This window comes from Python bivittatus, unplaced genomic scaffold (assembly GCF_059951505.1).
Source record: "Python bivittatus isolate LINGU-HERP-01145 unplaced genomic scaffold, Pbiv_v1 ctg000340_np1212, whole genome shotgun sequence".
In the NCBI taxonomy this organism is placed as follows: Eukaryota; Metazoa; Chordata; class Lepidosauria; order Squamata; family Pythonidae; genus Python; species Python bivittatus.
This window is the reverse complement of record NW_028277056.1, coordinates 19,548,325-19,676,548: the sequence shown is the minus strand read 5'-3', so window position 1 is coordinate 19,676,548 and position 128,224 is coordinate 19,548,325. Positions and strand designations below refer to the sequence as shown.

The 128,224-nt window shown below is 37.1% G+C and overlaps 3 protein-coding genes across 7 annotated transcripts; 1 reads left to right on the top strand and 2 right to left on the bottom strand.

The window, feature by feature from the left end:
• Window positions 1-2,474: 2,474 nt before the first annotated feature.
• On the bottom strand, window positions 2,475-10,471 carry IL17D (interleukin 17D). 2 transcript variants are annotated; one of them, XM_088140669.1, is made up of 3 exons: window positions 10,279-10,471; window positions 8,933-9,181; window positions 2,475-4,244 (listed from the first exon to the last, which is right to left on the bottom strand). In XM_088140669.1, exons 2-3 carry the CDS (start codon window positions 9,148-9,150, stop codon window positions 3,923-3,925), a joined length of 540 nt encoding a protein of 179 aa, XP_087996795.1. In that variant the 5' UTR covers window positions 9,151-9,181; window positions 10,279-10,471; the 3' UTR covers window positions 2,475-3,922. The 2 variants fall into 2 exon arrangements, with proteins under 2 accessions (XP_087996795.1, XP_025025435.1); XM_025169667.2 differs by having other exon boundaries at window positions 8,933-9,228; window positions 10,279-10,417.
• A 3,174-nt stretch (window positions 10,472-13,645) lies between these two features.
• IFT88 (intraflagellar transport 88) lies at window positions 13,646-62,191 on the bottom strand. Of its 3 annotated transcripts, XM_015888892.3 has the most exons (27): window positions 62,005-62,189; window positions 61,828-61,883; window positions 60,275-60,370; window positions 59,548-59,610; window positions 58,158-58,214; window positions 57,404-57,457; window positions 55,958-56,021; window positions 54,648-54,717; window positions 53,248-53,338; window positions 52,025-52,129; window positions 50,037-50,139; window positions 48,970-49,084; window positions 43,942-44,173; window positions 43,214-43,284; window positions 40,094-40,180; window positions 37,775-37,874; window positions 33,832-33,918; window positions 32,738-32,924; window positions 31,778-31,886; window positions 31,482-31,632; window positions 28,352-28,467; window positions 24,739-24,791; window positions 24,574-24,639; window positions 23,454-23,560; window positions 22,057-22,117; window positions 17,992-18,093; window positions 13,646-14,509 (listed from the first exon to the last, which is right to left on the bottom strand). In XM_015888892.3, exons 3-27 carry the CDS (start codon window positions 60,362-60,364, stop codon window positions 14,388-14,390), a joined length of 2,463 nt encoding a protein of 820 aa, XP_015744378.1. In that variant the 5' UTR covers window positions 60,365-60,370; window positions 61,828-61,883; window positions 62,005-62,189; the 3' UTR covers window positions 13,646-14,387. The 3 variants fall into 3 exon arrangements, with proteins under 3 accessions (XP_015744378.1, XP_025025434.1, XP_087996794.1); XM_025169666.2 differs by lacking the exon at window positions 57,404-57,457 and having other exon boundaries at window positions 62,005-62,191; XM_088140668.1 differs by lacking the exons at window positions 60,275-60,370; window positions 61,828-61,883; window positions 62,005-62,189 and having other exon boundaries at window positions 58,165-58,214; window positions 59,548-59,586.
• Window positions 62,192-66,016: 3,825 nt separating this feature from the next.
• CRYL1 (crystallin lambda 1) lies at window positions 66,017-111,513 on the top strand. 2 transcript variants are annotated; one of them, XM_088140666.1, is made up of 8 exons: window positions 66,017-66,177; window positions 74,536-74,643; window positions 83,135-83,261; window positions 92,519-92,680; window positions 93,200-93,394; window positions 100,609-100,714; window positions 106,930-107,036; window positions 109,295-111,513. In XM_088140666.1, the coding sequence occupies exons 1-8, from the start codon at window positions 66,137-66,139 to the stop codon at window positions 109,421-109,423; spliced, it is 975 nt and encodes a 324-aa protein (XP_087996792.1). In that variant the 5' UTR covers window positions 66,017-66,136; the 3' UTR covers window positions 109,424-111,513. The 2 variants fall into 2 exon arrangements, with proteins under 2 accessions (XP_087996792.1, XP_007427606.2); XM_007427544.4 differs by lacking the exons at window positions 66,017-66,177; window positions 74,536-74,643 and adding an exon at window positions 80,584-82,308.
• The last annotated feature ends 16,711 nt before the right edge of the window (window positions 111,514-128,224 follow it).

Here is a 128,224-nt window from a genome sequence, read left to right as displayed (position 1 = left end):
GCTCTTTCCTGGCTGGTATTACAGAGCTGTGTGTCTGCACAGCGGCATCTTCCAGTCCTTGGAATCAAGGTAGGATTTTTTTTTTTTTTATCTTGGGCTCCGGTATCCTCCTTGTTATGAAGAAGAGAGGATTTTGACAGGTGCAGCTTGTCATGAGGGATATGAATCCTTGATTTTCCGGATGGGGTTTATTTATTTATTTATTTGGAAAGATTTATATGCTTCACACATTGCACCAAGCTAGAGTTTATTTAATCACTATGTATTGAATAACCCACAAGTGGCTCTGTTTATGCAGGGTGTTACACCACTTAGCATGATTTACAAGCCACAATGACTGTGTTCGGATTTTTCACTAAGCCGTGGATTTGTTAAACCATTTTTATTGACTAAATGGTCATTGACAGGTTTGCACAGTCTGTCTATGCCCAAAGCTGGTACGGGCAACCTGTGGCCCAGGGTCATCTGCAGGGAGCGTCAAGAAGTTGAAGACAGCAGTCGCTGTCACAGGATGTGCTTAAAGAAAAAATGGGGCGCTTCAATTATGTGGTCATGGCTGCCATATGACTTTGTGAATGCTCTTGCTGTGGCCAGTCTCTTACCACCCCAAGACTATGTTAACAAAATCTCATGGCGAAGACAGCCAAATTTTGGCAGCATATTTTTCATTCTTTTAAGCGTGATGGGAATAGGAGCAGGGGCCCTCCAGGAGGTAAACACTTTCACCCCGCTCTTTACCCACACTCCCAAATCTCTGAAAAATGGTGATGAAACTGCACTGCTGAAATTCCCTGCCAAATTTTAGCTGTGTGATTTAGGACTTTTGTTGGTTATTGATAGGCTTCCAGGTACAATTCAAACTACGGTTTTAACCAATAAAGTTCTTCGTGACTTGGCTACTAAGAATCTCTAGGACTGTGTCCTTCAAGTAGAACTGGTTCAACCAATTTGGTTCTTCCAGGAAGGGATGCTTCAATTCTATTTGCAAGGATGGTGTTGTGCCCCCAGAGACAACCTTTCTCTGTTGTGGCCCCTCTCCTCTCGAACAGCCTCCCCCAGAAAATCCTATCTTTCAGATAGACCAGTATTTCTCAACATTGGGAACATTAAGATGTGTGGACCTCAGTTCCCAGAATTCCCCAGCCAGCATGGGTTGAAGCTGAAGTCCACATATCTTAAAGTTGCTAAGTTCAAAAATCACTGAGATAGATGATCAAAACAGAGTTCGATTAATAGAGCTTTGGAGTAATCATAAGAATTTTAATTGTTCTTATTTTTGTGGAAACCTCCAGAAATCATGCTAGAATGTGGTACAGAAGAAATAAAAAAGTGAACAAACTATTCATTCTAGATCTTCCTGTCTTTTGGAGCAGCATAGAATAAACCTACTTAATCTCTGAATGACAGCCTTTCAGAAGACAGTGATCCTTTCTCTTCAGTTTTCTTTCTGTTGAGATAAACAAATCCTGCTCTTTCCATTATTCTTTCCAAGAATTAATTTCCAGGCTTTTCTTTATCCAGCCACCTTACCACATCATTCATAATCACCTTGAAGTTGGGCAGTATCTAAATCTAATTAAATCAATAATGATCCATTTTGTCAATATCAGTTGAAAAAAAACGCATTGCTTGAAATCTGCTTCTGATTCTTTGGTCCCTTGTCACCCTATGCTGGCAGCCTTCAAACAAGCTGATCGTTTGAAGGAAAAAATTCCACAGCAAAAATTTGGCAACACATATGTTTTTTCTTCTTTTGCCAAAAAATAAAGGTATAAATGAAATCCCGAAGGCCTTGAGATGCTAATAGTTCTCTTCAGACCTTTAATCCTCATTCCCAAACCTGGACAAATGGTAACAAAATGGCCACATTTCACTATGCCATTTCTTTATAAAGGGAGAGAGAGAGAGAAAAAAAATTATGGTGGAAATAGGAATCCAGTCCCTCTTTGGGAGCGAGACCCAAATAACAATCAAATGTAGATTTAATCACCAATTTGTCAGGCAGTTTGCTCTTCTTCCTCACCTTGGTCACCCTCCTACCTTGTAGCTGTTCCAGACAGATAAATGCTTTCAAATTGTCCATTCCAGTAATAAAACCCCACTTCTATTTGCTTTGGAAAAAACTCTGAGGACTGGTCACCAATGAATAATTTGGAAAAGAAATCAACTTGAGGAATGCTTGTTTAGTATAGCATTTGCAGCTGATTAAAAAGGAGCTCCAGATCAGTTACTCCTGTAAGCAGGGCTAAGCAGTTTTTCCTGTATCTTAGTGTTGCAAGAGGCATTGGCAGATGCCTTGTGCGTAAACAATTCAGAGAACTTTTGCTATTCAAGAGTTTGGCTCACATTTTCCTTGAATTTGGCAGTTTTTCTCCTTTGAGTAAGGAACGCCAAGACACATTCATCTGCCTTTCTTTGAACTGTCCATGCAGTTTGATTTCATTTTATCTATGGGATGTTCATTTTATTTATTCCCAAAGCTCCTGCCAGAAGTTAAAATAGTTTAGAGAGGCAATTGGCACATTTCCACACTTCTGAAGGGGGTCATAAACCAGACAATGTTTTGCTTTTCACAACGGTATGAAAAGCAACGTATCTCACAGGCAGCTTCCTCCAACCTGGTGCCCTTCAGGACTTTGCCAGCTAGTGCAATGTAGCTGAAGGCTGCCCGGTTGAGGTCATCTCTTATAGGGTTGATGGCAAAATCTGCTCTGTAGACCCCAAGCTATGGCTAGCATGTGCCAAATTTAGGACTTAAACCCAAACTTTAAAGTAAAACCCAAACCTGAATGTTTTAAACAACAGTTATTTATTCTGTAAACATCCGCTAAAAGTACTTAATGTTTGCATAATCTGGAACCCCCCCTCCCCCCAATTTAGGATATTTCTGCTAGAGGTAATAAGCAACCAAGATTAGTAGCCACTGATAGATCTATTCTCTATACATTTATTCAGTCCCTTTTTTAAAAGCATCTAAATTTGTGGCTATCAGCGTATTTAATGATGCAATAGTTTTTAACCAGTTTTAATGTTGTAATTCTAGTGCTTTTGACACAATACACTTCAACTGCTTCTGGTCCAGAACCCAAGGTTCTATAAACCAAGTCAACCAAGTGTAAAGCTAGTTACACTTTTTAAAAAATCAGCTCCAGATTCACAGCTGATTTTTCAGCATTCTTTGAAAAATGTTTTAGTTATTAATTTATATTATTCTTATGGCCCTCACTTGTATTCAGTAAAGATGTAGGAAAAATGCAATAAAATCTTGATTTAACAGACCATTGAGGGGGAGGGTGCATCTGTTAAATTTGAATGTTCATTAAATCTGAATTTATGTCATTGCATCAATGTATGTCACATGTGTTATGTAACTGATGTGAATAGCATAATTTTCAATAAAAATTTGATTTAATGGATTAACAATTCAAATGAAAAGTTTGTCCACTGCATCCAAAGCCAATGGATACAATTTTGGATTTGTGTGTCCATTAAACCAAGCTTTTATTTTTAATGGATTTTGTGTGTCGATTAAACCAAGGTTTTATTGTACACACAAATTGATGCATCCCTGCTCAACATATCTTGAGTGCATAGCAAAGCACTGGACAATGGAACAATTATCTAGTACTTTTAAATATCTTGATATGGTATGACCCAAGTGTCCCCCAGCATTATTGGAACTCTCCAGGATCTATCTGTCACATCTCCAGTTACAATGAGAAAGGCATCCTGCTTCAACATAAATGAGTTGTAATCTGCAAACTCCAATGTTTTTGAAGGAAGTACAATTTGATATCAATTGGCCCCAAGCTCTGTGAAATTAACTGATATGAACACATCTGCTGCATCTGGCCATTACAGTTCTCTGAAACAGGAAGTTATGAACCAAAACATCCTTTGTTTCTGGCCTCCTTTCCATCCTTCATTTGGATGTTGGCTTGTCATTATTATGATTCCCCAGCAATTTTACTGCTTGTTTTTCTGTGCTGGAATTTGCTTGTCCTGCTTCTTTTTCGTGTTCTGGTACACAGGTGCAGCCCACAGGAACAGAGACGTAATCCTCCGTGTAAACGTAGCGGCCGCCCGTGCAGGATGTGGTCCGGCGCAAGATGACAGTCGGCATAAACACTGGCGTACTTCGAAAATGGAGATTTTCTTCTCCATAATCACCGGTAAGACAGCCCTTACAAAGGCAGTAGGCTTCAGGAATGTACTTAGGATACCTGGTAGAATCGTAGGAGATTCTGTGCCAAAGGAAAAGAATAAAGACTCATTTTGGACATTCTGTTCCAATCCCCCACCTACCCACTGCTCCTGGGCTCCCCACTTCTTGGGTTTGCTTGAATGGAAAAGAGTACAGCAAAAGGTTGAGATGTTCTTTACATTATCATGCTGTTATCAAGCCAAAAGAAGAAAACAGCTGCAGTTCTTGAAGTCTGAATGCTTATATGTAGAAAACTACATATGTAAACTAACTACTGGACTATCATCTGGAATAATGTGAGCTTGCTGAAGATAAGTTACTACTATTTAGATTTCACCCGGCATCCTCTGCTCTACTTAAAGGCAAACATGACTGAGTTCCAAGAGGCTCACCCACTGCAGTTGCGGTAGCTGTTCCAATTACAACTGATTCAATCCACACACATTTTTGCCACATTGGAAGTGCATTAATAATGATGCAAGTCTGAAATTTGCACAAGCCTTCTACAATTTGGTTGCTATACAGGATGTCTGGAATTAGTAATTTAAAATATTTTTTCTGGAAGAATGCAGAAGGGGCAAAATAACGGTCACTACAGAATAGAAGTTGCAAAAACATTGGTTAACACGAATCTGGAATAATATTTCAGAATATTTGACTGTTTCCCTTAACAGACATTAAAGGGAGGGAGAAAACTTCAATTAAATATCCTAAATCCCTTAACACTTTTAAAATTCTCTGAGTAATGCCTAAAGCTAACACTGCATTTTTGAAGCTTTAATATAATGTATTTTTTATAGTTTGCGTTAGTCCGTTTTCAAACAAACATAAAATAATGTACAGTAAATGTATTTGAGGGATCGGCTCTACCCAGTTACAACTACCACTGGGTACAACTACAACTCAGGTCCAGCAAGAGAGGCATGTTGTGGGTCCCACCAGTGGGTTTCATCTGGTAGGACCCAGGAGATGGGCCTCTCCTGCTGCAACCCCTGCCCTGTGGAACATCATCCTGCCCCCCAAGATGAGACTGACCCCATCCTTGACATCCTTCTGGAAATCCCTTAAAACATGGCTATGTCAACAGGCTTGGGGATCTCAAGGTAATGGTGAACTATTGAGGTGGCTGCATTGCCTATAATATTAAATCCTCTCTGCTAATCTGGTAATAGTAAATACTAATGGATTTTTTTAATAGTGTTCATTCTATGGTTTGTTTTTATTGTACGCCACCCAGCGCCATGTTTTGTGAGATGGGCAGCTATATAAATACAATGAATGAATGAATGAATGAATGAATGAATGAATGAATAAAATAAAATAAAATAAAATAAAAATGAATAATTTACCATACACAAATACTCAAGGAAAGAAAAACATTATATAAGCTTTAACGTCATGTAAGCTTTAAGCACTGTTTATAGTTGTACATTATCACTCCTAAAACATAAACTAGTTTAATTCTGATTTTTTTCCTCTGTATTTTGTTTTCTTCTATCATGTGACTTATTTACCTAAGCCATCTAAGTTAACTTTCCTTACAGACAAGCACCTCCACCATTCTGGTTTTTAGGCAATTAAAGTCCAATAGTAGAAGGAAAACAGGAAGATATTGAATTCTCAAGCATGCTCAACAGATGATCACTGGAAAAACTGGTTATAATTTATAGACTCCGGTTCAGTGTTTCGCAACCTCAACAACTTTAAGATGTGTAGACTTCAGCTCCCAAAATTCCTCAGCTAGCCAAAGTCCATGCATCTTAAAGTGCTGAGGTTGAGAAACACTGCTCTAATATATAAAGATCATGGCACATTTTATGCAGCATGGATGCAGTTCTGTTACCAATTTAAGGAAGAATTACCAGTTCAGGAGATGAAAACCTTATCATAGCTATATTTTTCAGATGTATTTTGTCCATCAATCATCTAAGATTTTACATGTTACAGATTTCTGTGAATGATGTTTGGGAATGACATCTTTAAGTGCTGCAACCGATCAGCATGAGAACGGAACTGGTAAAAACTGTAAGGTCACCTTAGGGCAGTGTTGGCTGGCTAGGGAATTCTGGGAGTTGAAGTCCATGCATCTTAAAGTTGCCGAGGTTGAGAAACATTGCCTTAGAGCTTCTAGCCCAGCTTTCTATTTAAAAATAACATGGAACACAATGATGCAATTTCAGTAAAAAATTCTATTGTGGATGCTTTTTAATGGAACACCAGTGAAAGGACTATACCATGTAACCCCATGCAAGTTTTGTGATGCATCTTTATTATTCAGGAATACAAATCTGGAGTTTATTTAAATCAGTGACATAGAATTGAAATAGTATTGAAGTTCATCTAACTGTACATACATAGAAGTAAGCCATCCTGCTAGTGAGCCAACAAATCCAAAGACTTATGTCAATCTTGGATCTGCTCATGTGGATGTTAATTGAAACTTTGCATCCTTTTGGTAAAATGTTGCAACTGAGTATGCTAACAACGCAGCCACATGGGCAGGAAGACCATAAGCCAAGAGAGTAATAAATGACAACCTATCAGACTGGGGGATCATCCAGAGAAAAGTGTTTAGATCTGGATTTATTTACCATCATAATTTTTAATAACCCAGAATCTAAACAAGCCAGCAAATTATATCTGGAGATGATCTTATAAGGGTTGCAGGCAAATCAGTCAGTAAAGGAGCAAAAGGGAATAAAGGCAGCAGAATAACATTGTAGGACAATTGATACGTGCAACTGAACTAATAGGAGAAGCATGCAGTTTTTCACAAACATGTTGTACAGTATTAGCATAGCAGAACAAGTGGCACTTATTTGGAACTTGCATATTTTTGCTAAATAAAAGGATAGCCCATAGAACATTTGATGCATGTCCCTGTTGAACTGGAACAGAGACAGCCCTGCAGCAGTTAAAGGATGGTAACTATGGGCTATTTTTGTTAATATCATTCTTATGGAAGTTTCAGTGGGGACAGAATAAAGACATTTGAACTAGTCCAGGAAATTGCATTTTGGGGATTTAGCAAATTACTGTGTAGAACAGGGAAAGGCCACTACTGGTCACTGAAGGAAAGAGAAAAGTGACCTCAAGGCCGTATCTTTAGGAATAGTCTAGTACATACAAGAAAGATACTAATCCTCAATGGACATTGTAGGAGGCGAGCCATGTTAGTGATCTGGGCAAAAAATCAGAAGGATTCTGGTAGCATCTTTTCCAACTAACACATTTTATTAAAATGCCTAAGCCTCTATAGATCTGACGTAGTGAGCTGCAGAAACAAGCAAACTTTATGGTAAAGGGATGGATGGTGAAGTCAATTTTCTGATGCCTTTTGGATGTGTTGGGACAATAATTCCCAAAACTGCAGCCAGCACAGCTGAAGGAAGGATCAGACATATAGAAGACCATTCTGCGGTATAAAGGGATGCGATTTATGCTCCTTTTAAACACTATTCAAAGTATAGGAACTTAATTCTAAAATTCCACCACTGAGAAAAGCTTTTTGATGCTAAACTAAGCAAAAGACTAGCCACAAAGCAAATGTTTGTTAGTAACCATTTTAAAAGGCAGCGTTTGCATTTCCTATGCAGGGAACACAGAACACAAGGGCTGCTGTTCACACTTTATTATTATTCCCAGAATTCACCTTTTCAAAATTAGACACTATCTTAGCTGTAACACAGTCCAGCATTTGTTCTGGACTGTATTTTACATGTTTGCAAATATAGAACTGCACCTGAAACCTTATGAAAAAGGGCTCTCCGTTTCTCTCATCTTTATTTCCTTACATTTGGAAGCCAAGGGATGACAAGGAAACTAATGTTCATGAACCTTCACACATTTCTCTCATTTCTGTTATTGTTGAAAGACATTGGGCAGACATCCTGTCTCCTTAAGTGTCAAGGCCATAAATATATGGGAGGAAGTGACCCCAATCTGATAGCCTTCAGAACACCCTTTAGCTGCTCTGGCAATACCTCTGCATTCCATGAAACAATAAATATCAGAAGATCAAAGGGCGTGCCCCAAATTTTGACTAGCAACCAATAGGTCATTGGGAAGATAAGTTTCCCCCAATAATGAGGATCCCAAATTTATGCCAATTTTAGCCAATTTGTTAATTGCTGTATCTCTGTGTAAGAAACATGTATAAAATCTTCTTCTTTGGGTGTGATCGGGGTTCTTCTCTGCCTTAAGGGGAGACCCCAGCTGACTCTATTGGCCTGCTTTCAATAAAACTTTAAAATCTCAGCTGGTGTTTTCGTGTCTGATCTTCTGCCGGACTGAATCCTAATTGGGGAGAGTCAGAAACCCTCAAATTTTGCTAACACACCTTCCTAAAAATATTTGGGAGTGACCTGGACAGGTAATAAATTCCTTGCTTTGCTCATCCATGACTTGTCTATATTAGCTCTTCTGTTAGAAGACTAAGATCAGTTGCAAATGTAACTTTCATAATGCTGTCCTACTTTTTGTTCTAAGGGCAGTGCTGGAGTAGCTCTACTCATGCCTCATTTCTAGCCTGAGACCCCCTGGTTTTGGACCAGATGGGAGATAAAGACAGCTTCAGGCAGTGCTTTTTACTCTTGTCCCTCTTTCAATGGGTTGTTTGTGTGATTTCCTCCTTCTTACTTCAAAACTTGCCATCACTGATTCTGGGTAGGAGAAATAAGAGAGCACACAACCTTCTTTAAAATTTGAAAGGTACGAAGATCACATTACCTGTAGGACCAAGGAGAGACACTGTTGAGATTGATGGGGAGATGGTACTTCTTGTCAGTAGCTGGCCTGCCTCCCGCTGGACAACTGATGTTCTGATCATTTTCCAGGGGCTCCAACTGCAGGGTGTGATGGAAGGCACTGAGCATGCCAGCTGTGAGTCTTCCATACAGCTGTTCCAGAAGCTCCTCAGGCCGGTCTGCACAGGATCGAGACCGCATGGGGCGTTTGCTTCCTTTGACAGCCTCTATTCTGGGGAAACCCAGCCGACACAAAAGGAGAGAAACCAGTATCCATCCCTGTTATGAGCGGGAGATGAAACAGTACAAAAGATATTTCGAGCTGGGGGAGAAACAGAGTGGTTCATCCCCCCGCAAAGGTTACAGAATTTGAGATGCAGAAAAAGAAAACTGGCGGAAAACAATTTCGGGTTTTTTCCCTGACTGAGCACACTATTTGATTAAGCCTGAATTCCCCAACATGGCATCTGTTATCTCCTCCAACTCTTCTGCCAGAGCAATTTGACTTTGGAGCCAAGATCCAGAGACGTGGTGGGCTCCTGATGTTGCAGAGTCCAGGACAGGATGGACCCCCATCTGACAGAGGTGGTTTAATTTATATGGATTCCTGTCCCGTGCAATGGTTTGATTCAAGGGCCTAATGGCTCTTTTCTAACTCTCCGTTTCTGGCTGAAACTGCTCACTGTTGCCAGAGGTTAAGACTGACTCAAGAACTGTCGGTGTGCACGGTCAGCTGCAAGAGGGCGCGAAAGCTGCTTGCACAAACGCGTGTCACCTGAGGCGCCAGCGATCAGCCGCTCTTGCTGACGGGCGGGTTAGACGTGAAAAGGCACTACCGCTCTCTTACCACAGCGGGGACCTGCAGGCAGACAGCTCTTACTAAGCTTCCCACAGGCAGCCTGGCCAATGGCTGCAGCTCCGCAACTTTTACCCAGCGCCCTCAGCCCGTATTTCCCCAAAAGCGCGCTTCGGCTTGGCTCAAAACAGCCCGACGTTTTGCGCGCACCAAAGCCCCGAGAGCGCCTCTCCTGGTGCTTCGCTTTATACCCGATACCAATTCTTTATTTCCCACTCAAGCTCGCGGCAGACGAGCAGAGGCGAAAGCGGGGCCGCGCCTCGGCTCTCTCATCCCACTTGCCCCGCGATGCCGAACGGGGAAGAAGCGCAACAGCACAGGTTTGCAAGAAATCCAGGCCGGAGCGAACGGCCTCCAACCCGCCGGCGCCGAGCAGCCAGGAGGGAAGCTCGCATCGCGGGGAGGTCAAAGGTGTCGCGTGGATTCTTCCCTGTTCTCCGCGACCCTGTCACGGGTCCCCACTGCGCCCTTACCTTGGCCGTCTGCATGGCAGGGGCGCCTCAGAATGCGGAGCGTGGAAGCGGTGAGAAGGGCTGGCCTGGCGAGCGCTCGGTGTCCTCCTGGCTCTGGCGGGGTGGGGGGAGCGGAGGAAAAGTTGGAAGAGCGCCCCGCTTCTCACAGCATGACCCCCCACCCCCGGCTGCTGGTGCCAGGATCGTTCAACACGTCGAGGGAAAGGCTGGTCCTCCAGCGCTTCCCTCGCTGGGGTGACGGAAGCGGGGAACGCGAGGTCTTTTAGCCCCCCGATCTGGGGGGCATTGGGGAGGGCTCCGCCTTTTAGCCCCCCGATCTGGGGGGCATTGGGGAGGGCTCCTCCCGCGGCAAAAGTTACCTAAGCTGTAACTTAATGTTGTGGCCAAAGGAGGATGATCAAACCAGGGCGCAAACTCCCGAATTTCTAAGAGCCCTTAATTCAGCAATACGGTTAGAAACCCAGGAAAACGGGGATGGAGGGGAAGAACATAAGTTCTGCGTCAGGTTACATTTAGATGGAAGTCTGAAGTCATGTAAACTGAATCTCAACGTGTAAAGAAATAGTGTTATATGCTAAGAACTTTCTGCAAAGCTTTCTGGGAAGAATCCCCCGGTCCCAAAGCAAATAATTGTTGGCTGGCTTGGCTGGTCTTCTGTTGGAAATATAAAACGAGTTCTTAAAAACTAAACCTATTTCCGAAAAGTGAGACACCTTAATGTTCCAGTTCTTCTTGTTGGTACCTGGGAGTTGGGGAACTAATCCTTGTAATGTTTACAAGGACTTTGCTCCAAAGGTCATCCATATGCACTCATTTTTTAAAAAATCCTGTAAACTCCTGTTTTTCATATGCTCCAGCCAGTATGTATATATACATTTCACAGCTCATTTGTATACTGATGATGCAAAAAACATGGAACATAAAGGATAGACATAATTTGTAGATGCCTTTTGGTTCCAGCCCACTTTCTCTCCAGATCCCATATACTGTACCATTTTTTTCACTGGCGCATATGCAATCTGTTGAGAAAGATGTTGGCCATGATACTATGATGGATTATAGAAGAGTGCACCATATAGGCACCATACAAATCCCAATATTTTAATTTGTGCTTATCAACAATAGTAGGTGTAAGCTCCAAGATTGGGGGGAGAGAGAGAGAGAGTTTATCTGTATAGCACTTTAATTGTATGGCTTACTTTTATGTGTGCACATGCATGCACGTTCAAGTCAGTCTGGACTTCTGGAAACTGCCTGGACAAGTTCCCAGTTTTCTTGGCAACACTTTTGGAAGTGGTCTGCCACTGCCTTCTTCTTCCTGAGGCTGCGAGAGTGACTGGCACAAAGTCACCCAGCTGGCTTTGTGCCTAAATCAGAACTAGAACTCACAGTATCCTTTCTAGCTCAGTGCCTTTAACCACTACACCAAACTGGCTCCCATGGCTTAAATACAATTAGTGAAAAAAGATGAATTGTAAGCCTACCAAGAGTGCTCAAAATATATAATGGAGGAAGAAAGAGAGAAGGGGAGGAAAGAGGAAATTTGATACTAGTTCTTAAATAACCACCAGCTGGGAGAGGCAGAATTGGAAGTATCTGGTCTTTCTGCAGAGTTGATAGTTCTGTTACTCTGATATCTTTCTCTTCTTATGATGTGATGAAATGGCTGTTCTTGATGACAGTTGATAGGGATGTTCAGTTGTGAATCAAACTGAATGTTGATTTAGACTCACCAACATTTATGAAGACTCCAGCTTTATAACTTTTCTTTCTGCAAAGAATCCTTTAAGGAACTAAATTACAGCAGACCTGTATAATGCCTTTTGGTAGGAGTCCACTGTCTGCAACTGCCCTTCCATCAACCATCTCTAATTACTAAACCCTGCAGGTTCTTCCAGACAATAAACCCTGCAAAAATCCTTAAACAATCCATCTGAAAGCAGTTTGGTCAAGTTTGGCTGGAAAGGTGTTTAAAAAAATAAAAGGAGTTTCAGAGTGATTATTTCAGCTCCAGTTCCTGAAATTACAGAGGCATACCCTGCAATGAACTCTGGAGCTCCTTTCTCAGAAGTGGACCTAAGAAGCTATATATACGGAGTTAAACTTGTAAAACATGGATAGCTTTTCCAAGTCTCAGTAAGAAATCTCTCAGTTCAGATGCCTCTGTACTTAACGGGCACATGAAACTTGTATTTCATCACAGAATTACTACTTTTTCCCTCTAATTTAGGTTGAATATATGCACTTGCAGTTTCTGTTCTGTGTCCCGTAGAGGCTAAGAGGATCACACTACCAATATTCAGCAGCAAAACATCAAATAACGCATCAAATCATAGTGCTATGTGCCTACCACTTTCATAAAACATTAAAATACCCCCAAAACACAAAAACAGATTAAAAGTTCCAGTTTTCCTATATCATGTTACTACCCTACCCACTACAGGCTTTGACATAAAACAAAAATGTTAAGTGCTGTCTCTAGGCACAAAAAGCTTGCCCATTCCTGTTCCAAGATACTTGCCTAGGGAAAATAAGGTCAGTGCTGATAAACAAACACTGGAAATTTCTTGTTTCTCATTTAAAAAATTAAATGGTAACACAGTGCAGTAATTGAAAACATCATTTCAGAAGGCAATGCTGCTCTAAATTAGTCTTTATTCATTTTTAAAACTTAATTAAATCACCTATTTGAGATGGACAGATGATTTAGAGAGCAGAAGCTTAATGTCATCTGTTTTCTTGTTCAAAACTTTATATAATGAAATATGTCTAATTAATTAAAATTTTTAATTAACCAAAAAGAATGGTATTTGTGTGTTGCTCCATTTTCTGCACTTGGCAAATAAATATGTCAAAAATTCAGAAAAGAAAACAAAGGGCTCTACAGATTCAAAAGTGTTTGGCTAACTTACAAATTCAACAAATGTATAAATTATGACTCCCCAAAGCTGGATCTGATGCTATATGAAAGGGCTGTTTTAGTAAACATGAAAAAATATGTAGGCTTCTAAACTGTCACGATCCTTATTAAGCTAATTAGAAAAAGTGAAGGTCTGAAACATCCTCTTTGACTTTTAATCAAATCTGTTTTTTCTTAGATGCGCACAGTACTAATTTCCTATTTCAGTTTCTTTAATGTGGAGTAATTCCCACAATCTGTTCAGCAAAAAAATCTGGGCTCTGAGATTTGAATATTGATACACACAAGTTCTTGGCAGATGTTGTACTGTAGTTTACTGCTGCTGTTCTTTCACAGAGGCAAAGAGAACTATGGAACAGAATTAACCTGACAGATATAGGGTGGCTTATAGAAAATTGCTTCAGTTACAATGAGGAGCAAGTCTACTTGGTTAAAAAATATTAGGAGATTATTATACCGTGCCATAAATAAGTCCCATGTGCATAAAATCTTGCCACATACAAGACAGAGATGGCACATTTTGCAACTTGGAAAACATGGATAAATTGGGTGGTCAAATATTGTCAAATAATGATTAGGAATGATTAAAGTTAGAACACTTAGAAATTGCAATAGATATTGTATAGATATCATTTGTTAGATATTCTCACACAATTCATTTTCTAAAATATTCCCCAAAATGCCCTGCATTGGTTCCCCTGAATTAGCAACAAAGCTGTGAAGAGCTGATACAATTAACAAAGCCACATGCCATAGCCATTGTTTCTGACATCCATGACCAATATCCTAGCGCCCATGGCTTGACTCTTGAGCTGTCTTTTCAGGGGCAATATTTCAAATAGATACCTTATGTGAGGTTAGGTTGAGCAATTGCCCTCCAACAAAACTGGATATTTATCAAGGCGAATACATGGGTTATGATATAAGGATGCCCAATGCTTCAGCCTTAGGCTGTTCACTGCTATCCAGCATTATCATAGATCGTTACGGTTCTTTGGGTGAGCATAAAAGATATGAAATGAGATAAAAGTTATGATCAACGATATGCAAGATTTTAAATTCTTATTATAAAAAACAGTTTACTTAAAATAAAGATTTCATATACATAGTGTTCAAATAAATATAAATCTCTATTAAGAATCTTTTTTTTCTTATGAAACTTTTAAAATAATTGAACTGGTCTAAAAAGTTATTCTGGAAGCAAATCATCGCCTAGTTCTTCATCAGCAAACTCATCTTCATCCATTTTTTTCCTTAGCGCTGTTTTTGGTCTCTCAGCTTGAGGTCCAAGTGGATCCAGGTAGGAAGCATCTACATTTTAAACAGAAAGAAAAAACAGATTTAAGAAATTTGTTCTTTTACTGAATATCTGGGACAGCTTCTCAAACTTTTTATATTTATTCACTGGGTTGGATCAATATCTTAGAAGATTAAAAAAAAGTCTAAAATTATCTTGATAGGTTAAGGAAATGGGCTGAAAATAACAGAATTAAATTAAACAAAGACAAATGCAAAATCTTTAAACTGAGATAACCAAAATCAAATGCACAGGTATAAAGATACAGAATACCTGGCTTAGGAGAGTATTTGGGAAGGAAGGAAGGAAGGACGGACTGGCTGAATATGAGTCAAAAGTGTGATGTGACTTCAAAAAAGGCAAATGCAATTTTACACTACATCAGCACAAACATAGTTTTCAAATTGTAGGAAGCTTTATTCTACTTTGGTCAAAACCCAGCTTCAGGCTCTTTAAAAAGATTTTACAGAAATGAACAAATTCCCAGAAGAAGGATAACCAGGGACTAAAAACTATGACATATGAAGAGACTGAAAGAACAGGGAATTTTTAGGTTTGAGAAGTTGCCGGGGGCAGGGAGAATAGCACTCTTCAAATACCTGAAAGGATGTCACCCAGAGGAAGGTCATGACCTGTTCTCCATTATGTCAGAGTGCAGGACACAAAATAAAGGATTAAATTACAGATACATGGATCCTAATTAGATGTTAAAAGAAAAACTCCCTAACAGTAAAAGCAGGTCTATTATGGAACCAATTACCCAGTGAAATCAATTGGCCAGTGTGTGCTCCTGTTCACTAGATGTATTCACATGGAGGCCAGACAGCCATCTGTTAGGCATGTTTGAATTTGGATTCTTATACCCAGCAGAAGCTGGACTTAGTGGCCTCCTCTAATTCTATGTCAGAATAAAATTACATTTCATAGTCCAAAGTAGTCATATATTTTTCTCCAAACTTCCACGATCTTATGCCATGTCCTACCAAATTTTAGAGATCTTCCTACCAGTGATACTACCCTACCTCCTCTTCCACGTCAGTAAAGACAAGAATCTCCAACTTGGGGGCAGATTGGCCCATTGGAATTTTTAAAGGAAATGTCATGAATCAGTACGTTGGGGTCAATTACAAAACACCAATTTTTCAAAAAAGCAACACTGCCAGTCATATAACTTGCCCAGGATATGAGTGAAAGAAAGTAGGTGGAACACAAAGTAGTCCATTAAACCCACATTTCACAGGCAAACGGTTGCAGCCACAAAATAAGTAACTTGTTTGGGATCTTGAATATCTGGAGAGGGGAGGAATCAGCCTCAAAGTGTTTTCTCTTACCATGCAGTTCTCACTTTCTCATCCAAACTCTCAACCCAATTACTCATTCCTCTCCATTTTTCTCTATCCCTCTGGATCAGTCCTTTACTAACCCAAACATGAATTCCATATCCCACAACAGACAGATAAATATCCAAAGACCCTTGGCTTCCTTCCCTCTCTCTTCTTATCTCACAGCCTCCCCAATCTCATCCCTACTGCTCCCATTTCTCATTTCCCCCTCCTACCTCTTTGCCATAACGGTTAACCCCAGTCTGCTTACTACTTTCTCTTTCAGCTCCAACACTGGGTAATCCCCAGCAACTCTCTTGGTTGCCCAACTGCCACTTCCAACTCCCCTTTCTACCAGCCAATTGTTAGAGGAAGTAATCTGGGTGTTTCTGGAGAGACACCTGGAGTTTCTGGAGAGTGGTGAAGCCACTCTTTGTAACTTTAATGGAAAGAAGAATTACTGCAGAATATACTTGGGGCTGGGGACAGTTGATGCCTAGTTCGTAGCTAGCTACATCCTATCAGGCAAAAAGTCAGAGAGCAAGTGATCTTGAGAAATCCAAGGTAAGAGAGATTTTCCCTGAGATTAGTAATCTCACCTTGAGCAGGCCAGGTGTGAAAAAGAGGGAACAAAAAGAGATTCCTAATTAGTTACACACACACACACACACCCTGTGGTCAGTAGACTGAAGAGTCAGTACAACTTCCAGTATCTCACCACTTCCTTTTCTGCAGAGCATCAAAGGATGCTTCAGAAGAAAAAAACTGCCCTTTAATTGCTCATTATCTTCATAAGAAGGTCTCTGTAAAAAATTTCCTATAAAACACTTCCAACCACCATCCTCTCCCCCAATTAAAGTAAGAATAAATCTGCTATTTGGGGGATAACTAAATAAATCGGCATGCTATTTTGCATGGGGAGGTGTGTTCATGGGCATATCATCAATGTACATTATTCCACTTTATCCTACATCGTGGTTTCATTTCCATAGTCAATCCAGGAGCTCTACAGTTTGCAGAATAAAATTCACCCCTGGTGTTCTAAGCAGTATATAAACAGAAGAAACATTTTATACAGCACAGTTTGCATTTTACAGAATGTACATGTAGGCTACTACTGAAGTACTCTTTATACAGGATGGTTTATAAAGACTGCATTTCATAAGACTATATTGATTCTATAGTTGAACAATTTTTTGATGTGGCTTATTTTTTTGCCAGGATTTTTTTGTCAGTACTTCTTTGAGGTCTTATAAGTTCATGGCCAGTGACAGTAACTAGACACTTTCTCTTTTGTCACCTCTTTTTCAATTGCCTTCAGTTTTTCCAAGCATTGGGATCTTCTCCAGAGACTCATATTATGTGCTCCACATATTTAAGCTTCATCTTCATTATCAGTACTCCCACTGAGTAGCCTGATTTTATTTCATCTAGTACTGAATTATTTATTCTTCTAGAGGTCCAAAGTATTCTCAACAATTTTCTCTAGCACCATACTTCAAAGGCATCTGTTCTTCTTCAATCAACCTTTCTGATGATCCGGCTTTTGTGCCAGACTTTTGTACTAATAACTGGGAAAACATACAACATCTCTGTTGTTTCTGCACATGTTGTCTAGATCTATCAAGCACAATGAAGCAGCAGGTATCTTTTATTTTATGGCTACAGTCACTGCCCCTGTAAATTTTTGAACCTAGAAAGATGGTATGTTACTACTTCAACTTCTCTATTTGCATTGGCGTGGCATTTGACCTTTTTTAAAATATTGAACAACAATCTTGTTTTAGCACTTTTTTCACCATTAACAAAAGATTCCGTAAGTCTTTCTCATTTCCAGCCACCAAAGTGATATCACTAGCATATCTAGGTTGATAATTCTCCATAGATATGCTAATGATATCACTTTGATATCAGTTTTAGACAGGCAGTTTTAATTCCACTTTTTATTTCTTCTAGTTCAGCAGTTCTCATGATATATTTTGCATACTGGAAAAAGTCCACATGGTAGTTGTTTAAATATTGCTTTTCTGATATGAACTTTTGCATAAAGAGTAGTTCCCCTTTCCTTCCATTATAAAAACTGAATTATACCAATGATGTAAAAAGTTAAACTTTTGCCTTCTTTGCGCATTTAACCAATTCTGTGAAAGCAAATAATTAGATACATCACTTACCTATTTCTTTATTAACACTACTTTCATAGGGCTCATTTGTTCCTGGCAAAGATTTCAATTTAGCACTCAGACGATCTCCTTTAACTGTTATGCTACCAGGATCTGACATAAGAGAAAAAAAGTTCACTATAATTTTTGGTCAACATAACATAAACAAAGTCTCTGTGGATGATACTTTAGAAAGTTAAAGCATTCTACATAGTTTCCCATGACCCATATAGTTTACTTGAAACTATGACCAGATCCTGACTGATTACCAACCAATCTGTTCTGGACTGATATTTCAGTAATCCTTACAGTTATTCTAAGAGATGTTAGGTTGTAGGGAAAGCAGCAGAAAGCCAAGGCTGATCTTACATGCCTTGCCTAAGACATTCACTTGAATTCAAATTTGAGTTGAATTGCAAATCCTCCTGTCTCCCAGCCAACATCTGTAACTACAAATTGTACCTACAATATGCCACAGAGGCATAATGACAACACGTGCATCAGGCCATCGCACAAATGACATGAATAACATAATTTGTCACAAAGGCAGGATATAAATCTAATAAATACTGTGGCAATAGCATAGTGTACATGATGTCATACTCTTCTCCCCCAAGGAAGGCCAGCTTTTTTTTAATATGAATCAGAGTACGTCAGGGATCTTATATTAGTTTATTAGTTATGACATCTCATAAGTCTTTCCTCACCATTCCCTGAAGACCTTAGATGCTTCCTGAACCTGGTTCTCTTGGAGCAAATATTTTCATGGCGGCATATTTTTTACTGGAATTACTTTCTTACATAGGCTGCATGTTTCTATTCATTGCTAGAGAAGCACTGTTTATTTTCATCTTCTTAACTGGTTGCTAAGTTGCAGATTAATCTGCATTTTAATTTTGCTGGGAGTGGGTTTTATTTGAAATACTGTTCATATTGATGGTTTCCATGTATTTTAGATATCAGAGTTTTAATGTATGACATTTTGATATGTTTTATTTCTTGCTGGGTTTTATGGAACGTTCTCAGAAAAAAAAGTTTTGCATAAAAATTTCTACATCCATTCATTTGTTCTCTCTCCTTCTTCAGACAGCTGCTGAAACACAGTGGATACCTTAGAGATTTGCCTTTACTTGGGAGAGCTGCTTGTAACAGCTTCAACAGGGCTTTTCTTTCATCCCTTCCTTCCTCTATCCAGTTATCTCTTCCTCTCACCCAATCCCTACCCTGTTTTTTCTTTTATTTTGCTGTTTCTGGAGGAAAGAGGATGGGAATAGATGTGCTTGCATATGAGAATGGTTTGTTTGGGTAAGAGAAAAAAAGATTGGCATACACTGATGGGAATCAATTACATTTATAGGCGAGATAGGAAAACAAACAAATGGATCATACAGTAAATCAATCCAAATTTTTTACTCATGGCACAAATGAACAGGTTCAAATTATCATATTTTGGACATATTATGTGAAGAGATGTTCTGTAAGCATCTTCTGTATACCACAGGGAGTGATGGGATCCACGAGAGGGGAGAAGTCGCATAAGCGTAATCTGATCCAAAGCCTCGGTGGCCCTCTTATTCCAAGTGGTAATCAAGATCTCAAATGGAGCATGCAGTAGACCAGCAGGAATAACCCCCAGCTCCCTTTGAAACCCCTCGGGGTCCATCAGTCGCTGAGAGCGGACCAATCTAATAGATCCTGCCTCGCTGCGTTGGATAGTGGCACTGGAGAACCCCATGGTAATCAGGGCATGATCTGACCATGTCAAGAGGGACACCAGAGGTTCTCCCAATTCCAGATCACATTCCCATTGCTCGAACAGGAAAACCAGATCAGGTGTGTGACCACTGTCCCATGCCAGGCTCTGGATGACCTGGGTTAGGCCCATGGCTGTCATGGTAGCCATGAACTCCTGAGCTGCCTCTGACCCCAACCCCAGAGAAGGCAGACTGAACTCCCCCAGAACCATAAGTCTGGGGAGCTCCACTGCCAGCCCAGCAATGAAGTCCAGCAGCTCAGGCAGGGAGGCTGCTACACAGCAGGGAGGCTGGTACAGCTGCAACAATCCCAAATGATCCTTAGAGCCCAACTTAATCAACAGGGTCCCACATCTGGCAACCTGTGAAGCAGCACCCCTGAAAGCCTTAAGAGACTCCCGGATGGTAATCACTATACCTCCACCCCTGCCCTGGAATCTCGGCTGATGCTACACCCGAAATCCGGCTGGGCACATTTCAAAAGAGCCACCCCCACTTCCGGATCCAGCTAGATCTCAGTAATACATGCCAGATCAGCCCTCTTATCTGTGATTAAATCACAGATGTGGGAGGCCTTATTACAGAATGACCTGGCATTTAGTAGCAGCAGCCGAAAGCCAGGGCCTCTGAAGGTCAAGTATTTAACTTGAATTTTGCTACAACAGGCTCTGTTCTTAACTATGGGTCATCTGTAACCTGGGTGTTCTTAACCCGGGGACTACCTATATTCCCTCTGAAATGGTAGAAGATAAGCTTACAAAAACCTTTACTTCCATGGAAGCTAAATAAGACATATAAAGTTCAGAGGTCTGCATCCTATTGAGTAGTTGGCACAGGATATGAGACTGGCTGTTATCACCAGATAAAGTTCTTTCATTTGTCTGAAACACAAATGCCTCAAGTATGATCCAAAATTCTGAGTTCAAAGCATGATCTAAAAGTCTACTGCCTTTCACATGGGATCATAGAACTGGGTTCCTAATCCTTCAAGTATAAATGGAACTATATACCTTCGGGAACCTGTCCCCAAGAAATACTCAGAGAATGGAACATGATACAAAATACTAGTTCTGAAAGAGGGACTGCTAGCTTGAGCAACCTCTATAACTACAAGTAATATTTCCTCAATTGCTCAATGTGCCAATATTAGATACTGCATAGTGTCCTTCGGTCTCGCTAAGAGTGGAGACTTCAACTGCACAGGAGCAATTCTAGCCAAAGAAATTGTTCTTAAAGTCTCACAGAGCATTCTAGGAATAGCAACAGCCTTCTATTACTTGCTTGGTTTGCTGTACAGGAGCATTCTAAGGATTTCATCTGCCTCCACCCATACAAATAAGCGCCTTGTACTCCTGACACAATTTCTACTTTAACTGTGCATCTGTATTTACTGACACTTCTGCTTACCATAAGCCTGAGTGATAAATACTTTTTAATTATTTAAGTCAGTCTTCCACAAGTTGTTTCTTCCCAGATATGTTGGACTATCATTATTCCCAGTCAGTAGAAACTAAAGCTAGGCTAGTTGATGGAAATTGTGGTTCAGTACTTCAGGAGCATGGCAGATTGGGAAAGCTGACATAATAAAATAGCAAATGAAATCCTGCAGTGGTCCATCTCCAGAAAAGGACTTTGAGAAGATAATGTTTCTTCTCACGTTTGTTGCCATAAGGTTTTCCATGCTATACTAAGTAATACCAGTAATGAAATGTAATATTCATGAACAATTGTAACGTTCATCTGCAAGCCTTCAAGTTCACTTCAGAAACATTACTTTATAATGTACATTACAGTGTACACCATGAGAAAGATATATGAAAACAAAGCCAAAATTAAATATATAAAAGCCTAAGATTACAACACTCCATGATACAAGGCAATTACCATGGAAACACATGGCATAGTTTTTAGTCTTTAAGCCCTGGTAAAATATATCCTAATAGCACTCAAATTTCTCTGACAATGTTTTATGGTCTCAATTAAAAACATGATGCGGTATGGCATGCCAAAGTGAGAGAACAGTGAACATCTGTTCCTAAAAAAGATCCATAACAAGCAACTTTTGAAACCTGACCCAGTTTCTAAAGCGGTGTGTGATATAGTAGCATCTATATTAGACCAAATACTTATTAGGCAAATTGGAAATAAATATACATATGTATAGAGAAATGTGCATGTAAATATGTAACAAATGTGTGTGTCACTTTTGAAAAAAAGCCTACCAAATTCAATAAAGCAAACCTGACAGATTTGCAAGATGAGGAACTTGAGAGATTTGCAAAAATAGTCATATTAACCCAACCTAAATTCCATTAGTACTTACCACCTCCAGCACTCCCTTCTCTGCGGGCACGGGCACTGCCATTTCTGCCAGACCTGACACGCTACAAATGGTGGAATAGATAGACTTACTGTTTAATATTATCAGTAACTATTATAGCATCATTTTACGCAAATTACACCTCACAATTTTTCCTGAGACTACTTACTGAGTTTTAAGGAGGGGTTGACTGGGTGGATGAATACACGTAGATTTGTCAAGCTTTACTGTGTATTCCTGAAAATACTATATATATCTCTGAACTTCTTGGACTATGAGTCCTAAACCCTCCTTCTGATTTTCAATAGTGCAATTCCTGGCTCTTAAAAAAGTGATATGGGCTGAAAATTGTCTTTTTTGAATGGATCTCATTTTATGAATGAATAAATGCATGACTTTATTGTAGCAATAGACCATAACTCTTGTTTTACTAATGGGAACATCTAGGAACATGCACACAAACCTCAGTAACTTTTAAAAAAAATAATATTTTCTGGATTTTATTAGTCTGTGCTTCTAATATTTTAACATCTAATTTTGTGTATTTTCATGTGAAGTGATTTAAGAGTGTCTGATTGAAGAAGAGCACCAGAATCAATTTTAAAAAAATAAGTAAAGTTAACAAGATATGTAACAGACTATATAGGAAATAGGATCAGGGACTAAGCTTGGAACTAAGGAGAAAGGGGACAAACTATACAATACAAAAAGCGGCATGTCAACCAGCTCTTATCTACCAAAAGCTAATATACTTAGTATTCACTGAGATGTTGTGAGCCACCCTAGATGAGATGGGCAGCTATACAAATCGAAATAATAATAATAATAATAATAATAATAATAATAATAATAATAATACCTTTAACACCATCAAACAACATCTGCCTATCCCAGGTCCTTGGGAAGGACTCGATAGGTAGATAAAAATGCCAAATCCAGTCTAAACACCTGACTGACTATGTGACCAACCATAATGCATCAGTTCTGCAAATATTATTGAAAAAAGGGCTGCCTTTCCTTATGCTATTCATTCCCATTAGCTATGGGGCAGGAAAAGGAAGAGGAGATTATGAATAAATGTAAACAGTGCCAGACACTCATGATATTGCTGCATGCTGCTTTGTAGTTAGTAGAGCAACACACAAGAGTGGTGCTGTGATCTTTATGGGAGCAGCCATAACTGAAGTGATAAGTGCCTTTATTTTTCTTTTGATATGCTTTTATTGCTCTGAGACAAATTAAACATAGAGGAGATTTTGCCATTACACACTGTAGCACATCAAAAGCTATTTTAGTGGAATTGTATTACTAGAAAGTCTAAGGGTGTAATACAATAAAATTAGATTGTATTCTTAAGGGCATTTAAGCAAGTTGGGTTTTTAAAAAATGACCAATCATACCTGTTCCCTTAGTTCTTTCAATTTTTCTACTCTTTTAAGCTTTGTTGCATACTCTTGGATTTCTTTCATTCCCATATCTGTGCAGAGTCGAACCAAGAAGCGTAAACCTAGAGTATAATGGCCATAATATTAAGATCATAGCAAAAGAGCAGAATTTTTCTCCTAGCACTAATACTGTGAAAAACAAACAAAATTAGTGGGGAAAAAACTGAGTGGGAGTTTATAAACATGCATTCATATGCACAGAAATACAATTCAATACAGCATGGATTGGGAAACTTTTTCTGTAAAGGGCCAGGTCCTGCCCGCTCCTTCACTTCTGCGGGTACAGACAGAAGTTTTGCTGCCCAAGGAGGGTGGCACCCATTGGACAGCATCATCCTGCAGCAAGGAAGTCACTGAATGGAAACCATTTCACTGTGGCACTAAATTGGCAAGTGCTTATGATTCATAGCACCACATGTGAATTCTTAGACAACAGGAGATATCAGAATCCTGCCTGCAAATTCTCTTTGTTTTTGTCAATAAAAGAGTACATGTCTTTTTCAATCTTTCTTACTTCTATAATAAATGCTGAATGTTGAGAGGGACGTTTTTGAATTGAATGTATTAAACAGTTTTAAAAGTCACTTTTAATTAGGTGATAATCTATCATCATAAACATATTTATTAGGTAGTAATGCCTATAAAATACTATAGCACTTACTTCCATGACTAGACAGTGCCTGTGCCTGTACAAGTTTAAGAGTCCCATAAGAATCCACCTTGTGCAATCTACACTGCACCCACTTCATTTTGCTCTCTATCACATTTGATGCCCTGCCATATTCCCAATGATTTCTTGTGCATTTAATACAAAGAGCCCTTCTAACAGGTCTTCCCCATTCACTGCAATGCAGAGAATGTATTCAAAGAGAGGCTTCTTCTGCTTAAGAGACCTGGGTAGTCTGTTTGTGCAGGTGTTCTGTGTACCACAGAGACCCAGATGATGGATAACTTGCTTTAGACCGACTATGATAGCTACTAAGCAGTAAGGTAAATATTTGTTTATGGCATAATCCAACAGAAAAAGTGAGACAACTATAAAAGCAGTGAATGTTACATTAGAGAAATCACTTACATTCAGCATTATCTGGAAACCGTCTGTGAATTGTCTTGTAGGTGTCCAGAGCTTTTTGATAGTTACCTATTAGCCAATAAATAAATAAATAAGCTCAGATAGGTAGGCCAAATTATAGAAAGAGAAAAATATCAAAACCAACATGCAATGGGTATGGATTCTTACCACTTCTTCTGTAGCAGCTAGCAACCATCAATTGCCACTTCACCTGGGTTGGCCTGCAAGTACACATATCATATCACAGTGTATTGCAACTGAAAAGCTTTCCTTAAATATCTAGCATGTGAATGAAATTAATAAAAATGGAACTACTTAGAATGATTATTTTCTTGGATAAACAGATGGTTTCTTTCTCTCTAATGGGAGGGTAAAAACATGCATTTGAATTAAGTTTCCATGCCAATTTGTAACCTGGCAAGAGCAGCACTGAAGATCGTACTTTATGTTTGCTGGATGAACCCCAACCATTTTTAACAATGAAGATGTGGTCCAGCTAACATTAACATTTATGCTGCAACTACTTCATCTAGAGAGCAGAAAGCACATGTGTATGAATTATCAGGTAGTTTATATTCTCTCAGCATCAGGCAATTGTCTTGTTTCTTGAGTCAAACCATACATTCACATAATTTATATTACTACGCTGACTGGCAGAAATTCTGCAGGATTTCAAACTAAGATGTTCTCCCACAGCCCTGCTGGGATATGCTGGGGGTTATGTTTTGCATATGGAGCACATGCTTTTTCCCTTCTCCTACTGCAATTAATTGGATTTCATATGCTTAACTTTGGCAAGATCATACCCTTAGGGTTCAAATTCCCAACAAATATTACACAATCCAAAACTTCAAATTAATAGAGGATGAAATCAGACAATATAAAAACTAACATTTATCGAGAATTATTGATACATACAGAATAGAGCGACTACCAAACAGGATGTCATGAAAGACTGCTACTAGGGAATTCAATAAGCTAATATTAATTTGCAGATAAATACAATTCTCTTTTTACCATAATAATAATAATTTCAGAATAATATATAATTTTGTTTATAAAGACTGTATGATAAATTCCTTTTTAAAAAAGAGTAAGATGTTCTATAGTTAGTATAAATCCTCTTTGGAAAGTTTCACATAAACATAAAAGCAAGTAAATCTGTGTGTTTGGCTACAACACTGGGTTCCATTAGCCAAGGAGGTTTGTTCCAGAAAAGAATAGTCCAGTACAGGTAGTCCTCAGATTATGATCACTCATTCAGTGACCATGCAAAGTTATGGTGGTACTGAATGAGTGGTACTTACAACTGGTCCTTGAAGTTCTGGCCATTGCAGCACCCCCACGATCACATGATGGCAATTTGGGCGCTTGGCAACCAGCTCACACTTACGATAGTTGCAGCATCCTGCAGTCATGTGATCGCCATTTGCAACCTTCCCTGCCAGTTTCCCATAAGCAAAGTCAATGGAGAAGCCAGCAGGGAAAGTCGCAAGTCACTCCCATAAATTGCTCCTGCCCCTTTTTCTCCCAAGTAGCCCTGCCAAGCCCCCACCCACACTCAATAGCACGTGCACCCATAGCACCTCCCGCCCATTTGTAGCCCCTGGCCCACTTGTGTTCCATACTGCCTGCTCGTTGGCCTGCCCACAGCCCCAGCTAGCCTGCCCACAGCCCCAGCCAGCCTCCCTGTGGCCCCCATCAATCAGCCCACACTCCATAGTGCCTGCCTTCAGCCCCCACCAGCCTGCCTGTGGAACCGTCGGCCCCCACACTCCATAGCGCCTGTTTGCGGCACCTCCCACCTCCTGTAGCACCCAAGCACTCCCCTGCGCTCCCTGCCTGGAACTCCTGCCTCTTCCTGCTTAACACCCCACTGGTCCTGGCATTACGACAACAACTGGGACTGCCATGATTGCTGTCACTAAGTGATGTGATCACATGACATCATGCTTTATGACTGCATCACTTAGCAATGGAAATTCCAGCCCCAATTGCCATCATAACCCAAGGACTACCTCTATGATATTTTAAAGCTCATTCAGTTGTTTTACGTATTTCCCAGAGGGCAAAGAGTCCTAGGCTGAATGATTCTATAACATGACCACTGACTTTTTAAAATTTAAAACAGAGATATATTTCCCAAAAAGATAGTATCTATAGATGGAGAAATAATTACAGAGATTATTGGAGTGGAGTACATTTTATTTGAAGCATAGATAGAGGCCAAGGTTATTATTTTGCCTTCTTTTGTAATTTTAAAATTAAAATCCTTCCTGTTTTATCTATGACTACAGGTAGTCCTTGACTTATGACCATTCGTTTAATAACTGTTCGAAGTTACAATGGTGCTGAAAAAAGTGACTTATGACTGGTCCTCACATGATTGTTGTAGCACCCAATTTGGGTGCTTGGCAATCAGCATGTATTTACGACAATTGCAGCACGTGATCACCATTTGCAACCTTGCCAGGGGGCTTCTGACAAGCAAAGTCAATGGGGGAAGCCAAATTTGCCTAATGATGTATGATTTGCTTAATGACCGTGGTGATTCACTTAATGACTGTGGCAAAAAAGGTCATAAAATTGGGTGCAATTCACTTAACAAGTGCATTGCTTAGCGACAAAAGTTCTGGCCCCAATTGTGGCCGAGGACTACCTGTATTGATTTTGAAATACTCAATAAAGCTTCAAGTTTTTGTTTTTAATTAATGGATTGATTTATATCCATTAAGAAATAAATTCTTTTCCATTGGCCATTTCCTAAAAAACTAGTGAAGTGAGAAACTGGTATTCCTGAATTACCAAGAAATAATTAAATCAGAAAATTTGATGTATTATGAAATTCAGTTTAGGCTCCATATAAAATATTCCATCTTTTAACAGCATAACAACAAAAAGAAAATTGTTTAGTCTTACTGAAACTACTTCTGTCAAAGTCTTAATAACAATTTCATAAGCCGTGACTCTATTAGAATCAGGATTATAACACTCAATCCTAAATCTTTCTCATATAAAAATAAAGCTTATGAAATAGTCGGTTTTAATTTGAATTTGTCTTACTGGTAGCCATTGGTTTATCCAATAGACAATACCTGAAGAATCTTGGGTTCATATGATACAGGAACCCAGATCACAGGATTCATCAAGAGAATCTCTGCTATCCAATTTATGAGAGGTGCAAATATGATATATTATTTCAATTGAGTTTATGTCCAAGTCGGGGAAATTGGAAGTAAACTCTAAAATCTATCATAATAACTTCGTTTTTTTAAAGCAATGTTTTTAGAAGTTAGTTACTTCAAAGAATTATACCCTACCTTCCAATCAAATATCCGCTAAGAAAAAGAAAGCATTTTTAAAAAATATATATCCTGGATCAGATAGAATATTTTCAGCCATTCTTTTGTCATTCTTCTTGTCACCATGAATGCTTTTAAAGTTTATCAAATAAACCCAGTGAATCTAGTCAAAATATTATACATATTCTTGGGTAAACTGGAATAGTTCAAGGGTATTGACTTCTGCTTTATATCAGAACAGATTTAGAAAACTATAATCCAGAATAACACATCCTTCTCATTGCTTGAAGAGTTACTTGCATTTTCCTTAAAGTTAAATCATAGCACAACTACTTTAAAAGCATCAAAATACTGAATATAATTCTTGAAAAATCACCCACTCAACTTTCTATATCTAATTTATAACAATCATACAATATTGCAGGAAATTCCTGAACAAGTGAAATGGCTCTCAACATACAAGTGCTGCGATTACTTACTGAATAAGTGCTGCTCTTTCAAAGTAGTGAATGGCTTTTTCACAAAATTGTGTGTCAATGTAATATGCTCCAAGCCATTCTATGACCTCAATGTTTGAAGGGAAATACCGATAGGACTAAATAAAAGAGGTAAAAGAAACGTATTGTAATAGTGATAAATAACATCTTTATTTTGCTTCTGAAATATCTTACATATTTATGTGTAATTCTCCAGATGCTGAAAATATGTAATACATGAATGAAAGCAGTGTACTAATACATTCATTAATCACTGAAGAGAACATAGCCCTTTTGCAATTACAAGAAAAATTATGAAAACATTTGATTTAAAAAGTGCTTATTTCTTGCATATCTGATTTGCAAGCATTTTAAAAGTGAAACAAGGAAGCACTTCCTCAAAATATGGTTTTTCTTGGTCAATGATACTGTAATAAATATATTACATTTGTTACATTATATTACAATTACAATGTACTACATTATGATATGTTTCCTTTGAATCTATACAGCAGTCAAAACTAATTTATTTTGGATAAGAAAATTACATAGCTTAATAATTATTACCTAATTGTTTGGCTTAAACAATGTAGCTTAAATATGTAGCATAAACTTATAGACAGAGCCATGTTAGTTTATGGTAGCCAAAAATGGTGACTATTCCACGCATCTGAAAAAGTGAGCTATTTAACCTGAAGATAAAAAATACAAAGTGACCTCTCCCTCTCCCTGTAAACAACCCAAAATGTGGGTGTAGCCAGAGCAAGGCTACACTGAGAATGTGGTTCAAGGGGCCTTTGTGTGATCTATAGAGAAGCTGCAATTCAAAGCAAGGAGGATAATTTACTAGCAAATTTAACCTAATTCCTGCAAAGCTAATATGTTTTATACTGAGTTTTTAGATGAATGTTCTATAATTTAAGTATTTGTAGTGAGGCAAGCCTGATTCAGGTATGACACGTATAAATCATGTGGCTGGTCTCTTATTTACAGGCTTGAAAATATGGGAAGTTAGAATTATTCTGTTAAGTTAGCCATTGATTGCAGGATTCTGCTTTAAGAGCATAAGTATCTACCTTCTTAACATACCACAAACGTATATATTCATTCATGTGAAGAAGGAGATGATGAGGAAGAAAACAGTGGTCCAAGTGGGCTAAGAAACTATTGCTCAACCTAGCAAATTTAGAGTACTGTCCAATCTGGAGAAGGTTGTTCAGAAAATGGTGGGCCTGCAATTGTGGATGGCCCTGGAGGTAATGGATTATCTAGACCCTTTTCAATGTGCACACTGCACCAAAACCAAATTAATTGCATTTATGGATAATTTTGGGCAGAATCAGGATTAGGGGAGCATGACGCTCTTGGTTCTGCTTAATCTCTCAACAGCTTTTGAAACCATTGGTCACGTTCAAGAGTTGGGAGTGGGAGCACAATGGTTCTCTTCCTTCCTGAAGGAGTGGTTTTAATGGCTATGGCGGTAGAAGTTTTTCCCTAGGATCCTTCACTGTGAAGTTCCTCACCATTTGAAATTGAAGAAGACTTCAGCAGCTTGAGCAATTATTGGTATGCCTTGGTTTGCCCATTTAACCACACTACTTGAAGAGATTCACAAAAGTTAGCTTCTGCATGCAATTCAAGGTGCTGGTTGTCACCCTTAAAACTAGATGAATCTGGGTATCTATTGGACTGCCTGTTCCCAATAACTTCTCCTTACTCAATCACATCAGAAAGAGGTCACTATCTCCAGGTTCCCTTTGTTAAAGAACATCACCTACAGAGTTTTTGGGGACAGGCCTTCTGTAATGCAGTTCTCTTCTCTGGAACTCCATTCCCCTGGGGATTCAACTTGCCCCAATATTATTGGAATTTAGGAAAATAATAATAAAAAAATTTTTTTTAACAGAGCGGGAGATGAATTAAGAGAGACTCCTCTTATATACGAGTGATATAAGATATAGGAATATGACAAAGGAATATTTTACTATTATTGTATTAAATTTGTGGATATTAATGTTATTTATCTTGTCCTATTTCTTAGTTCTTTTAATCCTATTTAAACATGGTAGGATTATAACCCGCTTAGACCTGGTTAACAATTGGAGGGGCTATAAACTAATAATATTAAAATACCAGCAATTTTTTTCTAAATCACTGCTTGTGATGGTAGTGGTGGATTCTTCATTAGCCCTCTTCAACCCAATGCCCTTCAGACGTGTTAAACTACAATTCCCATAATTCCCAGTCAGCAACTGTACTGACTAAAACTATAGAAGTTGTAGTATTAACATACTAGAAACTGGAAAAGGTTGATCTAAATCATCCATAAATTTGATAAATAAAGAAATAAATCCCAAAGTGTAAGACGATAAAAACATTATTTCTGAACTGTTTCATAATTTATACGCAGAAGGTAAAATTCAACAGACCTGAACTTTACAGGGATTATGAGAATTGTGGAGATGTCTGGAGCCATTGCTAGGGATTAAAGGTTATAATAATTTGACTTAGCTTTCATTGAATTCAGTAGGTATTCTGTTAAGATTGGAGCTGAGTGCATTCTATATTGCTTGACAGACTTTAAAAGGACAAATTTAAAGTAGAACATGAAAAGTTAAATAAAAATCCAGGAATAATCATAAGGGATGCATCATTCTATTTCTCTTGATCTGCTGACATAAATTACCTCAAATTTTCCAAAAATCTTCCACAATACCTTTGTGAATGATAATATACACATAAGGGAAATTTATCTATTTAATCCCATATGAGAATTTTTCCATGTGAAGAAATGAGGTTACAATCAAATTTAACTGTTGTATTACTGAATAAAATGTTTTCTCTACAGATTCCATATTACTGACCAATAAAAATATATTTAGCAAACATATTTACCAAGAATTATTCTTCACTCAGCAGAATATTTAATTCTGTATATTCTTTGCCATCTTAAAGTGTCAAATTAAGCATGCTTTCACTTATATAATATACATTTTCTATTGTATATTAGAAAATGCAACAGATTAGCCTTCCTCAATAATGAGCCTCAGATACATCAGATTTTAATTCCAATAAGCCCAGCTAGCATGCAAGATGAAGGCTGATACAGAAATATAATTTTTAAAACACCTACCTCATAATAATATTGAAAAGCTTGAGACTTGTCTCCTTCATTATCATAGAGTTCCCCAAGTTTTGCTAATGCATGTGAATCTGTTGGAACAACACTAATAAGTTGCATAAGCCACTCAATGGCCTGATTAGGGTCCTCCATTAATTCATATCTGAAATATTGTCAGTTAAGGAATATCTTATGTAGACTTTCTTGATACCTTGCAATTTTTATATGAGTATGCGCTGTGCTACAGTTGAGTTCAACAGGGCACTGAACATCTGAAATGTCAGACACTAGATATGTTGAAAAGATACATGCATGCTATTTGGAAGAGAACCTGGGCACTATTTCGAAGGATCGCATGAAGCTTCAAAAAAGAATCCAATGCTTCGTCTAACCTGTTTAGTTTTTTATAAGTTAAACCTACCAAAAAAAGAAGAGCATATTTGTCATGAAAAATAGAAATAAACTGAGCTAAGAATACATTTACCATAATATAATTAAATGAAACACATGCTGGAAAGTTATCCATTTTAGGATTCTTTTTAATGATAAAAAATGATATAAACACACATTTCCTCACAATGCCAAAATGGGGTAATTATGTGGGTTCACAGGCATCTGTTATAAACCACAATAATTTCAAAATGACATAGGTATCATGGTATCACACAAATGATGCAATTGTATAATTTGAGTTAGTCACATCATAACATCTGATACATGTATGCAAGATGCATCATTAAAGCAACGATATCACAATGCACATGTTGTCCTTTGCTTCCCCACTGCCCCAGCAGACACCCACGTACCCTATAAGCTATAATGATTTACAAAATAGAAAAAAATATTTAAGTATAGAGAATGACAAGGAAACCTGCTTACAATAAATAAGAAATCTGTCTCTATTTTAATATGGATGTTGGGCTCTGGAAAGAGGCATAATAATGCTTACAGCACAAATGACCACTTAGCTATTACAACTTTGATAAAAAAAATATAATTAAGAACAGAGGAATCCACAACAGGGGAGCTAAGAAGGCCAAGATGGCAGGCACAACTGTGGATCAAAGTTCTGTCATTTTCTACATGCAACATCATGTACAGAAAGGGGCAGGGCTTTCATCTGCACTTGCACTCACCATCTTGACCCTCCAATTGTGGACCCTCCCAATTAAGAGCAAAACTAGCAATTTCCACTTTTAAAAATGATATATTCTGTATCCAGAGTACCAAGCATCTCAAATTGCAGTCCAAATTACCTTGTGACTTACCAATATTATAAAGTGCTTCAGTGCATGAAGAATCATTCCTTAAAGATTCCTTATAAAACTCTGCTGCCTTCTCATAATCTCCATTTATGAAAATGGTATTTCCTTTATTTGTTAGAGCAGCTGGATTGTATCTGTCAGAATTTACTGCTAAATCTGCATAATTGCTTGCTTGTTTAAACTCATTTTCCTTAATTAAACATAGAACACATCTTATTATCCAGTTGCTGATGCTTTGGAAATTAACTCTTTAAAAATATTTTTTGATTCCTGGTATATACAGATTTGTTAATACATTAACATTTAAAGATTCTAGTACCTATTAAGATTATAACCCAATGCTTAAGCAATATAACAGTATACTTTGCTTCCTAAATACTTTGCCAGGATAATTTTAAATAGATCAAACTCTAAGAAATTGAAACAATCCAATTCAGTTATCTTTTTCTTAAAGCATTTCCATATCAGAAGTGTTTCTACTCCCAGTTCCTCAGAATTAGTTTGAAGCTGACCCATGCTTCCATTCATTACTTCCTGTCTATGAGTCAATCAATGTTGCCTTTAGCTGACCAATCAGAAATTAGAAAAAAAAAATTAATCAATCCTGTTTTCATTATCAATACTTTAACTTCATGTTGCATGCATTTTTCTGATGGTTTTCCCAAAAATCCAAGTGGTTGTGAATGAAGGGAATTTCAAAGTTGCCAAAACAGTATCATTCTGTTCCATTTTAAACACCTGTTAAATAATACATCTTGGAAAGCTGCTGTGGCAGGAATGGACAACCTGTGGCCTACATGTCAGTTAGAACAAACTAGTTGATGCCAACATGCACCAATGAACTCATTGCTCTTTGTAAGTTAGTAACAGAGACTGAGCTTCTCGAACTTTGAACTGTCGACTTTAAGAAATGAAGCATATTTTATGTGACGTTGGAGTAAATAATTTCAAGATACTAACTTCAACAATTAATAAAATGTACTGAGTAGTTATCTGTTCTTAAAACTATTGACTACTTTTAAAATTAATCATATGACAAAATCCAGAGAGGCTCTATATCCTCAGACTTAATTTTTAAAAAATCTTTAATTACTCACCAAAAAGTAAAGAAAAGAAAGATTTGTTGCAGCTGCACTTTTAACTCTGCTATCCTTTTTTTCAAACATCTTTAAAGTGTCTACAGCCTAGAAGTAATCAATAAGCAAAGTTACTCTCATTGTAAAAACTACTCAGATCTAGCTGGATAATTGCAGAACATGAGGTACTTCTGAAGACTGTCCTAAAACTTCAATTAGTAAAACTTCTATTTTGAACTAATTGGGGTTGACTAATACAATCATGTGATTACAAATGCTTCAGCAGCTGCATGGCCTTCCAGTCCATTACTGGTCCAATTCAGTGTATTGATGCTAGGACTACCAGATTTATCCAGGAAAAATGTACCTGTTCATTAGATGGCAGTAAAGAATTAGAATGGTCTGTGTCCTCTGGCTGCCATTTTATAGTTATCTACATTTCTGCAGCTCAGAAATTGTAGTCCTAGTTAATGCTAATCTTGAAAACCTTTAATGGTTTGGAACCAATGCAACTCCTTCTATATGTACTAGCCTGGACAATTAGGTCAGTGCTGAAAGCTCCTCCAGGTCCTACTTCTGAATTCTAGTAGCAAGAAAAGAGAGAGAAACTTTTTCAGATGATAGCATGCCTTGCTTCTAGAGTATCATCCACAAGACAGCTCACACATCATCCACTGTTACTTATTTATTAGGTTTTTTATATCATCAGCTACTAAAGCTCTATTTTTAGCACCAGGCTAAGTTATTGTTTTTCCTCTAGCTGTTTTAAATTTTAATAGTTACACAACTTTAAATCTGTTCCTTTCTTCCCCACTGTATTTATTGTATTTTATTTTCATTTTATCATTATTCTTCTAGTTTGCAATCCACTCAAGACCTTTTGTTACTGACCATATTAAAAGTAAGCAAATTCAAAGAAACAGCGGAAAGTACAAAAAAAATTATAAAGTAAGACACAAGCACTAAATATGAAGTCACAAAACAGTTTATCTCGCTGAAAGCAATTTCTATATCTGAGAATTAAGGTCAACTGAAATCAAGGGAGTCTTTTTCAAGGTAATATTTACACCACATCCATCTTCCTTGGCAGGAGTGAAACACAATAGGGAGTAGAACAGTACTGCCAACTACTGTTCAACGTTTTGAGCAATACATAATAGTAGTCCAAGACACACACAACTGACTCAGTGTAGGTATGTTTTACGATTGCATCATTTTCAAATATAAACACATTTTTCTTATTTAGAAAACTTATAAGGCCCCCCATCTTAATCAAATAACTCTTGGCAGCTGATAGTAAAAAAAGCAATATAAAATAGAACAAAAAAAATACAATTAAAAACAAACACAATGAACCGAGACATCTCTCACCAACAATTCACAGTCCCAAATGCACATATACTGGGTTAACCCTAACCCTAATTCTAACCTAGGCCCAACACCTAAGGGAAAAGCCAGGTTTTCAGAGCTTTCTGGATGGGTCAGGGCCATCCGACTCTTAGCCAAGAGGCTATGTGAAAAAGATGGCATACTGCAAATCTCTATATTTATAGATATGATTGGATCAATAATTGGAAAGAAGCTCAGTAATTAGAGTAAAATATAAAACAAATAGAAACGTATTGACTCATTCTGCACTTTTAGAGAAATAACACTAAGTGAGAAACTCTGGTGTAAGTTACGGTTAAAAAAACAAAGAAAATGACAATTACTTCTCCTCTCATTTTACATCACAGCTGTTCTCAACTTTTATTATGCGGCAAAGAGATTTATCACTATGGGTTCTTAACACAATAATATTATTTATGGAGATACTTTGTTGTTGAATTTTTAAAAACATCTGTCTTAAAGATTTTGGAACATGAAAAAGACATTCAAGAAGAATAATTATTTTGTTAAAGAAGGTTTTATCCTTAAAATCTGAAAATATGTTTTGGGAATTGCTGTAGATGTTGCAGCCACTGCATTTTATTATTTAAAGTTAACTTTTTATTTTATAGGTTGAAATTGACTCATATATTCTATAGCATAAAGATATGCTTTATGCTATATGCATATGCATTTATGAGGCTCTATTTTCCACTACATAGAAGTTTATGAAGCACAACATGTCAGTTACTTATTAGGAAATGCATGTACCTTAGAGAAATAAGCCAAGTCATTCTTGTTTAACAGTTTCCTGCAAAAAGTGCATTACAGTACTGTTTTAATTTATGAAGTGCACAAACAGGCATATGCAAAGCAGATGGAGCTAGCTCAAGTTTATTGCTTCCTAGCAAATTGCTTAGGAGGTACACGCTAATAAAATAGAATAATTTTTTCCTCATATATTGAGATCATTAATTTCAGAGGAAAGAAAAATGTTCTGAATAATATTTAGATGTGAAATTTGGAGTACAGTATAGGTTTTGTTTGATCAATGTTATTATTTGTTAGTTTTATATCCTACATTTTCCTGTAAAATGCTTACATGGGCATCTCCCTGTAATGCTGTGAGGAAAAGTGTCAGAAAGTGTCCTTCATAATGTATACTCAGATACTTTGGTTCTAAATTAAAAATAAGTTCATTTGTTGGGATTTGTGTACCGCTACTCTTTCATCTTACTAAACCTGTGAAATGGCATGCTTGTGGTATCACAGGCCATTTCAACAGTAAATGCCCTAATCTCTTAAGCCTGAGATCTTTAGAAACAAAGCTGGTCTCTTTTTCAAAAGCTCTGAAAGGGAGCCATCAGGAAATCAAGGGGACATAGGATTCTAGATAACAACATTTTATCTTGCTTGTAATTCTACACTCTCAAACAGATTCAAATATATACCCGTTAAACTTACTGGATTTGGGAGCCACAGCCAATTTTACTGACAAAAATATAGTTTAAAGATTTGCCTTGCACACTCAGACAACTGAACATCTGATGCATATTGAGACCAGAGGAGGAAGATCTGGCAAGAGAATGCATTTATTCTAAGTGGGCTACATATCTATTAATCCAATCAAGTTTTTGTACTGAAAACATACAGTTCTCTCCCCTCCTGTAATGGTATGTGGGAAACACCTTGGGAGATGGGGCAAAGAAATGCTGCCTGGGGAATGGTCAGATAAGAGACAACATAGCCCGCAGTTGGATAGTGGGCCAGTCAAGAGATTCAGAAAGGACCCTCCCTGGTTTCTCAGTCTGTAAAGGAGATGGCAGGAGAACTGTACTTTCAGACTTGCAAGGTTCTGTTAATGTAGCTTTACAATAAAGTAGAATTAGCTTATCTGGTCATGTTTCCTGTCTGGTCTACCTGGTAACACTGATATCTCCCTGAATAACATGCCTGTAAATTTGGGGTCTGTTGTATAATGTAATGCAAGTATCTCAGGCATCTACTAGCTAGCTCCAATAATATCACTGGTGGCAATCCATTCCAATATTATGAACTTTAAAGAAGGATTAGTTTTCAAATTCAGCTTTTATTATCTTCATTGGCCAAATGGCCTTTGTTGTTCCATTGCAACATAAAGCATATACCCTGATGAACAACTTTAACATTTCTGGTCTGCAAAGCTTGACCATGTAATTTTCAAGCTTAAAAATGTTTGAAACTATGCAAGTGTTTGAAACTTTCCTTTTTAATCCCTATCTTTTGTGGATATTTCCTATCTACAAATTCAAAGAATAATATGATTCATTCTGCCTCATTCCCAATATATTTTTATCATCTTAAATGATCATTAAATTTACTCCTGTCTTGTTGTTCTGGACAGCAACTCAATAACAAGTAAATGTTGTAAATACCAAAACCAGTAACAAAAATGATTAACTTGATTTTTAAACGTATCAACAACCTGAATTCTATTTTACAGTGTAATGTAATACAGTAACATTTCAATTTGTTAAACGTATGCATTTGAAATCGTATTTTGATCATGATTCAATGTAAAAATTTACCAGTAAAAAACTTTATGAAAATACTGTACCTGATTAAAATCTTTTTGCCGCAAATAGGTAATTGCTTTATTGATTTCCAGGTCATTGGCTAACTCTACATATTGAGAAGTTTTTACCATTTCTACACACCTTCAAGAGAAACAAAAGAGAAAAAAATATTGTTTTCTTAGGGGGACTTTCTATATCAAGAAAGCAACTGCTTTATTAAGATGATCCTATAAACTGACTTAAATATGCCCAATCAGTTTGTTAAACCAGATTAGTACGCCCAATCAGTTTGTTAAGCCAGATTGGTAAAATATATGCCAAACACCTACAGGAGAAATTACTAGATTGGCTTGAATCTGAAAATATTATAAAGGATGAACAGGCTGGGTTTAGAACAGGACGATCAACATTAGACCATGCCTTGGTCCTGCAACATTTAGTTGAGAAGTACACTCATAAATTGCGACAATCTCTTTATGCAGCTTTTATTGATTTTAGGTCAGCTTTTGATACTGTTTCTAGAACTAAGCTATGGCTTAAATTAAAAAATTCCACAATAGATAAACGCCTATTACTGCTGCTTATTAAAGTCCATGAGAACACCAGATTGAAGGTTAGGTGCAGCACTCAAGGCCATGGCACAAAAGAAATATCTGTAAAGAGGGGAGTTAGATAGGGATGTGTACTGGCCCCAGTTTTATTTAATTATTATATAAACTCATTAGTCTCTTATTTAAGTAATTCTACATTCCACCCCCCTAAATTAGCTCAAAGACATTTTAACTTATTATTGTATGCTGATGATGCAGTAACTCTATCATTAACCTCTATTGGCCTTAAGACAGCTTTGAACTCACTTATAGATTATTGTATTGAGGAGGAATTAATAATACATTATACCAAGACTAAGATCCTTACTTTTTCTAAACGCCCTAAACAAAGAAGTTGGAATTTAGGCGGACAATCCATTGAGCAGGTTAAAGTCTTCAAATATCTAGGGATTGTTTTCCAAGCCTCAGGAAATAGAAATGCCCATCTGGACTATGTAACTCGTAACGCCCAGAGGTCTGCCTTAGCCATCCAAACCTCTTACTTTTCCAGAGGAGCGCAGTTTATTCCTGCTGCAATTAAGTTGTTTGCAGCCAAAGCTCGAGCACAACTGTTATATGGGGCCCAATTAGGACCATACAACAACATGATTACCTTGGAAAGAGTTCAAACAAAATTTCTAAGAAACATCTTCCAGGTACCCAGCTGTGTTCCAAATGCAGTACTCCGACGGGAAGCAGGAGTCAGTACACTTGAAATCAATCTATGGATTAATATCTTTACCCACTGGCTAAAATTACACCATAACCCCAGCGGACTGACCCATCTAATACTGGCAGATAACTTTGAGACGACCTGGAAAACAGCTCTCCAAAAGAAACTGAGTCTCTATGGGTTTTCCAACGATGCCATTTTGACTTTAGAGTTTGACCGAGCCAGGTCACTACTAAGGCAAAGGATCTTAGATACAGAAGGCCAAGCATAAAGTGCTGTTTTTACCCACAATATAATTGCAAATAACCAAATTCTAGTGAGCAAACCAGTCTCATACTTGTATCATATTACAGTCCCAAAATTCAGGAGAGCTTTATCCTTAGCTCGATTTAACGCTCTCCCTACAGCTGTTTTAGAAGGAAAATACCACAGTCCATGTTCTTTTGTATTGTCAGTATTATAGGGACATTCGCTTTCAGCTGATTACCCCTCTTTTATTTAAATTCCCCAGGCATTCCGATAATTTTTATTTGCATTATTTGTTAAATAATCAAGACAGATCTATTTCTTTAAAAGTTGCAAAATTTTTGCTACATAATGTGTAAGCTTCTCCCACAAATGGTTGCTAGTAGGTATTGATGAAAGGGGTAATATTGTTGTCTGTTTTATTGTATCTATTTTTATTGGTCAATGACCGAAATAAATATGATGATGATGACTTGAATACTTGACAACTTTACAGACCCAGATATTTAAAAGGAGACTCACTGAGTCCCCAGTAGACTACTAAAGCACTGAGAAGGTGAGTTTGTTGTGCAGATTTGTTTTGCAACAGCTTTATATTGTAATTCAGTATCAATTCAACCTAACTCATATTGTGGGTTACTACACAAGATCCAGGCTTTAGAGCTTTTAAATGGAAACACACAAATCAATAAAATACAAATTATTTCATTTTACTTCAATCATTGCATGTAATCATGACATTATAGTCAACCTTTAACAGAATCAACCAGAATATAACTTGTAAACCATGGACGTCCACAGAAGTATTCTAGGAATTGAGAATGGCAACTCGGTTGGAAACTGTCACCTACCAGTCATAGCCTACTGCAAATGAAGTTTCAATTGCTGGAGCAATTAGTTTAGCAGCTGTCATAATATACTTTTCTGCTGTAGCTTTCCTTAAAAACACAAGATATTCTAGTGAGAAAAGGCAAAGCATTATATACACACAGTGGCTGACACAGAAACTTATTCAAGGAAGTACTAGATAAATATTAGATTTAAATAGTTAAATAAATAAATAAATAATAAATATTAAGTACTAAATAAAAAACAACAATTAAGGTACTTAGAAAGGAAACTGATTTGTGGTTTCAGATAAGCTTTTGTGGACTATAATTCTCCATTAAAAGTACTTATTAGGACACTCATTCCATCCTCTATCTGAACACTGATTCTCTGAGTATGGAAAACAGAAAATATCAGCAGGCTTGGGAAATCTGAAGTACAAAATATTTAGATTTTCCCACTACCCACCCAACTATATAGGGCAAAGAGGAAAAGAGGACTGAACTTGTTCCAGGACTATGGAATATTACTAAATCACTGGAAGGAAAAAAGAGTGGAAAATCGGGAGTGAGGGAATGGAATTAAATACCCTTAAAAGAGGGCAAGGCTGTTTTGCTGGCATCTTAAACTGGAGCATTCCACAATGTAACATATTATTAACAATCTTACCTGTCCAGTTTTTAAACCCACCTTCCCACATATTTTCTCAAACCCTTTTTAGGGAAATTAATTTGGTCAGAGGGATATAAAATTAAAATGTCAAATGAATGATTGTACATTTAGGGATAAACTATTTAACTTATTTGCCCAATACCACTGATAATGATCCAATAGGGAATAAAGTCTGATGGATCTAATTGTTTTTCAAAGGGCAACTGGGGAATTTCCCAGCTCTCCAGCGGGCAGTTATGTTTAGTACCTGGTGAGTAATTGGCAGTGGAAGACAAACTGGACTCCAGGACACTTGTCCCCAAGTGGCCTCTTTCTGTGGGCCAATCCCAATCAGTGCCTTGGTTCAATGAGGCTTTCCAGGAAATGAAGAGCCAGAAATAATGCTGGGAGCACCAATGAAGGACAATGAGAAGTTAATGTGGCCAAGCACATGCTGGGGCCTAAACTATGGCAATAAGGGAGGTGAAGCATGCTTATTGAATTAGTGGGCTGTCATCCAGTGGCCTTCTTTAGGGTTACAAACTTCCTACTGGGAGAGGACAGTCTTAAGATCTCCTGCCTGACCACTGTAACCAATTTACACAGCATTTTGCCAATAAAGTTGCTCAGATTTGCTGTAAACTTGACTCTGCCTGGACAGAGTCTGTGGTCATGTGTGGGGCACCATCTTACCATATTATCTAGGGCCTGTACCTCCAAGGAAAAGAATAGGTGCAGTCTCAGTTGTCCCCTTCTATTTATTCTTTGGACCTCTGCTTGTCCTGACTTTTCCAGAAAGCAGGCAGAGTGGTGACCATTTGGATCCAAGAGATCATCAATGCTTCCTTAAAATGAGGAGCAGCTACTTGCAGCCTTGAAGGAGGCTGTTGTGTGCTACCTTCTGAGGAAGCCATCACTGGATCCAGCAGTCTTGGATAACTATAATCCCACCTCCAATGTCCCCTTTTTTAAGAAGAATGTTGAGATGGTAATAGCACACTAACTTCACAACAGTTACCCAGAGAATCCTACGCTCAGCTCTAGATGGTTTGCCAGTTGCGGCCTTGCATAGTGCAGGAAAGTCTGGCCACAGTAACTCATGCCCTTGTTACCATCAATTTAGCCTACTGCAATGTGCTTTACGTGGGTCTGCCATGAAAGATTACCCAGAAAGTGTAACTGTTCCAGAAACTTATTAGCTCTTGGCCCTGGGAGCACATAACATTGATTTTGCAGCTTTTGAGGCTTTTCCCAATTGGCTTCAGGGTACAATTTAATTTTGATCTATAAAGCCCTCTGTGGTTTGATACCTGGGTACTCACAGAACCACCTACTCCAGCCAGCATTGGCCCAGCTGTATGTAACAGTATGTAACATCCAAGGGAATTTACATACAGTCTTATATTTCTAAGTGGTTTGGGGGGCCTGAAGCTAAAAAGTGCTGCTTTTCTAAGGCAATGATGGTGCCTTGGAACAGCCTCCCAATGGAGATCAGGTTAGCCCTCTTCTTGTTGTTTTTTAGAAAAACATTAAAGACTCAACCATTTTGGAGGACATTCTCTTAAGCATATATATGACATCACTTTTTAATCTTCCCTTATCTTTTTTTGTCCTTGTTTTATTATCATATCTTGTTTATGTTGTTTTTGATGGTCTCTTTTGTGGGTTCTAATCAGACTATGGATGTTTTAATTTTTCTTATAGTCTTAAATAAAAAGTTATGAGATTGCAGAGATGAGGACATTTGGTAAATACCGTATTTTTCTGACTATAAGACGATACTTTTTTCTAAAATCCTTACGCTAAAAATTGAAGGGCGTCTTATGCAAGGAAGTAAGCCAAGGAGAGAACCGCACAGTTGCAAAACTGCCCATACTTTGTCTCTGCAAACAGGCTTCCTCCTATTGCTAGCCTCCAATCACAAGTGAAATAGCTTGACTCTGCAAACAGGCTTCCTCCAATCACGAGCCTCCAATCATGAGTGAAACTGCCCATACTGTCTCTGCAAACAGACTTCCTCCAATCACGAGCCTTATGTAACTGATGTCAGCTGATGCTGAACAAACCAATTGGAGGAAGTCTGTTTGCAGAGACAAGCTATCGGCAGTTTCACTCGTGACTGAATGTAATCAGTTATGCAAAAGAGTATGGAAATAGAGCTGCAGAGAGATGGTTTGGACCTCCACCCACCGAGTGTATCAGGTAAAAGTTACCTAATTACTAAATAAAAATGTGTTCTGCACTATCTTTAAAACATTGATTTCTTAATTTTGGGTTGGAAAAGTGGGGGTCGTCTTGTACATGGGGGCATCTTATTGATGGAAAAATACGGTAAATAAAAATAAACTGACTTGCAATTTAGCAAAACCAAAGTAAAGAGATGGAAAAGTACATTCAATTCATTCACCTTTTCACTGCCTAAACATATCCACAAAATATGAAAGATAATGAAAGACCTTTGGAAATAATACAAGAGAGACTTCCACCTTTACCTTTCGCATTCCATTTGCCGTAAGCTATCATTCTTAATAGCTTCTATCAACAAGTTTGTATGTGGATCATCCTAAAAATGGTAAAGAAATATCTAGTCACCGAAGTAACATAAAGAACAGGTATGGATATATGCACACAGAAATGTATCAGTGAAAACCATAACATTTTGCATGTCATACTCTGTAAACTATTTTCCTTCAGACAATAATACAGAATTTAGCTACTTAACTCAGCACATCTCATTGCAGGATTTGAGCAGCCCAATCTAAGCAAAATCTTTATTCTTAAATAACTGAGCTATGCTTTGTATGGCAGGTTAGATGCTTATTTCTGCACCAAACTGACATATTTCAGTTCCAAAAGTATCAGTTTCTATTTACTTTTTGATCCAAAAATCCTTTTATCCATATAGGGGCTTTATTAAGTATTTCTGTACTTATTCTGTAATTTATAATGCTGCAGAGTGATGCGCTAGTCCAAATCAGAGCCATTTAAATGCGGCTCGAGTGCAACCATGCACTTCATTGGTGTAATAAACTTTACTTCAAAACTGCATTTAAAATATTTGTCTGTAAGAAAAGAGACCTGTTGGGATGAAATTACCATTGCTTAATATCTGATCATAAAGTGTTTTTATGCCACTGTTATATGCCACCAAGGAACCATTTTTCCTTTCCACAAATGATTTTGCTATATAAACTGCAGTTATATCTTTGTGCATACTTACTCCTTGTGACATATACTTGTCATCATCATCAATTTCCAGTGGAACAGCAAGCAGTTTTTGGAAGGCTTTTTTCATTTGATCTCTGTCTCCAGTAGCAAAGTAGCACAGGATCAAGTTGAAGCCCGCTTTCAGGTTTGGTGATGTGCTCATAATGTGCTCAAATGAGCTAATGGCATCAGTATATTGGCCAGTTTTAATAAATGCAACTCCAATGTTCTGCATTATTTTAATCCTAATTAAATACATCACTGTTAGAATCTTGCATTAAACTGTGTCTTAAAATATATATCCTATGACTGCTTAGCTCTGTCTACAAAACAGTTAAAAGTACAATTTAACAATGTAAACAACAGAGCAGTAACCACCCAAGAACAAATTAAATATGAAAAAGTATGGGCATAAATTCCCCTCTTTGCATGTAAAGTAAGGTACAGAGTAGGGATCTGATTTTTTTACACCACTGATTAACTTCATATATTCCATTCTCCAACTATGAGTTCCCCTGGGCAATATAACAATAAAAACATTGTAAAAGCATATCATTGTAAAAATAATCACAGGTACAAAAACATACCATACAAAAACATTTGAGAACAATATTTATTACAGTTAAGAACTGATATAAATCAACATAATCAAGCATTAAAAGTTAAAAACAAAACAGAAGTCTTTCTGCCTATCTAAAGCAAAGCAATAAAGGGTGATAATCTCATCTCCCTTAAAATGGAGACACAATAAGGTCTCACTACTGAAAAGGCCCTTATTAAACACCAAGTTGTAACTAACAACCGATAAGTTCATATGAAAGAAAGCAATTATGGACAAAATTGGCCAAATCATTATAGCTTTCAACCAATTTCCATTTAAGTTGCCTCCTGATCAACAAGATCTTCATTCAATACCATACTGAAGACCAAGGAATGTTATAGGGCATTCGCTATCCTCTCACAGTCACGAAGTTGGATCACAGAGTTAGTATCATCAATATATTAATTAGAGGTAGATTATTACATGAACATGACCATGTAATTTCCTTGACAAGTATATGCATGTGGTTTACCACTTTTTTCTTCCTAGATGCTTTTTCTACTTCCTCATCTATTCTAAACCGTAGGATTTCCTGGTGGTCAGTTATCCAAGTGTTATATATGTTTTCAAATGTGGCAACCAGAAAAGTACATATATTCCAGATGTAGATATACCCTAAATTTATGTAAGCCCATTACAATGTCGATAATTCTATTTTCGAATCCTTAGCATGAAATCTGCTTTTTTTCTCAGCTGCATCACCCTGCATCAACATCTTTAATGAGCTGTCCATGTAATTCCAACATCCTTTTCCTGGTTAGTTAACTTGGGCTCCCATCAATGTTTCTACGAAATTAGCGGTTTTGCCCCAACTCATTTGCCACTTGGCTGACCACTGACTTAGTTTTAAGAAACTTCTGGGGTTCTTCACCATGACCTTTGATTTTTATTGACCTGAGCAGCTTGGTATTAATTGCAAACATGGCCAACTCACCCCTAAGTCAAGATCATTTATGAACAAGTTCAAGAGCAGTAATCTCCATAGAGATCCTTGAGGGACTCAACTTCTTACTTCCCTCTACTGAAAAAACTGACCATTTATTCTTTCTTTTTGCTTTATGTTTTTAATCAATTAACAATCCATAAATATTCCACATTCACTAAATTTACTCAAGAGCCTTTGGAAAGGAATTTTGTCAAAGGCTTTTTGAAAGTCCATTGACATGTTCATCCATGTGCCCACTGATATGCTCAGTAAATTCTAAATGGTTGGTGAGTCAGAATTTACTTTTGCAGAATCCATGCTGATTCCCTTTCATCAAGCCTTGCCCTTCTATATGTTTAGTTATTCTTGTTTTCATTATAATTCTACCAATTTGCCCAAAGATGTTAAGCTGAGAGACCTATAATTTCTCAGACCTCTACAGGGTAGCTATCATGGGACTATTTCAGTCCTTTGGTCAAAGCTAATTTCAGGGACATGTTACATATTTTTGTTAGAAAATTGAAAATTTCATATTTGAATTCTTTAGGAATTCTCTGGTGGATATTATCTGGATCTGGTGATTTGTAATTGCATAGTATTTTGATAAGTCCTAAAATCTTCCCCTGTTCCTCATTTTGCTTTACTTGTTCAGATTCCCTCCTTTAAGAGAGGCAATACAGGCTTGCGTATCTATCTTACATCTTTTTTAGTAAAGACAGATTCAAAGAATTCATCCCATTTCTCTGAAGCTTTAATATCCTCCTTGAATATCCCTTAGGTTCATTTTTATTTAATGGCCCGGCTACTTCACTGGGCAGTTTTCTGCTTTGAATATAAAGAGGTTTTCATTATTTCCCTAATATTTTTGTCATATGCTCCAAAAGCAACTCTTTTTTTTCATTCCTTGTAACAATTTCTGCCAGAATTTGTGCTTCTGTCTGTTTTCATCAGGACAGATCTTCCATTTCCTGAAGGAAGTCTTCTTAATCTCTGCAGCTTCCTGAACAAAACTAGAAAGTATGCTGGCCACTTTTAGATTTGGTTCAACCTTCCCTGCATTGTGGAAAAAAATCCAGTTGAGTTTCAATTATTGTGGTTTTAAATAACTTCTAGATATTATGGAGAGTTTTGTCCTTTTTGAGTTTTTCTTTCAGTCTTTTTTTTTTTTTGCCATTCCTCTTTTTTTTTTTAGTAGTTTTCTCTTGTACAGTCAAATGTGACTCTCTTGAGCAGTGCTGGCAATTTTCCACTTGCAAGCATATGAAATGCAACAGTATTATAGACACTGTTTCCAATCACTTCCACAGTGCTTAACCATCAACTTTTGTTGCTGTTCAGTCATTAAGTCGTGTCTGACTCTTCGTGACCCCATGAACCATATCGCTCCAGGCCTTCCTGTCCTTTACTGCCTCCTGGAGTTTGCTCAGTTTCATGTTCATTGCTTCGGTGATGCTATCTAACCATCTCATCTTCTGCCGTCCCCTTTTCCTTTTGTCTTCAATCTTTCCCAGCATCAGTCCTCTCTTCGCATTAGGTGGCCAAAGTTTCTGAGCTTGAGCTTCAGTATCAATCCTTCCAATGAACAGTCAAGGTTGATTTCCTTTAGGATTGACTGGTTTGACCTTCTAGCAGCCCAAGGGACTCCTAAGAGTCTTCTCCAGCACCACAATTCAAAGGCATTAATTCTTCGGCTCTCAGCCTTCCTTATGGTCCAGCTCTCACAGCCATACATTGCTACTGGAAAAACCATAGCTTTGATTATGCGGGTCTTTGCTGGCAAGGTGATGTTTCTGCTTTTTAATATGCTGTCTAGGTTTGCCATAGCTTTCCTCCCAAGGAGCAAGCATCTTTTAATTTCATGGCTGCAGTCTCCATCTGCAGTGATCTTGGAGCCCAAATAAATGAAGTCTGTTACTGCTTCCATTTCTACCCCTTCTATTTGCCAGGAATTGATTGGTCCAGATGCCATGATCTTAGTTTTTTTAATGTTGAGTTTCAAGCCAGCATTTGCACTCTCCTCTTTCACCCTCATCAAGAGGCTCTTTAGTTCTTCTTCACTTTCTGTCATTAGGGTGGTATTGTCTGTATCTCTGAAGTTGTTGATATTTCTCCCTGCAATCTTAATTCTGGCTTGTGATTCTTCCAGCCCGGCATTTCTCATGATGTACTCTGCATATAAGTTAAATAAGCAGGGTGACAGTATATAGCCTTGTCATACTCCTTTCCCTATTTTGAACCAATCGGTTGTTCCATGACCGGTTCTAACTGTTGCTTCTTGGCCCACGTACAGATCTCTCAGGAGACAGGTAAGGTGGTCTGGTACCTCCATCTCTTTAAGAATTTGCCAATTGTGATCCACACAATTGAAGGCTTTTGCATAGTCAACGAAGCAGAAGTAGATGTTTTTCTGGAGCTCTCGTGCTTTCTCCATGATCCAGAGAATGTTGGCAATTTGATCTCTAGTTCCTCTGCCTCTTCGAAACCCAGCTTGTACATCTGGTAGTTCTTGGTTCACATACTGCTGAAACCTAGCTTGTAGGATTTTGAGCATAACCTTGCTAGCATGTGAAATGAGTACAATTGTGTGATAGTCTGAGCATTCTTTGGCATTGCCCTTCTGTGGAATTGGAACGTGGCCACTGTTGTGTTTTCCAAACTTGTTGGCATATTGAGTGCACCACTTTAACAGCATCATATTTTAGTATTTTAAATAGGTCAGATGGAATACTGTCATCTCCTCTAGCTTTGTTGTTAGTAATGCTTCCTAAGGCACACTTGACTTCGCTCACTAGCATGTCCAGCTCAAGGTCAGTGACCACACCAGCGTGGACATCAGGGACATTAAGATCTTTCTTGTATACTTCTTCTGTGTATTCTTGCCACCTCTTAATCTCTTCTGCTTCTGTTCGGTCCCTGCCTTTTTTGTCCTTTATCATGCCCATCTTTCTACAAAACAAACCATCAGCACTTAATATTAAAACCAGATTTGCCTCACCGAGTTAGATTAATTGTTCTAAGGCACAGTCATTTAAGGTTTCTGGAAGTATGGATTGTTTGTTGTGGCCTGAGTATGAATGTACCCAGTCAGTTGAAGTCCCTGAGGAATGTCTCCCTGGCATGATTTAATGATCTCAAGATCATTTTCAGCATTTTGATTAACCCATAAAATTAAAACCAGACCTAAATCCAGACTGAAAGAGATTCAGGAATCAACCACCAACAACTCTAAAAAGGAAGACTTATCTGTAAAAGGCACACAATTGTAAGGACACTGAATTGTTTTCCACCTTATTTCTACATGTTCTTTTGCTTGAGGATTCCACTTTATATGAACAAGGCAGATAACCAAAATGCTTCCTTTTGTCATGTCTACTTTGCCCTCAAGATAATACAGCAATGAAATCAACAAAAGGTCACAAGTAATCTCAGTAGACAGCATATGAACAAGACTAACAGGCCTCCTTACATAGGAAGTTACAATAAACAACAAATGGTCAAATCTTGTTGGAATTCACCTCATCTCCTTGTGGACACTTGCAATCTGATCTAGAGCCATCCGATAGAACTTGATGGCTTTTGAATAGTTCCTTTGTTTCAAATAAATATTTGCCATGTTCACCTTCAGCATACCTATAAAATAATAGAGATTAAGATGTAGCTCACATCCCAGTAATTTCACATAATTTCACTTGGGCTATATCTATATATAAAACATATATACTTGGTATGGAAAAGTCTGGAGAAGAGGAAAATTTTAAAAAAAGAGCTATTTTGGGCAAAAAAGAAATGGAATGTCTGACACCTTCATTTTCCAGTTGCGTACCTATATACACAGCAAACTTCTTTACTTGAATTTGGCTTGCGTTTTCCTGCAAGTTTATTTATTTACAAACTGTAACTTCTATTCCACTTCAGTCAAACTGATTCTAGAAAAAAGACTGGAAATATAGACATTTTGCTTAAAAAAACATTTAAACAGCAGAACACCAGCTTTATTGGGTCTGCCTTGCAACTGCTTGTCATAATTTACTTCTCACAGACCTGAAAAAGTGGGGCTCAAGACAAAACCTCAGTTCTTACATCAGTTGGGGATTATACTGGAACAGATGCCAAGTTTTAGTTGGGAGAATAGCTTACACCTTTTTCTGCAGCCTCTAACCTAGTGGGTAAAGTTGTCAGAACACACACTTAAGAATACAATCAGTGACTGAATGCAGATGAGTTTAATGCATTATTTTTAAAAGGAGACAGATTATTGGAGTTATGATATCTGAGCTGCAAAATACAGATGATCAAAATATTGCTGCAGAATTCAACTATTACTGAGTTAGAGGAATTTATTAAAGCTCAAAGATATTACTGAATGGATAAGCATACCTGACAATCCCTTTTCCTAAATAGTTCACAAATAAGTTATTATGTCAGATGAGCATATCTGACAGAAGAAAAATATCACACTGGCCTTGTAAAATAGCACCAATACCCACATTTTGCTGGTATCAATGAACAGAGACTATGATGAAGAGTTCCCATTTCCTAGGATAACTACTTAGCACAGTTTGGTTTTGTAAAGGTAAACTACCTCCATTGACGAACATTTTGTTTTTCACGATGACCTGATATGTATTCAATGCTTCTGCATACATTTCATTAGCAGAGTACTGGCTAGCCAAATTGAAGAGCACCTAAAAGAAAAGAAGTGAGAACATTTCTACTGCCCTCCAGAAGCAAGAGTTTTAAATGTCTTCATCACAAAGTTGTAGCAGTCAATAGTATAGCAGCAACATTAGGGGAGAGAACAGAACAGCTATTAGTAGGACATATTGAAAAGCTGGTGTGAGGTACCCTGTTCCTCAAGGAAAGGCTTCAGAGATGTGGTCTTTTACCTCTAAGCCAGGAGCCCTTTCAACTCATGGGCATATTTGGAATTTCAAGAACCCCTTATGAATGCTTGTGCAACATGACTGCTGTGCATGAGGGCTTGCCCATTCACACAATGGCTATTCTGGGGACATAACTGATTAAAAGGTAGAGGTGATTATGAAGTCAAGCCTGACTCTGGTAGCTTCACGGCAACAACAGGAAAAGATTTGTCATTGCCTTTTTCCAGGATTTTTAAAAGATGTCCCAGCCTACCCTAAATAATTGATTACAAAGCAGTCTCTTCCAAGAACATTTCCTACTGTCCACCTTAACTTTGCTCTTTTTTTTAAGGCAAATGGGTATATTTTCAAGTAAAGTATTCAGTTGCCCCATCATTTGTATTTTCTAAGAAAACCAATTTGGGATCCAAGGGCATTTTTAGAAATAAGGGTGATGCTAGTGAATAGGGCTTAGCATGTCAACTTCTTTTGAAATTTAGAATGAATTAATTACCCACAAACATCCTCCTCATTATCTGCCAGACTCCCTACCCACCTGGTCTTTTTATTAATAAGGTGCTTCAAAGCAGGTCTGGCTGTGTTGTTAACATTTCCTTCACCCAAACACTATCTTCCTGAAATGCACAGCTACCATGTACGCCTACTCAGGTATAGCTGAGTCAAGGAGATGCTGACAGACATGATGTACATGTCCTCACCCATTCCAGCTTTAGATATGAAGCAGTGCACATCCCTACTGCAGGGTGTAGAATATGGTATCCAGATGTTTTTAACATATAGGGCTACATTTGAAGGTACAGACGAGAATTCTTTCGTTCCTTTCCCAATATTTGGATGTCATTACTTCTATTATATTGGGAATCGGGTAGCATATAAATTAATAAATAAATAAATAAATCCATGCTGTTGAAAATATTACTAAAGTATTATTATTATAGAAAAAGTGAAAAATACTACTAAATATTCTGTGCTGTATTATAAACAGAAATATACATAAAATCTATTAGCATATTCATTTTTTAAAAAGCACTTAGTAGTTCTAATAGATTCAAGAATATATTTTCAAGATGCTGTGCCAAATATGGAGAAAATACGCTTGACATTCACACAATAGCTACATTTCAAAGGAAAAAAGGGTAAAATTTACCTAAAATATATAAATTACTCAGAAATCATTAATCTGGGTCACAAATGTTCAAATGTATATCACTGTTAAGCAGCTGTGGGCTTTAATTCTAGTTAATATAGTACAGTGAATCCCTAAATTAGGGTTGTGTGTGATGGTTTTAATTCTGTGGGGTTCTTGTTTTATTTATTTATGTTGGTGTTGTTAGTCATCCAGAGTTATATTGTATAAGATGGGTGGGCATATAAATCTTTTAAATGAATAAACAAATAAAATAAAATATGGCTACTATCAATATTAACAAGTGAAAATTTACACTTCTAGGGTAATTTTGAGACCATCAGCTTTATGTTGTAGAGATCTTTAAATTCAAACACAAATGCTGTCATTCAGTTAAATATAATTACAATACATGCAGTTTAATACATACATTCAAATATTCATCTGTCATCATTCATGTATGATTGACCCCATTCTTAAGATTCTGAATATGCATTTTAATGTAATTACAAGGTTTGACTCTGTTTTTATGGTTAGATTTCCTGATCCATTGCTACTTACAGTATAAGTAAGATCAAGGTTAATATTAGCAGGAGACATTGTCTGTTCTCGTTGCCTTACTAAGGCTCTTTCTTTTCTTCCAGCATCTTTTGCCTTTTCTAGAGCCTTAAAGAAAATAATTTATATTTCATTAGTGCCTCCTGCTCTTCCTTAGACAATGCTGCATAAAACACTATTTTCATATATATTCACACAAACCCATTTCTATAACTGCACATACAACTACTAACAGGATGCAACAGCAACAGAGATATTCAAGTCATAAGGATACTCAAGTAGGGGGTGCATCCCTCATTGCACTTTATAGCTGTCTTTAATGTTCTTTGATAGAAAGTGAGCTTACAAATTCTATTTCTGAATGCCAATATGAAATCTAAAAAAACTGCATATACAAAGAAAGGAATGAACAGTTATTTTAGCTTGGAAGGAGAAAAAAAATCAGAAACTAGTTCCTATATTCTTGTTGGTAAGAACAGATGTAGCAAATCCCCTCCACTGTCCTTCCCACAAAAATTGATGTCCCCCACAGCATAAGATGCACAGTCTTATAATGGTGTTTGGCATTTTGTATGATGAAACAGCATAATGCCTTTCATCTTTGGAATCTCACGTATTGCAGATAAAAGGCTTTTTTTTTTTAAATGAACACTGAGGAAGCTGAATTCCCAGCCAAAACCATATTCTAAAAACCCCAAACTTATATAATTGCAGGATACACATACTCTAGATCAGTGTTTCTCAACCTTGGTAACTTTAAGATGTGTGGACTTCAACTCCCAGAATTCAAGTCCACACATCTTAAAGTTACCAAGGTTGAGAAACACTGATCTAGATTGTATACTCTCTTCGGCACTCCTCAGAAACAGAAACATTTCATCATTTTTTATAAGAGGGCTGAGACAAACACGTTGGTGGCCAGAAGCAAAAGTATGAACAGGCCACAAATAGTCATTGTATATAAGCATACTTGCCACATGAATCAATTAGTTAATCAAGGTAGTTTTGCATTAGTTCTTAAACTGTGACATAATAGATGTATTCATATAGCAGGCATATCTAGATGCGATGAGATATGTGCTGAATTTTACCCAGCTAAGATTTTTGGACGGCTATCTCAGATGCTTCATTCTTCACAAAAAACAAACTGGCAATTTGAAAACTATAAAAGCAAGAGTGCAGCTCTGTATCTCAAGATGAAATCATAATTAAAGACTATGTCTTACCAATTTTAAATCTCCACAGCTGTGAGCAATGCAGCTTTCTTCAACCAACTCATTCACTTTTTTTTCTAACTGTTTAATCTTTCCTTCTGGACTGAAATAAGGAAAGAGTAGAATTGTACAGCATCACAAACACCAAGGCAAAAAAGCAACACTGCCCATCCATCCATCCATCCATCCATCCATCCATCCATCCATCCATCCATCCAATTTCTGTAGCTGCCCATCTCAATCCAAGTGACTCTGGGTGGTGAGCACACATTTTGGTACACGTATTATGTATACCACATTACACATGCTTTGGCTACCCTTGCTTTTATATAGATTTAATTTATACAGATATTTCTACCCTGTCTTTCAAATGAAATATTCAGGTTGGACTATTTCTGAAGAAGAAATTCAAAAATATATGATCCCTAGAAAGACCTCCCAAGAACTTGTTGCAGATTGCAGCAAAAACTGTTGAGGCCATGGTATTTTTAGCTAGTGAAAGATTCCAATGCTACTGTGCATGACGGTCAATCCTGATCTGATTTTTAAGTGGGGCTATATTACATGAGTGGACACCAGCCCATAAAACAAGAGTTTCCCTTGATTTTATCCCAAATATGCTCCAACTATCCAGAGCAAATTTGCAAAGCACACACAGCAGCATGAAGTAGGAACAATCTGACTTGCCACCAATGGCTGTTTAATTGGCAGACAGACGCTAGACATAAAAAGGACAGGGTAATTTATTTATTTGATTTATATCCTGCTTTTCCTCCAACAGCTCAAATTGGCTTCCATGGCAATATCTCTTAATTTTATGCCTATAGCAGCCAGCCTGGGCTGAAAAGAAATGACCAGCCCAAAGTCATGCAGTGAATTTCCATAGTTAAGAATGGACAATCTGCCCCCAATCCCCAACCCCTACTCCAACTGCTTACCTACTGCAATGCAGTAGAAGGATTTAAACCTGTAAGCTGATATCAACTCTACTGGAATGGATTTATGTTAGCATATGTAACTAAACATAACTGATATAGCCATTGGCATACTTTCAAAAATTAAAACACTGAAATTAATAATGAATCATGTTTATCCAAGTCCTAGGAAAGTACTTGAGGATGGCATTGTGTGACACCGAAACATTTTCCCACAGCAATGAGTCTACAGTACAAATATCACTCTTTGTATTATGGCACTCTATTAAAACAAACAAATAAACAATCACTGATTTTATTATAATAAAATCATATTATAACAGTATGGAAAATTCCATACAGCATGGAAAGATCCGGCTTCTTCCAATCAAATTCTGTTTTGTTTCTTCAGAAGGAATGATGTATTCTTGAAGAAACACTATTGATTTTTTTCCAAAAAGATATGACAAAGTAACTGTAACAAAACTGTCTACAAACCTATCTTCATTTTTTGTTTCCAGAGGAGGAGCTGGACCTCTTGCCTGGCCGAGAGGATCAAATGCAGAACCTACAAATTAATAAATATTACTGAGAACTCTACCAATATGCTTCCCTATTGAAGCCTAATGTATTTATTATTTTTTTAACAATTTTTAAAATGTATCTTTATTTGATGTATAACCTCTCCTTCTACTCAAGTAATACTTAGGGCAGCTCACAAAATTAAAAATAAGTACAACCCTAAAAGGTAAAACATAAATTAAAATTAATACTAAAACAGATTAACAGTCAAAAGCCTGATAAATGAGACGTGTCTTTACAGATTTTTTAAACACCATGAATGGTAGCCAAGCACAATTCCTGAGGAAGAATATTTCATAATCTGGAAGAAATGCAAGAAAAAGCACTCTCTCACATGGCACGTAAGTGAACCTCTTCTTCAGATTTTAAAGCCCAGATAGGTTCATAACAGGATAAATGGCCCCTTAAATAGTGAGGTCGTAAGCAAGTTGTTTAAATCTCTAAAGGATAACATGACACTTTATATTGTGCCCAGTAAGCAGGTAGAAAGCAGTGCAGGTCTTTTAGTACAAACAGCATGTAATCTCTGTATCTTATAGAGTCTAGTTGCTGAATTTTGCACCAGCTGCAACTTCTAAACATTTTTCAAGGACAATTCCAAATATACTGCATTTCTAGTAGTCAAAACAGGATATAACCAAACTGTGGATAACTATTGCCAAATCAAGAAGAGTTGCAGCTGGTGTGCTGCCATAAATGTATATACTGTATGTATTCCTTGTCATAGCTGCCTCCTAGAATTGAGTGACAACTGAGGATTAAGGAACACCCCCAAACTGCAAGTCTACTCTTTCAGGTGGAATACAACCCCATCATAAACTTCAGTCCTCAAGTCCATTTTCTTATGATCAAGAGCACCTCTATCTTCTCTGGTTTTAATTTCACCTTATTCTCCACCTAGCCCATAACTGAACTTATGCAACATTCAAAGGTATTAATTGCTTCTCTAGAGTTGGATAACAGGGAGCAGTATAGCTGGATGTTATTAGCATGCTGATCTCACTTTAGAGATCCAAATCTCTGGATAATTTCCCCCACCAGTTATATCTAGATATTAAAACCATGAGGGCACTCTGTGGGACACCATACATCAATAGCCCGAGTGTCAATTAGCTGTTATTTAGCATCACTGGAAGGACTAGAACTGCTTCCAAATAATATCCTCAACAGACAACCTTGCCAGATGCTCTAGAAGGACACCATAGTTGATCACATCAAAAATATACCTCTTGAAGCTGCTTTGGTGTAACCTGCTGCCTGCACTGCTGTCATAGGTCGGGTAACACCATCCTTAACGAACAAATGAAGGCACATCAGTGATGAAAATCATGAGGAAGCAGGTTCTTGCACAGATTACAATGCTCTTATTAAGTGACAGAATGTGACCAATACATAAACCTGAACTGTATTATTTTCTAGAGTCTGTAAAATATAGTCATTTAAACTGTAGTCAGGGTAGCCATATAATATTCTCTGTAACATAAAAAAATGTTTGCAAGAAAATAACCAAGCTCAGAGAACCCCAAGGACTCCATAAAAAACCCACAAATATTTATCATGATATTTGATGTGGATCAAATTTAAACTGTACACTACACAAACTATATTAATTAGCTCTGTTTTCCCCCCAGAGAATGAACAATAAGCAATTATTATCACATAGTAGGTCACGAGCATGACCATAAGGAACGTTACATCTACATCAGCCTTTATATTTGAAAGGGGATGAAAAATGTCCTATCTACAGACTTCTCCATGTAGATATTGAAGTGTTCCAAATCAAGAGAAGTTAGACATTTCCTTTTTTTAAAAAAAATAATACCTGTACTTAGATAAGAATAGAATGAGCAGTGCTATTACTTATCTACTCAGAATTATGCCTCATTAAGTTCAATAGTACTTGGGATGGAAACAAATAAGCTTACTGCCACTTAATGTACTATTGAGCTTTTTAGAATGCGATACTATGTTTGATAGGTGTGTGCATTGATTATAACCTAAGTGAAAGCATCTTATAAGGCTAGCTTCTCAAACTCTGAGCTGAAGCCCTCTGGGGATGGGGGACATAAGCAACTTGGGGGGGGGCACCATTTTTAAAAATCAGAAAACTTGCACAAGTAAAGTGGGAATACTGTCAAAATTCACTCTGGCCTGTGCACCCCACTGTGTTTGCACAAGTTCACTGCAGGCTTTCCCAGACAAAGCAAATTTTGGCAGCATGTTTGCTTTACCTGCAAAGCCCCAGTGGGTTGCAATACTGCAGTGTTTGAGAATTTCAATAGTAATATATAGATTTTAAAAAATTAGTTGTATATGAATTTCTTGTCCAACACTAATCCCAATGAAATTGTTAGCTTTATTCAAAGAGGCTATCCAGATAAAATTCACTTATCCCATTATTGTACATTTACAGTAGTATTACAAAGTTTCATAAACCATATTTAAGGAAAAAATTATTTTTCAAATTTGCTGCTACAAATGGTAATATACCTTTTAAGTAAGAAATTGTTATTAAATGCTAAAATTGAGTACTTAATGGTATCCTCATTTTCCACTTATGTTTTTCATTCCTTAAATTTAAAACCAGCTCTTCACTATTATGACCTGTATAGTCTTAGACTCACTGGCTGCTGACTATGAATTAATTTTAGCAATAATTATAACAGTATTACCTGTATAGCTGCTGTCATTGGTCTGCCCATTGATGAAGATAATGTTGTCTTTGACTATCATGATGCAAGAAAATATTTTGATAAATCATCACTGCAAGTTCTATTTCTAGGGGAACAGCAGGTCTGGAGCACAAAAATCACTATTCTAGTAGCGCAGAAGGAGACACTACTCAAATACCAATGGAAGAGTCCTAAATTTTTATTATATCTATGGTATGAAATTCTCACTTCAAAATTCAGATTTATAAAGTGTGGTGTAAGGAGGCACCATTCTAGTCCCCTAATTGTTATTCATGTTTAAATATACTGAAATATTTATAAAAATTAAAACTGGTGCCAGAAAGTAGAATAGCATCTGCCCTTATATAAGAGTTGCTCCTGCTCTTGCTCAGTTCATTTCAAATATCCATAAGCCATTGTCACAGAAAACTGTTTAAATTACTGCCTTCCATTTCTTGCAACAAAATCAGTTCTGCTCCTGATCTTTTCTCTTTCTCAATTTTGATTCAATTTTCCAGCTCCCTTTATTTATGGCATACAACAGTTTCCCCCAACCTGGTGAACATAGATTTACTGGGTTGCAACGTCCAGAATTCCCAGACAGTATCGTCATAACTACTGCAAAATATGAGACTTACATTATTTCACAGGCTGACTGGGATCAGGAACTTTGCACTTAGTATATCTTGTTGGAGAAAATGCAGAAGCAAAGAAAGAAGAGCAGGATAAAAATAAGCAGATAATAACAACTTACCACATACCCTGTAGCTAAAGTCCGTGCACCTGATGTACCTGGAACCTTGGCTGTAAGCTTTTAAAAACAGAATTAAGTGTTAATTAAGCATCAAGAACTAGCATGCAATAGTTTAAATATAATTACTACAGGCAATTAAAATGAAATTATATAATGATCTATATAAAATACTGTTTTAGTATCATCTTTGAAGAGTATAATGTAGACATAGAAGTTGAAAAACATCCCATAAGGCAATGGCAAACCAGGACTTGAAGTTACCAAGTTTGATTCAAAGAAGTCTTGACTTTGCTGTTTTGCATTTTTGGCACAAACTTTTGATGAGAGTTTGTTATCCAAATGACAAGAATAAAATCTCCCTATGTTTTCATTATTCTACAGGTAGGCAATGGAGAACTACTTGTAAGTACAAAAGCCCTCAAGACCTGGCTGTTTTCCTGGGCATGGGGGTCGGGAAATAGATTGAGTCCATGATGGGTTGGTTGATTCGTTTTCTCAGTTGCCATATTATGTTTCTTTGCTTTGAGTTATTATTGTTGCTTATTGTTATAATATTTGTACTGTACGTTCAACTGTTAGTCACCAGAATTGTGCTTGCAAGATGGGCAGTCATATAAATCTATTAAAATGAATAAATAAACATTTTGACAGCTATCAGCATTAATAATGCAAAGTGATGTACATGCTTTGTAGGTATTAAACTATTTTGGAGATTTGATCTCCAGAATCTCCAATTAAGTGATCTGCTAGTAATATATTTTAAAAATTCTGTTCTAGAACTTAGGGATCCAGATATGTGATGTTATTTATTCATTCAATTTATACGGCCACCCATCTGAAACAAGTGACGCTGGGTGGTGATTAATTACTTAATATTGCCAGTGCCTGGCTATGTGAACAGAAGTGATAGGGACAAGTAGCCCTTTATCTGTCATTATCAAGGTAAGTTTTTACTGCTCTTGTATGATTTTGTGCTGAATACATCTAACTGGCTAATTATTGCATACATTAATTCATCAAAATATACTCACTTTACATGTACTCTGAAATACCAGAATAATTATCAGAACATGATACTCTGGCATACTGTGAGTTACAGTATTGACATACACCTATATCTACATTTGTGTAGGTATGTGTTCACATACATGTGAAAAAAAGTAATCTCCTTGGCAGAAGATTTTTAAAAAGTAGAAGCAAACAGCTACAACAAAAGACTAACATCATATGCATTATTCTTTTAGGTGTAAAGTAAGGAAGGACTGCTCTTTACCATAAACAAGTATTCTAAACAAACGCGTGGAGCTGGGCTAAAAATGTTATAAAAGTAATATGGCTCTCCAGAGGTTTTGTAAATGCTTACACAGATGCATTGTAATTTTTAACTTACTGGAGGTCTTCTACCATGGCTAGTTTTCACAGCCTGTTGAAAAGCTGGATCATTCTCTAAATCCTAGAAACACACACAAAACTATGAATGTCAACTTTATGATAGTTAAATAATAAAGTCAGCATTTTTCTTTTTAAAATTGTATTCATTAGTGTATAAATGTATTTATCTTACATTTGGACACTTACATTAAAATGCATTAAGTGGACTTGAAATTATTCTATACATATTTCTGTTTCTATGCAAATGACAGATACTTGCCAGATACTATTCCTTAGCACAATAAAACTCATCTATGGTATCCTAATACCAATTTGAAAATCAATCTATTTCACCAAATTTACTATATATTGGCTTGTGTAAGCCAATTTGGTCTAGTAGTAAAGGCACCAGGCTAGAAAGCAGGAGATTATGAGTTCTAGTCCTTCCTTAGGCATGAAAGCCGGCTGGTGACTTTGGGCCACACTCTCTCTCAGCCCACCTCACCTCATGGGGTTGTTGTTGTGGGGAAAATAGGAGGAAGAAGGAAGATTAGGTATATTCGCTGCCTTGAGTTATTTATAAAAATAGTAAAGATGGGGAAAAAAATCTCAAAAAATGTGTTTCTTTTCATCTCATCCCTGCCTTTAATTTACTCTGTTTAGTGATCTTTTACTCTTTTTCTGTGCTTGGATAATATTACTCTGCAAAAGAATAGTACAATTGGTAAATATGTGCTATATTTTACCTCTGTATCAAAAGTAGGGTTATAATCATTGTAACCAGAATAAAGATCATCCTCATCTGTTTCGGGTGCCAGGTGGACGTTTTTCATCATTTTAACCTATGAAACATTAAATGTGTCAAAATATTGGCTTTGAATTTTAGTAGTCAGTAAATACCTATCAGACCAATGCAATGATTCTGTAAATCTACTTGTAAATCCATCATAAACTTAAAAAATCATTAAAAATACATACTTATGCCAGAAAACACTATCATTGCAGGAATGATCCAGTCTAAAATTATAAGATTACAACAGAAGGCTGCATATCAACTGCTGTTCTCAAGCCTTTCCCTTTCTCAGTCCTTCCTCATCTCAAAGCAAATTATCAACAAGGGCAGTTCTAAGCATCTATTCCACAGTGCATGTGAAAGAATCAAAGGAGCCAAGACACTGAGAGCCCAGGTCCCAGTATGATCCAGCAGCAAAACAGTAAATGGTAAGAGAATGCAGCTTTATGTTTATTCACTAAGAAGTCCCACTGACATAATGGGACTTACTCTTAAAAAACAAGTACAAGATAGTAATCATACAATAAAATTGAGGACTAGTCTATTGAATTCAAAAGAACTTATTCCAAACTTAGTGTTAGAGGACTGAAGTTTAGTTTGTGTCTTAAATGATCAAGGACACACTTCTAACCCAGTAATTCTGGAAAAGTATAATTCATTCTATTAATATTTGCACATGCTTCTCAGGAGGCAGAGCTGTTATATCATTGCCTTATTAGTAATATCAGAAGCTTATCTAAAAAATTAAGAATTTGATCTTAGCTAATTACAGTCTCACATTAACAACAGCACTGAAATGGAAGCAGTGCACCAGGATGCCTGGATACTAACCCCAAATACAAATCAAGCTGATTTTTCTGGCAGGGGCTTGAGACCAAATTGTATGGGTGACTGTGTTCCTCCAATTGAAGTATTCCCAAGGTTTATAGGTTCAGGCTAGCCCTTTCAATTAGGATTGGATATCGGCAGCCAGTACTACTGGTGCAGAATCAGACTATGTAGCCTCCAAACTAATGCGGCAGCCAGACCATCTTCAAAGGGATTTTCACGCAAAACATGTGGCAACAACCCTGTTTAGAGATAACCAGGGCAAGTCTAGAGAACAGTTCTGTGCATTCTGAGGCCAGCTTTTTAAAAGACCCTTCTGGCCACTTCTCTTCCCAAATTCATATCAGGCCAGTATCCAATTCCCAGGAAGCAGTACTTCATCCCAGATGTGATTCCTTTGACTATATTTAGAAATATGGATTTTAGGAAGGAAGAGTCCTTTAAAGTTCTTGCAGTCTTTTACCTTTTATTGCCTTTATTGTGATTCCTTTGTTTTGATTGTTGTGAGCTGTCCAGAGTCATCGGAAGTTGGACAGCATACAAGTTTAATAAACAATAATACCAATAATAATAAAAGTCCTTCCCTGACTGAAACCACAAACCTAGATGCCTCCAGTGGTTCTCCATTCGTTTACTTCTGTCAAGCAGCAGACTGAGGAGTTTTGATTTAATGCTCACCTGGGTGAGTCGTTCCAAGGTCGAGAACCGCCAGCAATGATTGAAACGATCAGAATCTGTAAAAAACGGAGAAAAAGGGGGTTGTTAATTGGCTGAAATGCTTTCCTAAAACGACACGGTAATAGCCACTGCCAGGACACTTGGAATTTTTCCGTGTCCTGCTGTCTCCCAGATAACCTTAGCTTTCCTCCCATTAACGCGGTTTCTTCGTCTGGCCCTTCCCAAGCAAGGCGGCTACACCTCGGAAAAGAAAAGCGACGACGGGGCCGCAGGGGGCCCTCGTTGTTCCCAAGTATAGGGCCTAAACTCTCAAGCCCACAATGCATCACTTCAGGTTGCTAAGAAACAAGAACGCTCCGTTCAGGGGGAAGAAAATATCTGAGCATGCGCAGGATCTTCTAACGAAGCTCCCTCTATACTTAGCAGCCCGCAGTTATTGCAGCGTCCCGTTTGCCAGTTTGAAGAGGGAAGGGTGGAATTTGGGAAAGCGTTTGAGCGGGGAAGGCATGGCTGGAAATCTGGCAGTAGAGGCAAAAAAAGAAAGTAAGAAACATGTCAAAGAATAGCGAGTAAATACTGATTTACAGTACTCTTCTCCAATTTTCTGCCCTCCAGATTCCTCCCACCCCTAGCCGACACATCATGTTGGCTGAGTTTGTTTGTTTATATATCAAATTTGTCACCGCCCATCTCGTTGAACCGACTCTGGACGATTTACAAAACGGTTAAAATCAATTAAAGTTACAACATAGAATAATCTTAAATAAATAGAAAATATATAGAGCCAAGGATAAATAGACTGCTATTATAGTTCTGTATGTGTTGTAGTGAAAATATATTTGTGTTTTAACATATATGGAGGGCATGGGGGGGTTATGTCTTGCCTGATCAAAAAAAATAAAATTAAGCAGTGTCAGTCCTGGTTAGAAATTGGATGAGAGACCACCAGAAAATTCCAGGGCTGTCGGTCAAAAAAAATCAGAAAAGGCAATGGCAAATCATTTTCATATTGCTGTCAAGGAAACTACGTGACACGCTGATGTGGTCATCAGGAGTCAAGCTCAAATTGAGAGAATCTTTATTTTTAGCTTTTTCATTTGTGCATTTTTCTATTGGCTCTTACTGATAATGGGCAATGTTTATAATGGGGAAAGAAATCCTGCTAAAAGTGTTGTTTTTTAATTCTACAAGTATTATGCAACTATTAGTAACTGAGGACACAACTCTTAAAACATTAAAGGGATTTTTAATTATTCAACTAGAAAGCAATTATCCAACTAGCATGGCATAACTTGATACTATTTAGTGGAATTTGTTCTTTAAAAGCAGCTGTCTGAGGTGGAATCAGATCCAAATCTATCTCCTTATGTACCCTTTCCTGAGTGAAATGTTGCATGCCAGCTATACAAAGGGACAACTAGCTGAAATGGTGCAAGGCAGAAAGTTAAACCCCATTTAACAATCCAAATGATTATTAAATGACAAGCAAGTATCATTAGTCTTTACAAAATGCTGATATCTTGAAAAAGTTTCTTCTTGAAATAAACCTGAAGGGTTCTTTTGTAAGAGTAGGAACAAATTTAAAAAGAAAACCCATATTTCTATGAGTTATTTTAAGTGTACTTTCCTGGTGGGAAAAACCTAGAGAATCATGTCAATATAGTGAGAGGCTACCACTCTCCATTTTAGGTAAATTTGCTATACCTCTACATCATGGACAAAAATTCAATGTTTCCATAATCACGCTAGTACTGATATAAAATATTGTTTGAGAATGACTGATGTATAAAAACTGCACATTTTAAAAGTGCTTTTAAAAAGCTAAGAAAGTGTACTTTGAACTATGTTTTTTATTCAAGCATGTTATCAGAGAAAAAAAGTTCACAAATACAACAGTACATTTTTTAAAATAATAATTTTTAATGGCTCCTCATTTTGCAATGATTTAGGCACATGAAAAATGAAAGGAAGGAAAGCAACATCAGTTTGTATTTCATGGCTTATGCCATTGGTTTATAAAGCCTTGTTGATGAAGGCCTATCAGTAGACTATCAGGGTAAATATTTGTTCATGATATCCTTTAGTGTCACTTTCTCTTCTTGTCTCATCAGTGGATTAAACATACTTGTCTGCATGATAAAGCCTCCTCTAAACCCAGAAGAATCTGCCTATAAAGAGGTGGTTGGCCCAATGAATCCCCACAAAACTTCTAGCTTCTCCCCTTTCCAAACTTAGCATAAAATTGGGTTAGCTAATTCTCAGCTGTGTCAGGCAGATATAATGGGAACATTAAATAATTGTTCGTAACACAGAGGCATAGCAAAGTTAGCTGAAGTGGAGGCTGACAGCCTGTAACTATAGGATTCTCTAGGACTCTTTCATTTCTCTAGACTTGTTGCCTACTTGGAAAATACCCCTCATAGTACCAATAGAGGCGAGTATGCGTAGCTCAGGGTTGAACAGTGGAGTCCTTGAGGTTCTCTAGCCGGGTAATGAAACATTTGCAAGAAAAGAACAAAGCTCAGAGAGCCCCAAGGACTCCACCCCTCATAGTTTTTTCTAGGGTAATTAAAATAGGAACAGGCTTGCTGCAATATTCTCCAGTTTAGTTTTAACACTAACTGCAATCTTATGCACAGAAAAGTCTCATGCAGTTAAATATTTCTGCCACTCAGAAGTAAATCCTACTTATCTGTAGTCCTGTTAATGAAAATCCTCTGAAGTAAAAAAATCAAAAGAGGATAGCAGGATATGCTTTTCTAAAACCTGCAGTTTTGCTTATCAAAATAATTACCTATTTTAATTGAAAAAAGTGAAACTTACGTAACTCAATAATATTGTTATAGGGTTGGTGGTTTTTAAATCTAGTGAATTAAATATCATCTAAGATTTAAAAATAAAATGGTAAATTTCTAATATATTGACAACCTGAAAATGGAAATTGCAGCTCATATTCTAATCAAGATGAAATTAAATGAATTGGTATCTGTGTATTACTAATAAACCAATGTTTAATTGTTAAGTACCAATATTTTGTTATTTTACACTGGATACATCTCAAGCTTTAACATAATTTTTAAAATTATACCATTCACATATCCAGTTTAAAAACCTTGTTAGCATGATCTTTCTCTCAGCACCTTTGCTCTTCTTTTTCCCTGGCTTCTCATCCTTTCAACATAATTTTGCTTGAAGCAGTCTTAAACCTGAAACTTAAGCCTGAAAGCAAACTTTAATGATGACAATTAAATTAATATTGTTCCTGAATAAAATACGGCAATCTCTTTCCACAAAGCTGGTGAACGTGAAACAAGAAAATGTGGCATGGCAGGAGTTTAAATATACAGGATGGTATTAGAGGTAGAGTTTGTTCACATCATATCCTTTGACTTGAGCACCTCCATCACTCCGATTAATGGGCACTTTTTTTTGGCAGCTCCATAGAGTCCAATCCATGTGTGCGGACACCAGCAACTCTCATTCCTAGCGTCCTCTCTTTGTACTGGTTACAAGGATCGGATCCACTGGTCTGATCCTGTCCCCAGCGGCCCCCAGAGAAAGGGGAGGCAAGTGGCAGGAGGTGGTGATGGCACACTGACTCTGTTGGGTCCAAGCCTTCGGGGGCAGGCAGGGCAAGAGGGAGAGCAGGGCGAGGGAGCTTTCTGCTCTTCTGTCTCCAGGCAGGCGCTCGGGCCCCGATCCTCCTGCCGGCCCACCCGGAGAAGGAGAGCAAAGCAAACCTCTCCAACCTGATACCTTCAGCTCCCTTAATTCCCAGACACTGGCGGGTTGGGGATTACGTCTGGAGAGGACCAGGTTGGGGGCAAGTGCTAAAACCTAAAGCAAAGGACAAGGCTGGGACCCCTGTTTTTCCGAAGGAGGAAGGCATATGAAGGGGGAGGGAAGATGGAGGGAGAAAAGAAGGAAGTCGGAAACGGGGTAGCTTCTGGAGTCTGTCGCTCTCCGCCGATATGCGACCGGGACCAGTCGGAAGGAAACGAAATGCTAATACACGGCATGGCTCCATGATCCGGGGCGCCTCCCCGTTTTGACTGTATTCTAATTATTACGTGAATCCCCCGGGTAATCCCTCTCCCGGAGTCGCGGGTTCGAGCAGTCGTTTGGGGCACTCGGGCAGCCAATAGGAACCGTTGTTTTCTGGGAACCAATGGAAGTGGCCGTAACATCCCAGAAGTGGGGGTGGGGAGGACGCGTTGCCTTTAAGTAGGAGGTGGGCCAGGTGGCCCCGAGGGTGTCCTCGTTGCAAAGCCCGCTTCTTCTGACGGGGGTTCTCCATTCATCCACCAGCATGAATCCTACCCAGGAGGGGCGAATTGTGATTGTTGGCAGGTAAATCCTTCGATGCACTTGAGTTACTCCTGCTCGCTGTGCCCAGAGAGAAGAGGTAGGATAGTTAAAACAGAAGGGGCTCAGCTGGTGCTTGACGTTCCCCACCCCCCAAGCCCAAGGGGCAAGGTTGGTGCATTTTTAGGTACAGAATCTAGCAGCCATGGAAAAGCCACAGTGTCACAACTTCCATCAGCTCTTGCTGAAGTTCTTCCTACAGAGCCTTAAAACAAGCGAATGACTATCCTATCCCATGTTGAATCAGTTTAATTTACTATGCAAGGTATCCTGGAACAAAAGAGACTGGATATTCTTGCAGGAAAAATGACAGAACAGGGAGGAAATCCCTGTTCCCTCCATCAGATGGAATGTGCATGCAAAGTATCATGCTGGCCATATATTTTCAGCAGTTCTATGAAGGACAGAAAAATACAGCTTGTGAGAAGCTAATTTGTTTGCAACACGTGTGAGTTCTTACCTTTTGGAAGTTAACGTAGTAGAAATAGGACCGTCTTTGGCCTTCTGTAGGATATAGCAATACATTCAGGGGATATAATGTTCTTTTTTTCTGTTTCTGAGTTGCATCTATTTAGTAAAGTGAGAACAATTTTGTAGCTGAAATTAGTTCTATTTTATATTAAACAGCTCTAGAATAAAACTTATTTAGATTGTATAATGTAGAGGCTTCTACAGTACTTTTCCATTGAGTGCAATCTTAAAATACTATTGTCTTGATTTTATTGTTGATTTTCTCACCCTATTGATGATTCCACCTAAGCCCTTCAAATGAATGGGTTTGAACATTGGTTTCCACAATGGCTTCCCAGACTACAGAATTTAGAGGTGTTTGGAGCATGTTTACTTTGGATTGTCACATGGTCTTTGGTTCAAATAGCAGTTAAGGTCTACATGAAGTCATGCCTCATTCACCGATGGTATGTAGAGTATAAAGTCAGGTTTTGCCTAGTGGTGGCAGCAACCAGGAAAGAATTTAAATGTCAGCATCAGGAACACTTCAGTGAGCAGGGAGCAAAGATCAATCACCAGTCCTTTCTGCATTTAAAAAGTTGATTAGCTACCATGATACTACCCTGCAGCACTTGCTGTATGATATATGGTTAGAAATATGTGATTGCAAATTTAGGGAGGAGGTAGGTCTTTCTTTCGAATGTTCTGGCATAAAACAGTGAGGAACACGCCTGTTTTTTTTATTAAGCTGTAGAGAGAATTGTCCTTGTCACATTTCTAGCCTGAAGTTTAGAACATAAAAACATTGTTAACTTCAATTAAGTTAACTTCCAGGCTGGTAGCAAAGTTAGGTCTACCAGACTGGAACTGGAAAAGATGCTAGCAAAGAGATCCAGAATGCTCTCTCTGCTCTTACCTAGTGATCAAGTGGAGTTTTGCAGGCCAAATATGATAAACCTAATAAAGCATGTGAAGGGGACGTAGTGGCGCAGCGGCTTAATGACGCTGAAAGTTGCCGGCCAGAAATGGTCGACGCTTCAGCGGTTCGAGTCCAGCCTTCGGGTTAACAGGGTTAAGCTCCTGTTTCCTCCCCAGTTCCTGTCAACCCAACAGTTCGAAAACTCACATGAGTAGATAAATGGGGACTCTCACTCCGGTGGGAGGAAAAATGCTGGCGGCGCCTTGCAAAAGGAGTCAGGAGCAGTTGCCGGTAGCAAGGAAGCCGCGCTCGCCCGAAAAAAGGCGCGAAGCAACGGATACCCTGCCTCCTGCGCTTGCCAGCTGGGCTCTGCTCTAGGAAGGAGGCACTGGCAAACCACTTCCGAAACACCTTGCCTTGAAAACTGCAAAGGACTCGTCCAAAGCAGTCACTGCAGGGTCGGTAACGACTGAGTGCAGATTAAAAAATAAATAAATAAAGCATGTAATGATTATTTTTTGTAACATAACTTAACATTTAATTGAGACTTTAGTACATTGGGTTATAAGCCAGTATCTAATGGATTTGGTTGAATGATACCAAAATGTGCTATGATTCCAAATTCCATCTGTTTCAATTACCTTTAAAGCAACTTATTTTTCTAGTTTAGAATCCATGCATTACAATATCTTATTTTCCAGCTTACTCAGCGGCGGTTACATTTACTTCCACATTTTTGTTCTCTTTACATTTGTAGCTATCACATGTAGGATAGACTTCTTTAATTTGGTTTTTTTTTTTGTGGGGGTGGGTTGTAACACTGCTTCATGACTTTGTTGTACTTCATTTTTTATTTTTTAATCTGATTGAAAGGCAGTAGCTTTAAACTTGAGAGATCCAGGGTCACAAACTGCCCCCTCCTCCCCTCCCCTCCCCTAAGTGATAGAGAACATCTGAAGAATAACTGAAACCATAAATATAACATTTATAGAATTAGAACCCAAGTGAAGTCAGAATTTCTAATAGAATTCTGTAACTATGCCTAGTGGAATGCAAATACATTTGTTCTTTAGATATTCTTCATCAGTATGGGGACATCAGGGATAGAGGAGGCTGTCAGAGTACACGTCACAGTTATCCTTGTGCTTACAAATTTTGGATACTCAGAAAAGATTAAGGACAGTGTTGGGTAGGATCCCAGCTTCAGAAGTTGAAAACAGAGAAAATGGAACCACCCCAAAATAGTAGCAAAGACAAAAAAGTGCCATAGTTTGTTAGCCCACAACTCTGTTATCCGTTAATCTGTTAATAAGCCAAACACCATCAATCTTTTCATCTTCATCATCTATAATTTGCCATAATGGTTCTTTCCAATGGTTGTTACAGAATAGAGAGTGGGGTTTTTTGTTTATTTTAAATATGTACTCACTTATTTTGTATCTGTCCCTATCCATGTGGCAATTGTTTCATTAATTTAATGGCAATAATTTTGTTTATGAAAGAGTTAGCAGAAACCTGCTGGAGCTTGTCAGTTCTGGCATTACCTAAGATTCATGAAACAGTATCCATGATGAACAGGAAATTCTGTGGCAGTGGGTGAGGTGCAGGTTGAACATCTGGCATTTCAGGTCTATTCCAGTAACCACAATAAAACTAGGAGCACTAGTCCCTGAGATGATATACCGTGTCATGACTAGGTGTAACTAGTACTAACTTGCATGAGGTTTGGTGGCGATTTCCACTTTACAATTTTAACACCAGAGAACTTGACAACAAAAACATGTGAGTAGAAGCATCCTCAGAAACCATGGAAGTATTCACATATGTGGTCATCACAAATCTCCCACCAAAAATCTTGAGCACTCCAGCCTGTCTTAGGAAGCGGTACTGTTAGGAAAAACAAGATTGCAGCAACAGTCAGATGCTCTTATTTCTTATTTTGAATTGTTTATTGCTTTCTACCATGCCTCACGAAGTTTTCTTAATTGCAAAAGAGAATGAAAGATGTTCGCTCCATGATAACATAGGGTTTGAAGCGCTAATAGATTCCAACAGCTTTATAATATGGGAAAGAAAAAAAGACTGAAAAATTGACTGAAAGCACCTAAATAACAAAAGATTGATGATTCATTGTCAGCAAAGGAACGTGTAAATAACCAAAGTGTTTCAAATGTTTTGAAGTTTCCTAATAGATTCAGGATATTGTAACATAACCTCTCTCTAATATCCATGACAATATACATTCCCCTTCACATACTTTAAGCCAGGAATATTTTGAGGGTGATGATTCATTGTGTAGTAATATCCCCTATGGTCACTGAATTCTCCAAGAGGCTAACTGATGAACTAGATAAAATATTTCAAAAGTTACAAAACTATTTACCTTACAAAAACTCTATAAAAGATTGTGTGACTAAACAATGCCTTCTAACTACTGGAACTGTGACAGTTATATTTGAGGAGATGGCAATAATTAGTGGGAAAGTAGATAGGTTGAAAGATATATTTGGCTAGTTTTGATAAGCCACATCCTAATTTACCCCCTAAATCTTGATTACTGACAAACAAGAATTAAACCCTCTGAGTTTTTAGCCTATCTGATAAAGGGATAGGAGAAATTCCTGTATCTACCAACAAAATAAAATCTCTATTTTCTCTTCTATTGAAAATGAAATTAAACTTTGCTGAGAATAAACAGAGGGAGGTGGTAATCTAAGGGATGCATTATTTACTCTGTAAGCCAACTTTTTCATTGCAGAACATATTTGATTTATCTTAAAAAGTAGAGTGGCTGTCACGTTGGGAAGGTGAGAGAAGAGTTTTGCTAATGTTTAAACATGCCACAATCCCAATTATGTTGCAGAAGATGAGCAGCTATTTGGCAACTTTTGGTATCTTTCCCATTTGTGTGCAAGGAGTCACGTGATCGCCATTACAGTCAGTACGCGTTGTCCTGTGCCTGACTTATTGTTTTTCTTTTTTTCCCTCCTTGCAGAGAGATTGGAGAAAAAGGGATTACAAGAGAGTAAGCAGGCACACAATGGGGAATGCACATTGAAAGAAATGTGCTGGCACCAGCAGCCGCGAGCACGCTCAGCAAACAGCCCAGTGTATTCCCCATTATGTGCCTGCTTACTCTTTTGTAATCCCTTCCTCTCCAATCTCTCTGCTCTGCAAGGGGGTTAGGGAAAAAAACGCAATTTCTGTAGGCAATTTCTCCTGTGCCTGACTCTTCCCCCTCTTGCAGACTGGAGAGGTTCAGTTCCCTTCTTGCCCATTATACCAGTGCCTGGGTGAGCATTCCAAAGGGTGGGGGAGTGAGGAAAAGGAAAGCATGGTTGCAGTCACATGATTTCCTGCTTAGCAACCGCTTTACTTAGCAATGGAGTTGCCAGCCCTAATTCTGGTCACTAAACAACAGTCCACGTTACATAAAAACAGGCTACCTGTATTTATGTAACATGGACTGAGAAGGTAAAAGAATAGTGCAGTCTGTATATAAGTCTGACAATGTATACAATTCTCTAATTGATAAAATCCCTCAAAAGGATCTATTAATTATATTGCACATTAATTACTACATGTAAAGAGGCATTAATTTATAAAACTGAATAGGGATCTAAGCAAAAAATGATTCTAACCATGGTTTGTTGAGGAATGTGAAAAACTAGGGACTTCCTAAATGAAAATATTAATTTTATAGAAGAATAACAACTATCCGTTACTCCTGAACCTATTTCATGAGCAAAAAAAGAAGTATAGACTTTTACTGGGGAAAAAAAAAGGAAGCTCAGAGAGATTTTTGAAAACAACTGATCCAGTCTTCCAAATTTGATAATTGTACTACATTTTAGAATATTCTACCTGGCTGTTGAGGGGTGTTATATCAAAAACAAACATTCCCATTTCTGCCTCCATATTGGAAATTTATTATCCATCTATACAGCAGAAAGTTGTACGTCTGTTTCTCCACCTGATCTTTTAAAATCAAACACAGTATTGACTGGTGAGCACAAGTTTCAGTGGTTTTCATAAAATGAGCATTCTCTCAAAATGGAATACCTCTCTTATTTTCCCTGTATTTTAAAAAGGAGACTGGTCTGCTCCCTCTATTTATCCTCCAATCAGGAAAGCATACTTGCTGAGAAGCAGGCTGGTTTTTGGATGGGAAGATCACTGCTTGGTTTTATCAGTCCCCAGAGAGGCCCTGTACTTAGTATTTGTTGACTTTGAAACAGCTTTTGACTTTGTTTCTACAGAACAATTCTGCAACAAATTGGAGACCTTCGTCCATTGATAGGCGTCTACTGGCACTTACTACAGTGTTAGAAAAAGAGGTTAACCATTTCCTATTTTCTTGATGGTTGTGAAATCAACATATCAGTAACTATGTTCATTAAAACACAGATATTCAAAGTACTATATATGCAATGTATTGTCGAAGGCTTTCACGGCCGGCATACGATGGCTGGTGTGGGTCTTCCGGGCTGTGTGGCCGTGGTCTTGAAGTCTTGTTTCCTAACGTTTCGCCAGCACCTGTTTCACCAGCGTCTTCAGAGTGCAGGAGCACAGACAGGAGCAGTTCTCTCTGTGCCCAGGGTGAAGTGACCCTTCTGTGGGTATTTATAGAGATCCAGGGGGGGGGTGTGGGTGGGGTTGGGTTACTGAGTGGCTGCTGTTTTGGAGTCAGCATCTGTGTGTATTTTCCTGGGGATTAGGCAGGGTTTTTTCTTCTACTGAATTGTTAACGAGGGGCTGCTGGGGGTGATTAGCAAGTTCATTGTGTGAACTGTTCACATGTCCTGGTGGTTGAGCTGAGTTCATTGACCTTTTGCAGGCTGTATTTTTCAGGATTGGTAGCCAGGTTTTGTTGATTTTTAGACTCTCCTCTTTTTTATTGAAACTGTGCTGGTGTTTGTGAATCTCAATGGCTTCCCGGTATAGCCTGGTATAGTGGCTGTTGGTGTTGTCCAGTATCTCTGTGTTTTCAAATAGGATTTTGTGTCCAGTGTGCTTGAGAGCATGTTCAGCTACTGCAGATTTTTCTGGTTGCTGTAGTCTGCAGTGTCTTTCGTGTTCTTTTATCCTGGTATGGATGCTGCGTTTTGTGGTCCCGATGTATACTTGTCCGCAACCCTGGGCACAGCTTTATATTCAAGCTTTTTTTTTTTCATTTAAAAATGTTTTTCAGAATATTAAATTGTAGAAATGGTCCAACCACCTTCTCAAGTCTAGCATTCTCTAGATGTGATGGGATTGCAAGAACTGCTAACCAGCATGGCATATGATTGGAACAGGAATGATAGAGATTGAATTCTCCTAATGTTTATGCATGTATATATGTATAATGCTTAGACGTTAACACGATAGTTTTATCATCATGGAAACAAGACCTTGAGCCTTGAACTTCAGTATTTATCATTCTCTGTTACTGCTGTAGTAATGGAGGTCTTTTGATCAATGTTTAACCACAGCTTAAAATTCAGTGCTAACTATGATTCATATGTTCAATCCATTATGATAAGGGTGTACTTCCTGTCCCCTAGCACTAGATATATGATCCCAGAAGTCCCCAGAGTGGGTAGGACCAAACGTTACAGACTTTTTTTTTTCATTTTCTGCAAACATAATTGAAAACATAATTTCTCCTGTTGGGAAGGTTAAGGGATAAATGAAAAAAAATCCACACATTTTGGCCTGCTCAGTCCAGTGATGTCACAACACTGGCCATGGCACCTTTATCCCCGAGGGAGGACGGAGAAGAAAATGATGCATTCCTGGGCTTGAAAAGTTATCTAGTCCTGCTTTATGATATTTCAAATCAAAGAGAGTATCTGCAAACTTTGAAAGGGCAGTTCCATCATTTCTGACTCATGAACAATATGAAACAATAGAACACATGCCTGATTATATTAAGAATGTTTTTAAATTAAATTTCAGTTGTGACTTTAAGCAGTTAGTAGTATTATCTAAATAAGTTGCACCAAAGATTGAATTTCATAGAATGTATGATGTCCTTTAAATACTCAATAGGGAACACTCAGAAAAGAATCTAAATGTAGTATTGTATTCCAGTAGTATTGTATTCCAGTAGTATTGTAGTAGTAAAAAAATAATGAATACTGTAGAAGCCCATATGTCAGCAGCAGTGGAATACACAGTTTGCCTGCACTCTGTCCTATGTTCAGTTATGACATCATTTGTTTGAAGATTTACTAATGCAGGGTTGGGAAAAAAACTAGGAAAGTGAATAGTCTCTGCCAGATTAAATAGACAATTGGCCTGACTTGATAAAAGACAACTCTGCATGCTTGCTCATATTTTCAGTAAATGTTTGAGATATCTTAAGACTAAGCATGTCATATGTATGGTGAAGGAGTTTCTCACTCACAATATTTGTGGAGAATATCTCTTCAGCAATGGTTTTGGACTCTAGTTTGCAGAATTAGCCTTTCACATAATGTCAAGACAAAAGATAATACTTAGTATGTCTCCAGGATAAGACCACTTTGCCTGGTGGTGTTTTTTTATGTCTATTTCCACACTAATGGATTAATGTGTCTTCTAGATTAGCTAACCATTCTTGAGCTGATATAAAGTCTGCCCTCAGTACAGTTATATCAGTATAGCAATAGTTGGATTACTCTGGAGGTTGCTATAAGACACAAATGGGATTACTGCTTCCATCTCAGAGCTTGAGTGTGACCTCTTTGTCACATGCCTGTCTTGTTTTTTTCCCTTCAAGACAGATTTTGAATTTCTGCTGCTGGATCTGAATGAAGATCGATTAATCAGGAGAGAGAGCGAGAGAAAGAGAGAGAGAGAACATGTTTCGTATCTGGATTGCTGCTTTCAAGCAGATACTCAAATTGCAAAACCTAGCACCAATTTCCATCAGTTCTGTTTGACAGTATTATTGCTAACAACAATAAAAAATACATACTGACTCTCTTTTGTTTTGATTTTTTCTTTAGCGGACTCATTGGGAGTAGCTGGGCTATGGTTTTTGCATCTGGTGGTTTTCAAGTAAAGCTTTATGATACTGTGGAAGAGCAGGTTACAAAAAGCTTGAAAAAAATTGGGTAAGTCACCTAACTTCCTTTTAGTCTAGATAAGATATTGTAAACATTAACATTTTAATTTTAATTTTCTCCTCCAAATCATATCAAGAATAATATGATTAGACCAAAATGAGAAAATCGTAAAGTAAGCCCAGATGATATATGTCAGAGCTTAAAATATTTTACATCTTTAGCATAAAAGATTGACACCCCTTCCTCAATCATCTGTTATGCTGTACAAGAGATACAAAAAAGAATTTGGGATTTCAGAAGCTGTTAGCACATCAGGGATAAACTAAGAAATCAAAAATGTTTTAATTTAAAACATAGCTATACTCCGGTTTTAGAAGTCCAAATTTCTTTTCCAGTTCCTCAAATCTTTATTGTAAAGCATTAACAATAAGCTGAACCCTGTTTTCTGCTCAAGTACTCCAAAAAAATAATTTATCAGAGATTTTTAGATTGGGGTTATTCCAGAGTGTCAGTTTTTAACACAAGAAAGTATTGAATTTAAATTTCTGTCCCAAAATCTTCCATGTGCACTAAATAGCTTTTAATTTTTTCCAGCCTTTAGCTGGGAAAATAACTACTTTTTGACAAAAGGAAATAAACAAGCCCCTGTCAAGATATCAAATAGTAACATTCTAATTGTCTCCAATGGTTTTTGAAATAAATAATTTGAATTCACAAAAAAGCTGAGATCAAAGTTATAAGCCCTATGAGAAAGTTAAAAATTTGTAAAGTTAAAACCCATGTCTTTGTGTGAAAGGCACAATTTTGATTAAAACAAACCTATGGGCTCTGTCCCATAAAAACTTTCTTAATGATTTAGCAGACTGTTTAAAATACCTACAGTTAGGTACATAAGGATCCCTTTTAGAATATATATTAATCTGGAAGTAATATTAATTTTGTTAATTCATTCTTCCCTATAAATCCATGGGGATTTTCAGTCATCTATTTACCTTACTATCCAGCTGAATTAAAAGTGCTGAACTATTTAAATCAATAAACAATGATATTTTTCTAGTAACAATTATTCCAGATATTTAGATGAATTTGTATAAATAAACAAAGCCCTATTCTTCACAAATTCCTTAGATACCTTATATTTAATTGGAATATATTAGACATATTCTAGTTTATTGAATAACCTGACAATTTACCATGCTACTATATAACATCCATAAATTTTGGTAAAGGAATTATCAATAAGACTCACTATGTCATTTGCATATACAGTAGTAACAATTTGAGTTCAACTCCAATGTCCTTTATATACAGAATGTTACCTGATAGAATAGAATAGAATAGAATAGAATAGAATAGAATAGAATAGAATAGAATAGAATAGAATAGAATTTTTATTATGGTCATTGACCAGAATTGCAAACAGAAACACATTAAAAATAAAAATAAAGTAAAAACAAAGCAAGATAAAATATTACAATTGGTGGTGGGTTCATTGATTGACAAAGTCTGTCTGATTTTACAGACAGTATAACAAAATTTAGCTACGTTTGATGAGACTGAATCATATTGATCTGATAACAACTGTACATAAAAAAGAGCAGAATTTCCTGGAAAAACATCTGGATTAGGGGCCTTCCCTCTTGTCATAGATTTAATAATATATGTTATTTCATGTAATGATAATGGATACGGCCAAATCATTGCAATATCTTTGGGAGAAATGCCAGATACCAAAGGCTATTTTTTTTAAGATTGGTGATTAGATGTTTGGGCATCTAGATGGTTTTTAATAGGATCAAAATAGTTAATAAAAGCAAGCTAAAAAAAGTTTTACGTAAATGCTTTGCTTGAAAGTGAATTACAAAATTGTGGCTGGAGATTTTAAGTCAATTCTGGATCCTTTGGTTGATTTTAAATAGAGTTCCATCACATGCAAAATATTATTTCAAGCCTATTTATTGGACTTTAACTTAATAAATATATGACAACAGTCAAATCTATCACAAAAATGTATACTTTTTTTCCTCCCTATTCCTCATCAAACCTGTTCTAGATAGACATCATTATTTTTAAAACTTTCCTCTTGGGTTGATCGGCTAATAAGTGCAATATAAGTTCTATAGTTATTTCATTACATTATTGTTTTTAGCAAAACTGTGTTCAAATGATTTAAGACAGTATCTAAATGCATCATTACTAAAACATATTTTATTAACCAGTAAACTTACTGTTTATTACAGTCAGTAACTTCAAAGCTTATATTTGTGGTCAGAATTGTTGCTTTTGTTTCATGAAAGAAGAATTTCAGCGTAATCTTTGGGGGAAAAACGGTGAAGGAATTTTTAATGTTTACGCAAAAAATCCCATATCAGAAATTTCTAAAGCATAAATTTAAATCACTAAAGCATAAAGAGACCAAGTTCCAATTTAACAAATCATAAAGATTTTATAGTTGTTAAACTTGAAATTGATCATTGTATATTTAAGATATTGAATGCTCATTAAATTCCATAAAACAGAATGGTTGAGAATATAGGAAAATTATTGAGAATGTGAAAAGTTATTGGCTTCTAGAATGAAAGAACAGCAACATTATTCCTACAATTAAAGATTCTCAGGGTATATAATTATAATTTTTTATATCAGCTTTTAGTGATTCATTGATTCAGATGAACATCTTAGAATCTTCCAAAGATTTTTAAATTTCCCAAAGAACACAGTCATTTTCTCAGACAATATTCTGTATATGGTCCCTGGCTTGTGTAAGACCAACAGTACCTGAGAATCTCAGCCAGGAATGAAATGTAAAAACAGATTTATAATCCTTATAGCCATGGAGATAAGCTACTTGCACCTGATGTCCCTTTTGTATTTACTGTAATATGTATTATTTGGAATATCATATTCTGAAATGAAATACTTTAGAGAAATCTCATTTTTCCAAGCAGAGGATTACTAGATGAAAAAGAATAATCTCATTAGCTTCACTGCTGGTGTATTTGTTATAGCTATTCATGGGTTTGCTATTCATGGCATTTTGATACCATGGTTGTTAGTAGCTTTTTTCCGGGGTACTACTGGTATTACTGCAGTGAACTCTGCTCATCTAGTTCAGACCTCTCAGAAAAGCTTGCTAAGAATCCCTTCTCTGCCTGAAGTTCATGGAATTTGGAAGAAGCGGCAGACCTTCTATGGTGGCCTCCGTGTTATGAAATATGTTAACCCCTGGAGGCTTGGATGATGTCCTCCTTGTTTATATTTAGAAAGATTGTGAAACCCTTCCTTTTCAATGACCTTTCACCTCTAGTTGATCGGAGCATAGGCATTCCTTTATGCATGTATGTTTCTATTGTATTTCTAATTGATTATTGGGGTTTTTTTGTATTATTTCTGGTTTGCTTCATTTTGTTATGCCCAGCATAAAGTCATAAGATAAGGAATTAACAAATATAGTAAATAAAAAATTAAATATTGAGGATGTAATCAACTACTATTCCACAATCTTTACCATAACTACTGTTACCAAACCAGCTATTCCCTATCCCTATACTTGTGTATTTATTTTCTGTTTCATAACTGCACAACTTTACATTCATCTCTTTTAAATTTTATTTTGTCATTTTCAGCTCACTGTAATGTATCAAGATTATTTTGAATTTGCTTCTGTTTTTGTAAGATAGTTATTCTACTTGATTTTGTGTCATCTTCAGGACTGATGAATAGTCTCTTCACTTCCACATCCAAGTATTTAATATTAGAGTTAAAGAGTATAGAACCCAGGACTGAATCTTATGGCATCTTGCTTGGTATGATGAAGAACTCTTGATAAGTACTTATTGAGTACAATTTTCAAACCAGCTATGTTTCCACTAGATTGTCATACAACTAGCTTGTGAATTAATCTCATGGACTACTTCATGAGATACTTTGCTGAAGATATATTACATTCACAGCATTCCCACAATCTATCAAGAAAGCTATTCAATCAAAAAAAGAGATAAGATCTATCAAAATCTCCCAGGTATCACTGTTATGTTGACTGGATTGTCCTTTTCCCCTTTTTGAAGGTAGGGTAACATTTGCTCTCTTTAAGGTTCCTGACATTTTGTTGGTTTTCCAGAATTTCTCAACACTGTTACATAAAGGTTAAATCAGATAATCAGTTCCTTCAGTGTCCTGGATACAATTAATCTGGCATACAGATTTAACTTCATTCAAATTCAGTTAATGCTTGCCCATGTTTTATTCTTAAGCATCAATCCTATCTCTTTATCCATTTCTTTACAACTGCCTGGTGGAACATATATCCCCTTTTCACAGAAAACTGGGCCAGAATAAGAACTGAATAATTCCATTGTTGTTTGATTTTACTGTTATCATTCTCTTGACTTCATTGAGCAACTAGTATACTAATCTTTCTTTCTTTTAACCCACATGCTTTTTACAATACCACCAACTTCTTTTACTTGAATTTTTAAGTAAGTGTGGATACTTTTACTACACAGTGCGATTCCTCTTTTCATTCTGTTGCTTCTGTTCCTTTTGAACAAATTGAATCCTTCAACTGTTATCTAGTTATTATGATACCTATTGTATCATATTCACTTTCCTATACTAAAAGTATAATCTCATTTTATTTCCCATATTCTGAACATTAGTGGATAGAAAGCAAAAATCATAAACTTAAAGCCAGTGTTCTGATTTTTCATCCAATGGTTTAATAAGCTCCATAACTGTAATAAGTTCCATAATCTACTTTTTTCTATGCTGTTTAAATCTTTGAGATTCTTGATGATTATTTTTTTCCTCCAGCCACCTTCAGAGTGGGTACACTCCAGGTCCCTCTATTAAACACCGCTATCTTGTAGGACCAAGGAAGCGTGCCTTCCCTGTTACTGCCCCCGCCCTCTTGATTAGCATCCCCCTAGAAATGTGAACGGTGTCCACTCTCCTGAGGTTCTGGAAAGCCCTTAAAACCTGGCTCAGTTCCCAGCCCTGGGGTTAATGTGCTTATTGATGTATTTCTGGGGCTCCTGTTGTATTTGTATGGTTTATCTTTTTTGTTGTTGTAGTCCAGGCTGCCTGTTTGTGTTGTTTCTGCATCTTGTAAGCCCCCCAGAGTCTATTAGAGTAGGCAGCTAAAACAAATATAATAAATATTAATTTAATTTAATGTAAGCCCTCCTGATCAAGTTTACATATCAGCAAGTGAGTTTGCTCCCTAGAATCTGGCTATATTGCATGACTCTTATAGTCTCTACTTATTCAACTTCCAGGACACACCCCTTGGAATCAGCAACTTTTTTTGGGGGGGTGCCTTCAAGTCAGTAATGATTTCATTGGGATTAGAACTAGTCAAGAAATACACATACTACTTTTAATAATTTAAGGGATAGGATAAACTTTGTTTACTTTTGCACAATCCCTGAAATCTGGAATTCATTCATCAGAACCAGGGAAAATAAAGAAAAGGGTTTTCTTTGCCTTAACTCAGCTTACCTTAAACTGTTCTTCAAATTCTGCAGCATGCAAAGCACTGAGAGACTGTCATCTCCCAGCACAGCCACACTGAGATAATAATCCTTTCCTTCCTGCCCAGTGCTTGTAAATTCCATCTTGCAATTTTCTCCTAGGTGCAATCTGTCATCCCTCTCCCTTCCCTTCCATCATTCCTCTTGGGGGTCATGATGCACAGCTGGAGAAATGCTGTACAGTGACAACTCACTTGAACAGAACCCCTTTTAAAGAAACTTTAAAAGACGCAACAATTTTCATCTGGTCATTCCCTTGAAAAAGTGGACAAGTATGTTGCATATGAAGTTTTCCAGGCAAGGCAGTTAAATTTATGTTAATTTTACTTTAATTTTATGATCAATGTATTGATTTGTGCATTAGTATCTTTATAGAAATGAAACAAATGATATCCTTTATGTCATTTTAAATCCTCTGAAGTAAATATGAAGTAAATATGATTATTTCATATTTAAAGGGAGTTCAGAAATAATGAATTTCCCCTGTATAAAGTATCCTGCTGTCCTGGAATTCAGAGTGGAATATGTAACACTTTTCACGCTGGAACGGAAAACTGACCTATAAACCTGGAATTAAATTTCGCCAAATATTGTTGTTAATGTTTTAAAATACAGATAGTCCTCGGTTAATGACCACTCGTTCAGTGACTGTTTGAAGTTATGATGGTGCTGAATGAGTGGAGGTTACAACAAAGGCCTCAAAGTTCCAGCCATCCCAGCACCCCCACAGTCACATGATTGCAATTTGGGCACTTGGTAATTAGCTCACACTTGGTTGCAATGTCCCTCAGTCATGTGGTTGTGATTTATGACCTTCCCTGCCAGCTTCCCACAATAGAATCAATAGAGAAGCTGGCAGGGAGGGTTGCAAGTTGCTCAGGTAAGTCTCCCCCACCTGCTTATCCTTCCTGAGTCTCGTGCTTGCACCATACCTCCCTTGCCGTTCACACAACCTCTGCCACTTGGAACAGCCAACCCACAAGCCCCACTGCACTTGTGCTGTATCTATCTGGCCACCTGCTCCCTGGCCACCTCCTCGCTCTCTCTCCTACCTGGCAGCAGCCACTTACCTGCCTGTTGGCAAGCTGCTTGGGACTTGCAACTTCCTGCCAGCTTCCCCACTGAGTTTGCTTGTTGGAGGTCGGCAGGAAGTTGTGAGGCGGTGCTCACTTAATGACCCATGATCCTCACTTAACAACGCGATGGGGACTGCAGGGATTACTGTTGTTAAGGTCATGTGATGTCATGCTTTACGATTGCATTGCTTAGCAATAGAAATTCTGGCCCCAACTGCCATCATAACTGGAGGACTACCTGTACCCATTTTATATGATCTAATATTCAAAATTGTTGATATCTTAAAGTAAACTAGTAATAATTCTAAAACATTTAACATGATCACAAGTGATCTTTCATTTAAGATGACAGGAATTAAAAGAACCAGATCACTCTATATCAGACATTTTTAAAAAGGCTTGCATAACTAAGGAATGGCAGCATGATGTAATTAATAAATCCAATCCCTAAAACTTGATGGGTTTCAGATTGTATGTGAGAATTAAACTGAAGTAGCTGCATTTGTACCCTATTTTTAATGCTAGGAAACTGCTCATTAATGTTTAGAGGTGAATAGGATTAAACAGTCAAACAAAAGATAATTTCTCATAGAATAGTACAGTTATTGTTAATTCTGTAATAGTACAGTTATTGTTAATTTTCTGAAGAAAATATGCCTTGGACTTGCTCTGTTTAGTCATGCAGGATTATTTGAAGCAATTAAAACTTCAGATGCAACACCTTCCCAGCTGAAAGCTATAGATCAAGGACTGGGAAGTGGTGGGACAGTTGCATCTCCTTAAACCTCCCTCCCACTCTCTTTCCTAATCCTTGCTAGCCAGCCAAAGCCTATATAGTATTAATCTCAATAATTTTGAGAAATTGGGGGCTGTAATAATTTGCCTGTTTATAGCTGGAGATAATGTCTTGGATGTCGTACTTGCAACTGAATAGAAATGCGCTTGAAGTCGTGTACTACTTCTCCTTCAATAAGTTACTAGTACTTTTTTTTTTCATTTCATGGAGAAAAAAAATGCTGCAATCAAGATGAAAAAAAAATTACTTTGTGAACAGAACTTGGAAAACTTGAAAGTTTCCAAGAGGAAGTAGAAAACAACTATGAAATGTAATTTTAATATTTTTAAAATAAATAAGGGATAATGTTGGTTATGTTGTCAGTTACCTCTTCCAGTCACAAATGGTATTTATAAGTCTTAATCTGTTGCAGATAGATTTGAGTGCCATCTGCTGTTTAGCTGCTGTAAGTGTTGTTATCCTTTGCCTAAAACAAGACAGGAAAGCTATTCCCCATTTTTAGGGGAAATAGCACCAGATTTTACCTAGAAAATCTATGCAGAAATGAAAAGGTTCAGATCCATGCTGTGCAGCAACACATTTCTGGAAACTTCAGTGACCACGTTCCTTGTGTATTTTTTTCCCAGCCCTGAACCAAAGACCTGATTTTGATCTCAGCAATTTAATTTATTGGTTGGAAAACTGGTATCCTGCTTTATTTGCAGCAGACCTCCCAGTGGATCTCATTAGTTAATAGATAATAGGGGGATTTGTGTAAATCTACTGGAAAAAATGTATTTTTTTCTATAAAGCTTATTTGATGTTTTCAGGACGCCAGGGGGCTCTCGAATCTCATCACTCTATAATAATGCAAATCAGTTATCTCACACTTTTTTCAAGTTTTAAATGTATTTCCAGTGCTGGTTGGGAATGTTGGAAGTTGTATTCTACAACTGGATGGTGCCAAGTTGAGAAAGACTGCCCTAGGAAGGGCCTTATATCTTGTAACACGAAGGCAACCATAGTGAGTCTGCAAAAGTTAGAATTGGATATTAATATCAATGAAGCATTTAAAGACTATGACATCTGTTTAACTCAGTATAACTCTGGAAATGCTTTTAAGGAATAATCTCAATGTTACCTTTATGTTCTAATAGTGAACAAATGAAAGAACTCGAAACAGCTGGAATGCTGAAAGGTTCCCTCAAAGCTGACCAGCAGATCACTCTCATTAGTGGTTGCACAGATTTAAAAGAAGCAGTAAAAGATGCCATTTATGTTCAGGTGAGTCCTTGATGATCCTGTGAAATGCCCATGAGAGAGATTTTGTGAATGAACCAGTCTTATATCTATGCTGCAAACATGAATAACTTTCATTCATTTAAAAAAAAAATCAGTTAATTTAATTAAAAATACTTGCATGTTTTTGCAGTCAAGGCTAGTAAATTCCATTCTTGATATGAGACAACTAATCATTCCATATATTGAGAATACAAAAAGCCTGAATGAAGAAGGTTCTGCTTCCACAGAACTTAGATGACAATGGACTGGAAAGAATGTATACATCCAAGTTTAATAACAAGAAAACATACAGAGGAATAAAAGATTAGCTGAGGATTTAAAGAAGTAGTGGACACTTTTGGTTAACTAATTCTGTACACACAACTTGAGCCAAATGCTCCCCTGGGGGGTAGTCAGCAAATTGAGACGGTGGTCACAACCATGTTATCAAAGCTCCACCCCTTTGTACATGAGTGTGATGTTGATGCATGTACAAAATGAAGTGTGGCTTCAGTCATGAACTCATAACTACCATCATGCCATGACCAGTCCAGTCATGGGGAATGGGTTCATTTGAATTGAGTTAGGTGTATTTCTGAGTAGATAATGCATTGGGTAATGTTGTGTTTGCAGCAATCTTAAGAATTCTTACCAGGGCTGGTGGTAATCTGAATGAAAGTATATTCAATAGCATTTTGGAATTACAAAGATCTTTCAGGTTAAAATGCCAGCTTAAGGGGCACACACTGTTTTGGAAAAGAATCAAAGAACAAAGAACCTGTTTTGGAAAAGAACCAAAAGCAATGCAGTGGGGAAAAAAATGCAGTGAAGATTGAAACAGGGAACAGAAGGAATCAGTCATGTTCATTTTGTATACAGGAAGTTCCCAGTTTAAGAACAAATTCCATTCCCAAGGTCTGTCCTTGAGTCAAATTTGTATGTAAGCCGGAACAGTATTGTATACTGTAATAATATATATGGTATACTGTAGTAATATTGTAATAATAATACTGAAACAGTGTTATTGTATAATGCTGTGTATAAGTGGTATTGTGTAAGGAACTCGAACCATTGTGTATGTAACTTGAATTTTGCTACAGTAGGCTTCCTTCATAACTATGGGTCGTCCTTAAACCATACATTCTTAACCTGGGGACTACCTGTATATAACAAACATATGGTCACACAAGTATAGAATCTTATGCACAAAATAAAGAAAAGTTTTAAACTATTAAACCAAATCAAAACAAAATTTAAAACACAGTTCTAAACTAGACATATTGTGAGAGATCAAGGCTACCAGGAAGGAGGGGATGCATTCCTGGAAGGGAAAGGAAAAAGACAACACAGTCTGCAGGGGGAGTGCAGGAAACAGATTCAGGATAGCCACTCCCTAGAACCTCCCAGGGTATATCCACTAGTTGCAGTAGTATAGATTTAGTCTGGCAAGATTCTGTCTATAAGGTGTAAGCAAATAAAGGAACTTTACTCGACTGGACTGTTTCACCGTTGTTCTTGGGCTGGGCCTGACACATATACCTTAATGCACAAATACATGGTTGAATAGATGTTTGTGAAATTTGTTTGTTTGTTTGTTCGTTCATTCATTCATTCTTCAATTTGTATACCAGCCCATTTCAACAAGTGATTCTGGCCAGCGAACAAAATTAAATAAAATAAAAACAATTACAGCAATACAAAAATTAAAATAGATAGCAGCTGAGAAAATACTCCCCATAATCATGAACACAACCAAGAAACGGATGCCTGCACGCACTCAGGGGCCCAGCCTGGGCACAGAGACAGGTCTTTGGGGCCTTACAAAAGGCCAGTAGGGTTGGAGCCATCCTTACCTAAAATTTCTTACCTAAAAGTGAAGAGAAAGGTAAAGGGAGGGGGGAACTGAGCAAAATGAAACAAGCCTTTTTCCCTGTGGTGCCCGCCCTCTGGCACATCATCTCTCCAGAGATCAGATTGGCCCCAATGCTGCTGGCCTTGCGTAATGCCTCGAAGACCTGGTTTTGTGCCCAAGCCCGGTGCCTCAGTTGTGTGACAGAGCCCGTCTGCTGGTTGTGTTAATGGCTGTCTTTTATGATTTTCCTGGCTGCTGTGTGTTTCTATTTTTTTTGTATATTTTATGTACAACGTATTTATTGTAAGCCAACCAGCCTCATGTATTTGAGGTGGGCAGCTGTTTAAAAAAAAAAAAAAAGATTAAACAAATAATCCTGGAGAGCTGTATTGATAACGTGTGTCACTAGAGGGGGCGGTGTGCTAAAGATAGTGAGAAAATGATTGCAAGGTTATTCAACAAGTGACAAGTCTCACATGATTTTGGCAAATTTCCTAGAGATAGAACCCTGGCTTAATCTTTTCCTAAAAATTTAAGACTTGTTTAATGTAACTTATTTTACTGTTTGTTTATTTATTTATTTGTTTTGTATACCATAACACAGTATCAGTGACTTGACTTAATACAGCCTTCTCTTTCCTTCCCCCTTCTTTTCACAAAGACATCATGGATACATCCATGTTGCGTTTTTTGCAACAGTCCAGAAGTGTTTGTTGCCATTCCCATCTTGTGGGATTTTTTTTTCTATTTCCCAGCCTGGCCTCTAGTTCTGGAATTCCCTGGAGATCTCTCATTTAAATCCTAAGGAGATCCAGCGCTGCTTAGGTTCTGAGTTCAGATAAAGTTGGGTAGTGCTACCACCTCCTAAGACTCTATTTGGTTTTCTTGGCTTTTTAATCACCTGACTGAGTGGAGAAGTTAACTTCAGGTTCAATCCAGTCAAGCTTAATCACTTTTTACTATCAGTGTGACATGAGAAGATGTGCCTCACTGTCTTTGATTGAAATGTATAGGACTTCAAGGCAAAAAATGACAGAAGTATTAGGTGATCCATCCAGTAGACTGCTGTAATAATCCAGACATGAAATAATCAGGGCAAGAACCAGCTGCTTTGCTATCTCTGTGACAAGGAACCAATGGATCCTATGAACATTCATTAAATGAGACACATTTCAGAAGTTCTGATACACTTTAGGTCAACTTCTCCTGCCTGGTCCCTTCCTACAGCTGCCCTCAGCCCCAGTCAATCCTGGCCAAGCTGCCTGGCTGGAGTGGGGATTTTAATCCCAACACATCTAGAGTGCCCCTAGCCGAGGCGGGCTTCCATGGGTATACTTTCTCATAAAATGGTTAGCTGAAGAAGAATCAAAACCACAATTTTCCCTTTAATCTTATAAAATCATTATATCTGCAGGCTACTCGGCACTTGTCTGCTGCGTTGCACAGATGCATTTTGGTATATTTATTAAAGTTTTATTAGCGGGCTTCATCATCTCTTAATGATTTCTCCTCGAGCCAGTCCCATTTCTTTCCACTTGTACTTTAAAGCATTCACTGCACCTGACCTCCCTGTAACCAGGGAATCCTATCTCTTGCACATTAAAGACTAGGCCCACACTCCTATGTCAGTACGCTATAGAAATATGCAGCATTTTCAAGCATCCGTGATATGGGGAAAAGACACTAGTGCAAATATCTCTTTAAAGACTGAGAACCATTATTTGGTAATAACTTGTGCTAAATCTAAATCTTCCCCCCCTTCCCCCCTTCCTTCCTTCCTTTCCAGTGAGAGGCTAGATTCACAAACCATGTGAAGCTGTACTTGGATTGTGATTCGCTAAATAAACTTCAGTTGGCTGGGTTTATTTATAGATTTATAAAGCTCACTAATCCAAAACCAGAGAAACCAGAGTCCTAACTGTAGGTAGAATCAAGGTCCTTCCTTAAGTATTTGAATACTATTTCAGAATTGTACACAAGGAAATAGATGAACTGATTTAATGTAACAGTGAAATGAAAGCAAATGCACATTTCTATTTCTAAAGTCTATTAATCCTAACCTACTTTTGAAAGCCAACAAATAGAATATCTCAAGTCTAAAAAAGGAACTCTATTCCGTTATTACACACAAAAGAAAAAGACTGTCTTTAGGGCATAAATAATAGAAGGTTAAATAATACACATTAAAAAGTTGTTTTAGAATTCCTGGGAGAGGATTAAACTTCAGGGCATGACCCTTCCCTCATCACCCTTTAAAGATTAACCTATAAAATCAGGGTAATTGTGTGCCATAGGCAGAGAAGCAGAGTAAACAAGTTTCACCCGGTGTTTGTCTCTGGTCTCTGCAGAGCAGATTAGCTGCAGACAGTCAGAGCCAATAAACCAAGTCATGTGCTCCCTGGAAGGCAAAGAATGGAAGAATCCACAGGATCACTAGTCAGTTTGATTAAGATAAAATTTCCTTCTGACTTCAGACGGATGAAAAATAACGTCACATGCCAAAAAGCAGTGAACATGAGCACAGTAATACTGAACTAGCTTTTATAAGAAAAGCGTGTCTTGTTATTTTTAAGGAGTTTGGTACTGGTGCTTCATTATATTTGGTCAATACATTTTCTCTCTAAATCAGGGTTTTTCAAAACCTGTGACTCCCAAAAGTTTGAAAATGCTTCCTCCAAAAGCACACTCTGTTGGATCTGTAATTTTTACTGTAGCAGATGCTATATTTATGGGGAATAACAGTATTTTATTTAACAGTCTTTAAACAATATAGCTTTATTTAATCTTAAACAACTTTATTTTTTATCCTAGCCTTGAACAGTTTTAGGAATACAGCTCCTAATATGTCATTCTAGCCCAAGTGTTGCCACTAAACTTTAGTTTTTCTGTATTTTACAATAGTAAATTTGGCAATTTTGGCAATAGATGAAATCTCAAGTGTAATTGTGTTTTATATGCCTGGGGGACAATGGATCTTAAAAAAAAATTATTACTACTAGATTCCATTGTATAATCCTCCAATTTCCAATGTTCAACTGAGATGAGTAATTTAATTACTCCATAGTTTAGAAATACTTTGATTAATTCATTTTTAAACAGTACTTTTATCTATAAATTATTTTTACATTCATTTCTTGGTCATTGGCTGAAATGGACTTAAAGGGAATGTTATAAAGAGTTTCAAGCAGACTCATCAAATTTAAATCTCTTCTCATACTTTATGACTTTTAAGAGAGCTTATTGTAATTTGATGTAAACATTTTGAATAGTATTTAATTAATAGGGTTTTTTTTTAATTATATGGATATATACCATATAGATTGTACTTATTTTATTTGAAATCAAGTAGGAATATTTGTTTGAAATCCAGTTGTGACAATTCTTATGCAGAATATGTTAAGAAGAAACATGTTTCCCATCAATAATCAGTAGTCTTCTATTTTCCTATTCCCTGAATTGTTTTTGACCCAGTTTGGAATGGAGTAAGTGTCCCTAAAATAAATTTTAATCTTTGGTTCTCCCTTTTTCTTTGAGAAGACAGTTGAAACAACTACTCAGATTAGGTGTAGTATGTACCTAAAAATTACATCAAGTAAAATTATTTTGATAGGTACATTACAAAACATATTTGTGAAGACCAAAACAATCCACTTAGGTTAGACCTGTGCTGGGTGGGTGCATATTGTATGACAAATAACTCAAAGCCATTTAACTTTCATTTGAGGTCACTGGGGGTTTTAGAGACATAATATATTTATGGCTTTGATATATGATTTGTTCTAAATTCCATACTTTTTCATAATAAAGTGGCTATATATAGAGTTTTAATATAAAAGCTGAAAGGAAACAATCTCAACAGTGAGTTGTCATTGTTACAACTAATTAATTAGTATATCCTAATTACAGCTCTTGTAAGGAATGTTTTCGCAAGATTCTATTAAATTGTAAGGTGGGTTAGATACCTTACTGATGTTCAAGAGCTCAGTTAGAGCTCTAAAATAAAGGTTTTCTGTTTCTGCACAAATGAGAAATGTAATCCTTGTCAATACAGGAATGGGCATATCTACAGTCAGGTCCAGAAATATTGGGACATCGACACAATTCTAACATCTTTGGCTCTATACACCACCACAATGGATTTGGAATGAAACAAACACAATGTGCGTTAACTGCAGACTGTCAGCTTTAATTTGAGGGTATGTACATCCAACTCAGGTGAACGGTGTAGGAATTACAACAGTTTGCATATGTGCCTCCCACTTGGTAAGGGACCAAAAGTAATGGGACAATTGGCTTCTCAGCTGTTCCATGGCCAGGTGTGTGATATCCCCTCAGTACCCCAATTACAATGTGCAGATAAAAGGCCCAGAGTTCATTTCGAGTGTGCTATTTGCATTTGGAATCTGTTGCTGTCAACTCTCAAGATGAGATCCAAAGAGCTGTCACTATCAGTGAAGCAAGCCATCATTAGGCTGAAGAAACAAAACAAACCCATCAGAAAGTTAGCAAGAACATTAGGCGTGGCCAAAACAACTGTTTGGAACATTCTCAAAAAGAAGGAACACACCGGTGAGCTCAGCAACACCAAAAGACCCGGGAGACAACGGAAAACAACTGTGGTGGATGACCAAAGAATTCATTCCCTGGTGAAGAAAACACCCTTCACAACAGTTGGCCAGATCAAGAACACTCTCCAGGAGGTAGGTGTATGTGTGTCAAAGTCTACAATCAAAAGAAGACTTCACCAGAGTGAATACAGAGGGTTCACCACAAGATGTAAACCATTGGTGAGCCTCAAAAACAGGAAGGCCAGATTAGAGTTTGCCAAACGACATCTAAAAAAGCCTTCACAGTTCTGGAACAACATCCTATGGACAGATGAGACCAAGATCAACTTGTACCAGAGTGATGGGAAGAGAAGAGTATGGAGAAGGAAAGGAAATGCTCATGATCCTAAGCATACTACCTCATCAGTGAAGCGTGGTGGTGGTAGTGTCATGGCGTGGACATGTATGGCTGCCAATGGAACTGGTTCTCTTGTATTTATTGATGATGTGACTGCTGACAAAAGCAGCAGGATGAATTCTGCAGTGTTTCGGGCAATATTATCTGCTCACATTCAGCCAAATGCTGCAGAACTCATTGGATGGCGCTTCACAGTACAGATGGACAGTGACCCAAAGCATACTGCAAAAGCAACCAAAGAGTTTTTGAAGGGACAGAAGTGGAATGTTATGCAATGGCCAAGTCAATCACCTGACCTGAATCCCATTGAGTATGTATTTCACTTGCTGAAGACAAAACTGAAGGGAAAATGCCCCAAGAACAAGCAGGAACTGAAGACAGTTGCAGTAGAGGCCTGGCAGAGCATCACCAGGGATGAAACCCAGCATCTGGTGATGTCTATGCATTCCAGACTTCAGGCTGTGATTGACTGCAACGGATTTGCAACCAAGTATTAAAAAGGGAAAGTTTGATGTATGATTATTATTCTGTCCCATTACTTTTGGTCCCTTAACAAGTGGGAGGCACATATGCAAACTGTTGTAATTCCTACACCGTTCACCTGAGTTGGATGTACATACCCTCAAATTAAAGCTGACAGTCTGCAGTTAATGCACATTGTGTTTGTTTCATTTCCAAATCCATTGTGGTGGTGTATAGAGCCAAAGATGTTAGAATTGTGTCGATGTTCCAATATTTCTGGACCTGACTGTATATTAGAGTCCTTTAAAAAGTGTTCAGGGTTACCCTCATGAGGAGCCAGCTGTTAAAATTGTGTTTTACCTATTTGTGAATAGGTTCTAAAGTTTTATAGCTTTTCATAAATTATACAACCTGTGATTAACACCTGATTAGAGCTTAATTTAGCTTCTCTTCTTCAGGGAGTCAGTCTCCCCAAGAACATAAATCCATCCTTGAGGACAGAGACTTTTATTCCATCAGTCCAACAAATTGAATACAATTGTCCCACCAACAGAGAAGCTCTCTGCAAATGCTCGTTCAGTGACTTTGCATAATTATTGTCGGCTTGAGTTTCCAGGGGTGTTGAGCTTCACCTCGGTGATTATCTCCAGATCTGAAAAACGGCTTTGGGTTTCAGGTGGAGAATTTCATAAAAACACTGCTCAATGCAACTCATTTATTAGTTTGAACAAGTATCCTCACAGCTCTCAAACCCTTGTGACTTTGTTACAGAAATATTTGAAAGTAACTCACTTTGTAGAATGATCCAGGAATTGGGAGAAAAGCAAAGATTTTTGTTGCAAAGGTAAAAGGTATATTACAGTTGGCTCTCCTGCTTATCACTGAATTGTTCTGATCTTGTTACTTTAAAAACTTAGTAAAATTCCATTCACACTTACTTTTTCACCACAGTTAGTATCATCATTGCCAATATGTGGAGCATAACATCCTGTGTTGTAATAAGTGGTTTCTCAGTTAGGTGGTATAGTTTCAAGTATAAAATATAAGAGTTTTCACTGGGGTGTTATCTAATAGGAATGGTGTTATGCTTCAGAAAGTAGATTTAGTTGAACAAAAGACAAAAAAGTAATTGGGTTATCTATATGCACTTATACTGTACATAACACCCAGTGATACTGAAAAAGATAAAGAATCACCTTGTTTGCATATTAAATACAAAGATGTGTCAACACATCTAGATATAAGGTAAAAAAGGATATTTTTGATAATGGATAACTTACAGGATAAGCCATTTGCAAATGTTACAAAAGAATACAGTTTCTGCAATAAGATTCTGGTTTGGCAGTACAATTTATTTGATACATGAGATTTCCCATAAGTACATCATCCTGGAAGTTGTGGTCTTAGAGATGTATACAGCATTCGTTTTTGTAGTTTTTATAGTTTTAATGATTGTTTTATATGTATTTTAATTGAGTGTTGTACGCTGCCCAAAGTCATTTTATTGTGAAATGGGCAGCTATATAAATATGATCAATCAATAAAATTAGCATAAAACGTATTTAATACCAAACTGTTTCTATTTATACAAGCAGTAAAAGTATTTCTGCTTGTACTTTTGATATGATATCACCATCCTAACTCATGTATCCAAGGTGGAGCAATTAAAGTAGATGAGTTCTTAATGTGTTTTTCCTAGCTGTGTGGTGTTTCTGTTGCTATGCTCTCTGCTCCTATATATTCAGGTGGTGGTTTTTTTGCATAATATATGCTATTTCTAAATCTAAAAGTCCTTCAGAATCCTTAAATGTCAGTAAAACTGACAGTGTAAACTAGACAGTGACTAGTAAAACTACAGTGTAAACTAATAAAATATTCTAAGCACTGCATTACTTCTTTTCCAAAAAAGTCTAATTTATTGAAATATTTGTCAATTAAAAGACTCCTATTACATCTTTTAATATACTATTTTGTATTCTAGGAGTGCACACCTGAGAATTTAGAACTGAAAAAGAAGATTTTTTCCCAGTTAGATCTAATAGTCAGTAATGATGCTATCCTAAGTAGTTCAACCTCCACTCTGTTGCCTACAAAATTATTCACTGGATTGAAGCATGTGAAGCAATGTATAGTTGCGCATCCTGTAAGTATCTCAAGGTATTTTACAGATATGTTTTATTCAAGCCTAAATGGGAGGTCAGAGGAAAGAGATTTATATATCTTACATGAAATTTTTGCATGTGGTATACAATATTTTCAAGGGGATACCATTTTGATATACAAACATACAAAAAGTAATGTCCCACATTGAATGTGTGGTGACAACAGTTTTACAATCTGCCCTGGAGATGTGATCAAAGAATGGCACAAAATTAAGTTACAATAAATATATCGAGCAGCAGTATTGTAACAAGGAATGATTAACAGTACTTGGTTAAACTTTGTCAAAAGTGATTGTCAGAATGCACCATGAAGATCTCTGTAGTTTGCTTCATTGTCCTTTATATTCATCTGGGCTTCAAGACTCTTGAGGCCAAGGTGATCAAGTCATGTTGCCCAAATGCTTTTTTTGCTTCAAAATTACAGTCTAAGGAAGGTTGCCTGATTACAGCAATAGATCCATTAACATGCTTTCTCTCTCTCTTTAAATGGTAATGTCTAGGTAAATCCACCATATTATGTACCTCTTGTTGAATTAGTTCCTCATCCAGAAACAGATCCTTCTACAGTGGAGAAAGCCTATGCTTTGATGAAGAATATAGGACAGTCACCAGTTAAATTAACAAGAGAGATAGATGGATTTGTTCTGAACCGACTTCAGTATGCTATTATTAGTGAAACATGGAGACTCGTTGGGGTATGTATGATCATTATTATTTTTCTGACTTCTAGTTCTGCGACTACAATATATGACTTAAGATTTGGCATCCATGTTGCACTAACTTTTGGTTTGTTTAACTGGATTTATTGAATAAGCCACAATTGGCTAGGTGCACGTAAAACACTAAACAGTGAACAATGGTTACAAACAACAGTGGCTGGGTTCATAGATTACACTAAGCTACTACTAAATAAAACTACATCATGGCATAGTATGGTATGCAGACCCAGTCTCATAGTATAATCTTATACATAGTTATTCAGAAGTACATGGGACTTACTACAAGCTGAGTATAGCATTGCAGGCTTTACTTAGGAGTAAGTCTCATAGAACTCAGTAAGACACCTGACAGGAGTCTGATTGATCCAGTGAGTTATAAATATGATTAATAGACAGGTAGGATTGGAGTATTATATTTTAATAGTTTTCTGTACATTGCCTTTGAGCTTTGTCAGGTGGAACTGTTGAAAAGTCCAAACTCACAGCTGGTGGCAATACCTAGTTATTCTTTGCTAACCTGGAACAGGCTAAGTAGGGTCAGATCAAGTTAGTTACTAGATAAGGGATCACTATATGCTGTGAATGCTGGGTCTATTATTACTTTTCCTGTGTAACTAAGTTTGTTTGTGGAGTGGAGGGAAGAATTGCCTGACAGAGAACTGGTGGCGAAGATAAATGCATTGCTCACTAAGCACAAATTCAGCAAGATCTGGATTCGGTCCATAATATGGTAGAGAAGTTCATATTTCAACTGGATCTTTAATCAACACAGTATAGTCCAGTATTAAGCGTAGTAAAATTATAATAGATAACATGACTGACCAGTCAAAGTAATATTCATTTCATAATATAGGAGCCTTAAGGTTTTTTTTTCCATATTCATGTTCTGCTGGCATAATGATGACATGTTTGATTCTGTAGTTAAGATGCTAATGCTGAAGCATAGAAAGAAACAAATGTGCTCAAAACATGAAAATGAAAACATTAGAAAAAAATAGAAATTTCTTAGCCCATTAAATAGAGGTTTCTGATTTTATGTGAATTGTGCAGGAGGCCATCCCATAGTTTTATTCCATGTCACTTGAGTACTCCATGTGGTTACCTGTTTATAAATATGCTATACATATGCTCCAACATTTAATTCTTGCCAGGCTTCTTGTTTCCTCACATTGTAGTTCTGAAAAGATGCTGTTGTACGTGTCATTTCTCAAGAAGTTGGTTTAATTATATTGGTAACTTTCCATTTTTGGCTTGGAAGTAAAATTGGGCTTTCAGATGTCCAGAATGCTAATAAGATTAGGACTGTAGAGCATCAAAAATTCTCAGATAAGTAAAAAAAGCAGAAAGCAGAATGTTAGCCTCATCAGTTAAATGTTACAATCAAAATAAACTCAGAAGCTGGTGAAGAAACATTTCAAGTATGGCTGTTTGGAATTGAGTACTTATAACCAGGTTCAGATAGTAGTTATACAGTTCAGAAATTGTCGCTGAAATTCTACTGAATGGACTTCAGTAAGTTTTTCCTTACCAGGAGACCTGTTCTTTGATTCTGGTACATTTTTAGATCCCTCAATTGCTACATTTCTGGGAGAGCTTTGAGCTTCTTCTAACAAAGGGGAGCAGCCCTTGGTCTCATAGCAATAAGTATGAGCTGGCATATTTCATGCCTTTGGTTCAGGACTCTGTAAAGCCTCTATGCCACATCTGGTGGTCTAGAATCATTTTGGGATGTAGGCTTTTCCAGAGGAGATATAATACGGGTTTTTTTCTGTATAATCAAATAAACTCATAGCAGCGTTTTACATGGCATTTATAAACTTTAGTTTTGAATTTGACTCAGTTTGCAGTTAAATTTCTTCATTAAGGAACTTAAAAACTAGAACACAGTTGCCCATGCATACCTTTCTCCTGCACCAGTTGTTAGGAATGTTGGAAGGAATCATAATATTTGCAACAATTCTGAAATCTATGAAGTCTGAAATTTCAATTCAGTTTTTCACAACCCACACCTAGAATATTTAATGTTTCTTAACAGGCAGTGCTAATAGCTTTTAAGAACATGTTTACCTGAAGAATATATGCCAATTATAATCCTCTTTCCCATCTGTTCCTAGTGTCATAGTTATATTTCCTGTAATTAGCATTACATACTGTTCCTGAGAAAACACCAGTAGAAATTACAGCAGTTTATAGAGTCACCCAGCCATAATTTTGATGATGTACAGCAGAGGTTGGTAGCCCAAGGGATGTAGCCTTATACATCTTTTTGCATCCCCTAGATACATCTCTGATTGCAGTTGCTCAAAACTGGTATAATGGTTTCCTGCCATTTTAAAATTGCAACTTCCAAAATTGTACTGCTAATAACATTTCTCTAAAACTCAATGAACTCTTCCCTCCTTGAAAATATTTTTGTCCTCACTTTGCATCCACAACTTACTCCTGTGGCCTTGGGGGCCCAAAATTGTTAAGCATGGCCCATGACTATTGAAATGTTGATAAACATAGCAGACAGATGACGATGCTATAAATTGCTAGTATAAAAATCTTCTGATTTGTGTCAATTTTTTAACTTGATGGATTCATCTTAAATGTTTACTGTAAAATGAGTGCTATGGCAGAAGGCTGGATTCTTTGAAAGATTTTCTTGATCAATGGGAAATAAGATAGAAGATACAAGGCATTTTAGATGCTTATTTTTATTATTGAAATGTTGGAAGCTTTTCTCTGGTATTTTACAGAAATAAACCTCTGTGTGTATAGGTGGGTGTGCTACATGCTAATTCTACTTTGTGAAGATTTTCAAGAGTGGAAAGGCAAGCACTGGACTTCAAAGTACTCTTCTAGGACAGTGTTTCTACCTGGCACCTCTAGCTGCATTTATGGCACTTCCTGATTTATGACCCAGCCTCAGCTTATACATTCCTTTAGTATGATTGGGAGGGGAAATCAGCGCACTTGGTTCAAGCAACCTTCTATTGGGGAAAAATGTTACTAGTTATAACTGTGGTTTGGCTGAATGATCCATCTTCTCACTGTGGCTAATGACACTAGCTTTCTCTGGTTTGGTCACCGAGCAGTTTATGAACTCAGGAAGTAAGCCATTATTTAGTCCAGTCATTATAGTATAATACTGCATACGTCAGGCCAGTATGGCTTGCATAAAAAACTATGTTTTTAAAAAATTTGCATTATGGGTGATTGCAGCCTAAGTGAATGAAGAACTAATTGGAAAATTTATCAGATAGAAATGTTTATGCTCTATATATTAACCATGTAATTTCATCTTTTGGAAACACATTATTTCAGGTTTGCTCAGTATCTCTTAAGAAGAGGTAGAAAGTGAGAGAAAATCTAAAGGAAAGGAAAGGAACTAGTGTTTCCCAGGAAAACCTTCAGAATCAGAAGCCACCATGGTCCCCATGAAACCGTTGAAGTCTGCATGAATAGGAGGGGCTGATAGTGGATGGTTCAGCAGTGAATGATGTTCAGATCCATTTGCGTGGCTTTCACACACCCATTCATACAATATTTTTTAACCTAATTATTTATTTGTTAGAGAGAAGGGGGAAAATGGGTTAGACTACAAACTGTTTAAATAAAAGGCAAAGATTGTATACTGCTTATGCATTTTCTCTGTGTATTTTGAAGCAATTAGGTTCCGTCTGTGAGCTTATTGCTTAATTCTGTGATTCATATTAGGTAAGACTATGGTTTTGCAGATATTCCTGAACTGTAACTCCCACCAATGGCCATTCTGGCTGGTGCTGGAAGTTCAGAACAAACCCATCTTTGCCCTGATATGATCCATCATTCTTGCAAAGACACAATAGTGGTATTCAACTGTTGCACTATATGAACTGGATTTTTCCATTCATAAAAACTGTGTCATGTCTGATGCACAAGGTATTGGGGAACACTGCCAGTAGAAAGAACATAGAATTTCTCCAATATACAGGTGAAACTCGAAAAATTAGAATATCGTGCAAATGTTCATTTATGTCAGTATGGCAACTCAAAAGGTGAAACCAATATATGAGATAGACGCATTACATGCAAAGCGAGATATGTCAAGCCTTACTTTGGTATAATTGTGATGATTATGGCGTACAGCTTATGAAAACCCCAAATTCACAATCTCAGAAAATTAGAATATTACATGACATCAACAACACAAGGATTGGAAATAGAACAATATCGGACCTCTGCAAAGTATAAGCATGCATATGTACTCAGTACTTGGTTTGGGCCCCTTTTGCAACAATGACTGCCGCAATGCGGCGTGGCATGGATGCTATCAGCCTGTGGCACTGCTGAGGTGTTATGGAAGACCAGGATGCTTCAATAGCGGCCTTCAGCTCCGCTGCATTGTTCGGTCTCATGTCCCTCATCTTTCTCTTGGGAATGCCCCATAGATTCCCTATGGGGTTCAGGTCAGGCGAGTTTGCTGGCCAATCAAGCACAGTAATCCCATGGTCATTGAACCAGGTTTTGGTACTTTTGGCAGTGTGGGCAGGTGCCAAGTCCTGCTGGAAAATGAAGTCAGCATCCCTATAAAGCTTGTCTGCGGAAGGAAGCATGAAGTGCTCCAAAATCTCCTGGTAGACGGCTGCGTTGACCCTGAACAGTGGACCAACACCAGCAGATGACATAGCTCCCCAAATCAACACAGACTCTGGAAACTTCACACTGGACTTCAAGCATTGTGCATTGTGTGCCTCTCCATTCTTCCTCCAGACTCTGGGTCCTTGGTTCCCAAATGAGATACAAAAGTTGCTCTCATCAGAAAAGAGGACTTTGGACCACTGGGCAACAGACTAGTTCTTTTTTTCTGTAGCCCAGGTAAGACGCTTCTGATGTTGTTTGTTGTTCAGGAGCGGCTTGACAAGAGGAATACGACATTTGAAGCCCATGTCCAGGATCCGTCTGTGTGTGGTGGCTCTTGATGCACTAACTCCAGCCTCAGTCCACTCCTTGTGAAAGTCCCCAACACTTTTGAATGGCCTTTTCCTGACAATCCTCCCCAGGCTGCGGTCATCCCTGCTGCTTGTGCACCTTTTTCTACCACACTTTTCCCTTCCACATAACCTTCTATTGATGTGCTATTGACGAGCAGCACTTTGAGAACATCCAACTTCTTTTGCAATTACCTTTTGGGGTTTTCCCTCCTTATGGAGGGTGTCAATGATGGTTTTCTGCACAACTGTCAGGTCAGCAGTCTTTCCCATGCTTGTGATTCCTACTGAACCAGCCTGGGAGACCATTTAAAGGCTCAGGAACCCTTTGCAGGTGTTATGGATTCATTAGCTGAATAGAGTGGGACACTTTGAGCCTAGAATATTGAATCTTTTCACACTATTCTAATTTTCTGAGATTGTGAATTTGGGGTTTTCATAAGCTGTATGCCATAATCATCACAATTATACCAAAGTAAGGCTTGACATATCTCGCTTTGCATGTAATGCGTCTATCTCATATATTGGTTTCACCTTTTGAGTTGCCTTACTGACATAAATGAACATTTGCACGATATTCTAATTTTTCGAGTTTCACCTGTACTACTAAGGACTACCTTTGACCGTACATTTTGCTACTTAAATCCCATTTTAATGAAATGATCCTGAGAATAGATAGGAATGATTGGTTATTTATGCCATTGTTTCTGGAATGAATTTGTGATCAATTTCCTGTAATGTTTGGACTATGAAATCTGGAATACAAGGCTTATGTTATTGCTTACTGATGTATGATGTTCTTCCTTTTGATTATTTTTAATAGTACTTTTTATATTTAATGTGATTTCCCTGTATAATCTGATCTTTGATCTGAATACATAAAACAAAATTTGTTGTAATGTGGTTTTCTTAGCTAAGAATATATATTCTAAACTGAGACTGTTGTAAAAACAATACTTTTAAAAGTATATTGTTAGGAAGAGCTTTAAAGAAATAGGCAGATAAATCTGAACTGACGGACTTGTCCTGTCCTGCTTTTTGGGTGTGCTGGTTTGCTTGGAAACATATCCTCTGGATGTTAACTGAGCTTCAAACAGCACCTCATAACATGCTATATTGGAGATTTGGGAGTTGCCTCTTAATAAACATAAGAATCTGGGCATGTTTAGGCCATGCAGATTGCTTCCATGATGCAACCAACTTGTAATAAAGTATATGGCAGTTACTTGGACTGTATTTAATTACCATGTTTGTCCATTTCCACCCCTGCATAATACACATACACACCACACACCCCAGCTGAAAAGGTTAATGAAATCCTCCAAAATCATACTGTAATGGAAACTGGCATTTTATATGATGAAAGTGAAGTGGCAACATATCAATTATTTACTCAGAAATGATGTAGGCTTACTTAAACTGGGTCATTTTTTCAAGATTTGGATCAAAGATGGCAACATCAGGGGAGGGAAGGGTTGGTGGTCGTCAGACTGCAGTGTAGCATTGTGATACAAGCCCCTCTTGTCTACATGCATCATAACATCACACTGGTGGGCACGAAGGGCAGAGTTTGAGCGCAAGGCTGCAGATCCTGCAGACACCACTGAACGTTAATAACATCAATTGAATTAGGATCATCACAAGCACCTAGATTCCTAATTATGTCCAAGATTTCTATCATCTGGAAAGCAATTTTATACCAAGTTCAGGAAGGCTGCATAATACTTTATGGTTATTAAGTCCTTTTGAGAAAAGCAATCACTGTCCTGCCAAAATAAGTCTCCTTCAAGTTGAACTCAGCTTGTCTAATGACGCCTTTGGATCATGCCACTGATCATTGCACTTGCCAGGCATAAATCACTCAAAATCAGAGGTATAATTTCATATGGTTTTCCATTGGCAGCTAAATAAATAAGGTACTCTATGCCTTCATATAAGCTTGACACATCTAAAATAGCAAGAAAAACCTTGCAGTTCTGAATTTTTAAAAAAATCTTTTTTAAAAATAAAATTGACATCTTTGCACTATCCTCCACAGCCATCAGAAATAACCTGCGAGACCGTATTACTCCATAAAGCACTGTGCAGATTGATACACTGCATCAACAACTTTTGTTCGACAATGAATTTTACCCTTTTGTTTTCCAATATTTCCTATCCATAAAGGGATTATAGAGTAAATTTGAATTTTAGCAGTTCTTTAACATTCATAATTAATATTTTTTTTCTGTGCAGGATGGAGTAATATCACCAGATGATCTAGACCTTGTGATGTCTGATGGCTTGGGAATGCGGTATGCTTTTATTGGACCTCTGGAAACAATGCATCTAAATGCAGAAGGTTTGTAACTGTTGTGATATTTAAATATAGACATTTCTAAACTAAATAGGTCTTGATCAACAATGTCTGTTATGACCATGATGACACGTGCGGTAATATGCAAATGCTGGAATTGCACCTGATGCAAGTACATAAATCATAGCATTTAATATGCGTAATCATTTTGCCCATCTCCTGAAGTTACAACATTACATCTTTGTGAATATAGTGTTTATATATATTTATATTACTGTTGCAACAAAGTCAAGACCTGAAATCCTATTCATCTTTAGAATGTAATTTTCAATATTATTAGGTTCTGGAGATTTCTATTCAAAGCACTATTATACAATAATAAATTATGTTGGCTGGCCACTGGATCTATTTTATGAAAAATGTACCTATTGCACCATGATTAAACATACCATTATTATTCTGGCATGACTATAACTTTTATGCTAGCTAAAAATTGTGGCCATCCCTCACTATAAGGTGGTTTAGGAGTGGCTGCCTTTCCAGTTCAGAGAACCAACATCTTTTCAAGAGTACTAATTTCAAACATTTTTTCCATGATTTAAACTTAGTGACTATATTTTTAGTTACATTTTAGTTGTATAGTTTTTAGTTTATTATTTTCTATTTGTGTTTGTATATTGAAGGCTGCCAAGACCTTCCCATTAAATAGAAAGGTCAAATATAAATCAAATAAATAAAAATAATAAACTTCCAACTGGTTGTTGTGGCTTAGAAGGAAGCTTTGCTCTCTCATTCCCCTTTCTAACATGCAAACCTATTGTTCCTGTTTGAATCTGATGAGCTGTTTATAGTTTTGTGGATTTTGAAAGCCTGTTGTAGGCTATTCCATATCATTTCCAACTGCAGATACAGATTTTTCAATTGATTTAACTAGAAACAGATATCATTCTAGTCCACTGGATCTTTAAAGCTTTCTGGAGCCAATTATCTTGGTCCATCTTCAACCAGCAAAAAAGAATTTACTAGGTTGTGTCATTATTCTGGAAGAAATAATATAATGTTTGAAAGTTTAAAATAGGGGTTAGCATTTTGGTATCCTCCAGTTATTTTTGACACAGCTCCCATGATGTCCTGCTTTGGATCATGTTGCCTGGGACTGATGAGAATTAAAAACCAAAACGTGTTTACATTTATACAGACATGTATGCGTAGAAGAGGCATTGCTACATTTTGCTTAATCATTTGCAAACAAATAACATCTGTAGCCCTATTCAAAAGCCTCACATTTCTCCACCCAGAGTGTCCCCAATCTCTTTGTGTATAGGATATTTAGTTAAACTTTTATTAGGTTAAATATTAGAATGTGTGCATCCCCATGCTCTATCCAAGGATATTGCTTAAAGCTACCATTTCAGATATATATAGGCCATTTCCTTACTAATAATTTATAGCTTCCTCTAGTGCAGTGTTCTTAATCTTAGCAATTTAAGACATGTGGACTTCAACTCCCAGAATTCCCCAGCCAGCCATAGAGGGGCCTATCTGAGATGTTCTCTCAAGTCAGATTCTTAGAATGGACTTAAGGCATGTTTGTCTGATAATTGTCTTGATAATGGATCGTCCCACTGTCCTTCAAGGTCATTCTTTAAGCCCTCTAGTGTCTCTCAGCCATTGCTGAGTTGTGCCAACCCAAGGTTATTTGAATAATTGTGGAAGATGCTGTAAGTCAGTGTTACTCAAGCTCAGCAACTTTATGATGCATGCTGGCTGGGGAATTCTGAGAGTTGAAGTCCACACATCTTAAAATTGCTGAGATTGAGAAACACTGCTGTGAGGATCCTGCTTTAGATGGGAGTAAGTCCCACGGACCCACTGATCCTCAAAATAAACATGTACAGGAGCAGAGTTTCAGCTTTCACAGCTGGGAAGAGAACTCTCTATATAACAGTATGCCAGAAACTTTGGGATAAAGCAAATGCCAACAGCAAGTCATTGTGAACAGAAAGAGAAAAGAAACATGAGAACCAAAAGAAACATGACAGGCAGAAAGGAAATCCACAACATTTTTAACAAGAGAAGGTAGTGTAAGGACATCTAACTGAATTAATATGATAGTGGTGAGTGCTGATTTTGGGTCCAGAGAGTTTTTATCCTGGAGCTGGAAATTTTAACATTTTGGCAGAATGGTACTTAGAAAAAAAAAGTATCAGATCCTTTTAGTGAAAAAAAATCGGCAGTACAGAGCTACTAAAAGAATTTTCTCAGTTACCCTATTACTGTATCATCATGAAACAAAGTACCTCCTATGTGTGGATCTAATCTTTTGAGGTTCCACATAGGTGGTAGGATTACATGCTTGTTTTCAACCCTCCCAAATCACTTTGGGAATTTGGCTATTTTGCTTTGAACAGCCAGATTCTTAAAGAGCTCCACCAGAATTAGCATTTTTATCTCAGTGCACTTCATACCAGCAGGAAATAAATATCAGTAAAAATGCATAACCTAGTTTTTTAAAAAAAATTAGCAACAATACTCTTTTTTTTTTTGGCCTTTTTTTTTTTTTAAAGATTGCAGCTGTGATCTTTATAATGTAAAAAGTAACAGCAGCTTTAAAAAGTTTCTTATCCTATCACTTAACTATAGCCATTCACAAATACCGTGAAGCTCATAATGGCTAGAATTTGTTGTGGAATTCTCATTAAAAGTCATTACGGTTGTGAGTGGAACTGGAAGCAATTGATACTTTTCATCAGCTCTGCTATTAATGTGTAGTCTTGCTTTAGAAAAATCTGGGAGCTTTTTGCTTCTGCAAAAAATTGCAGAATATAAAAAGAGGCACTATTATAATTGAAAAGCAACAGTTACTGAAATGCTTTTCTGGCTACTCTCTCAGAGATATTTTGAAATAGGATATTATCATCAGCAAATTGATGGTTCCCCTTATTACAGCAGCTCATTGAATAGTATAGTGTTTAGGTTAACATAAAGCATAGATGCTTATAATCTATTCACGTTTACTCAGAGTGACCTCTATTACACTTATATCCGCCTTAGTAATAAGCGAGTCTAGGATTGCAGACTTATGAGCATACTCCTTGAGGTTAGGAGTAGCAATTTTCTACCCATTCATCCAGAGCTTCCTCTTTGGCATCTATAGATTCCTGATTTTGCAGCCAACCACTTACACAAAGTTCATAATCGGATATTGCTGTAATTAAATGACAAATATGCATATGTGCATTAGCTGCAAGTAACGTTTGAAGTAATTCTAACTTCCTGGAAGCAGCTGAAAAATAGGAAGTGAAAGGGGGGAAAGTAGAATCTTGTCTCCAGAGGAAAACACTCTGTACTTATTGTATTGGCCGGCAATGCTAGATACCAATTTTTCTACTTGTTATACGTTTCTTTAAATTTTCCCTTCAATTCTGGATAAAACTAAATAAATTTTTCCTTGATTTCTGTGACCTACATTGTACCCCTTGTGAATACAAGCATCAGTCTTTACTCCATAATCTAAACTGTGCTTTAAAACAATTATTTTGGAAATATTAGTATTAAACAGATGTAGCATAATTGCATTTATTTATAGTTGTTCATTTGTTTCAAACATTTCTGATTACTAGGATCAAGTTTTCCTGAGTCAAACAGTTTATTATCGTAATATTTTTTACCAGTAACATACATCAGCCTTTCCCAAACTGGATGCTTTTCAGAAATGTTGAACAATAGCTATGAATTTCCAGCACATTTGGAGGATCTCTGAAAACCAAATTAAGAATGGGATGGAACTGAGGTCCCAGTTGAAATCTGATCATGGGCACATTGAATAAATGTTGCCTTACTGGCAGAATTACTGAATTCCATTCTGCAAGTCATCTTTCTAAGAATGAAAGAACAAGAACTCTTATACAATTAGCAGTAAAAAATATCAGACCAAGATAGGTAGCCACCATAGTTAGAATGGAATATTATGTTATTTAACTTCATTAATCATTTTGATTAAAGAATATTTGCTATTTCATATGATTCTAAAGTAGATGGGATTTGTTTAAGATTGCATTGTGAAGAGAATGGGCTTTTCCCCTCCTGCCATAAATGACTTAAATCCAAATTTAAGAACAGCCCTGCAGGATCAGGCCAAGGGACATCTTTGTCCAGCATTTTGTTTCTTATGGTAGCCAATCCTATAATAACTTATCCTTTGCATGCCTTGTATTTTGATCAGGTGGGCAATAATATATTGATAGATCTTATTTACAGTTGTGGCTAGATATTGGCATCTGCAGGTAGTCCTCATTTAACAACTGCCTCATGTAGCAGTTACGACAATGATGAAAAAGTAACTTTATGGCCAGTCCTCATATTTACGACCTTCACAGGTCTGTAAAGCAAAGGAAAGCTAAAGTAAGATCATAGGCACAGTTGCGGTTTCACTTAGTGACCGGTTTGCTTAATGACCAAGTTGCCAGTCCCAATTGTGGTGGCTACATGAGGACTACCTGTATTGTGATTCTGTAGAGGGACTTGAACTTATTATTTTCAACTACATTAGATTTTACACCCTTCTTGATAAAAAGAGCAACACTTTTCCCTGTCCTCCAGGTTTGTATTCAGGAAAATAGATCACTGATTCTCTTTGTTTCACCAGGTTTTTGTTATATCTACTATACCTGTGTTCTCTTCCCAACCAAACACTCTATTTCTGCAATTTTGGTTGGAGATTTCTAACATTAGCATAGATACATGTGTGCCATGTCCTTTTTTAAATGTTGGCATGAACCTTTCCTAACACGACTATCCATTACCCCTCTTCCTGTATTGGTCCTTTAGTATTTCCTAAAATATCTACACTTTTTTGGATTGGATGCTACACAACATTTGTTAGCTCTCCCCCAGGAATCAATGTAAAATTTGATTTGCCAGCTTTTTGGTGTTATGCCATAGCAGCTGGGTTCCAAGTAGAACCTGTTTCTCTTGTACAGGCTTGGCTTACCCCAAACACTCCTAGCACCTAACAATTCTAAACTGCTTTGCCTGACACCACGGTCTAGCAGCTGATCTATATGGCTCATGATGTCTACAACCTTTGGACCAGGCAGGCAAGTCACCATGTGATCCACAAACCTGTCTGTCTGTGCTTCTAATGATCAAACTACAATAAAAAGCCCCCCAGTCCTCTGGAGGAATATCCTCAATATGAGAAGACTTTATCAACAAAGACTGGATCCCTCCTATAGGAACATATACCTTGTCCTTGATGTTCTTCTTCCCCAAGATCCCCATTCTCCTTGACAATAAGAAATTTGTCACCTTGGAAGTAGGAAAAAGCTGTCATATCTTGGAAGATCTCATCCAGATATCTCTCTGTTTGCCTAAGTATCTCCAGTTCAGCCACTTTGATTTCAAGGGAATGTATCTGCTACCCAGGAAGTACTGCCAATCGGCAAATAGTCATACATGTAATACTATGTAATAAACCAGAAAACAATCCCTGTTGGCTTTCTGTCTACATGCTACTTATTCTTGGTAACTGCCTATTCTTTTTAAAGAAATGCTTGAACTGGAAGGTAGCTATTACATTTTGAGAACCTTGAACTCTGGTTTCTTCATCCAGTTTCTGATCTTGATATTTTATCTCTGATGGTGAGAGATCAGTGTATTCCTTCCTCTATTCTAACTCCCTCTTCCTGTTTGCCCTCCTGTTCACTCACTGATTGCAAGCTCCCAAATGCTTTTTTTCATACTGCTAGCTAGGACTGAGCTGTTGTCTTGATCAGTGAATTACCTGCAGCTTAAGTCCCTGCTCCAGACCTTGTATTCTTCAAATAAGCATATAGTTTCTTAGCCAGAAGGGAGAAAAAATCATCCAATTACCCAAACAACCCTTACTGTCTTGTTTGCTTGTTCTGCTCATGAACTCCCAGCTGCTTCTCTTAGTGCTGGCCAAAAATATGAGTGCTATTAAACAGTCTGAACTTTTGAATGGCTGGGATTAATCTCAAGGAAGAGGATTTTTGTTAAATGTAAAAAATATCCTTGAAAGGAAGGGAGTTCTCAAGGGATGTTATAGAATTGTTTTTCTTGGAGCTTCCTTCTCTGAAAAGAATTAGTAGACAGCTGTTTGGAACCCCTAGACAGAAAAAACGAATTCTAGACAGTCGATAAATATTCCTCTCAAATTTGGTGGTATATAACAGTGATTGTATTTGTAGACTTTTTTCTGTCTGGGAAACATTAAACAGTCTCCAGTTCTCTTTCAGGAATGCTGAACTATTGTGATAGATACCGTGAAGGTATTATCCATGTCTTGAAAACCTTTGGACCAATACCAGATTTTGCTGGGGAAACAGAACAGAAAATCAATGAGGTATGTGTACAAACTGAGTATCAGGTTGAGTTGGCAAAACATATTGGCTGCATTATCATCTTAGGTGATCTAGGAATTTATCCATTTTGGGCTACCTTATTTGAGTTGGTTGGTTGGTTGGTTGGTTTTTTGGTTTGGTTTTGTTGTTATTTTTTGAGGTTTTAATGAACTTTGAATTCTGATAAACGAAGTGGATGTTAAAATCAACAGTGTGTTGTAACTTGCTGCCTGTTGGCATACACTTTAGCATATAGAATGCATCATAGCTGAATGTGTTTATGTGCCACATGCATTACATCATTCCTATTGTCAGATGCACATTAAGAGCAAAATGGAAGTATGACAGTGTGATTTTAAGAAGCAAAACCAAACTCTACTCTGCATGTCCCCAAAGTACGATACTTTTAGAGATTACATATATATGATCAGAAGTGGGATGAAATGCTCAGGTTTTGTATATTTGATTACATCATTCATGCAACAGACATTGGGTTGTCATTAAGTGGAATGAATTACCTTCTGTATTTAGCAAAATTGCTTAAGTGTTATGAATATGAATTCATTACTGTTCCTCTTTTTAAGCCACTTCATTCTTTCCACTGCAAGACAATTCACGGTTCAGATTCACATTCTTTAACGTATAATCCCTGCCCAATCATTTTTATTTTGTGGGCACCAGTATTTGTTAACCTTTAAGGACTGGTTTTTAAGGACTTATTTTTAAAGCCATGTTAAAAAATAGAGGCTTAATTATTTAGCTGCATGTCATTCTGTAATTTGCTTCCTAAAGATACACTTATAAAACCATTTCTAATCTAACAGTGTGCTTTATAATATATGTGAGGAGAAAAAAGGAGTCAGATGATTAAAATATTATCTGAAAATCAGTATTAAGGCCTCATTTTGTAGCTTCAGAAGGCAGTGGAATCAGAGCCAAGTTAGGAGTGGGGCAAGGTAACCCACTGTGGCATCTTCTTTTATAGTTCAGAGGTTACTAAAGGGAAAAAAAGTAAGTTCTCTTTGCTCTGCTTGAGATTTTTATTAAATAGGCATTTTTTCCCCAAATATACTTATTTCTCTAGCATTTCATTGTCAGAGAAGACGACAAAATCCTAAACCATTCATTCTGTATAGTTTCTCAAGCCTTCATCTAGTGCCAATATTCAAGTATCTAGTTCCCATGTAATAGAGATGAAGTCGCTGTGCTGGAAAGGGACAGTCATGCTATTGTTAACAACCTCACAATGTCAAGCATAGTTTGATGAAATGGTAAGCAAGAAACTTTTTAAAAATCAGGTGAATGAGAAGATCTTTTAAAAAGCAGTAGTGCATTCATCCTAGCCTGATGGTCTCCTGATGTGTCAGACTACAGTTCCCAGAATTGTCCGTCATTATAACCCGTGGGTACAGACTGGAAAAGAAAGGCATTTTTCTAGCAATAAAGCATTGCTGTTCCAGCATGAGGGAGAAGTGATGTCTCTTCGTAAATGAAACTAACTGGAGGGGAGACGTTAGCATTTCACCTAGGTGAGGAAATCAGTTGTGAACACCTCTGATAGTAGCCAAGTTGAAGCCACTGTGCAACAAGAAAGAAGCATCAGCAAGTTGCCCCCCCGTTGTGGGGAGATGGGCAGGGACAAGTTAAATAAATAAATAAATAAAATAAGTTACTCCATGGTATCAAGAAGAACAAAACTACCATCATCTTAAAAACCTAAAAGACAAAATAATCCCTCTTAAAAAGAACTAAGTGTGCTCAGTAGCCCTAGAATGGAAAGGAAAGACTGGGATGGGTACTCCAGAGTAGGGTTCCTCAACCTTGGCAACTTGAAGACGGGTGGACTTCAACTTCCAGAATTCCCCAGCCAGCAAGGCTGGCTGGGGAATTCTGGGAGTTGTAGTCCACCCGTCTTCAAGTTGCCAAGGTTGAGGAACCCTGCTCTAGAGGGAGTTGGTGGGTTCACCAATTGGTTTCCTACTTATAGCAGTCCTAGCTAGATGGCTGCACCTAGCTGACCTTGGCTGATCCCAAAAGCTAAACAGGCAAGGACTGTTGAACAGTCCTTGCACAGGAAACCATCCCAAAGCCCGGCCAAACTGGGAAGTCAAAAAACATGAAAAAAGAAGATGATGGCAAATCATGTCCATACTGTTGCCAGGAAAACAGCATGAACATGATCATAGGTCATGACAAGCCAGACTCACCTAAAGTGAACCTTTATCTTAATTTATAGCTACAGTTTTTGTCTTTGTTTCAGGCAATGATTAAAAAAACTCCAAGTAACCCAGAGCACCTAAATGCCAGGAGACAATGGAGAGATGAATGCCTCGTGCGCCTGGCCAAACTGAAAAAGGATATTAAATCGGAGGACATGAACCATCTTTAAAGCACGGCGTCAGGCATCATCAAGTTGGCATTCGAAAGGACACTCCCTTCCCGGGCCAAACATTAAATCATGAAAGTCATGATTACAAACACAAAAGCCAGTTGAGCCACTTAGTCAATTTAAGGCTGGAACATTTTTTATCTGAAACTAGTTCTAAATGACATTTTAAAGCCATAGTTTTAAATACCTTGGTAGAGATGCTTGCTTTTTAAGGGAGTGCTGCATAGAAATGTATTTGAGAGTAGTTTGCGATTCTCATCTTTGGAACAATTGGGATGCAAAGCAAAATTTATTTTAAGCAAGATTCTGAATACAGTAACTTCACAAACTGCATTGCTCCTGGGCCTTCCTAATTAAAAATATTTTTAATATATCAGTCCTTGGTTCATATCACTCTTAAGCAACGGTGTAACGGAGAACAGCACTAATATTTATTTAAAACTAACCTTTTAAAGCCTTGCTTGTGATTAATTTAGCCCAAGCATCAGTTGCTTTCTGCATGGATATAACTATGTTGACAAGGAAAGAAAATGCTTGTTCTTCTGGGCTACATTCTCTTCTGTTCATCTTCTAAGGGCAGGATAAGCCGTGACATTCAAGTGTGTACTTATTCTCATTGTAACCAAACAGGCTTCCAATATAGTTTTATATGAATAGGTCTTACATTCAGATCATTGTGGTTCACATTATAGGCTTTGTGCTATATTGACTGATTTTTATCCAGACTGGCAATAATATCGACATGAGAACAAAGGATAGCGACTGGAAGATAATGTAGCCCTTAATCTGATCCTGTTGGCAGTTCTTCCAGCTGCAAGGGGACATCTGCTGCTCAGAAAAATTGGAGTGATGTCCTTAGTAGTTCCTTCTTTTTAGGCCATGGATGCTCTGGGACTCTTTATCAAGCAGCAGATGGATTAGATTAGAGCACAGTTTTAAAGATGCGGAAGATTCTTGGTGTTATACTGCCCATTACCAGTTGGCTGCAAAATAAAACACAGTGATTCCAAAGCAAGATTTCCTTGCAATATTCCTTCTACCACAGAAAGAATTTTCATTGCCAAGATGTCTGATTAAAACAATTTCCAAAGAAACAGATGACTTGGGTTTTAGCGTTGCTGACTAACAACTGCCTTTTGTAAGATCAGTATGCCTGTCAGTGGGAGCGTCTTTAAAGATTGTACCCAGAAGAATAAATCCATAAACCCTGAACTAAGGGCAGAAGTTGCTGTCCTATGGGCTACAAACTAGAGAATGCAACTGAAATCCCTGGAGACCTCTTGCTTTATTACATTTATACAATATGGAGAATTCTTTTGAATTTTTCTGTATGTCTTAACTTGCACTGGAGATCATTCAACTGAGGAAGTACCTCCCTGTCTTCTTTGTAAAGTATGGGTGACAACTACAATACCAAGGCTTTCTTGAGTAGGTTGCTCAGACTTTGGAACTCCCTGCTTTGGGAGACCAACCTAGCCTCTTGTGACATTTTATAGCTTGTCCTGACAAGATAGACTTTCAATGAATTAATTATCATAACCCTGTAGGATTTCATATTTGGCTGATAAGGCTTTCTTTTTGTACTGACCAAGATTGTGTTTTGAATTTTTATTAATAATAATATTGTCACTGGGGACTTTTGGTCCAAAATCAGTAACTTGGGCATAATGTTATATTACACATAATTTGTTGCCAAGCACTTGTTTTATTAACTGCTAGATTCCATTAGTACAAAGCTTAAGAAAGTTAATTAGAAAAAAATATTTAAATGCCATCATGGTAGACTCTACAATACTTTTAGATTAACTATCATTACATTAATTAATTTGTGTTAAATTGCAACATTTAATAACTCTAAATTTTATGCTTATTTTTGTTCTGAATTCATTATATTACAAGCTATCTACACATCTATGCTTTGCTTGCCAATAAATATCTGTATCACCCTTGTATATTTGTATGCAACTATTATATAATTATTGCATTTTAGCTTTTTATAATCAAGGATCAATTGGTGGGGATTCATTACACAAGTAACATGAATTGCTGTGAATGTCATAAAATTAATGTATATTAAACTGCCTCATCTGGATTTCTTTGGATACAGCAGACTTGTCCATTGTTTGGGTGGAGGGGGGAATATCCAAATCAAAATTAGGTTGAGTCTGAAGTAGAGGGCCATTAAATGGATGTTTCCACTTGTATTGCTAAACTGTCCTTTGTATGCAATACAAATTACCATAAGTACATTAAAAGGAAATGAAGTTGAACAGGACAGGCTGTATCAACATAAATTCCCTACGTCAAGGACATTTTGACTTGGTGTCAAAATGATTGCAAGATCAAGTTTGGGAACACTTCTGTAGAGACTATTAAGACTCTCCTAAATTGTCACATAGGAAGTAGAACGTCATTTGGAGAAGGGTGTCCCCTCCAGGTTGACACCATAAAGAAAAGCATTTCTTTAGATATTTGGGTCTTTAGACATATAGAGCTTTAAAATCAAGCATCAGCGACTTGAATTTTTGTTTAGAAACAAATAAGGTAATATGGCAGGTTTCTTGGAATTACCATAGCATGATCCCATTTGGCCTCACATCCTTAACACTCTAGCCATATTCCTCAGAAACAACCTTGAGAGTTTTCTTCAAGGGCAGTCCCACATTGCCATAGGTAGTTCAGCCAGGAGGTTGGCACAGCATGGAGCACTGACAAAATTATTCCTATACTGGATTTATGGCAATTGACTGAGCAATCAAAGCAACCTGGGTTTCTATATCAAAACATATTATATTTGCAAATAGACACAATATTTGTCTAAAGGTTTGGTGCAATATATATAACACCAACAGTCCTCAAACCACTTGCAGTGGAGAATAAAGTGAACATTTCCTGTTACATTATGATTTTTTTTTTTTACAGGATTGCCTATTTGTTTGTTTAGTGGTACATCCATAATCTCAGTGGTACAGCATATTGAGTTATTTACAAAACAAAAGTAGGAATGCAATTTATTAAAAGACTTTCCTGGCTAGGATTTTGAACAACATTAATTTAATTTTGCTATAGAATCATATTAACAAAAAGAATTATTTCCAGAAGTGAATATGTATCTATTCAGTTTATCATGAATGCTGTTCTGTTTTAAGCTCATGTGAGACATTTGTATAAACAGATACTGTATAGCTCTTTATATCAAATCATTTCACTAATTATCATGTGGAACTAAAATAGGTAAGGAAGAAAGTAGCTGAAGATCAATCTGTTCATTATTGGGACATTAAGTCCTCCCTTCAAGCAGTCTACAAGTGAGTTAGCAGTAAAGGCCCTGTCGGAGGTCTCTTAATCAACTTGAAACCTGTTAAAATGGTATTCCGTTCTTCCAGTAGACCAAGGCAGTTTCTGATGGATTTTCACATAATCCCTTGTGGGTGCAGCAACAGATAGTGGTTCAGTGCTGCATTCCTAGGAGATTATTATGCCTGCATCCCCCACTCTCATGAGACAGTGTCTTAGGAGACACATGAATACCACCACACCATTCTTTTGAGAAGACAGAGTTGTATCCTCTGAAATCCTATCCTTGAGGCTGGAAGACCTGAAAGAAGACCATCTATGAGGTAGGAGGATTTCATTGAATATGTCTCTACAGCTTTTCTTCAGGAGGTTATAAACCAAGCTACGAATGCAGTGGGATAGAATTGTGATGATGTGGTTCAAGTTTTAATAGTCCAGATTCAAAATCTATTGGTCTGTCTTGCTTTAAGCATGGGCACGCAGCAGGTTTATCAACATTTGTGTAAATATGGATATAATAAGTCAAACATTTCACGAATGAAGCTGAATCAATGAGTGGTATGATTTCTGCTTCATGTTTGCCTCCCAGTATCTAGATGCTTGTTGTACATGGAATATACTATTTTAATGCTTGTAAGCTGAATATTTTAATCATATTTATTAATAACAGGTTTCCTGCACCAAGTATTACAAGTATTAGTATAAATCTTTCACTGGGGTTTCTGGTGGATAGCAAAAAATTAGATTTTTAATTGTTCAAATTAAAATCCCTCTACTCTTTAATTATAGTTGTTCTATCACCACAAAAGTGATAGAAGCAGGAAATGCAATATTGGGCGTATATACACAACATGTAGTTGTGTATGATGTGGTGCTAAGCCTGGTTAGTGTTAATTTTGTTTTGTTCTTTTGTTTCCTGACTGAATAACATTGCACTGTCTCTGTTAAATTTCATTCTGCTATTTCCATCCTAGCTCACTCAAAATAAATAAATATTCACAGTTTCTATCAATACTCAAACCAGCTAGTGGGATATAGTAACTTTAATCTGACCCACAGACCAATTTTCTTGAACCTACTATCATTTACAAAGCAAATGATGCTCCTCTCAGAAGCTTGGATAAACAATCTAAAACTATGACACTATAGACTTAGACAAAGCCATTGTCTAAGCCATTATCACTGTTTTGAATTGAAAGATGTCTCCTTTGATAATTAAGAATCTTTACAATAATTATTTGAAAATTTTTCCTGAGAGGTTTTAGTGATATAATTTTAAATTTTGGAATATTCTATGAACAATTCTTAAAACTTGCCTTGATATAATAACATTAATGAATGAATTCCTTTATGTATTATTTTATCTGTTATGCTGAATTGATTTCTTTCATGTTTTTAATAACATTTCTAGATTCATTTCATTCAATGATTTCAAACCTGTATAGAACAGAATAGATAAAATGGAGCAATAATAAATTAAAACATTTAGATAATATTGTTTTAATAATGATAATGAATGACAACCCAGGGCCAATGGGAGTTTTCTCTTTGAGAGAGACATTAAAATTATCTAAGATTGGCTCTTTCCAATGTTGTGAGGCTTCTTGACTTTGGAAAACCTGAAAAGAGGCTTAGAAAAATTGGGCAAAATATGTTGGGTATGAGATAGAGGAGCACGACAACACGAAGCATATTGAATAGAGGATATGATTTTATTTACCAAATAACTCAATATCAAAATCAGTACCCAAACAAGCAGCAAGCTATCGGACATGACAAAATTCATAAGAAAAACACCTTTTGCAGCAAGTACATCGTTGACTGAAGATTGTTCTAATGTGAAAAACAAGATAGCATATTCTTCCTATTGCCCGTATAAAGGATGATCATATTGACAAACTCTTTTTGTTCAACCCTGGCAAAAAAATAGCATTGTTTGTTTAAGAACACAACACAGATTTATAACGGAAAAGCAACTCACCACCCCAGGGTGTCTGCAGTGGGCTCAAAAAACTCAAGGTGGTAAGTAGCTATAACCATTCAATCAAAGCCCTGCTTCTTTCTGACATGTGTTGTACATGCCATAGATGGTTCAGGTTCAGATGAAACAACACATTGCTGTTAGTCAAAACAGAAGAAAAATGTCCAATATTCTTCAAGGTGAAGGCACGCAAGGTATAAGCCTGAAATTCACATTGACTGGTGTAACAAGCCCAGTTCAACCAGTCACAAACACAAAGTCAGAATCTCCAGATCACATGGAAGCCAACCATGGTACAGTTATTGCCAGGAAAGATTCTCTTTTGCAGACATCTGCCCAAAATGTTATGGAGTACCACCTGAAAGATACAGATGCAGAGATTTATCATTCATTCCAAACGCAATTATTATTTCTCTATTAGCAAAATTAGTAAAAAGCTTGCAAAAAGGACTTCTACCATCCTTTTAAGTTTATTATTATTATATCTTTTATATGGCTCCTAAAGCATCAAGGGTGGTGCGTTAAAAATGTTGCTTTGTTGCCTTTTCAGAAACCCCCCTCCCAGATGAACAGGCATTTGTTTGCCTTCATAAATTATGACTTGCAGGACATGGTATGAAGATGTCATCCATATACTTTTGACACATTATCATTCCCTTCTTGTTTGTTTTATATTCTCAGCACTCAGTAGCTTGTCATGATGTGAGCCAGCAGAAATATAATCCTTACAAAGCTGAAATATTGCCAGCTACAATATCTACAAAAGATGCTTTGCAGACATTATTTGGTCTCAGAGTATCCCTGAATTAATTTCCGCAACTCAAATCTTAGGCTAGAGGACCTAGAAGATGGCTGTCTACCAATGAGGCAGTGATAAACAAGATTTTCTTTCCAGTTCTATTTTTAACTTCTATCATAGTAATGGTTTTCCTACTACTATGATTCCAGTGCAACCTTGCTGACTTGAAGATGTGTGGACTTGAACACCCAGAATTACCCAGCCAGCCATGCTGGCTGGGGAATTCTGGGAGTTGAAGTCCACACATCTTCAAGTCAGCAAGTTTGAGAAACACTATTCCAATGAGTGATTCCAGTGGGTGCATACCCAAGTAGCAAACAGTAACTGTATAAAGAATATTCTACTTAAGACTCTGATGAAGCTAAATGGTAAAAACCCTTCTGTTTTTATTTTATAGTCTTGACTCAGCTCAGTTTATCTGCTCTTCCATGCCACTGACTATTGGCAGGGACATGGAAGGAGTCAAACAAGTCAAGATGGTGGCCGTTACCATGCAATTGAAACCCTACTTTTTTTTTCATGTGTCACATGCACAACACACACAAAAACAGGCAGGGCTTTGTGTGGTTGCAGCTGCCATTTTGACTTTTTTTATTCCCCTTCCCCATGGACGGGTGTTGGGGTTGGCTATATAAGAAAACTTAAATAAAATCATCACATCTACTTAGTCTGACAGAGTGCAGCAGTGAATACAATTCTTTTGACTACTTAGGTTAATTTTGCCATTAACTCCTATTTTACTTTGAATAAAAGTTGGATTTCACTTTTCTGTAATGGATTTAATGGGCCTGCTAATGAGTTAGTTATTTCTCCTTAGCTTACATTGCTGTTGAAATTCCTGTTTGATCATGCCCCACCCATAGAAAGACTTTGGTTTTATGATTCATGCTCCATTTAAGAAACCTTACTATTCAGAGAACTTTTCATAAACAAGTTATAAAGATAAGTTATATCTTTTTTATTATAGTTCTTTGCGTGTGAAAAACTGAGAATGGAATTATTTGTTTTCCAGTGCATGTGTTGAAACAGTTGTTTTAAATCAGCCTTTCTTTGTCTCAACTTGGTGTCCTCTCTACCCAATGTTTCTCAGCTGGCATGGTCAAAAATACTGTTGGATGGGAATTTGGGAACTGTACTATAGTCCTAACTTATATGGAGAATATTATCTAAATCTTCCCCTTACCCATTATGCTCCTAAAGATACTAAAAAGTTCAGTTTTTGTTGGGCATAATTTGTAGCAACGCTATTCTGCTGAAAGATATAACAGATGAGTGAACTCATAGATCCATTATTAATGGCAATGGCGTTATTTTACATTCCTGTGGTTAGCTTGAGAAACATTAAAAAAAAAATCTTAAATGGGGATTAAGTTATAATTGTAAGTCATTCATAATGGAGGAGTCACTAAAGTGGAATGTAAGCAAACAGAAATGTAGTCTTGTTTATTTGTTTAAAACAATGATAATGCAACCTGCATGTTAACTATGCCATGAGAAATTAGTCCCACTTCACAGATAAAGAGAAATCTGCCAGTGTGAAGTGTAGAAGCATATGAGAGGTGAGAATCCTTTCGTTGCTGAACCTGATTTATATCCTTTTCTTAGTGGTTCAAATTTATTTTGATGAACCAAGTCACAAATGGTTCTAAATCTGAGAAAACAGAGTGCACATGAAACCTTAAGAAAATGCTGGTGAGTTGAAAGGAATACCCATATTATGCATATACAAGCTGACTGCTTGCACTCTGGGTAAAATGGAAAATGCAGGTATTGTTTCCTGAAATCCCTGGGCTATGTCTTTGTGGGAATCTGTCTAATGAGTACTGTATAGAGAAATGTGACAAATCAGCTCATAGTTGTATTCAAGATTTTGTTGGAATCTCTTGGTTAACAATGATCTACTCACCTTCGAATTTTGGTCATTTGTTCTGTGAGTTGTTTCATAATGTTTTTTTAAAAATCTTGTAGTTAAGTTGCACAACCTTTGGTCACCAAATATTTGCAGTTTCCCCAAGGATGCACCCAGTTTGTTTAGCCCACATACAATTTATTGTTTTCTGAATCCATTTCTCTCCTTCTTACTAGCTGATGAACATAAAGATGGGAGAGTTTTCCAGCTATTAAGAAAGATTATGCTCTTTTGTCTCCCATCATGTGTCAAGTTATCAAGAGTGTAATTATTTTCCCTATCCTTAATCATCAAAACATGTAATATATATATAAGAGAGCTGGAGGATTGGGAAGGAATATTAGTGCGTATTACTTTTTCTAGAAAATAGTCTTTTGAAATGTAAAAAATAATTTCTCAATCTATTTGGTTCTACCCTGGTGAAAGTGCACCAAAATATAAATGCACAACCTTCAGTATTCCTTCCTTTACATCTTTTTATACCCACATTCATTTTATGAAGCTTAATATTTAAATATTGGAATCTTTTTTTAAAAAAGAAAGGATTGTGATTATTACTGAAGAGTAATTTATTTCAATGTTCTATGGGTAGTGAAGAGCACTCAGATGTATGGTGTAGTATCACAAAAAAAGGTGTTAGGTAGCATATTGTAAATACCATTTGTTAAGGAAGAGTGAAAGGTAATTATTATTGTGTCCTTCTTGTGATTTTCCTCAATGTATCTGTCCAGCTATTGTGAGACACAGAACACAGAATTAGATAGAACTTAATTCTAGCAAGGCTCCTTTTACTTTATGTATCTTTTTTTTTTTTTACTCTGTAGTTAGATTTATTGTGTAGATGGATCCAGAACAATAATGTGGTTTCTTTAGTTTTGGCTTAGAATGTTGTGTTCAGCATGTTGTGTTCAGATTATAAACTATGATTGATAGTTTACTATGATGTAATATGAACCCAGCCCATTGTGACTGACTCAAACCATAGTTTAAACTAAACCATAGTTTAGTGCAATGTATGGACCAAGACAATAAAATGATGAAGATTGATTTCTCTGGGTTCTGTTGGTGTGGTTGAAATGGAGACAGTGGTTCTACCTTGACATTTCATTGCCAGTTCATGACTTCTGTCTCTAAAGATTATTGTTACAGGATTTGTAAGTAAATAAGACCATTTATATTAATTTTAGTATAGATCCCAATAAAGATGTCTCCCCACCTTCAAAAGCTTGGAACAGTGGAAAAGTACCATTATGTGATGAAATAATCTGATGGGAAAAATTCACATGCAACCCTTGGAGTGCATTTCAATGGCTTATGTATATTGCTAGAGCCAGCTTTATCTCTAGTCTTTTTCCTTTGAATTCTTTCTGCTTTTAAAATGCTACCAAATGGAAAAATTGAATACCTTAATCCCTTCTAATACAGCACTCTAACTGATGTACCCATGGAAGAAATTCTGAAATATTCAGCAATCTAAGTCAATCAGGTTTTTAAAAGACACAAGTAGAACACTATTACAAATTCAGCATAACATTAGCAATCATTTTGTAACTTGATACATCATCATCATCATCATCATCAATTATTCCACATGACGCCCTGCATAGTGGCTAAGGCATAAACGCTGTTGTATGCCAAGCCAAATCATTGGCCTTTCTAATAGTGTTGAATGTTTGAACTAATTTCAGTGCCCCTCAGGAATCTCAAAAGAGAAACCTTTTCAATCCTTTTAAAAGATACCAACAGCTAGAACATAAAATCTTTGTATTTATAGCACTAGTGTTGCCACTGGTGATGATTGGCAACAGCAAAAAAATAAGTTTTAGCCTCAGACTGACTTCAGAAAGACATATACCTAATGTACTGTACTTGTGGATAAGCCCATCCGCAGCTAAGCCGACCGTCAAATTTTTTGTATGTTTTAATCTTCACAATTGACTTATCCACAGGTGGCACATTTTTCATGGTATTTTGGTTAAAAATGCAAGGGTCTGCTTATCTGTGGATAGGCTTATATGTGATGATATAGGGGTACCTTAAAAATGCTGAGGGAAAAACCTATCGTATATACTCACGGATAAGCCCATACGCGGATAACCCAAACCCAATTTTGGGGTGTATTTTGGCATCTAAAATTCTCAGCTTATCCGCAAGTATATATGCTAATTCTATCTAAAAATGCCATCATTTCACCACATAACTAATTAGCTTCTAAAAATAGAACGTTGTCTTTTTTATTTTCTGATATGTCAATTAAATTAATGCTATAAGCAAACATGATCTGGGGTGCTTATGTTCTGAAGAAAAACACAAACACTGGGATCTCAAGGTTTGGAAAACAGTCCAAATGATGCATCCCCACCTTTTTTTCTTCATTAAAAAAAAAAAATCCAAGCTTTACTAGCAAAAGAAAATTATGACAAATGAAATGCCAATGAAATGACCTTATTCACTCAGAATTCAAAATCTGAGCAATAAATCTTTCTTCACAGTGAGGCAGCTCACTTGATGAATGATGGGGACAACCTTGTCTACAGTATTATTTTTAATTTATATTGGGTTGATCATTTGCATATAAAAAACAAGAGTAAAATTGTGTATAGGAAATTTTGTGAAAATGTTCTTACTGATATTAATATGCTCTCTGCTTTTGTATCATACTTTATAAATTTGTACTCAGGAATGCAATTTATATTTGAAAATATGTCTATATTATAAACTTTCAAATGACTTGATGCAAGATTATTTTTTTTATTATTTAAAAGATCAGAGTCATGAAACAGCTAGAATTCTAGTGATTCAGAACTTGAGAATTGCACTACCATGCACTTAAAATGACAGATCTATCTCCTCCCCTATGAACCAAGGGAACTTAATTATCAGGGAATATTTAATTTAGCCATAATATTAGTCAGGCTTTAGTATATCTTTGCAAATTGTTGGGCCTTGATTTCACTCATATCGGGAACTAGCATTTTAAAGTTTGCAGCTTGTTCCCAAACCTCCCATACCTATAAATTATTTTACCTAATCATCCTGTGTTTCTTTTGTTTAAAACTCTTGAACTGTCCATCTCCAGATCCTGCTTCAGATGAATTTGTAAAAAAAAAAAAAAAAAGTTACTGTCCCATTGTTGTAAAAAATATTTAAAAAACAGCTTTTCACCATTCCACCAATGAACTTGTTTAAAAAAATGCCCGTAGAGGGCAGCAACTATTAATTGGAACGGAAGGTATGTTCCTACAACAATATGCAGTACCCAACTGGAATAGTGGTGTTTGCCTAAAATGAAATGAAGTGGAGTCAGCAGCACAAATCAGAAAGCACTGCTGGGTACAGGTCGAAAATGATGTCATGCTTCCCTGCCCTTGAGAAATGGTCAATGGCTTCCAATAGAAGAGAATATGTATAGCTCAGGGTTGAACTGTGGAGTCCTTGGGGTTCTCTGAGCTTGGTTGTTTTTTTGCAAACATTTCGAAACAAGCTCAGAGAACCCCAAGGACTCCATAGTTCAACCCTGAGCTATACATATTCTCTTCTATTGGCACCACATACGGGCGTCAGATGCTTCAGTTGAAGATGTTACCTAGCTGGGTAATGAAACATTTGCAAGAAAACAACCAAGCTCAGAGAACCCCAAGGACTCAGTGGCTTGACTGTTGGGGCAAACTGGATATGAGCATCAGCCCTTAGAAAACAAAGAGTCACATTGTCCCTTAAAATTTAACAATTATATTCTGGCATAAACTATTGTGGGATACGATGCAGTAAATGGAGGACTATGCTAGAATAACTGCATTAAGAATAAACATGTTAAGTTTCACACAATTCTGATTTTTTAATTTTTTAATTTTTTTGCTACCATAGATTATTAATCTACCTATCTAGAAATGGTCTCTGTCAATTCAGGTCCTCTTGAAACAAGAATTCCCAAGACACTCAAGAGAGAAAAGAAAAGAAAAGGAAGATACTTTTAAAAGAGATAATAATGAACAAAGAATGTTGGCTTGTTTCCTATTCTGCTGAATATGTGCTCCTTGCAAAGACTAACTACATAATTAGCTTTAAGGACAATCAAAGAACTGTTTAGTGGTACATTTAGATGTTACAGTACCCGCTTTAGGAAATGCTAGCAGATATTATTATCTTTAGTATCTTCCAATGACTATTAACCAGTATCCTGAGCCAGGATAAAGTAGTTACAAATAGGCAGTGATTCAGTGTTATACTCGTTCTTTGTGTTTTGCTCTCCTAAAAATTGCAAAGTCCCCATACTGAGCTGTTAATCCATAAACTCCAATGACCTTTATGCTAAACATTGGTACTTTTTGTTTGGAAAACTTTCCAACAAGAACTAAGGTGTTGCTTCTGTGTCACATGTTTGGCAGATGAATAAGCATTATGAAAATAGGACTGAAGATGGGTGTCTTGCATCATCAGTTGTGGTTCTAGAAGCTGGCAGTGAAATGATATGTTGATTATAATCTAAGCAAAAACTATATCCCATGAGTAAGCCCTTTTAATAATTTAGAAACTTGAGACATTTTAAAGACAAACATATTTATACTGTAATGCCCTAAGACCTGTCTTCAACATGATGCCTTGGCCGAAAATATCTTTGTGGACACCTCCTTTGGCTTCCATCAGTATTTCTGCCCCACGAGATTTTATTTTGTTTTACATTCATTTGAAGAGGGAGGAGTTGGCTTCAATTTGCATATTTATGGAGAGAAGGAAAGAGGGGCATATTAACATGTCAGGTAAGGAGAAGAGACGCCATATGTCAACTTTATGAGGTAGAGTATATCAAGAAACTGAAGACAGGAAGACTGTAACTATAACTTATTGAGATAAACTATAGTAACAAATCTTTTTGTGTCTTATCTTACACAAGTAAGTAAGTAGCAAGTCTATTTGTGTTTTATCTTTCCTCCCTCTTATACCTTATTGAGTCAGGGAGGAGCCAGTCTGAGCCTCTATGTAATAGTATCTCCTTTCCCAGGGTTTAAGACATCCTCTGCCATTGCTGTTTCTGCGGCAGCTTCTGAATATTCCTTTCAAGACCAGCTCCATGGCTTTATACACATAGGTGTTAATAAGACGTCTCTCATCCCCGATTCATAGATGCATAGAATGTAAGGGTTGGAAGGAATCTTGGAGATGATCTAGCCTGAGCTCCTGCATGAATCCACCACTATAGCATCCCTAAATAGATGGCCATCCAGCCTTTCTTTAAATATCTCCTGAAAAGGAGAGCCCACCATCTCCCAAGATTATGGATGAAAAAAATCTTGGAAAGCTGGAAGGTCTTGGGTCTCTCAACTGGGCATTCCCTCCCACCCCTAAATTATAGTATCAGGGTTTAAGGAATGCCTGGGGAACAGGAGCTGCTGAAATCTATAGGAATTCTCTTTTCTCTCCAGGCCCCTGTCCATTCAGATGCCTATCTGGAGTGGTTTTCTCTTGTACTAGAAAGTTACTGGAGAATCTGGCTGGTATACCACCCTCCCCATTGTTCAGCAATTTTCCTACTTAAGCTGGCAAAAGTAGATCCAGACTTGGTATTGAGGACCACACCATACTTAGTCTGTGCTGAGATATCATGGCCATAGCAGTTTAAGATTTCATAGTAGCCATGACAATTATAGATCTGCCCCAACATATGGGGCAGGATGCACTCTGGATCTGGTATTCTCTTCTTGGCTGCAGGATAGTAGTCTGAAGATGAGAGATTTTACATCTATTCCTCTTACAGATTTAGAGTTGCAGCAATTATTCTCTCTGCACTGGTGGGGGACACATTAAGACATACCACCCCCAAAGGCTAATGGAGTCCAGTGGAGTCCAGAAGGCTCTCGAGAAGTTCCATTTGGGATTTCCTGTCAAAGCCTTTGTCACCCTATAAAATGCAGAGGTCACTGATACAATTGATCAATTTACATGATCACTCCTGGAAATCCTGTCCCACTGTACAAGGTATGTTCAGTCCCTTGGGACACATCCAGTTGAGACTATGAATTAAGTGAAGAGATGTCTAGATGAGAAAACTCATCTTGAATCTGACTAAATATTAGTAAAAATTGATTAACAAGATAACTAAATGGCAGTGCTGAAAATGAAAAAATAATTTTTCCCCTCCACCATTGTATCTTTTCAATTTAATCCAGTGGACCTTTTGAGATCTGGCCAGATTACATGGAATCTTTGCTAACTCACTGTGACATACTGAATAGACATTTTGAGGGCAAAATACATAGATAGAAAACTGGCCTTTATTGCTTTTCCATACTGTACAGAATTTCCTCCCCCAGGATGACAGAGGGAAAGAGCTAGAACAATTGTTGACTTGTTCTGATCTGATTGCATCATTCTTTGTGATGAAGATCAACTGACTCTGTTTTAGCCTCTAATGTTACAGCCAATCACAGATATGTACTCTTGGCAAATGCTTGTTCTATGGTTTTAGATTCTTTCTGGTTTATAGATCCTGAGGATACAGGCAAATAGTACAGAGAGATGAGTGTTTACACAATCCTTGCCTGTCCTTGGCTGATTAAATTGGTTTAAGATTGCACTAGCCTCATTGCCTGTTTGCAGTGGGGCACGTGTTCCCCTCTACTGTAATAATAAGACCTCTCCATCCATGAGATCTGCACAACTATTCAATTCTAGGAAAAATAATGAAGAAGTGAAAACCTTGCTGAATGATGTATCTAATTCTCTGGACACAAGCTGATCAGTTTTTTGGCTAGGATATGGTACTGAAACTGCTTTGATCATGTTGCTTCATGACCAAAGCTGGAAACCGATTGAGAGCTATGCAGCTCTGCTAATTCTCCTTATGCTGGCTTTTGATACCATCAACCATACTATCCTTCTGGACTTCATGACACAAATGAGCTTGAAGAGGATTATTTTACAATGATTTCAGTCCTTCCTAGTTGAACTAACCAGTACAAGGTACAGAGAAATATGATGCTTACACTGAAAGATCTGTACTGGTTGCCAGTTGCTTACCAAGCATAATGTAAGGTATTGGTATTAATCTTTAAAGCTGTAGCTTAAGGAACCATTTTTCTCCTTAAAAATATATTCATTTATTAACACCTACAAGATCTTCCTGGCACACAGGGTAGGGGTCAAATTTATTTATGCCAATTTTCTTCACTGCAGCACATTTTTAAAATCAGGATATGACATTTATTGTAGTTTCTGCCAGATCCCTGACTCCTTTCTTTAATTATGTACTGCAACTGAGAGTAAATAGGGAGGCTTAGATCTATACAGATCATCCCAGGTTCTATTTTGCGTGCAAATATTTTTACAGTCACTATAGTATTAGTATTGCATTTTTAAAATCTGAACTGTTGAATTTGCATTTGACCACTATTGTGTGGCATTCTGCACCTTGAAGGAAGCTAAAAGAGCATCTCAAATTGAGAATTGTTTCATATCTTGTCAGTTTATATATGCTATGACTCAGGGCTGATCTGCATGACCTTTCTGAGAGGGATCACAGTTTTTCTAATTTACTGAGAGAAAATGACCTGAGAAATAAAAATTACCCAAGGCTTAACATTGAGTACATAATCCTGAAGGGATCTGTGACCAGAAATGGCTTGAGATGTGTGAAATGTAGAGGTGGATTGAGAAAGTGCAGATGATTCATGCCTCCCATTCTTTGAAACTTCTGATACGAAACTGGAATATCTACTACAGATATTTTTCCACAATGAGGTTGCGGAATATCTGTACCACAATCTGCATGTACTGGGAGCACAAAATAAGAGGCATTTCTATTGCTATCACTGCCCAATCCTTAGCACAGCTATGCACTTCAGGCAATTAAATTCTGTTAATTGGCTAATAGCACCTTGAGTCCAAAGATTGTTAAACTACAATGACAAATGTTAGGAATCTTTTTCTGATAGCTAATGGATAATCCCACAATGGCTTCTTATGGACAAAATCTGAAGCAACATTTTTAGTGCTATTACATCACATGTAGCAGGCAATTCTGGTACACATGATGTAATAGTAAACAATAAGACAACAATAGGACAACAATAAAAGGCACACCTGCATAAGGTAATGATGCCAGTGTAAGCAAATTATTGTAAATAGAACTAATGAGTACGTAATTATATGTTACATGTTCTTTGTTACAACAAAGAACAGGAAAGTAATGATTCATTTATTTAATCCATTTTTAAGCCATCTCAATTGCAAAAACAAGTGTAGATGATATACAATAAATTAATAAATGCATTGAAAAAGCAAAACAAAAGAAAGTCAATATACCAGTAATAGCAGCAATACAATTGGGAAAAACACAATAGTTTAAAAAGTATTAAAATATCTAGTATTAAGTGCAGGCTTGTAAATCATCCTGGTGGTGGATGGTGCTGGAACAAGACCTTTTGATGAGCTTTTTGTAATCAGAAGAAAATTTAGGGTTATAGTTAGCCCACTCTCTTGTCCAATCTGAAATTTAGCTGAAGGTTTTATCTGGCATCTAAACTGAGAAAAGGAGACCTAAGAAGGGTCCCTTTGAGTCACCAATACTTTTGAGACAGGGGACTGATGGCCCACAAGAAGAAACAACATTGCTCTGATAGTGAGCAGGCAGCTGGGACATCTGCTAAACAGCTGAAAATTGGCAATTTATGGCTGCTAGGGAAGGAACTGTAAATTTAAAACATTTATAACTCAGGAGTGCACGTCTCTCTCCCTGATAAATTTCCAGCCACTCTTTGAGGAAGCCACCAGCAATGTTAGGAATGGAGAAAGTAACCTGGAACCAAGTCCAGAGACCCCACACCACAACAACAGAATGCTTGGCACCAGACAACCTCCATACTTAAGCTTGCTAACAACTCATACCATAAGGTCTTTGAAAGGCACTGAATTAGAGATCTGAAAGTAAATGATCTTAAGAAGGGGTTGGCTGAGACAATGAACAACAGTCCTAATAATCATCATAACATAAGGGACAATTTTAACCAAAGGGGAAAAAGAAATCCCACTGACAAACAAGAAGAATTAGAAGAGGATTACCCCTGTCCTGTAAGATCAGAAACAGGGTTCACTAATCAGCAGCCCTCCCATCTCTGTGTTGGCGTGCTTCAACCTAATCAAGTCTGTTTGTTAATTGAACTTAATTCCATCAATAAAGATTGTTGGGTAGATAGAAGAGAAATAATTAATCCCTAAATAGCCTTTTAAGATACAACCAGCAGACTGTCAATTCCTCTCATCACATAAATTACTGTTTATAACAGTATCACAAAATGGGCAAAGCACAATGTTATAGCTACCTATGTACTACTTTTGATAGACATGCATTTTTCACAACAGACCACATATTATCCATCAGCTTTCTAGCAGTATTTTCATATCTAAAATTCTCCATCCATTTCTTCATTTACCAAGCCAAATCCATTCATCTACTTGCTATAATTTTTCACCCTTAACATAAAACTTGCAGTTGTCTGCTGCACTTGCTCTGTCAAACGTGACTGACATGGTATTTGAGGCATTAATTTTCCAATCTATGTCTTCTTGTATTAAATAGCCTATCTAACATTTATTGCAAATCATTTGGGTTCTCAGATGACGCATGATCTTGTCTGCATACACATCTCTCTAACTGCAATTTTGGCATTAATTCCTGGTACCTTTTCCTTTGTATAGGATAATTATAAAATGTTCTTCCAATAATCACACACAGATGCAGCCTTCACATATTAAAGAAGTTGCACAATCACATGTACATTTTAATGTTTTTGAGTTACACAGGCTACACCTATAGTTTTCACCCCAAATCATTTCATTTCAATTTGGTCTGCTGGAGGATTCTTGGTTAGTCTTTTCACCCACTTCCGAAACAGTTATTATCTTTGCAAAGGTTGATTATTTATCCCTGATAGCCCTTCAGATATTTTTTTCTCTACAATAATTCTCTACAATAATTAATGAATTGATAATGTTATAATAATAATAGTGCTTGCAGGCCAATATATCATTAAACACTATCTGAAAGACTTCTAGCCAAATCATAAAAGGGATATCGCTGTTGTAGCTTTGATGAAAGATTTTATTCTGGGGATCTGGAGTGAAAATAAAAAATAGTAAACTTGACTTCTAAATCTTATAAATGTATTAATACATGTAATCTGGTTCTCCTTTTTATTCATTAAATTAAGTATACGTTTTAATTTAAGTATGCACTTTAAAAATAAGGAAAGTTTATAAAAATAGTAAAGAATAAGTGAATAAAAATACAGATAAGAAAAATGAACAAAAATAAGCAAAAATAAACAAACCAACAATTTAAACACATTATGTCGTCATGAAGTACAAGTAGCAAAATAATTGTTCCTTTACCTCCCCTTCGGTTTCCATCTCCTTTGTCTAGTGTTCACTTATGTTGATTCTCACACTTGGAATAGGGGGCATCTATAACCTGGGGGCAAGGGGGGATAGTAGTGTCATACAAATTCACAACCACGGAGAGAAATGAATATATAAAGCACTTAATGAAAATATAACATATGACTCATATTCAGCTAATTTATTACCATGGCTAATTTCAGCCATATGTCAGCTGAAATCCAGAAAACTGACTTAAATTAATTGCAGAGTGAATGATCTAATAATTAGTTAATATGGATCCATTATCACCTCTTTAAGGTATATATATTTGGGATCTGCTGTGTGAAAACTTGAAAATGAATAAAGAATTATTTGGAAAAATATTCTTTGAAATTGAGATCTATGTTTCTTGGGAAAGTTTTAGACTAACTTTCTGCTTGC

Bases quoted from the DNA above. Each gene is read 5' to 3' on its own strand.
- IL17D (XM_025169667.2), bottom strand. The intron at 4,245-8,932 runs GTAATGTGATCT...CCTTTGGCACAG, and splicing joins GTCTCTCCTTGGTCCTACAG to AATCTCCTACGATTCTACCA.
- IFT88 (XM_015888892.3), bottom strand. From the start codon at position 60,364: ATGATGAAAAACGTCCACCTGGCACCCGAAACAGATGAGGATGATCTT. The intron at 57,458-58,157 runs GTAAGTTGTTAT...GCATCATGATAG, and splicing joins CTTTAGCTACAGGGTATGTG to TCAAAGACAACATTATCTTC. The intron at 52,130-53,247 runs GTAAGACATAGT...ATTTTCTTTAAG, and splicing joins GCTGTGGAGATTTAAAATTG to GCTCTAGAAAAGGCAAAAGA.
- CRYL1 (XM_088140666.1), top strand. From the start codon at position 66,137: ATGAATCCTACCCAGGAGGGGCGAATTGTGATTGTTGGCAG. The intron at 66,178-74,535 runs GTAAATCCTTCG...TTTTTTCTTTAG, and splicing joins CGAATTGTGATTGTTGGCAG to CGGACTCATTGGGAGTAGCT. The intron at 74,644-83,134 runs GTAAGTCACCTA...ATGTTCTAATAG, and splicing joins AAAAGCTTGAAAAAAATTGG to TGAACAAATGAAAGAACTCG.